General features: G+C 40.9%; 8 protein-coding genes and 2 long non-coding RNA genes across 23 annotated transcripts; 6 read left to right on the plus strand and 4 right to left on the minus strand.

Annotated features, from left to right (window-relative positions):
• Positions 1–1,143: 1,143 nt before the first annotated feature.
• dio1 (iodothyronine deiodinase 1) lies at positions 1,144–6,653 on the plus strand. The gene is made up of 4 exons (XM_082523691.1): positions 1,144–1,707; positions 1,782–1,925; positions 2,142–2,341; positions 2,725–6,653. Exons 1-4 carry the CDS (start codon positions 1,371–1,373, stop codon positions 2,788–2,790), a joined length of 747 nt encoding a protein of 248 aa, XP_082379817.1. The 5' UTR covers positions 1,144–1,370; the 3' UTR covers positions 2,791–6,653.
• Positions 6,654–7,391: 738 nt separating this feature from the next.
• ssbp3b (single stranded DNA binding protein 3b) lies at positions 7,392–23,052 on the minus strand. 2 transcript variants are annotated; one of them, XM_082523688.1, is made up of 18 exons: positions 22,805–23,052; positions 22,009–22,081; positions 21,807–21,868; positions 21,635–21,719; positions 13,414–13,503; positions 12,227–12,301; positions 11,937–11,999; positions 11,792–11,855; positions 11,607–11,680; positions 11,321–11,385; positions 11,179–11,227; positions 10,869–10,904; positions 10,713–10,767; positions 10,563–10,627; positions 8,618–8,696; positions 8,429–8,457; positions 8,239–8,340; positions 7,392–8,097 (listed from the first exon to the last, which is right to left on the minus strand). In XM_082523688.1, the coding sequence occupies exons 1-18, from the start codon at positions 22,858–22,860 to the stop codon at positions 8,068–8,070; spliced, it is 1,152 nt and encodes a 383-aa protein (XP_082379814.1). In that variant the 5' UTR covers positions 22,861–23,052; the 3' UTR covers positions 7,392–8,067. The 2 variants fall into 2 exon arrangements, with proteins under 2 accessions (XP_082379814.1, XP_082379815.1); XM_082523689.1 differs by lacking the exon at positions 12,227–12,301 and having other exon boundaries at positions 22,805–23,051.
• Positions 23,053–23,464: 412 nt separating this feature from the next.
• acot11b (acyl-CoA thioesterase 11b) lies at positions 23,465–32,126 on the plus strand. The gene is made up of 16 exons (XM_082523687.1): positions 23,465–23,776; positions 24,407–24,605; positions 25,666–25,735; positions 26,182–26,242; positions 26,337–26,438; positions 26,543–26,678; positions 26,758–26,911; positions 27,578–27,697; positions 27,841–27,979; positions 28,119–28,174; positions 29,186–29,252; positions 29,364–29,447; positions 29,703–29,836; positions 30,746–30,877; positions 31,044–31,170; positions 31,320–32,126. The coding sequence occupies exons 2-16, from the start codon at positions 24,416–24,418 to the stop codon at positions 31,476–31,478; spliced, it is 1,731 nt and encodes a 576-aa protein (XP_082379813.1). The 5' UTR covers positions 23,465–23,776; positions 24,407–24,415; the 3' UTR covers positions 31,479–32,126.
• On the minus strand, positions 29,690–33,582 carry LOC309700239. Its single transcript, XR_014274608.1, has 3 exons — positions 33,533–33,582; positions 32,654–32,780; positions 29,690–29,801 (listed from the first exon to the last, which is right to left on the minus strand). It is a non-coding gene; the product is annotated as an uncharacterized lncRNA (long non-coding RNA).
• Positions 33,583–33,643: 61 nt separating this feature from the next.
• Positions 33,644–37,382, plus strand: fpgt (fucose-1-phosphate guanylyltransferase). Its single transcript, XM_082523686.1, has 4 exons — positions 33,644–33,754; positions 33,842–34,009; positions 34,885–34,977; positions 35,378–37,382. Exons 1-4 carry the CDS (start codon positions 33,682–33,684, stop codon positions 36,784–36,786), a joined length of 1,743 nt encoding a protein of 580 aa, XP_082379812.1. The 5' UTR covers positions 33,644–33,681; the 3' UTR covers positions 36,787–37,382.
• A 489-nt stretch (positions 37,383–37,871) lies between these two features.
• tnni3k (TNNI3 interacting kinase) lies at positions 37,872–52,256 on the plus strand. 2 transcript variants are annotated; one of them, XM_082523684.1, is made up of 26 exons: positions 37,872–38,233; positions 38,548–38,992; positions 39,213–39,321; positions 39,497–39,582; positions 41,517–41,614; positions 41,885–41,995; positions 42,069–42,167; positions 42,264–42,402; positions 42,684–42,828; positions 42,910–43,014; positions 43,107–43,201; positions 43,290–43,439; positions 43,518–43,601; positions 43,687–43,743; positions 44,258–44,350; positions 44,430–44,487; positions 44,583–44,777; positions 45,485–45,589; positions 45,676–45,728; positions 46,905–46,957; positions 47,463–47,595; positions 47,929–48,038; positions 49,484–49,543; positions 49,634–49,803; positions 50,792–50,871; positions 51,871–52,256. In XM_082523684.1, exons 2-26 carry the CDS (start codon positions 38,848–38,850, stop codon positions 51,948–51,950), a joined length of 2,613 nt encoding a protein of 870 aa, XP_082379810.1. In that variant the 5' UTR covers positions 37,872–38,233; positions 38,548–38,847; the 3' UTR covers positions 51,951–52,256. The 2 variants fall into 2 exon arrangements, with proteins under 2 accessions (XP_082379810.1, XP_082379811.1); XM_082523685.1 differs by lacking the exons at positions 47,463–47,595; positions 47,929–48,038.
• A 339-nt stretch (positions 52,257–52,595) lies between these two features.
• erich3 (glutamate-rich 3) lies at positions 52,596–72,153 on the minus strand. 2 transcript variants are annotated; one of them, XM_082525130.1, is made up of 14 exons: positions 71,879–72,153; positions 66,631–66,724; positions 66,414–66,539; positions 66,225–66,296; positions 65,975–66,103; positions 63,354–63,512; positions 62,875–63,075; positions 62,368–62,548; positions 62,069–62,255; positions 60,877–61,106; positions 60,648–60,788; positions 60,106–60,459; positions 58,193–58,327; positions 52,596–58,111 (listed from the first exon to the last, which is right to left on the minus strand). In XM_082525130.1, the coding sequence occupies exons 1-14, from the start codon at positions 71,896–71,898 to the stop codon at positions 54,921–54,923; spliced, it is 5,220 nt and encodes a 1,739-aa protein (XP_082381256.1). In that variant the 5' UTR covers positions 71,899–72,153; the 3' UTR covers positions 52,596–54,920. The 2 variants fall into 2 exon arrangements, with proteins under 2 accessions (XP_082381256.1, XP_082381257.1); XM_082525131.1 differs by lacking the exon at positions 63,354–63,512.
• Positions 67,320–70,407, plus strand: LOC309699663. Of its 2 annotated transcripts, XR_014274430.1 has the most exons (4): positions 67,397–68,093; positions 68,460–68,601; positions 68,963–69,053; positions 69,641–70,407. It is a non-coding gene; the product is annotated as an uncharacterized lncRNA (long non-coding RNA). The 2 variants fall into 2 exon arrangements; XR_014274429.1 differs by lacking the exons at positions 68,963–69,053; positions 69,641–70,407 and adding an exon at positions 67,320–67,359 and having other exon boundaries at positions 67,481–68,093; positions 68,460–68,952.
• A 9,166-nt stretch (positions 72,154–81,319) lies between the features above and the next one.
• Positions 81,320–87,402, plus strand: LOC309701145 (LIM/homeobox protein Lhx8). 6 transcript variants are annotated; one of them, XM_082525167.1, is made up of 9 exons: positions 81,320–82,096; positions 82,257–82,334; positions 82,958–83,083; positions 83,276–83,397; positions 84,006–84,253; positions 84,404–84,507; positions 85,247–85,342; positions 85,838–86,027; positions 86,925–87,402. In XM_082525167.1, the coding sequence occupies exons 2-9, from the start codon at positions 82,266–82,268 to the stop codon at positions 86,999–87,001; spliced, it is 1,032 nt and encodes a 343-aa protein (XP_082381293.1). In that variant the 5' UTR covers positions 81,320–82,096; positions 82,257–82,265; the 3' UTR covers positions 87,002–87,402. The 6 variants fall into 6 exon arrangements, with proteins under 6 accessions (XP_082381293.1, XP_082381290.1, XP_082381295.1 ...); XM_082525164.1 differs by having other exon boundaries at positions 81,320–81,593; XM_082525165.1 differs by having other exon boundaries at positions 81,343–81,593; positions 84,033–84,253.
• An 82-nt stretch (positions 87,403–87,484) lies between these two features.
• slc44a5b (solute carrier family 44 member 5b) lies at positions 87,485–138,509 on the minus strand. Of its 5 annotated transcripts, none has more exons than XM_082525138.1 (23): positions 137,950–138,509; positions 117,100–117,148; positions 109,948–110,021; positions 107,873–107,957; positions 107,507–107,591; positions 107,260–107,373; positions 105,095–105,155; positions 104,870–104,993; positions 104,654–104,698; positions 103,028–103,111; positions 101,518–101,630; positions 101,110–101,241; positions 100,400–100,499; positions 100,222–100,314; positions 98,840–98,927; positions 98,121–98,383; positions 97,919–98,013; positions 97,713–97,816; positions 97,526–97,599; positions 96,975–97,045; positions 96,454–96,542; positions 91,892–91,976; positions 87,485–90,242 (listed from the first exon to the last, which is right to left on the minus strand). In XM_082525138.1, the coding sequence occupies exons 1-23, from the start codon at positions 137,984–137,986 to the stop codon at positions 90,145–90,147; spliced, it is 2,163 nt and encodes a 720-aa protein (XP_082381264.1). In that variant the 5' UTR covers positions 137,987–138,509; the 3' UTR covers positions 87,485–90,144. The 5 variants fall into 5 exon arrangements, with proteins under 5 accessions (XP_082381264.1, XP_082381267.1, XP_082381263.1 ...); XM_082525137.1 differs by lacking the exon at positions 87,485–90,242 and adding an exon at positions 90,359–91,647 and having other exon boundaries at positions 137,950–138,507; XM_082525141.1 differs by lacking the exon at positions 104,654–104,698 and having other exon boundaries at positions 137,950–138,507.
• Between the last annotated feature and the right edge of the window lie 3,613 nt (positions 138,510–142,122).

Raw genomic sequence — 142,122 nt, forward strand, 5'->3', positions numbered from 1 at the left:
AAATAATTGCAATGAAATGTTACATGCTGCTCCAATCACAATATTACTACATCCCCTTAGCTAATTATGGAAAAAAAAATATCTTATGAGTAATTTCAGGTTTTTAAAGTCCACGTATGCATGAACCTATGATTTGACATCGTATTGAAAAAGGCAAGTCCAGTTTACTTAATCTGGAAAAATATATTTATTTATATCTATTTTTCTTCCCTTTTTTGACAGTCACCACAGAAAGGCCATCACTTGAAAGGCCTTATGGCCTTTACCAAAGAAGTAACCATAAAAGAGGTTACACACTTGTATCCCACTGTGAACAATTTCCCCTGTGATGTTAAATTACCTGCAGCACTACAATACACTCACACGTGGGAGCTACAAAGCTGAACTGCACTTGGCTAACACGCTTGCTAACAAACCAGTGTTTAAATAAACTGAAAGCAGGCAAAGCTAAGTCAAACTTACATTTATGTGGCCTGAAAAGACGGCGACACCTGTTGCCCTTTAACACCCATGTAGCTAAACAGTGGTCGAGCAAACCGCCAATAACTACCACTGAGCCCTGTGGAAAAACAACCTCATACTCGTTAGCAGTGTTCACGGAGCGGTTGTTTTCACCTTTATCCTTCTCCCACAAATCAGTAGGGTACCCGGTGCTAAAGCTAACTGGTGCTTTGGAAAATACAGGTATGTGAGGCGATTACTAGACGTCATTAGCGATAAATTAAACATTGAGCTGAAAAAAATCATCAGTGTTTCCTGCTACCGGACAGAAACTTTTCAAAGCATCGTTTTGGAGCAAACTTTTGTATTATGAAATGAAATGTTGATTTTATGTCTCGATGACCTACAATTATAATTAAAGTTAATCTTATTATAATAACCAAATATCAGTTTGTCCGTGAACTCCTCTTACGCGCCTACGGTCATGTTGCCAAGCAACCACTTACTAGCAGGACATAAAACAGGACATCGGCTGATTTTAAGACAGTCGTACTCATTTATATCTTCTACTTGTTTGTATAAACGAGAGCTACCAGCCTTTTTTGATTTGGCTTTGATTTGATGTTTCTTCACGGTGGGAAATATTGAAGAAAATTAGCTCCCAACTACGCTATGGGATGTTCAGCAAGATGAAAACGCGGGTATTAATATGTAATCAACAGAAAGCGTATTAAAGCGCAGAATAACAACTGTTACCGTCGTGTAAATGGAAGTTTTTGTTTCTGTTGGTAAAATGAACGATCTTACACGAAAGACCGTGAAGGCAGCAGAGTGGGAGGGAGCCTGACCAACAATTTTAAACGAGCGATCCAAAGAGTTCCGCTGGAGACGCCTTGAAACACGGGACATACCACCGGCAAGCTGCTGCCATGTTTCTGCAAAAAATTCTGCTTTATTTGTCGACAGCATGCATGTTTTGCTACATGTTGGGACTGTTTCTCATGCTGGCGATATTGCAGTTTTTCTCACCAAGCCTTGCGAAGAAGTTCATACTTCGCATGGGTGAAAAGATCACCATGACCCAGAATCCCAGGTTTAACTATGAGGATTGGGGTCTGACATTTATGTCCTTGGCATTTATTAAAACCGCTTCTTTTCACATGTGGCTGTCTCTCGGAGAAGAGGCGTTTGTGGGAGGAGAAGCTCCAGACTCACCTGTGGTCACTATGGACCGCGAGAAAACCAGCATCTCCAAGTATTTAAAAGGTGCGTTAAAGAAACCCAGGCTCATCTGCTGTTATGCAATGCTTCTTTGCGCCAACATTGCCGTTTCTCTGCAGGCAACAGAGCGCTTGTGCTGAGTTTTGGAAGTTGCACCTGACCCCCGTTTATGTACAAACTTGATGAGTTCAAGCAACTCGTCAAGGACTTCAGCGATGTAGCCGACTTTCTTGTGATCTACATCGCAGAGGCTCATTCGACAGGTGAGTACAAGTTGTTTCTTTAAGATCTGAATAATGCTGATGAATGTTTAGCTTGAAACTAAACCCAGGAGATGCAGATCTGTGATTGGCTATTGGACGTTTGTAATCCAGTTATAGCATTCATTATCTCTATGAACACACAAACTACTTATATGCTTTCTGTTTATATTGTTCTGGTGCAATCATGTGAAAACGCACTTTTGGTTTCACTTGCAGATGGTTGGGCCTTTAAGAACAACTATGACATCAACCAGCACCAGAGCCTGGAGGACAGGCTGTCTGCGGCACAGGTCCTGGTTCAGAGTGAACCCCTGTGTCCTGTGGTTGTGGATGAAATGACTGACGTCACCACCATAAAATACGGAGCTCTGCCTGAGAGGCTTTACATTCTGCAGGCTGGGAAAGTGCTCTACAAGGTAAGACAGGTGCAAAAACGGGCAATTTCTTGAATAGTTTCTTTCTGAGCTGCTAATTGATGAGTTGTATTTAGAGAGCAACAAGGCCAAATTCTTTCACTTTCCACTCACTGCTTCTCTCACGCAATTTGAAGTCATACCAGCATTATGGGCGTGAGTGCAATCTGCACTATCTCAACACACGCTATCGCGTGTGGTGCAGGAGTTGAAGAAGCGTAACAAGGGCACATTTTTGGCACTGAACCAGGCTCATGGCAGCCGGACCAGATATGTAGTTTAGATGACAAAAACCTGTTTCTGGTCCTCTCGTTTGAATTAAATTAGTATCTTTATAATAAAGTGTAATTAATTATGCTTTTAACATTTGTTACTATGTTCCTCAGGGAGGGAAAGGGCCTTGGGGCTACAACCCAGCGGAGGTGCGATCCTTCTTGGAGAAGATAAAATAAGAAACTCTGCGCTTATATGAATAAAGGTTTCTTCTTATTAAGGGGTGGGTTTTATCTACATTCTAACCAGTATACATTACTTATATAGGTGGGGGGTTTTACAATCAGGCTCTCATGTTGTCTTAAAAAAAGATATCAGCCTCTGAGCTTGAACTCTCCTCTCAGTGTTAATTAATGACGGCTGCAGATTAAACTTTGGACTCTGGAGCCAGATGCATTCAAACACAGGGAGACAGTCCACTCAGCGGTTGTGATAAAACGGCGCATACAGGAGATGTAATTTGTGTGAGCATGCATGTGTTTTTTGTCCATATTCTCTTTTTGGTTGCGTGGTGGGTTTATTATGGCGCAGGTTTGTCTGCATTGTAACTGTAATTCCACTACATCAGCATGTAGTCCTACTGTCAGTCGTTCACATTAATCACAAAAGGTGTAGAAATGGTGTGTAACCTTTCTGTAGTCTTAAACGACATGTCAGCCTCTGAGCTTGCAACCCCCTCTCTGTGTTTCTTAGTGACGGCTACAGATTAAACCTCTGGTCTCTGGAGCCAGATGCATTGAAACGCAGGGAGACGGCCAACCTCAGTCATGTCATGTTCGTTGTATCACAGACTAGACAGCAGATGTAGTTTGCTTCCATATGTGTTTTGCTTATGTTGCCTGGCTTCTTCAGTTAAACTCCCTGAAGATTTAAGGCACTGAAAGTTTTCCCATTTTCAGTGTCAGTTATCAAGTGCACACTTATGAATTCTCCACAGTTTCAACAGCTGGCTACTATTTACATGACAATGCCAGTCAAAACCTCTTCTAGCTGGAAGTCTTTGAACTACGTAGGTTAATTTATTATTGGACACTTATTGATTTGAATATTCTTGGATGTGAAGTCATCCGGTAGCACCTCAACATAAGAGTACTCACTTTGTCAAAGTCATAAAAACAGACATGCAGCAGCACCGTATGCTAGCCACTTTGTGTTTGTCACTGTGACTCACGCTTGACCCATTAAAAGAGAATATGATTGTTGCAAAGCTCGAATTCTCCATTATTACAAAAAATGCTTTCAGAGTTTTAATACCAACAAAGAGCAGATTTCTCCCACATGAGAATCTGCCTGTTGTTTGCTGTCTTGTCTGGAAATGATAAACCTTCTGCACTGTGTGTGGATTGTAAAGTTCAGATTCCTTAATATCTAACTGTGTTATCTGCACATCAGATGATTTTGGCACCCAGTGTCCATGTTACATAATTTAATCTAATGAGGGTTCTTATCTTGGTGTAGTTGGTGAAAGGGCACAAGATAGCTTTCAAGTATTTTGATAAAATTTTGTATTGGAGAAAAGAATCGGATTTTAATTTCGATCCAAGCATTAATAATTTGTAGTTTGACTTCTTTTAGTTGCCAGAATACTTTGTGTTGTCTCATAAACACTAGTGCTAATGTGAGACTTGTGGCAATAATAAAAGCAAAACTGAAATGAAATAAGGTTTTAGTTATTCATTTTTTTTAAATCCTGTTTTTACAAGTATATGACACAGATATGTTTTGAACAAAGGCTACAGCTTTCATAACATTTCTTGTGTGACTGAAGTTGGAGGGTAGGTTTGGCTGCTGCCCAGTCAGGCCACATCCTGTGGAGGCTAGCCAGCAGCAGCTTAGCCTCATTTCCCATTGTTAGACAGGAACCACAACACTGTAGGATCCTCCCAACGATGAACTTTTGTCAGGATTCAGGTCTGAATCATAAAGTTTAACCAAACTATGGATGTGCAGTATGTGTGTCAAAGCCATGGGCATTTGCAAAGCATTGTGTGTATTGAAGCCCACTAGAGGGCAACATAAAGACATGGAGGGGAAAAACCGATCATGCTCAAGTGAGTCTTATATTAAGATAACAGATGCATCATTCAAGGAAAGTGAAGGACATTTAATAGAATAAAAACGTTTCATCAAGCGTTTGTAGATTCCAAGTGCTGCTCTTCTGGCCTTTACTTGTCTTAAAATTCTTAAGCTGCAAGTAAAAACATTTACAAGATGGAAGTGCAACAAAAATGAGTCACCATGTGATTGTAACAGCAGTTTGATGTCAAAAGCAAAGTGTGCTTGTCCTCAGAGTTTAGGGGAAAGCTGTGCTTGGCAACTCCCGGAGCTTTCAGTGGCTCCGACTGCCTCCTCCAGCAGGTGGCAATAAATAGATCCCGGCTAAAATAAACACAGACGTCTAAAACGAAACTATAAAGACCCTTTGGAGCCACTCACCATTACGCCGTGAAACGAAGCTTGACGATCTCCCAGCAAAGGGTAAGTTGTGGGTTGAAAACTGTTGAAGGTAAATTGTTATATGGTGGTAAATGGCGTGAAGGTGGCTGTTTGCAGCTTAAATTTACTCTTACTCTACTGACAGTCACGAATTAATCCAAAGGATAAACATTCATGATGCGACGTAAAGCTACTGACATAACTTTAGAAATCACCCTATAATCTTTAAGGTTACATCGTCCAAATAACTCAGTGCATCTTTGAGGCCTCCACAATCTCAGCTGCTCTTCAAGTGTTTCTTTGGCTGTGATTGTTTTCTGCAGAGTAAAGATTTTTTGTCATACAGTGTAGACTGACGGCAATCCCCACTGCGAACCACAGTTACACAGTTCAAAGAAAATGTAAAATATTTCCTACATGCACCTTTTAAACTGTTATTTCTGCTACATGGAACAAACTGTAACAGAACTGAGCTGGTGACTGTCCCAAACCCACTGATGTCAACAGCTGAAACGATTTGTCCCTCATCTTTCATGCACAGCCGTTGAGCCAGAGCTGCAGTTTCCTTTGAGTCAAAGGCTCCCTCTGGACTTCCTCTTGTTGTTCTGGTACCTGTTGACTACAGCACCCTCTAGCTTTAGTGAAAGCACCGATTAGCGAAGCCACCACTGGTCTGTGCACTGACTGCAAGCAAGATGTGATGACAACTCCATTTTAAAGACACAGGACGTTAATCTGTGCTAGTAATCTTGGCATTTTTGATAAATAGAAGGTACACAAGTGGTAACAGCACTTACAGTTCAACACTTTTTGTGGATAACTCATTTTCTAATGTAAGCGTTTATTTGTCCACAGCTTCAGCAGTATCTTCAAACCTGAGTTACTCTAATATTAATGTACGGTGAAAACAAAAACAGCCCACACGGTGAGATAAGTTATTGTAAAATTATATTAACAAGCAATCTTTCCTCAATTTGAAATAAAAAAATATCAGCAAATAAAGGCAACATAGGACAGATGTGTATAATGCATAATGTTCACAGGGAAAAAAATGAAACAAAAATTCTCATCACATTTACAAGACTGCGGCTAAGTTTATAATGATGCCTACTAGAATCAGTTTAGAAAGCTTTGACTAACTGAATAACTGGGGCAATATATGTAGTCAAAGTTTGTATCAAAATATAAAAAAATATGCGGATGGGCAAGAGACGGGCAGGACCAAAGGGACGACCAGTGATACAGGAAGGAAGTGTTAACCAGTATGTGTGAGAGATTAAAATGGGCAACTCATCCATATATCCATCAACCAAATTGGAAGTAACACAGAAGGCTACGACGATGAAGCGCACAGAGTGTTAAGCACAGGCAGGTAAAGAGATATACACCACATCTTAAAGCAGGTGTCCACATAGAGAAGAGCAGCACTAGGTAGTATGTTGTACACAGATTCTCAGCACTCATGCACTCACTTTTTATGCCAAAGTCTGGCTTCCCTTGACAGCACGCGGCAGCAGTCCAGCTGTTTAAACAGCCAAGAGTGGCAGAGTAGCAAACTGTCAACAACAAAGCCCCTTTCAGACATGCAGTCCTTTTCCATTAATCTGACAGCACCCGCGAACGCGTCGGCTTCGCACCCGAACGGGCGCCCCGGTCACTTTTCTGCAAAGATTGCGACGGAAATCTCGAACTAGGTCCGACCTAGCACTTTCAACTTGGCACATGTCTGAATGCATTAACCGATGCACAGGATTATGACTGCCCATATCTCTCGTCCATCTTTGATGTAGAGATTGCCCCAAACAGCAATAAAATATGACGTGACGTTTTATGTCATCGGAAGCTATTTTTCATTTTCAGTAAGGTGAAAACGTCGCTCTCTAATGCAGTGCATATTCCCCATGCAGAAGAGAGAGTCTGTGTTCAAAGGGCAGGGGCAGCTGTGGCAGAACGCACACACTCGCGCACATGCACACACACACACACACACTCACACAGACCCTGATCTTGGTAAAAATGTCACATCGAGTTAAACGTTCAACAGTGTGGCTACACTTCACTAGATGCCTAATGCTCACTGCCACGAATGCGACAATTCTTTTGCACATATGGTGAATATCTCACATACCGTGGCTCTCTTTGCAGCTGTCATGGTTACGTCTGAATAAAGCTGCGAGGAACACTGATGTAAAAGTGACCAAAGCCTAACAGAATGCCATCGCTTTGAGGGACTGATGAAGGCGGCAATATTAAAAATCCCATGTCTGAAAAGGGCTTGAGAGACTGATCAATCTGGATCAATGTGACACTGTAACAATCTGGATCAATGTGACACTGTAACAACACCGCTGCAAAAGGCTGTCACAATAAAAGCCATATTCTTTCACATCGTTTCCATTTTTAAGTCTCTTTAAATAGAAAGGTGGGCATTGGGCAGAGTAATACATTATTCAGAAAGGTGGCCACAGAGTAAAAGACAAATCCTCAGTCCTGTGTCAACCCATTTCTGTGACACCGTATGCATGGCGATAAGTAAAATGACAAGACAGAGACTTTCCAAGCTCACAATGCGTATGCAAACTCTCCAGTGTTTTAAGTGACAAAAGCAGATATTTCCTGCACATCTTGCACCACAAAGCAATCATTAAAAAGTACAAGAGGTAAACTTCCAACCTTTTTCTCTTCGCACTAGGATTAAAGAGGCTGAGAGGACTGAGCGGGGTCAGGAGGTTCTGCAAAGAACATAAAACGTGTCATTTATGCATTTCAGTAGCTGGTTTCTCACACAGGGGTTGTGATAAATGGTGTAATTGTCCTTCATTTTGAGCAAGGAGCAGTAGTTTGCCAGCCATTTAGATTTTTTTGTTTTGTTTTTGTCCCCCAATCAGCATTCTGGCGTTAGTGTGGAACCAAAATGGCGCCTGTCCCTGATTTGGTGCTGATGTGTTTGGCCATGTCCTACAGTGACTTTAGATCCTCGGAATGATGGCAAATCGGGTCGGGTGAAGAGGGGGAGGGGGTCACACACTCATCGTCATGGTTGGAGAGTACTATGGAAACACACACGCAAGAAAAGGAAGCTTTAAAACACATCCATGTGTTACTATAGTTTACACCTTGCTTTATGTCCTAGCTTGTGTCTCCGGCTTCATCACGGTGGCGCTACAGCTACAAACACTCTGACAACTTACGTTCTCGCTCTGAAAGGAGTGGAGGAAGTTTCCACTCAGCTCCCCGTCATCCCTCGGGGTCCCGGGAGGATTGCTAATGCCACTTAAATTGTTTGGGGAATTCTAGTAACGAAGAGGACGAAGTTACCAGTTTAGTTTATCTGGGTTGAAAAGATAAGCAACATGGCTGCATTGGGGTTGTTTTTTTTACCTTGTTCATTCCATCCATATCACCAGAACCTGAAAATTAAACCATGTGTGAAATAATTAAAACAATGTTCATGAGCCCATTTTATACAGTGAGTGCAGATAAATACATGTGCTGTCTTTAACAGGTGGGGATGCAATCCAAACACTTCACTGCTGTGCTGGTTTAATGCACTGTGGTGAGTAGTGTTACCTAGTGATCCATTCATGTGGTGTGGTTCCATCCCAGCCATGGCTCCCAGGGGTCCATCAGAGCCTGGGCCCATAGGGAACTAGGGGAAGGAGGGGGGGGTAGTGGCATGAACACTTATCACAGCTCCGTAGCGGAGTTGCCGTACGATTAGTTAACTACCAAAATTGAAACTACCAAACTTAAAGTAAAGTGAATAAAAGTGCAAGCTGCCTGAAACCCAATTACTAAAGATTATAACAGTGCATTTATTTATTTATGCCATTATAAGATCAGCCTCACGTTCTGCTTGAAGTCTTTGTCTGATTCTTTCATTACCACGAGTGTAGGTGAAACAGTAGCCTCCAATATCACATATCACAGTATAACAAGTGCTTTGCGTCTCTGCTGTGTATTCTTTGGTAAACAGTGACAGCGTGCTCTAGAAAGACCAGAATTACTAGTGTTTTACGTTAAGCGTGATGTCATGCAATAGGAAGTGGCATTTCCCACACAAACCCACACATTCAATGAGTCAATCTGAGGCTGTAAAAAGATACTTCTGGTGTCTTCTGTGGTAGTTTTACTCCCTTCATCAGCAGCATGAAGCAAAGTCATTATAGTTAACTTTAACTAAATTAATGAAACATTGTAGCTTTCTTTGTAACTAATTGGGAAAATGTATTAACACAACCTTCCTAATGACTCTTTGGAGCGTGTTTATTGAGAGTTCCGGTGGTTTCTACATGGCTATGATTTAAGTGCCTTCATATAGTGTTGCATATTTGTCGTTGTGCTGCCTTATCCTTAATTTCTCTTTAAAATTTCCCATGGAAAACACCCACCTTATCTGACTATAATACACAAACCTCTGGCTGTGTGTGCGCTTGTTTCTTTGTCCTCAAACTCCTCTCAGACCACCAGGGGTTGAGCAATCCAACATCTTAGGCCCCTTGAAGGGTCTCATCTATATCAGATATCGTGACGTCTTTGTGTTTCCTCACAGCTACCTAGTAACGTGCTAAAAAGCGCCCATTTTAGGATTTATGCATCTATAATGCCTTGTAAAAACATCATATCAGTTTGTATTTAACAATAACATCTAATCCCCCCCCCAAAAAAAAAGCATGGATAAAAAAAAATTTAAAAAAAACTATACATGTTTAGCAATCGCCTAGCAACAGAACTACATCTACCACCACGTTTTCTACTTTTCCCAATGAGATTAAGTATATCAGTTTACCAGCACCACACACAGGACAACATTACTGTAGCAAAACTAGTAAAAACTTTGTTGTAACTTTGCTGTAAAAAATTAAAAACTAACCAGAAAATAAATAATTATAATAACAAAGCTCAGGTTTATGTGTCTACAGGTCTTTCCACCTGCACTCACACAGCCACAAAGGCAGTTTGATGGTGTACAGTTACAACAGGTTCGTACCTTTATCACACGGTTGACACGAGAATAACGTAAAGAATTTATTTGTGTAATGAAAAGAGATAAATTTTCAGTACAGCGGTCCCTCGTTTATCGCGGCAGTCAAAGGCACCCACGGTTGCCTTTGACAGGGCAAAACGTTTCCTCAACATTGTTGTGTTTGTTGGGGAGAAAACGCACAAACATACAGCGCAGCACTTCACAGTCGCACTGCTAGCAATCGAAGATTTATGTGAAGTCGACAAGCGAACGCATTCTGTACTGTACAGGAGACGCGGCACGAGATTGGTTGACAATGGTCAAAAAAAAAAAAAAGAAAGAAAAAGAAAGAAAGAAAAAAAACCACGCAAAATTGCACAAAAAAAATAAAATAAAATAAAAAAAATCAAATTAGCGAAACAGCGAGGCCGTGAAACCGCGTTACAGCGAGGGACCACTGTTATGTGTTTTGTCTGTAACATTATGCTAAATATATTATTACTTCTGATGAAATCAGCAGTTCGGTCAAAGAAATAAAACAGAACTCACATTATTCCGGTTGCCAGGTCCAGTGTTGATCATGGTGTATAAATTGTCACCAGAGTTGTTTGAGTCTGACGGGGAAAAGTGTAAACGTACAGTCGTGGATAGCACAAGAAAAGGCTCAAGTTTAGCAGCTTAAGTCAAAGAAGCACTAACCTGCGGGGCTGGGCATGATGGGAGTGCCAGGAGGCCCTCCACCTCCAGATGCCCCCTTTGGAGAATGAAACAAAATAAAAAATGCATTAAATGTTATCCTTCTATGCTGTAATATCTGTAGTGTGTGAGGGTTAAGACATCAGGATGTGTTCTCACCCCGTATGCACCAGGAGAGGGTGATGAGTAAGGCATCTGAAACCAAAGACATAAACATTACAGACCAGAAATGGGAGCACAAACCCTTTCCGTACCCCAAACTGTCATCATTCATCATTTGATCGTCCTAATACCATTATGGCTGTCTGTCCAACTGTCTGTGGAAACCATGATACATAATACTACAATTACATCCCACCCCACAGTAGAACCTTGCAGACCTCTGCAGCTCAGAGAGGAGATCTGGTTGCAAAGAATGAGCATTTCTCTGGGCTTATGTGTGAATTTGTGTGCCTGCATTTCTACTCACAGAGTTGGCATTGTTGGGATTGGGCCATGGCCGACCCGTTCCTGGGCCCCTACATAAGAACGCAAATGGAAATCTTGGTAAAATGTTGCACTTGATTTAAAATACATTTCAGACAATACTTAGAAATAAACAGGAGGCTCACATGTTCACTCCTGGCATGCCAGGACCCATGGTGTTGTGTGGAGGCCTCATCCCACCACCAAAGTTCTGAGAAAACAAACAAAAATCAGCTTCAAATCTGAAACCACAGGGTAAAAATAAAAACTCTTGCAAACCTACTACGGACACATCTGTTAACACTGTCAAAATGCTTTTGGTTTGGATTTGGTTGGCAAAACGAATACCTTCCTATCACAAGAACTAATAGGGTAAAAACCACAGATTCATCAAGGCAGTGATGATTGATTCTGTATGAGTAAGCAGCCTACCTGAGGGCCAGGCCCCATAGGTCCCATTCCTCGAGGGCCACTCATTCTCTGCATTGGCCCCAAGTTAGGATGACCTGAAGAGTAAAGGCATTCAAGATATAAAATAATAATAATTATAAATGAAAATAATTCCACACTAATGCATGATGTGCAGATGCATGTCATTAAAGTGAAATGACACACACCTTGTGGCCGTGTGGGGTCCATGTTGGGCAGCATGGGATGAGGACCTGGTCCTCCGCCGGGTGGCTAGTAGAAAAAACTTGAATATGAAAATTGCAGTTTGAAATTCACACGATTCTGTGGTGGGTGGGTGTGCAGGATCCCTACCTGGCTGGCCATCCGGATGGGTGGACCTCTTGGGCCTCCAGCAAAGCGAGGCGACATGAAAGACTACAACACAAACATACATTTAAATAAAGATTTGACAAACGTCTCTTAAAATGTACACCCATTTCTAGGTTTCATGTTGTGTGAATACTGAAAGCAGCATAAAGCTTTAAGCTGAAACAAATGCCAAAGCATGAAGCATCAGCACTGAGAACCAGCCTTGCCACATGACTGCACATAGCAAAACCGGTGAAAAAGAAAGAGAGAATGAGAGAGAAAGGCAGCGTTACCTGACTGTGAGGTCCCATCATACTGTTAGGGGGAGGAGGCTGAGGGTGAGGAGAGCCCTGGGGACCAGGAGGACCCTGTGGCATCACATAAAACGAAGAGGCAAAGAGGACGATACAGGAGGGACAGTGGGGAGGATGAGACGAGAGAGAAAGAGGGAGCGAGAAACCAAAGTGACAAAAGAGGGACAGACAGAGAAGCAGGGTTACTGCAGGGCAGAGGACAGTCGGAGTGCAAGAACCAAAGTGTGGCGCAAAAAAAATAAAAAACGTACAAAATATAAAACTCTTGTTCATGTACCAAACAGTAAGAGTGTGAGACTGAGCAGAGAAGAACAAGCAAATGACAGCCTTGAGTGACAGAAAGAGAAAGATGGAGAGGATGTACGCTCTTTTGCCTGTCAGTCAAGACATTAAGAAGCGTGCTACATGCAGCATGTTATCACTGCTAATTTTCCTGAATTAACAGCATCAATTAAGCTCTATGCAATTAGCTTTATAAAAACACTAAACACCGGCACTGTGTCACTAATGTTGCTGAACTGACAGAGAGAGGGGTCTAATTGAGCCTCCTCAAATTGCTCCTGGTAGGGAAAGTATGAGTGTATGCATGCACTGATGGATAAACCTCAAAATTTCTATTCTGAGAATAACGCGATCACATAATCACTCGCAGCTTTGTGGCTTCTGCTTTATAATAAATTGCTGGATGTGTTGTGAATAGTTTGGTCTAGTAGAGACAGAGGTTTACAACTTCATGTCACCCGTAACGAGTCGGTTCCACACAGCTGCCTGTGATAAGTTTATCTTCATGAGATATTGATTTACAGAAGGTGCTGCACCTTTCGATTTCTCCATTAGGAGAAAATGGCCTGGCCACACCTTCCTGTTTACAGCACAAGAGGGGTCCAGACAGACAGCACCGCTGTGATGTTTGCTACTAGCTCGCCGAGTACACGGAGCACAACAAAGGGAAAAGCGGCAGTGTGAGACCTACATCTTCACAACACATGAAAAGCTCTACAAGCATCAAAATAATCCCTCCGACCCCCACAGGAAAATAATATTTTAGATTTTTATATGAAACAATAGTTGACATGATATATCAGCTGATATATCAAAAAGAGGGGCTAAAGTCGAGGGACATTCCCAACAGTTGCAGACAATACGAGCGTAGTTTATGGACTGACCTGGAAAAAGGCAGGTGGCATTGGGCCCCCTGGCATGCCATCACCAGGGGGCATCCCTCCCATCACGGGGCTGGGAGCTGCTGCTGCACTCTGCCAAAGAAGAAAACAGGAGAACGAGTCAAGCCGCTGGGTTATGCTTTCAGTCTTTTTTTCTAACAACACCGCCCCACAACAAATCCAAGGAGCAGGAGGAAACTCTCGGCAGACGTCACTTTTTAACAAGGAAAGCTCATGTGAGAAATTGGACAGTGGTTGAATCTGAGCTGATCTCAGCTGTAATGGGTTAATGGCCAAAAATCTTATCCAACTCTGTGAATAAAGTTTCATGCATTTCCTTTTTAAACCTAATTCAACCAACTGTCACCCACCCCCACACCCCTGCCCTCAATAATATATTAATGGGGTCCTTATTGAGGTCTGATCCGTGCTGATTCAGAATCCAGTGGATCAGATAAGCATCAGTGGGATGCAGTGAGTCAGTGGCTCCAAAGTGCTGCTGCACAGCAGGGGCGAGCTGGGCCGATTTCCTGCTCAAACCGCAGCCCTAATTCACTAATGTGCCATTTGCTTCGGTCACACGCTCCTAATTGACTGAGTTTTTCTTCCCTGTAGCTGAAGCAATCTGAGATGGGCTAATGTCTTCAGAGCTGTGGGGTTTAGCTTCCGAAGAACAGACACCAAGTGAGAGAAGAACATTCAGTCATATTTTTTTAATGCGTAGCTCATTCAGTGAAGTGTAGGCAACTAGGCACAGACACTACAAGAACGGATGCATCAGCATCCACACTCACATATAGCTCTCGATGCCCAGAGCCTTACAGACATCGCTGGTCAATATCCAACACGCTCCCTTTTATCGACTGCACCTTCCCTAATTATATCTGCTCAGGCTGCCACTGCAGGGCCACTGTGAAATACCTCAGCAGGGAGAGAAGTGAAGCCACAGTGAAAAGTCACATCTCATCAGGCTCCTTCACCGCCAGGACGCAGGCAGCATAAATTCCACTTCTCTACTGAGCGGCGTGGAAAACTCAGCATGGTGCGAGACTGAGAAATCGTCAAGCATTCATAGAATCTGGGGTTCCCTTAGATGGTCTGCTGCATCATAAAGGCAAGCACAAATTAGTGAAGATATCAGTTGCTCTTCAGTTTACTGATATGCTTCCTCCCCCGTCTTGAGCAGTAACTCACTACTCGGCCCACTCAATTAGACGGGTTTCCTGTCAGAGTTTGAATAGAAAACCGAAGGCCAGTATTAAAAATAATACTGTGAGAAATCACTGAATAATATAAATTTACAAATGTACAAATAACTTCTAAGAATTAGAGCTAACCTAACTGCTAAAGCCTTTCATGGGAACTAGGTAACAATTATTAAAAATATCCGAACATTAAATATACACAAGTACCATATTAAATGATACGATGCTGAGAGACGGTAAACATCCATACTGAGGATGTTCAACATAAGCACTAATATACTCTACGTGGTAAAAGCCAGAGAAACCAACGAAAACCAATAAAAACTCACGACTCTACATTCAAACAAGTTGGAGCAGTAAGGCTGGTTTTAATTTTCACCCCCCGTGTCGACAGTAGAGGCTTTCACTTCAGTAAATCTTCATCGTCTCTGGTCATTTACGCTCACAGAGGCAACGCTTTGTGTGAGCCCGTGTCCACAGTAAAACCTTAAAAACACAGCATTTTAACAGTGCTGTGAAGGAAGGTGTGGCACTTTCCTTTATCCAGGATCAAAACAGTAAAATGAATCCATGTTAATTTAATTTGGCAGATCATATTTTTCACAATGCACAGATCGACTCCTGCACCAGAGCTTTTGGTAAGACTTGCGGGTTGATCAGTGATGCCGTGCTGTAGCTTATGAATCTGCACATATATCAGTTCTGTGGGGTTCTTATCTCTGTTTTGCATGTGGAAACATCCATGATTCTGATCATATAGAGTAATCTAATCTATACAGAGTTGTGCACAATCCTCACAAATGCAACTCTGCTGATGCTGTTTTGCATTAATCTATTTTTCATTCTAAACAAAGGTGAGCAGTTTAGAGTACTAAACAGATGCACTTTGGCTTTAATCAAACACATTTGCATTATATACTACATTACATATATTTCATGTTAAATTCTCTGGGCATGCCTTTCTATCAAAGCAAAATTAGAAAAAGGACTTTCACCTTCTTTAGTGGGAAGGACATGTTACAAGCAGAAAATATAACTGAATCATCACATACATGAACACAACCCGTTTTGCAAGATTTAAACTGCCCAGGCAAGTCATCCACATGCAAATTAAACGAGGAGGATGTCAGGATCCTGCCTGACACATTTACTGACGTGGAAGAGTCACCAAGAAATAGTCAAACTTACACAGCCTCATAAACAAACAAACCAAAAACCCTTCAAATTTAGCAGCATTGGGTTCATCCTGACCAAAGGATACTTGCAAAACACAGACCAGGTGACTAACTGTAAGAAAAATAAACAATGAGTAGCCTGTCAAAGCAAATGCAGACCCACTTCCACACAGGTGTACTGCCAAGTACAATTAAGAAATCAGGATCCAGTCATGCACTGCGGCATGTACAAAAATGCTGAGCAGGCCAGTTGCTTCCGATTTTGCATTAAGATAGCGAGAGCTATGACTCTGAAAGAGGGCTCACTATGGAAGCATGTGTGACTGGAGCTTCAGTCTCCTGCTCAAGTGTCTGGTGTGTTAGTCGTTGTAGTACGGTACGGTAAGATCTAAATTCTGGTCAATGAGAAAGACACTGAAGATTATTGTTTGATACCACATATTTGATAGCTGTGATGTCCTTGTATTAGTGCAATATGGAAGGAAACAGGGCTGTTTCTTCCTCGGGTGACTGACCTGGATGTTATAGTTCAGCATCTGTGAATATGCCATAGTCCGCTTGGATCCAACGGGTGTAAATCTTACCAACAGCTGGTGAGCTCGAGGCTCAGTGCGCTGCCCACAACAGCATAACATTATAATCTCTGCCTGAGAACGTCAATAACAGTGATCAGGCTGTGTCAGCAAAAACTCTTCATTGACAATTACATACACAGAGTTATTATAGCAGGCTCGCAGTGCATAATCCCCACATTTCAAAGATCAATGCATATTTGACAGCTTAGTGATGTAAAAATGATAACCACTGATCTACAAAAATGCACACACGAAAAAATAAGTGAGAAACGCATCACCCAACAGATGAGGTTTGAATACATACAGGTTTGAACCCTTGACCCCAAAGTGAAGGGATCCAGTGACTCTGTTAGATTGTGAGCATTAGTTTGTCCGCTTAGAATTAAGGGTCACTAGAAATCAATAAAAGCTTCCAATGAAAGGTTTCTGTCCTGATGTGAGGGTGGATTTCTTTCATGTGGGGTCAAATAAATGTTTTAATGAATGAAAAATAATCTGAATCATAATATTCAGCCTTCGCAGTCATTAGATATTAAACCACTTTAATGCCTTCTTGTAGATAAATTTGGGCTGCAACACCATCATCCCCATTAAAAGCCAAATGAGGGAAACAGGACAGAGTAATCCCCTCCAATTCAGTGTCCAGACTCAATTTCCATGACGCTGTTCTAGCAGCATGTGGTGGCCCAACACCTTACTCAGATGTTTTATATGAAGTCTTCCTTTAGTTTGCCACCCATCCCCACACAGTCTTTGTTATCACTATTACCATTTTTACTGTTTTATATGCTTGCTGCTTTAAGGTTTATGACAGGAAGTTAACAGCACTGTGATCAGTCAGGGACAACACCACGGACTTAGAAGCCAGTGAAAGAAGTTGCAAGAAAAGAAAAGGAGCGATTGTTGTTTAGCATATATTTGATTAAGGCTTGAGTTGATATCTGGCTAAGGCTTTGTTAAGACAAAAGCTTTCCCTGGTTCTCCCCCAAAACAGGCTTAAAAAAAATACTCTAAAATGAAAAAAGGAAATTTAAAAACAAAAAACAGGCAAATGTGATGACGTATCACTAGTTTACCTGTTCATTATTTTATATTATCCCCGTATGCTCAATGATCAAGGTTAACTCCTGAGTGTCTTTCTGGTTTCTCTCTTGAGCAACCACTCGATTAGAGCAGGTGTGCAGCCCAATAATAATCTAATGTAACGATAAATTATTGCAGTGAAGCTGAGCAGATACCCAAAGCCTTTCTGCCTTCGAGTTATTTTTGGGCCAATTTTCATATACACATAAGAATCCTTTATGACATCCTGGCTTTTCTATCACATTAGATTTAATTTAATTTATTTTTATTTAATTTGTTTTGTAATTGTCAAAAAAGTGTCTCACAAAATTTAGTGCAAGTTTTCTCAGTTTTCTAAAGCATTGCCTGTGTTAGCGAGCAAACCTCGGAGGTGACACTGCAAAACAGACGCGAGGCCAAATCTAAATGGTGCTTTGATATGTTGATGTGCAATTATGTCCACGTGGGAAAGTGAACTTTTTTTTTTTTTTTTAAACTGAATTTTGTAACTGTGGTCACAATACTAATAATCATTGATGCTGTAATACTGCTTGGAGGACTTCAACAGGACACAAAAAATTCTACCCTTCACCAAAAGTAGCAGACGTTAATCTTCAGACAAAGCCTCACAAAATTGATCAGACGCATTACTGATTTTCAAAACTGTAACAACTGAGAACAATCACCAGCAAAGGCACAAAACAGGAAGTGAGGGGCCTCAGCAACCATCACATATATTGAATCCAAATCTAATGTATGGACTCGACACTAATAGGTTATCCAAAGGAGGAAAAAAATTGTCTGAGCTGACTTTTAGTTTTGTTTGTTTGGTTTTATTTGCACCCTACTGACGGAACTGTAGGTAAAACTGTTATTCGTAGTTTTAACTTTGTTTTCATTGTAACTTCCTGAAATGCAAAGTAATGTCATAAAGACTCATCGTTTTTTATTAATTTACTTACATCTAAAATGTGTATGTGTGCTCCGGTAAAGTTGTTCATTGGTTCTAAGTTCAAATAGCATAAACAGCTCTTGATATTACAAGCTGTAATTTTACATTTGTTAAAGAAAACAACGATATAAGGATTTAGCTTTGCTTTATGATTTCTAGCCATTTAGCACATCAGCCAAAACAGCCCCACAGTTAACCTAACAATTAAAATATAACCATTAATTTCTTTTCCTTGAGTTTCTTTGTCCTACCGTGTGTGTGTGTGTGTGTGTGTGTGTAAGAGGGGATTGTATTTTTTTTGTTACATTAAAAAACTGAAAGCAGCTGTCACTGTGTTTATCACAGAAAAGGGCTAAGCTACATTTATGGCTTGTTAAGTGGTTTGTGTTCATACAATCCCTGTCTGGCCCCTCCAAAGCGAAACTGGCGTTTGTTTTGATCCTCTACCCTTAAGTAGCCCATTCCTGGAATGAGGCCTGCAAAGAAATAATGAAGTAAAACAAAGCTGTATTTAAGGTATTGACCGCAAAGTCATAAAAAGACGTCAACAATCTACATCCCTGTAGAAGAACAGACACTGTTTGCCAGACTGAAAAGCTACGTGCATGGTGAGTTCCCAGGCATGTTATGTTAGATCTTTATCATGTAGCTCTAAAGCCACAGCTGTGCTTGTTGGACTGTTCCAAGGAGTCCAGTGCTGCGTTTGGTCTAAATAAGCTACGTCTCCCCAACGACTCTCTGGTACCGGAAAAGGGCAGATGTCTCAGTCCTGCCCCGGGCTACGAGGCTCTTGTCTGGGCCCTTTCTTACAACTTCCCAGGGGATTTTTCCTTTAAGACAGACAGACGACCACCCCCCACCCATCATGATTCAGCACGTGTGAATGTGTGTACTTTAAGGCAAACAAGTAATTCCAGCCAAGCAAATTCTCTTTGAATGCTTGAATCACTGAAGGAGGTTACAAAAGGCCAGAGTGGCGGCGGATGTGCTTGTGCTCCCTTTACAAAAACAAAGACGAGGGAGGGGGGTGGGGACAAGGGAAGAGAAACAAGTAAAGAGGAGGGTGAGGATAACCAAGAGCTTGACTGGGGTAATTTTTAAAATATAATAAATCAAAAAAAGAAAGAAAAGAAATGAAGCTTTTTAAAGTGGATAAGAGAGAAATGATGTAGGCGTTTGAGCCGCAGCACAGACCACCCAACTGCCGGCTCATGAGCTAGCATGCTCCTAACAGCCTCACTTCTTCCACTGGAACCGATTCTCAAAAGAAACCAGTCCCTATGTTTAGCTTGTAAATGTTTAACCATCAATCAACATCATAAAACCCACTCTGGATCCTGACTGGATGCTCTCTTTCCCTCGCAGGTCCCCTCCACTTTACATCTCCCTCCAGTCTTCCTCCCCAGCCCCCTCCTCTTTTATTCCCTCAGCTCCTCTGCGGTGGTGGATGCTGGGCATATGCCACACTGCCACTCCCCTTTTTCTTTTTCCAATATGCCCCTCAGCTCCATGACAGCCATCAATCAGCCGCTGACGCCATGGCGACAGGGCCCCTGGGGAGCGTTCGTCAGGCCCAGCATGAATACGCCGGAGCTTTACGAGGGCTGCCGGCTAACAGAACAGCACTCACCTCCCCCACACCTAGACAAAGGCTTGGGTCCAAGGACTAGTACTGTCCACACACACACTTCATTGACCTCCTCAATAAACACAAAGAGAACCAACATCAAACTGAAGGGTAACCACAAGATGTCAGGGAGAACCAACCGTGCAGAAACTCTCAAAGCTCCACGCCACAGCAGCACACTCCCCAGACTGACATTTCACTGTTCCTTCATTTGCTTAATGTTTTCCATTCAAAGGAAATGGCTTCAGTCAAACCAAAAGACACAACTTAACATCCTATTTAGTGTTTTTACTTCCTTTAAAAATGATGTTCCCATTTTCCCAGAGATTAATTCTCTAATTCATGTATGGAAATACAATTTTCCCAAAACAGACTCTCCGATCTTTGACATATTCACAGAAAAGGACAAGCATATTCTACACAAGCAAGCAACCAGAAGCAATCAATTACCATTAAGTAGGCTAGTTGAATTAAGGCTGACTGTCAAACAAAAACGCAGTCTTTCCTTTGTATGAGCTGCAATAATAAGGAATGTGGTTACTGAAAGGGCAGAGCCACGCTGTAGCCTCTCTCTTGGCTCCCAGGTCACCTGCCAGATCAGGAGGCCTGTTACCCTGACAACCCTATCTGCCAAGAACAGGACCAACATCTCAGTTTTAACCCCTTCCTGTCTGGTACACCACTAACCCGCCTACAAACTGGACTGTGCATCAATCATCCTAAGAGGGCTCCTTAACCTCTAATGTCTTTCCTATGCTGATACAGCACAACCTGAAAAGTCTTTCTATTTTATTTACATCAGCAGCACCATTTTAATCTTTGGAGGCAGAAAGAGACGTTGGGAGGCGAACGGCAGAGGCCATAGACATTCAGTTCACAGTTTCTTTTGATCTATGCAAGGTTCTTTTTAATGTTCTTTTTTTGAATGCTGACTCAAAGCAGGAAATGAAATGACAACAGCACCTCAAAACTGCATAATTATCAAGATGCAAAGCACCCATACCATGCAAATATAGAACTGCTATCGTAAGAGAAGCAATGCGCTACCAAACCATACACATGTACCGAGTGACACCTCATAAATTCAGGATGTAAGGCTGCTCCAGCAGTTCTTCTGTTTCAAATCCATTAGGATTATGTCACTGCAGGTAATATGTTTCAACATGTATTGGCGCTACCACACATTCAGGCAGCTGGAGGTCTTTAACAGAAATAGAGCTGTGTGCATGAAATTCTCAGATGCTGTGCAGAACACACCGGAGGTTCTTCGTCTTCACAACTGAGGCAGCGGGGAGCTTGGGCTAAGGGGAGAGCACTTGACAGGTCTGACTCAGGACATGCTGACATCAGCATCATTTTCCCAGAAGCCCATAAAGCTCATGGTTGGGCGCAGCATTCAACACACCAACAGATCATGATAGCTGATCATAAATCAGCAGCAGACACAAAGTGTTTAAAATTGCATTAGATGGTTAAATACAGCTACAAGGTGCTACAGGGAATACATTATGACATAATGAAAAAAGTTATATATAAAGACATCACTTCTCAGCCTCAAGCACAAACTTGTCTTCTCCTGGTGAACAAAAGGCAATATTTGCAACAGTTTCCTTGTAAGCAGTACTCACATAATCATGGAAAGCTTTTGCTTCGCTGGAGTGGTCACATGTCTCTCTCCTCTCTGGTGCAGCACAATACAAGTCCCAGAAAACACTGTGGACAAGAGAGCTCATGAAGCCAAAAACCCCCAACTCACACACAAGTAGACATTTTATTACATTACAAAGAGATGACACTTACCACCACCATGAATGTAGGAATCCAGGGGGTTCACCAAGTGTTATGTTTTTCTCCCATCGGATCTAGGACAGCACAATTTCAATAATTATCTATGGGTGTCAGTTACACTTTAACAATACTGTCCTGGAAGAATAAAAATAAATGTTTAAAAATATAAAGGACGTGTTAATACGGTTAAACTTTTAACCTAAATGCCACATACCTCTGATAAAAAGGTCTGTGCAGACTTCTGTGCCCCTATGTGTAACAAATACTCATACACGTAAAGAGCCAACCTGCAGGGGAGAAAAAAATAATTACAAATTGAGGTCTAATTTAACAAACTTGACCAAGTAGCAAAGCAAAATCACCAAACATCAGGTTGAATCTTCCTGTACGCGAACAATGAGTGATTAGAGTCGGGTAAGGCCCTCTGAACAATGGCTGCCAAATACCAGATGCCAAAAAATTAAATTGGGACTCGTAAGCAAAGCCAAGGCTGGTGAAGACTCTCAACAATCAGGAGGTTAAAAGAAAGTGTGGAGGCAACGGCGTAATTTAACGTCGTGATGCGAAGCATTTAAAGAAAACAACAGCAGCCTGTTGTGTATTAGCTAGGTACAGTATGTTGGTGGCAGTGACGGGGCTGAGGGAAATTAAAACGGAGCCTATCCAGAGAGCGCAACAGAGAAAACAATGTACTGTAGCACGGCGATGTTATTGTTTTACTCTCTCCGCACCGTCGTCCGAATAACCGCAAAAATCTCAAACAACTGCCGATAAAAACACAAGTAAACTACAACCGGAATCGGCTGGAAATGTGTACAAAATCAGCAATAATCTACATGGAGCAGAACACAGCTCAAAGGAGGAATGGCGAGCAGACAAGGCGGTTCATTCAATTGCATTCTCGGTAAGAGGAAATCGCCTCTTGCTAGCCTGTCCAGCAAACAACAGAGAGCAAGAGGGAGCAACTTACGAGGTAAAAAATACACAATAATAAACGCTTCTCGGCTTACTTTTCTCGTGCTTGGCTGTCCGACGGCACCGGGGTCCCTTTGCCTTTGGGAAACATTGTTTTGTTTGGAGGACGCCCGCCTTCTCTTTCTCTTTTTTGCTATTTCATCTGTCAGATCATCGCGGCCGCGACCCTCTCGCACTCCAACCGCACTCCTCCTCAACCCGACGACTCAACCGAGCCTGCTCCGGAGGAGGGGGAGAAAGAGGCGGAGCCACGTCTGACTGACGCTCCCATAGGCCAATAGAAACATAACAATCGCCTTAAGGTCTGCCTTTTCGTGCTTATCGTTTACTGGTTTTAACGTCGGTTCTGCGATAACAAAAGTGCGCGATTTAGCGCACAAATCCACAGTGGAGGCCTCGTTTCGTGACTTTGTTACGCTTACAGTGTAAATAAAGCATTCTGGTAATGAAAGGAAATGTATATTTTACCTTTCTAAAAATGTTTACACGTATTTTTAATCAGCCCACGAAAGGTTACCAGAACTCTTTAAAGCTTTATATTTATATGAATTCAGTCAAGTTAAAATAATAATGAAATATTGACACAACCATAAAATAGAATCGAATAAAGCTCGATTTTTTTAAAAAAAAGTATTCTCAAGTAGTCGGGATTTTTTTCTTTATTTTTTTCAGCTTCTTATAAAATGATATGTATTACGTTTTTATTGAATAACGGTTTGAATCTCCCAACTTAAAGACATTCACTCTAATTCCACCTTAAACACTAAACCCACTACGGGGGACGGTCTCTCTCCCTCTTTCTCCCTCCAGTGGCGAAACCTTTCACTAAACCTGTGTTGTGTGTGTTTATTCAGTTGCCGTGTTATTCAGGAATGGGTGAAATGAGAAGAGCCACCGCTTTGGGGTCGCTTTGTGCACTTTTTCTGTTGACTTTGTGTTTTGCACAAGACACTCTTTGGCACTAAACGGACTTTCTGTCGACGTCAGCTTCAGCAGGACGTTTTCAAGTGAGTAAGCAATTTTCAGTCGTTTGTTTACAACGTCATTAGCGCGAAATATTAAATTAAGTGAGACGCTCATTTCAAATGTTGTGTTACTTCTCTACAAATATATAAGTTACATTGATAACTTATAAGAGAGACAGGTGACTAAATGTTCACCCCACTGGAGCAGTAGCTGTGGGCAAACACTTCTGTCCCACCAAATACTTTCCATGAATGCCCCCTTTAGTGTAGTGGCATGCCCAGAAATAGTTTGCGTGATAGCGACTTTTAAAAAAAGACGAGTAAGCTCCATTTAGACTACATGTAAATTAGCATAGTTTTAAGAACACTTCCTAAAATGCCGCAGAGTTTTAATTTCATAAATATGCATTTCTGCTCCTGATCCCTGAGTAAGGGGTGAAAAAATGTTGAGCAACACAGAGGACAAACCTAGCTGCAGATTATTTAAAGCTTACAGTCTTATGCTGCAGTGCTGGACGAAATCAACCTGCAGTTTTCAGGTTTGGTTCTGGGCTTGTTGATTTCACAAATGTTTATAGAATATCGCATTTGTTCTGACTTGAATCAAATCCATTACGTCCGACACCAAATGTTCTGCTGTAACTTCTTTTTCTGTATTTCCTTTATGTGGAGTTGTAAGATATGACTTCAGAAAATAAAGATTCAGACACCATGCCGGACCCCCTGCTCATCCAGGAGAGTGGGGAAGTGTACAGAAACCCCACTGAAGTGCAGATGAGTCAGATCGTGCTGCCCTGTCATGCCAATCACTGTGGGGAGCTGAGTGTTGGACAGCTGCTGAAGTGGATGGACTCCACAGCCTGTTTATCTGGTAGGAAAGGATCAGGAAAACTCTCACATGTACAGTTTAATCGGAGATTCTCTTCTCCGATGCGCCTCATTCCAAATGGAGATTAAAGCTGCAAATAAAGGCTAAATGATTGCATTAAAATTCTTATGAGCTTTCTGTAACTCTGCTTCTGGCAAGTCGCTCATTAACTCAAACATTTGAATGCAACTGCAACCTTGAATACAGACCATGGTAGCACCATTAACCATCCACCATCATTTCAACTGAAATATTGTAGGTGGAAGTAATGGGCATGAGTTAGAGTCTGATCATTGAATTTTTTAAACGTGTTTGATGCTGTTTGTTTTGTAATCGCTGTCACACCCACTATAATCTTCAGTCATGTTACGTGAATGCTCATATCACAGTGCTGATTACCTTCACTTTATGGAGCACGGATATTTGCAAAAATACTCACAGGTTTCAGTGTATCACGAAAAATTGAAACTCGGGGACTCATGAATTCTGCTCTTACATAGAAGTCTGAGGGCCACTGCTGCAAAACGCTCTGTCACCCTTAGTGCTGCAGGCCCTTATCACGTGACCTCAGGGATCTGCTGGTGATGTATGGGTGTAAAAGCTCTGCTTGTCCATGCAGAGCTTTTACAGTCAAAACCAGATTGTTAAAGTGGACTCTGAAATTAGAAATGGTGTGACATGTTAGTACTTAGAAGACTTTGACGCTTTGCAGCAGCTTTCTGAACAGCCTGCAAATGTTCCAAGGAAGTTTTGTTAAAAAAAATTGACAAATTAATTACAATAATCCAGACGTGATGAGATAAAAGCCCGAATAACAATCTCCAGTCGTGCCAAATGTTTGATCTGGCAAAGTGTTTATGCCGGATGCCGTATGACGCTACCCCAAAGGGATCTGCACCTCTTTCCAGGATTGAACTAGGGAGCTTTTATTTGTTAGGAAAATGTGTAAACCACTACACTGTGGAGCCACTCAATAAGCCACTCTCCTTATAAAATTTAGTATTTTGCACATATGCTTTCTGCTGCACTGCTTAAGTTTTTTGTGTAATCTCTGATCTTCCAGCTGAGAGACATGCAGGTTGCTCCTGTATCACTGCATCGGTGGATGACATTCATTTTGAACACACCATAGGGTAAGGTATTAATCTTAGTACTGACTGCCAAGGTTTAATTCAAACTGAGTAATGACTGCAGAGACAACACGTTGCATGCAGTGCCAGGAGAGGAGAGAAAAAAGGGTCATTTTGGGATAAAGTGTCAACTTGAACTCAACTTTTAGTAAAGTTTGAAGGACAAATGCTACTAAACAAGAAAGACAGTTTTATGGTTACAAATCATTAGTTATGATATTCTCCATAAATCTTAATTTAATTTTTTTAATCGTTAAAAAAATAAGAGGTGACTCATGAAAATATAGTAAACATTTCTTTCCAATTGCAGATAGCAAGTGTCATGGCCAAACATGCCTTGCTGTTGACTGAAAATTATGTCTCATAGCATAAAGGTTTCAGAGTATGTGCAGTACAAATACTTCTCCTTGTTGATAGTAAAGAATGGCGTCTGTGTCTGTCTCCTCCAGGGTAGGAAAGGTTGTTAATATCATCGCAAAGGTCAACAGAGCCTTTACGTCCAGTATGGAGGTTAGCGGGTGGCACTCTGTGCTTTTGGGATATTTAAACTTTTTATTTTTTTAGGGAAGGAATATAATGACGTTAGTGATTTGTTTCATCTCAGGTGGGCATTTTAGTGACTTGCGAGGACCTTTACACTGACAGGCAGTGGAAGGTTTGCCACGCCTTTGCAACCTTTGTTGCCAGAAGGACAGAAGCTGGGAAGGTAAAGAGCGCAGATCAAAAAATGGGCAGAGGGGCATTTTAATAAATTTGATTTAACATCTCTGGCTTTTTTTTTTAAATTAGTTTTTTGTTATGTCCTCACAGGTACAGCTGAAGCAGGTGATTGCTCACACACAAATGGAGCAGATGGAGTACAGCCTGGCAGCAGAGCGGAGGAGGATGAGGCTCATCCACGCTGAGATTATCACAGACCTACTGAGCAGCAGCACAGCTCAGCTGGGTACAGACATAAGTCTTTATAGCACACGGCACTTTAAAAACAGATTCATTAAACGTCCTTGTTTTTGTGCACTCATCAGGAGAATGCCAGGAGTATCAGGACGCTGTGGCAGCTGAGCGGACACGTGTTGAGAGTGTAGAGCTGGTGCTTCCGCCCCATGCCAACCACCAAGTCAGCACTTTTGGGGGCCAGATTATGGCCTGGATGGAAAATGTGGCTACAATTGCAGCAAGGTATGCACAAAGCTTTTCTATTTGTATACATGTAATTTTTTTCAAACAGCAAAAACATTTGTTAGATTACTAAGAGTTGGATAAGAGCTACGCTCATTGGCCACTTTATTGAGAACACCTACTGTAAGAATGGTCCAAAAACAACAAGATATCACGTGAGCTTTAGTTCCCTGGATGAAAATCCACGGTTACTCTACCTGAGTGTTGATGCTGTGTGCCCATCTTCTGCTTACTGCTTTCAGCAGGATAACGTGGCACTGAGCATTACAGTGAGTTCACTGGACTCAAGTGGGATCCACAGTAACCAGATTTCAATCCAACAGAGCACCTTTGGGATGTGGTGAAAGGGTAGATTTGCATCATGGATGTGCAGATGCTATCATGTCAATATCGACCAAAATCTACAAAGTTTGAAGGCAGCTCTCAGGGCAAAAGGCAATCCAACCTGGTACAATGAAGGTGTACCTAACAAAGTGGCCAGTGAGTGTGTATTATTGTCATGTGTGTTTGGTGGAAGCTAGCGGCACTACCACACGTATCGATATTCTCATCTAATTGCTGGAAAAAAGGAGATTGAGTTTCCAAAAGAGAAACTGTTTACTTGTAATGAGGCCAAACAAACCCAATCAAAACACTGTTTTTCTTTTTCCTTATATTTCGATGCAGTCGCCTGTGTAACGCTCATCCAACCCTGAGGTCCATAGACATGTTCCATTTTCGTGGCCCGTCTCACATCGGCGACCGACTGGTACTGAAAGCTATTGTTAACAATGCCTTCAAGCACAGGTGAAGCGACACATTATGACAAATATTTCAGAAAATAAAACAATTCATTAAATATTTAACCTTCTAATTTGTGATTATAACACTTGGAGCGCTGTTTGCTGGATGCATATGTTTTCTTTAACCCACATTCCTGCGCACACTAGCATGGAGGTGGGAGTTTGTGCTGAGGCCTACCAGGGTGGAGAACCTCTGCGCCACATAAATAGTGCCTTTATGACCTTTGAGGTGCTGGACAGTGACAGGAAACCATGCACGCTGCCACGGATACGACCTGAGCCTGTGGTAAGTTATCCGAGTGACTTATTTCTATATTTTTAGAGGCCCTTAGATGAAGGGTGAACTGAAAATAAACTTTTTTTAACATAGTGTACACAGTATACATATTAAGAATTTCAGTCTTAGATCATCTCTTGTTTTACAGGATGGAAAAAGACGCTTTCAAGAAGCTATTGCCAGAAAGAAGATTCGCCTTGATAGGTAAATATCTTCTATCAGGAGGAGCTATTTTTGTGTCATCTTATTCTCTGTCATATTTGCGTTGGTAAAGTTATGGTTCCTCACATTTTGAAAAAGGCCAAAATGAGGCCGGTGTACGTGCAGATAATTTCAATGAGCCAAAATCTCAGGCTTTAGAGTACTTTAAAGACTCACATATTTTCAGTTTTTGTCAGCAAAGGAAGGCAGGTTTACTCTGAGCTCCGTTTGATGTCTCTGAGAGTAGATATCTCCAGAATCATCATTCCAGTCCACAGCTCTGCACATTGGATCGAAACCTTCAGTTTTTGAGGGCCAACGAATCAGATGCATGTTGGCTTAGCAGGAAGTGAGCTAAAATGGCTTGTTTTCAACTGAGGTGGCTGCACAAAGGCCCAGCACAGAATAACTACGAATGATTTTTGTACAATGCAAAGTTACCCTTCTACAGTAGAGTAGAACAGCTCCCTTTTAAAACAATTAGGGTTGTTTTCTGTTTATGTGTCAGAGTAACGATTGTTGTTTATTGCAGATTGTTTTGTTGACAGCGTACAGGTTAGGCTATTTAATGCTTTGCAATAAATAAATAACCAATATTTCTAAAAGAGTCACAATGAATCTATTCCCTTAGTAAATTAGTTAAATTACATTTTGAACCTTTTAAATCGTGTTTGTATGCAAACATGTTGTTAATCATGATGCATTATAAAGCAGTGGAACTGAAACGGTCTCATCACTGGATTTACTTTTTGGTCATATGACCGAATCCATTGTTTACAAGAGTTTGCAGGCGCTAATGACTTGGCAGACCAATGCATCACGGCTGAGCAGACTTTACCGCAGACTCGAGCAGGCATAATGAGTTCATTGTTCAACTCTAAACAGTGCAATCTTTATTCCTCTGTTTGATAACATGATGTGTTGGGTCATTGCTTGACTAAAAGTGCTTGTGTTTTTGGTCTTTCTGTAGTGCCCTGAGCTACAGAACATCATTGCTGTACTTCATGTTTACAGGAAATATATCATCTCCTGCAAGCAAACTGAAGTGCCCTTGTCTGTTCCCTGGGATCCAAGTAACCAGGTGTTTGTTTGGTTTTTTAAATTTTTATCTAATTTAATTTTTGTTTTGTTAACAGAGACACTCAGAGCTGGATAATGCTACTGTATACAAAGTAACGCTTTATATTTTCAGATGTACCTGAGCTACAACAATGTCTCAGCGCTGAAATTAATGGACAACAGGAACAACTGGGTGTTGGCTTCGGAGAAAAATAAGGTCACAAATGTTTGCATATCTGTTCAGGGTATAGCTCATTGGATTTTCCAGCATTTTGCACAGTTATAGTGAGGTGCTCAAAATATGGGTCATAGTGTTTTATGTAGATTCTTTAATATTGCAGAATAGGTCAAGAAAACTATGTTAGCATAAGTCATTCCAGGAGCATGTATAATCACCAGTTAGGTACCAGAAATTAATCCTATTTACAGACACTGAACCTGCCTCCTCTTTGTGGATGTCTTTAATTCATAGGTCAGATTGTACACACTGGAGGAAAACCAAATGCTGTGTTTCAAGGTGGAGATGAACGTCAGAGTCTCGGCAGAGCAGACGTTCCATCTACTGTCAGACCTGAGGAGGAGAATGGAGTGGGACCGGCATTATGAGTCAGTACTTAGACACATTTGGTATTTAGCAGCATCATCTGAGTTCAGATCCTTTTACTGAGGAGAAAAGTTACTGTCAGTTTAACTATAGAGTGTTAGATACCACAATGAGGTACTGAAAGCTTGTGCTCAGAACAATAAATGTTCTGAGAAACGACCCCCCCCCCCTCCATAACTCATAATGGTATAGTCCACTGACAATTCCCCAAGTAATTTATTTCACAAAAATGAACTGAAGCCAAAGGATGTGTGAAACATTTTTCTTTACTTCTACCACTTGACAGAAAAACACATTTTGTGTGATTGGACCACTCAAGGCTGATATGGTTTTTGGGACAGCCACATCTTGTAATGAGTGTTTCTGGAGACAGGAGGTCTGTGCAAAGTGGAAATTATTATAAATCACCAAATTTAACTAGTTTCCAGCAGGTTTGGTTTGATATTTATTTCTGACAGAATTTTCTGATTTCACATCCTCCGCTGACAGGTACTCGGTTGCCACCTCTGCCACGCTATTTAAATAAATCTTGGAAATCCCCCTGACCAGGAGGGTAATGTTAGATACAGTATTATTCCCATATATTTCCAGCACATAGGCAGTGTGGCTGTATGGAAGATAATCGTAGTTTATTGGACAGACTGTTTAATGCATTGCTAATGCATCTTTTAAACAAATACAGTAAACAACGTGGCTGACAGACTGTTACGTTTACATGTAATCTCTCAATGTCGTTCCATTATGGGGCAAAAACACATGCAGCTCTTTATTGCAGTAGAATGAAAACGAACCCACTTATATTCACTGGATATTCAAAATAAACTCAGTGACATAACCGGATTGTTTAATGTGACATAATGCTCAATAATCTAAAAGCTCTAAACATCCACATCACTGGGTTTCAACTGCAGAGAGTGTGAGGTGATCAACCAGGCAGATGAGGAGGACACCATCTATCGCGTAGCTACACCCTCTGTCACTAAAGGGGGAAAGGGGAAGGACTTCATCTTGCTGGCATCTAGACGGAAGCCCTGTGATTCCAGGTGTGTTGATATGACCTTGCTTGCGTCACGTGATAATTTCGCACAAAACTCTGTGTGGGTTAAAATGTCTTGATGCTCAATCATCCAGGTGAGGAAATCCCACTCCCTGCTTCATGTTTGCATTTTCATAAGTTCTCATGACGCTCTCTGCCTTTGTCCATCTCAGAGATCCGTATCTGATCGCTCTACGTTCAGTCACTTTGCCCACTCACCCGCCCACGGAAGAGTACACGAGGGGAGAGGTGCTCTGTGCTGGCTTCACAATCTGGGAAGAGTCCAGTTCTGTTACCAAGGTTAGCCAAATGAGAGGGGCACAAACACAACCTGTAGTTGCTGGGCTGCATTTTTATGCTGTAGCTTTAAACAAGTCACCGCTCCAAAACTAAAGCAAAAAATGGAAAGGGTTAATTATCAGTCACACGCTGTGATTGCTGTGTTTCAGATCACCTACTACAACCAGGCCACACCAGGTGTCCTCCCCTACATTTCCACAGACATTGCGGGCCTCTCCTCAAGCTTTTACAGCGCCTTTTCGGCCTGCAGCCAATTCCTGCTGGCCAACAAGGATAGCTTGGCTGCTCTGCCGCCCTCTGTGCTGTGACACCAGTATTACCACAGTCTACTGAGACAAGAAGAATCAGGAGGAAAGAACAGGATCAGCCCTCTTTGTTCGTCCCATTTCTTGTAAAGGTGCTCACAAAAGCCAGTAAAGTCCAACGTTAACTTTGAAACGCTGGGATTATAAAAGGCATTGGATTTGTAGAAGCTTCTACTTGTTTGCACCAGTAATAATGGTGCAGTAACGGTACACTATATTTTCAATGTTGGATTTGAATCCTCTTAGAGCCTAAACCTTCTGTGCAATATTAATTTATAGATTAATGGATCTGTTTTTGGTACGTAGTTTTAAATATTTAACAGAATCTCATTGTTTATCTTTAGACAGCCATGTTTTTATTGGCACTGCCAGTTGTTACGAAAAAAAGAAAAATTGAAATGTTCAGTTTTCTTTGTGTATTTTGTATCACCTCGAATAAAGTCTGAACTGTTGATTAAACATATTAGCTGCATTCGATTGATGCAGCTAATATGTACATTTCATGTGTAATGATGCTGTATATTTTTTCTAGTCCACAATGTATAGTTTTGCACAAATGTAATTGAACTGATTGTATCATATGTGGACGCTTGATGGTCAAAAATCTTAAATCATGATTGAACTGAAACAATAAACTTAAAATTGTGCTTATTTGAACTATTTTATTGTTGCTCACTTCCCACTGGATTCTTGACCATTCTTAAATGAACAGAAAGAAAATCAGAGGAAACAATAACTCACAGTATTCCACTGTAAGCTTCTAGTGTTGTAACAGCTGCACGAGGCCAGCAAAGTAGAATAAAAAGGCGTCTGTGAACAATCTGATCTGGCAGGAGTCGGTTATGCTGTTTTCCAGGTATTTTGCTTGAGGCACAATCATTCAGTTATGCTCATGCTAAATAAAGGGTTGAACACAAGGATAAAAAAAAGACAATCTGCATATAAAAGGGTGTAGTCTGAACTGTAGAATTTCAGCAAATTTGAACTGTAACAGACTCAAACAAGACTGAATTTCAGTAAAACAAATGATGCAAAGATTCCTGGATTATTATCTTATTACAGCTCAAAACTATCTGCTCTGCAGGGCACTGAAACTTGACATTTGATGTCCTTGTTTCAGATTGGGGAGATACCAGCATTGTTGCTGTGTAACAGTAGAAATGCAGCATAGCTCTAACCTGTATCCGGAGCCTTTATGCCTCCATCAGCTCCTCACACATCACTTGGAGCAAGCATGGATCCTCTGGATGAATCTCTTCTCCTACAGACTGGCGTAACAACATGTTGGATCTCATGTCAGCGTTTCTGGATGAAGGATGTGAAGTTTCCTGAGTGCACAGTATTCAACCAAAGCATCTCCTCAGATCACTGAGGAGTTGCTGTTACGATTATACATACAGATATATCCATAGTATATGTTCCTTTTTATTATAATTATTTTTGCTATTAATTAATCTATAATTTTGTAGAGTAATATGTAGCAGTAATCTTTGTTTATCTTTTAAGAGACCATGATAATCGGTCCTTTAGTTTTCCTTTAGCCTAATGCCAAGGCCTTTTTTGCCAACCAGTCTAAATTTACACTTATGTTATCTTGGAGATACAGGACTCCATTTGTTTAATGTTAAAGCAACTCAGCAGGAATGCAGCTTGTAGGGTCAGTGTTCAGGGCAGCAGGCTATCACTCAGGCCAGAAATAGGTGCTTAGTATCGATCCTGGTACTGTTGTGATTTTGAGTGAGTAGAAACAACTGAAAACAACTTAATGTAAACGGTGTGTTCCTGCGTTGAGTCTGACAGTGAAAGGTAAAAAGAAAGTAAGTAACTCTCCCGCTCCAGCTCTTATAACCAAGTGTAAACAGTTGGGGCGAGAATTAGCATAAACCACTACAACTTCCAAGCTAACAAGACGTATCTGTTCACGCTAGCATTAGCAGTGCCTATACACATACGCGGCACTCGAGTACGACATATTCACAGCATCTAGTAAAGACAGGCGTAATGATGACAACAATGAACTAAAACACACGCTCGTTGAATGGATTTACTGTACTTACTCGAGGGCTCCGACTTCCTCCTCCCATTGGATAGCGCAACGAGCCATGTGACCAAACCCGGAAGTAAGAGACTGTCATTCCGTGGTGGAATATATATGAGAAATACTTCATTCTAGTTTCTATATTTAATTTGTATCAGAAACGAAAGTATGAGCCACGACTGTACAAGGAGGCTTCAAACTGCTACAAGAAAAAAACTCAGAAAGTTTAACTCTCTGCGTGGTGAGATTAAATGTCAATGATCTGACTCAATGTGCCTTGAAGTTTAGTCAAAGTAGCTATGAATGTTTTTTTCCTGTTTACCTGAAGGTCGAGAGGTGCAGCCTGGTGAGTTTTGGGATGTAGTGGTTGTGACTGCTGTGGACGGGAGTCAGAGAAAAGCGTATGAGCTGCAAATCAGCGAGAAAGTTGACAGAAAAGAGCTTCCTGTTGGAGTTCACTACAAAGTCTTCTCAGATCCTCCTGGACCGAAAATAGGTGAGCTAGTACTACCTTATCATCATCATCATCATCATCATCAGTATCAGTAGTAGTAGTTAACGAAATGCATCACCTTTTTTACTGCATGGATAGAGCCTTATAAATAGCATGTCACATATACACATCAGTGACTGTACAGATTAAACATTTTACAGTTTTACAACTGTTTACGTTCACTGCCGCCATCTTGGATTGTTAACTCGGTGCAGGGCAGTCTGGAGACAAATATGTGCCAATACTGGGTCACACTTATGGGGCCTCCCAGTGGCACCTGGAAATCAGCAGTAGGTGACAATCATCATCCCATGTACCAGAAATTTTAATTGGTTGCTCAGCGCATGATGTTAGCGTGACATATAGTTAGTGGGTATTCTACATCAGCGGTCCCCAACCATTTTTGTGCCACGGACCAGTTTATGTCCTACAATATTTTCACGGACCAGCCTTTAAGGTGCTGATAAATGCAACAAAATAAAACCAGTGCAAAAAAAAAGATTTATTCATAACACACAAAATAATGATAAAAACCCTGAAAACCATAAATTTCGCACCCGAGCCTCAACTCTCGCGGCCCGGTGCCAAACGACTCACGGACCGGTACCAGTCCATGGACCAGGGATTGGGGACCGCTGATCTACATCACGACCTAGTGGGCATAAGCGTTCAGAAGCTAAATGACACAACACCTAGTTAGCATCCACATGACCATGTGACACTGCTCAGTCACGGCAGACCAGAGCTTTAACTCAGCTTGAACGCAGCATGGCTCAGGATGCTTGGACGTGCGCTAGGGTACAAGGGCCCTCTTATTACTGCTTGCAGCTTTAGTTATTATTATTATTGTTGTTATTATTACTCCTTGTCTTTTCAAGGGAATGGGGGCTCCACTCTGTACGCACTGCAGCAACTAAATGACATTTATGGAAAGTCTCTGGGCAGACTGAGAGTAATCCTGATTCATGCAGGTATTTCTTATTTTTCATTCTTAAATGTGAAAAATGATCTCCTCCTCCTCCTCCTCCTTCTTCTTCTTCTTTGTCTTCTTTTGGCTTCTCACTTTACATTTTCAGTATGGTTCTACTTGTTTACTCCAGTATGAGCTTCAGTAACTGTCAGCATATTTCACTTCTACACAAAATCCAAAACACAGAATGGCAATATTACCAAGTCACCTAATAAAATATCTGTTATGCATTTCCACCCATATTTATGATTATATGAGTTTGAAGTTAGGGCCTTCAAATGAAAGTGTTTGGTCTGATTGTTCCACTGTAAATTACAGTAATGCTCACGTATTTTATAAAATGCAACATACTTTATTTAATTAATTCTCAATCTCACCTTTAAATCGCCTCCTTCTTCCAGGGGGGTTCAGTCAGCGTTTGCCCAGTGCCAGCGCTCTGGGAAAGATCTTCATGGCTGTGCCTTTGGGTGACCCCATCTTTCAGATGCTGGAGCTCAAACTAGCCATGTATGTGGATTTCCCATCACAAATGAAGCCTGGTGTTTTAGTGACCTGTGCAGATGACATAGAGCTCTACAGTATAGCAGAGGAGGAGAGTGTTAAGTTTGATAAACCTGGCTTTACAGCTTTAGCCCACCCCTCCCTGCTCTCAGTAGGAACCACCCACGGTGTTTTTGTGTTGGATCCACAAGAAAAATCTTCGTACTCAGAAATGGAGAATGCTTCCTGCCTGCACTTCCTGCACAAGCCAAGCATTGATAAGATGCGAGGAAGTGGAGCTGTGTGTAAGCAGCAGAGTGGATTGTTTACTGATTCTGAGTTTATCTACACAGACAGTACCTATTATGTGGACTTTGATACTGCAAAGTCTCTTCTTAATGTGCTGACAGAGTTGGGGCCATTGAGCTGTGAGATAGATGCATACGGGGACTTTCTTCAAGCACTGGGCTCTAAGGCCACAATAGAATACACCAACAACACTGCTAATGTCACCAAAGAGGAGAGCAGTCTGGTGGAAATCCGCCAGAAGATCTTCCACCTTCTGAAAGGGACTCCTCTGAATGTCATTCTTCTCAACAACTCCAAGTTTTATCACATTGGAACCACCTCAGAATACCTCTTTCACCTCACTGAGCACACAGCTCTGAGGGACGAGCTGGGTCTCCTGTCGTCTGCCTTCAGTGTGCCCGTGAATGAAAACCCTGAGGGCTCCTCTGGCTGCTGCATTATGTACAGTGTCCTCAATGCGAGTTGCTCTGTGGGTGCTGGATCAGTGGTGGAGTACTCCAGACTGGGAGCAGGAGTGTCTGTGGGTAAAGGCTCCATCATCAGCAGCTGCTGGGTCAGTCCAGGCCTGTCAGTGCCCGATGAAGCCTTCATGCACTCCCTTTGTGTGAACCACCACGACCAAACCAGCTTTGTTACTGTCTTCTTTGGGATTAATGACAATCTCAAGTACACTGTGGGCACTCCTGCATATATGGAAGAGCTAAAGTTTTTTGGGTTCACCCTGGAAAAGTGTCTGTCCATGTGGGGGATGGAGAAGGAAGTCCTGAGGTTCTCTGGTGATGCATCCAACTGTAATTTGTGGAACGCGTGTTTGTTTCCAGTTTGCTCTGACCAGCAAAGCTCTTTCTTAACATCTCTCAACATGCTGCAGGCCATCCAGAGTGCTTCTACAAGCCCCCTACCCAAAGACACAAAGCTAATGTCGATGCAGGAGTGTTTACAATCTAAGAACCTGGAGGAGATGTTGGAGCTCAGGAAGGGACTATATAAGGACATCATAAAGGGGAGATTGAGCAGCTAAAATGACGATGTTTATGCATATTTAGTTCATATGTAAAGTTTAATTATGTCTGTATGAGTTTGGGTGATGATTCAATGGTTAATTGTTTTGTTTTTGTTGTTTGTTTAAACAATCTGCAATACAAGCTTTTTATAAACATGGGGAGGGGTCCATCCAATTTAATTTGGTAAAACTTTACTTTTTTTTCCTTCCCCCCTCTGGACAATACCAATATCACCTGAACTTTTACCCCTTGCGAGCCTACCAGGAACGATCCTTGAAGCTCTTTTCTGAACTGAACAATTTCTGTCATATTTCAGGCCTATAGAACAAAATAACTGTGTTTGCATCAGAAGTTCATGAAGGTCATCTCTACCCATGCATCTACCCTTGGGAAAAAGACAGAATGTCTTCTAATGGTCATCAAACCACATCTTTATTGATATATAACCAGGTGTCAAAACTGTTCATTAGAGGTACAGGGAGGGTTGTCTTTATGAGGAAAAGGGTTAGAAGGACACGATCAGGACAGTAAAACCAAAGGCGAACTTCAGCCTTCTGTAAAAATGGATTAAAATGAGACAAATGTGAAATAAAGGACAAAAACAAACCTGAAAGAGTGCTGTTGCTTTTCTCTCAGTTCAAAGGTGTCTGATTATTCTCTTTTGACCTCTGGCATCAAAGAGGCATTTTCACCCAGAGAACTGCAGCTTACTGTTTCTCATTCAGACCATTCTCTGTTAATCACAGAGATGGTTGTGTGGGAAAATCCCAGCTAATCAGCTGTTTCTGAAATACTCAGACCTGCTTGACTGGCACCAACAACCATGCCACCTTCCAGTACTTAAATCACCTTTCTTCCCCATTTTGATGCTCAGTTTGAACTTCAGCAGGTTGTCTTCACCATGGCTAGGTCCACACGTACACGGGTATTTTTGAAAACGGAGATTTTCCGTTTTCGTTTTAAAAAATAATCCTGTCCACACGTAAACGCAGAAATGAAGGAAAACGCTGCTATGAACATGCCAAAGCAGCAGGTGGCGCTATATTCCTAACCGTGTAGAAATGTTGGCCAATCAGAAGTCTAGAAGCCTCTGCGGGAAATAGTAAACAAAGATGGCGCATAGAAGCAGAACTGAATCCTATGTGTGGAGGGACAGTAACTGTGTGTATATGTAAGCATTTAAACACTGCAGAGAGTAACAGTAATGGTATTTTGTGTAAGTCCGCCATTGTAGAAATTCATTTCACCGAAACAATAACCTGACGCACAGTGTGACGTCAAAAAAATGCGCACACCTTTGACGCTGGTTTTCTCCGTTTTTCTGGTCCACAGTAAACGCAAAAACGGAGTTTTCAAAAATATCCACCCTGGCAGGAGTTTTTAAAAATCTCCCTTTTCAGTCACCGAAAACGCCGTTTACGTGTGGACGAAAAGTGCAAAATCTGCGTTTTCAAAAATACCCGGGTACGTGTGGACGTAGAGTTGCTGCCATGTTTTTGCTTTAGATGTTTGTATTAATGAGCAGTTGATTTAATATAGTGGCTGGTTAGTGTATATTTTTAATAATATAGAAAGGTGACAAAACAAAGCAAGATTATAGTCCACCTTAATATTAAATAGTTATAATACTTTTGTATATTTTTTATGAAGTTTATTGTTTTATTGTAGACCCATAATAGTATTTTTTTTCTCTTTTTTTAAAGTGAGAAATCTGCATACTTATACATCACTGGAGATATTGGATTTTCTTCTTTATTTGAGTTTTTTTTTTTTCACAGACTGCAGAGTCCAGCAGCATTGCTTCTATTTACTCAGTTTTTCCTCCATCAGTGAAGATCAGCTACAGAAATATATAAAAATAAAACTCCCCCAAAAATAATTTCAATCATTTAAGTCATGTTCAGATTCGTGAGCCACGGGACAGTGGGACACTGTAGGACACTGTAGGACACCAATCACCTGCTTTGTTTTATACTGTACATATATACACCCAGAGGGGAGAGAGATCAGTTGTCATAGTTGTTAGACATTCCACTCAGTAGTGTTTATTTTTAGCTCATGGCTATGATCCCCTTTTGATGTGGACCTGTGCAATTGTGGCCGAGGGAGAGATTGTGTTCCCGTCTTACTCTAGTTTCTACACCAAACTATACAGCACAGATAAAACAAGAAGGATCCCCTCAATGGGAAATTACAAATCAAGACCATCTCAGACATGTACAGGTAATGACTTTTTTCCCACATGTATACACATGATTGATAATGAGGTTTGCATTTGAAGGAGGGACGCCCAAGAGGATAAGTTACAGTTTACAGACACTGAAGCTGCAAAAGGCTATGTGTATACTCGGTAGATTGTTGAATATATGCATAGATAATTAGAAATGTAAGATAAAATATTACATTGTTATTAATGTTCCACCTTGATGATGGTGTTATAAAGATGAATGGAAGAAGAAAGTTGGCGAGTCATACTCTGTGATCATTGAGAAGTTGGAAGACGACTTCCAGCTGAAAGACAGCGAGCTGGTGGATCTTAAGCTCGCTTTCAGGTGACAAACTCTTTATATTTCTGTGAGCGATCCAATCTGTATGAGTCACTATAGGAACTACATTTAAGCTGACGTGCACTGTTCCTCTGTTGGAATTCCACCTAGTTTGAATAATTCTCTGTCAGTGGTTTTATATCGTTCACAAGCAGGTGATGTTGATTTTTCTGTGGCTCAGCTCCGATGAAGCTTTTCAGAAGGTGAATGTGAGCTACCGAACAGAGAAGGGGCTGTCGCTGCTGCATCTCTGCTGCGTGTGTGGAGGTATGCATGACTACTAGAGTCTATTAATAACTCCTCAACAAAATGTGATGGTGGAGGGAAGGATTACTGTAGCCTGACGGACATTATTGTTTGTGGTGTAAGCAGCACAGAACTAAACAGAATTGAAATGAACGTACAGTGCTGTGAAAAAGTATTTGCCTCCTTCCTGATTTCTTATTTTTTTGCATACTTGTCACACAAGTTTCAGATTCAATTCAATTCAGTTGTATTTATATTGCACCAAAGAGTCGCCTCAAGTCACTTTATACTGTAAGGTAAAGACCCTGCTAAGAGAGAGATAATTCCAACATCAGATGACCCACTATGAGCACGTGGCTGCAGTGAGATGGGGAATCTCCTTTTTAACATGGAGAACCCTCCAACAGAACCAGGCTCAGGGAGGGGTCGATATCTGCCGTGACTGGTTGGGAGTGATCATCAAACAAAAATAAATATTAGACACAGATTACCTGAGTACATAAAAAGCACAATGACAATAACAAGATTCCATTTATAAAGTGGAAAAAGAAGCCACCAAAACCTGCCTGGCTCTACATGAAGAAGTAACTGCCCCTAAGTCTAGTAACTGTTTTTGTTATAACTGCCATTGAGTCTTTCACAACAGTGTGGAGGAATTTTAGCCCACTCGTCTTTCCAGAATTGATTTAATTGAGTCACACTGGAGAGTTTAAATGGTAAATGGACTGATTCTTATTCAGCGCTTTTCTACTCTCCCGGAGTACTCAAAGTGCTGTATACAACATGCCTCATTCACCCATTCATACAAGCACTTCTAAACACAAGTGCAAACGAAACTACATTCACACTCCGATGAATGCATCGGAGAGCAACTTGGGGTTAGTGTCTTGCCCAAAGATATTTGGCATGCAGACTGGGGAAGCCAAGAATCGAACGACCAACCTTCCGATCAGTAGCTGATCTGCTCCACCACCTGAGCCACAGCCACCCCAAGCACGAAGTTTAAGCATGAACAGTCTGTTTGAGGTTGCCAAAGCATCTCAGTCCGTCCAGCCTTCCACCACTTCTAAACCTTTCAGAGGTGGGTTTGCTGGTGTGTTTCAGATTATTAATCTACGGCATAACCCAGGTGCAACTGAGCTTCAGGGCTGGATATTCTCCTTTGGGATTTTATGGTAGACCAGCATTCATGGTTCCATCAATTACATCAAGTCTTCCAGGTCCTGAAGCAGGAAAGCAACGCCAGACTATAACACTACCACCACCATGCTTGACTGTTGGTATGCTGTGTTAGTTTTACAGCACACGTAAGGAGACTCAAACCTTCCAAAGTCTTGCTTTTGTCTGGTCAGTCCACAAAATATTGGGATATGAGACGAGCTTCTGTGTTCATTTGGTCAGCAGTGGTTTTCTCCTTGGAACTTTCCCATCGATGGCATTTTTGCCCAGTCTCCTATTGTTGAATATTCTTCATTTGTGGATAATGGCTCTCGCTGTGGTTTGCTGCAATCCCAAAGCCTTAGAAATGACTTTGTAGCCCTTTCTTTAGATCATAGCTGTGCTGGGGTCACTGTGCTGCTTTTTCAGAGGTTTTTCCAACTACTTAAGTGATTTCCTGATTCAGCTGATCTGGCAGTAATCCAGTTTGGGTGTGGCAAGTGAAATTGTATTTGAATTTGTATTCACTTGAGTTAACTGTGTCTAATATTAAATTTAAGTTTAATGATCTGAAATATATATGCAGAGAACTAAGAAATGAAGATGGGGTTAAATACTTTATCACATCACTGTACATAAAGGTTAAATATAGACGATAATAATGCAACTAAAGGCTAGAACTGTGGTTTCTCTAGTTTTTCATTCCAGTCCACCCTGTTATTTCATTTGCAGTAAATATAATGTTTTGTTGAAAGGAGATATTTCACTGGTGCATAATGTGACATATTTGTGTCCAGGGAACAAGGCCCATATGCGCACCCTGATACTCAAAGGCCTGCGTCCTTCAAGACTGACCAGGAATGGATTCACTGCTCTCCACCTGGCTGCTTACAAGGTGCAGAGAAGCAAAGGGCAGTAACGTAAATTTCAAGGTGGAACCGTGTCCATGTCTTGCTTTTGTTATGCTATATGTTATCTGGTTGATAGCGTTCTAAATTTTTACCACATGGTGGAGTGCAAGTGCACACAAAGGTACCATGGACATAGCTTCATGTTTTTAGTTATTAATTGTGATAATACTGCAGATTAAAAATGACATATGCTTATATTGAACCCTGCAGGATCTGTGGAAATGCAGTATTACTGTTTTATTTGCATGCTGCAGGATAATGCTGAGCTAGTGACTGCGCTTCTCCATGGTGGGTCAGATGTGCAGCAGTTGGGATACGGTGCTCTCACAGCCCTTCATGTTGCCACACTGGCCGGGCATCATGAGGTGAGAGAAAATCATCAGCCGTTATGGACCGTGTTGATTTCGTTCCTTGACCTGTGGCTATTTCCACCTCCAGGCTGCAGACATACTTCTACAGCACGGAGCCTATGTTAACGTTCAGGATGCTGTCTTTTTTACCCCACTGCACATTGCTTCCTACAATGGCCACGAGCAGGTAAACTCCTCATGTTAAACTTCATGTGGGGACAGCATCTTTGTAAACACCTGTATTTGTACTCTGGGCTTCTTCTGGTCCTCTCCTGTTTTGTAGGTGACGAAGCTGCTGCTGAAGTTTGGGGCAGATGTGAATGCAAGTGGTGAGGTGGGTGATCGCCCGCTGCATCTGGCTGCTGCCAAGGGCTTTCTTGGTATTGTCAAACTGCTGCTGAGTGAGGGAAGCAAAACTAACGGTAGGACCCGAGACCTTGAGAGAGCTCTGATCAAAATTGACATGGGTTGATGGTCTGTAAGAGAAACTTGATGGTTGATATATTGATACAAAAGCATTTACAAAGCTCGCACACAAGAATTTCACTCACATGTGCTGTACCAATGTACTTGCACATGTGATGTGACAATAAAAGTGATTTGATTTGATTTGATTTAAGCTTTTTCCTTCTTCAGAAGCCACAGAGAAGCTACTTGAATTCTAAATTTGAATTTCCTCTAACATTTGTATTCTCCCCACCAGTAAATGCCCAAGACAATGAAGATCACGTCCCCCTCCACTTCTGTGCTCGTTTTGGTCACCATGAAGTTGTCCGCTTTCTTCTGCAGGGCAGCTTTGATGTACAGCCTCACTCTGTGAACATCTACGGGGATACGCCGTTACACTTGTAAATCATCTGCAGTGTTAGAGGTCTTCTCTGAGTTTTTGGTACATGACATGAATTGCAATGAATGCTATGTTTCATCAGGGCCTGCTACAACGGCAAATTCACAGCCGTGAAGGAGTTAATACAGTACTCTGGTACAGACAGTCTTTCAAAGGAGAACATATTCAGTGAAACAGCACTTCACAGGTATATTTAGCTTAATTTATAGTGTGCAAAAACACATTTCACAGCTAACGTATTGCTCTGAGGTGATGTTAAATTCATATCTCATGTCACAGTGCATGCACCTACGGGAAAGATCTGGAGATGGTCAAATTCTTGTTGAGCCAGAGTGCCATGAGCATCAACTATCAGGGCAGAGATGGACACACAGGTGAGACCTCGTTTACTAATTGATTTATTAATTTCTTTACAGTGCACTGAGTTTCATTATTATCTGTGTGTCCTGTGGTGTTGTTTAGCTCTGCACAGTGCCTGTTTCCATGGCCATATCCGCCTGGTACAATTCTTGCTGGACAGTGGTGCAGACATGAACCTTGTCGCCTGCGACCCCAGCAGGTCCAGTGGAGAGAAAGACGAACAGACATGCCTCATGTGGGCTTATGAAAAAGGTCTGCTTAGACTATTATGAGCTCAGCAAGCTTGGAAAGCTGAAATAAATGTTGCTGCTCACTTACTATTTTTTCCAGGTCACGATGCCATAGTCACCTTATTAAAACACTACAAACGTCCAGATGACTCTCCTTGCAATGAGTACTCTCAGCCAGGAGGGGGTTAGTCACCACTTGAAATATATTATCTGGATTAAAATCCCCACATAATCTCCTGTTAATGTGTCTGAACATGCATCTCTTCCAGATGGCTCCTACGTCTCTGTTCCGTCTCCTCTAGGAAAGATCAAAAGCATGACTAAAGGTACTGAGGTGGAGTGAAGCACAGCTGATTTCCAACATCGCTGACAGCTCACGAGGCAGTGCACGCCACGTCTGCTGCCAAACGAAGGGGTTTAGCTGCTGATAATAACACTTGGTGTCTTTTGCTGTGAAATTGGGGGTGGTGTAAACTACAGATGCGTCTCCAGCATAATAAATTGATATGAATTTGATAAAACACAGCTTGAAACTGTGTAAATATCAACGTTTGAAATTGGAAAGCTACATTTCAGGGAATGATATAAAGGTGTCAAATGTTTTACTCATGCCAAAATTAATTGATTTAAATGTATTTTAAATGCTATACATGCTATATGTGCCATCTATCCTGTGACCATTATAAGAATGTTATTTGATTTAAACCTTTGCAATGGTCTTAAAATAACACATCAAAATAAAGTGTGTCTATTGCAGGTTCAACAGGAAAATGTGCAGGCATTTCACATAAGCAACATTGTGCCTTGTAGGGTTAATGATTATTTAAATTTTCTTTTCAGAGAAAGCAGAAGTTCTTGTGCTCAGGGCCAGTCTTCCATCTCACTTCCACCTACAGCTGTCTGAGCTGGAGTTTAATGAAATTATTGGATCGGGTGAGTCTATTTCCTGTTGTTTTCTCCCCCCCATCTAATGTGCTTACAGATCTGATATTATTATGTGTGTCCCACACAGGCTCCTTCGGAAGAGTCTACAAAGGCAAATGTAGAAATAAAATTGTCGCCATAAAGCGGTATTTATTCACACAGCTGACGATATGCTTTTGGATTCATCTATTAGAAGGTGGAAAGATCTAATTGACCCTTGAATCTTTAATGTTTTCTGTAGTTATCGAGCGAACACGTACTGTTCAAAGTCAGATGTAGATATGTTCTGCAGAGAGGTTTCCATCCTCTGTTGCCTCAATCATCCCTGTATCATCCAGTTTGTGGGAGCATGTCTGGACGACCCCAGTCAGTTTGCCATCGTTACCCAGTATGTGTCTGGAGGCTCATTGTTCTCCCTGCTGCATGAGCAGAAGAGGTGAGGAAGTTTTTGTGAGTTATTTTGGGAATTATCATGTCTTAGCAATTTACCTGAAACCTTAACCATACACTACTACTTAACTCTAACCTGGATAGCATAAGTTAAGAATCCCAATATGGGCCTTTACTTTTTGTCTCTAGACTTTGAACATTCTGACTGAGTAAATCGATTTGTGCCAGAACAACATAAATATATAAAGTATGCACACACAAACCCAAACAGTTCAGTTAGAGCTCTCCCCTTCTTCATGCACCATTACCGAGTCATCTTTGCCATTACATACAAACTCAGCATTATAGATGTTACATACGTTCTACTATCTATTTCTAGTAATCTACTTCCAAATTAAAAAAGGAATCCTAAATAACTTAGTAGAACTCTGGTGCAGTGAAGTAAGTAATAATCGTCCTTATAAACAGGTTGTAAAAAGAGGTCAGACTACTTTAGGTAGTTACTTTGAGGGGTGTGCACGGCGCAGTTGACTATTTCGGGTCCCATTATCATCCTCGGAAGTGTCCCCTCACCAGTCTCTTCCCCTCAGCCTGAATCATCATTGATCCAGATGAAGTGTTCTGCTAACTGTGTGGCCAGGTGATGTCTTTATAGGCTGTCCTATTGATCTGTGTAAAGAGCTGTGTGTGATTGGCAGGGGTCATTGATCTAGTACTAAGTGGTTGCTGCTTTAATGATGTGTCAATGGACAGGCTTATCGACCTGCAGTCCAAGCTCATCATTGCCATTGATGTGGCCAAGGGCATGGAGTACCTGCACAACCTCACACAGCCTATTATCCACAGGGACCTCAACAGGTAGGTGCCACAGTGGAAACGTATGTGCTGGAATGGAATTGGAGAATAACTGTTGTCACTGCAAATAATACATGTCTTCCTTCCAGTCACAATATTCTGCTATATGAGGATGGACACGCAGTGGTGGCTGATTTCGGAGGTGAGGCCATAGATGATGTTTTCTTTATTCTTTTCTATTTGTCCAACTAAAATGTTACAAATGTTATTAGCAACAAATAAAATAACTTCCAGTAACGTGATAAATGTAAATGCTATAAGAACTTTTCCAATCATAAGCTGATTTAAAAGGTCTACCTTCCCGACTTGGTTTTCAGTCGCAAAAAACACGAGGAGAGCTGGTTGTAAAATTAGCATTGACCCATCAGCAGGACCGGTAGCTACTCCTTTGTGCAAGAAGGAACTGCCAGAGCTCCGCAAACATGACCTCCACTAGGCTGCTCTTGCATATTTCTGAAGCGAATAGGCGCCATTGGTGGACCGGCCAGTTGGGTTATTTTCTGGAAAATACCAGTGGAGCTACACGGTGATGGGGTTCAGCACAGATCCCACTAAAGGAAGTTGTTTCATGCTAATGGAGTCGATGTCCAACAGTTTGATTAGAAACATGCGTATGAGGAAACTGGTTGAGGCTGTTTTCTGGGCTCTGGGAGTGCTCCTCCTGTTTCTCTTTTCACAAAGCAGATACTGGTCCTCCTGCTGGGTTAATGGGCTCCCAGTATTGCTTCCATACTCTTGAAACCGTGTTGGAAGACTCAGCAAACCTTCTTAAAAAAATGTATTAGATAAAAGTTGTCTTGCGAGACTGCATTAGGGATTTTAAAAAACTCATCTAAAAAGCTAGCAGAGGCTTGATGGCTAATTTCTCGCTTTAATTTTGCAGCAGTGGTTAAAATTAGTAAGTTTAGCCTTAAAAAAAAATGAAGGGCTAGCACTCATTTAACTCAAAATCAAAATAAAAAAAAAAGTCCTACAAACAATAAAAGATTTGGTTCCAGGCTGGTCAATGCTGACACTTTCTACTGTTCCTACGAACAGATCAGATCCATCCACTGAACCGAGGTTTGATGGCCCAGAGCTCCAGTCGAGCATATACATTTTTAACCAGTCCATCAGAAAAGTTTATTAACAATAAAATCTGCTCTTGATCTGTTCAGCACACTTAGCCTGACTTGGTCTGTAATGACGAGTAGCTCAATACTTATCTAATTCTAGGTTCACTTACCCAGGAACACTTGTGCACTTGTGCTGCTGTTACTTTTCATTTTTCAGCCTGTAAATTGCGTGATGTTATAAATGTCGTTGCCTCTCTCTGCAGAATCCAGATTTCTACAGTCTGTTGAAGAGGACAACATGACCAAGCAGCCAGGGGTCAGTGCTGTTTGCTCTTTCACGTTTACTTGATGACAGGTGCAAATTCTCATGGAATGAGTTTTCTCCCCTCTTTAGCCAAATAACTCTGACACCATCTGCAGCATCCATGAAAGACTGAGTGACTTTCAAAATTTAAAGATAAAAAGTATAAGCTGTTGTTTTGTTGGACTTCAAGTGAGTGCTTTCTCTGGCAACTGCCATCAATTATCTGCCAGCTAAAAAAGAAAAGTGCCTTCATGCAGAATTTGTATGAATGTGCTGACTCAATCCTGCACAGTGCTTGGCCTGCAGTTTGGTGTTAAGTGTGTTTCATCTCCGGGGAGCTGCCTGTTATGATGATCTACTTGCCCTTGCTGGGACACAGCGTTTATGGTTTTAATTGGGCTTCATTTTGTTTGCATACGTGTGTGCTGCCATTAAAGTAGACCAAATTTTAAAAATACACGTCCGTCCTCACCTCTTGAGCTTTCAACAACCTTTATCTCCACATGTGTTTTGGCAGAACCTGCGCTGGATGGCTCCTGAGGTGTTCACCCAGTGCACTCGCTACTCAGTGAAGGCGGACATGTTCAGCTACGCCCTCTGTCTGTGGGAGCTGCTGACAGGAGAAATTCCCTTTGCTCACCTGAAGCCTGGTCATTTTTCATCAAATGAGTTCAAACAGAAGTTAAATCAGTGACATCTCGTATTGCAAAATTAGTGCCCGATCCATACATTAGCCAAAAGACTGTCCACGTGGTATTTTAGAGTTTTCAGACTTTTCAAGAAAACATTCAGTAAATGCAAAGACATGAGCTAGCTCATCACCTCAGTGCAGAAATGTCTGATAATTAGCAGTAAACAAAGCATGCATACATTCTACTTGCACTACAAACAAATACTAACCACCACAAAAGTAAAATAGATCACAAAAGCAGTTCAGATAACACTTTTTACAGCTGAATTTAAGATATTTGTTTTGTCCTTAGCTGCTGCAGCAGCAGACATGGCCTATCATCACATCCGGCCTCCTATTGGTTACTCCATTCCCAAACCCATCTCTGCACTTCTGATGAGGGGCTGGAACTCCTGCCCAGAGGTAAACGGCCTGATTGTGCTGAGAAGTAATTACTCGGATAATAATAATGGATTGCATTTATATAGCGCTTTTCGGGACCCCTCAAAGCGCTTTACAATGCCACTATTCATTCACTCTCACATTCACACACTGGTGGAGGCAGCTACGGTTGTAGCCACAGCTGCCCTGGGGCAGACTGACAGAAGCGAGGCTGCCATATCGCGCCATCGGCCCCTCTGGCCATCACCAGTAGGCGGTAGGTGAAGTGCCTTGCCCAAGGACACAACGACCGAGACTGTCCGAGCGGGGCTCGAACCGGCGACCTTCCGATTACAAGGCGAACACCCAACTCTTCAGCCACGATCGCCCCGCAACTTGTTCTTAAATTACAGCTCGTCAGGATATACTCAACTATTAAGAGCTTTATTGTATTAAAATCTAAAATACTATGATGTCATCCATATTATATCAGCCATTACTATATAAACATAATAAGGCTGTGAGAGTCACAGGATGCTGAGTCAGCTGCTCCTTCAGTGCACAAGCAGCAGTAATGAATGAGAGAAGCTGATCCCCAGATGACAGATTATTGCATCGCTGTTCACATCTAGGAGTACTCAGGACACTGATGATCCTCCCTCTGTGCTGTGGTGTTTATAACTAGCTGGGATTCCTCTTCTTTTCTTCCCCTTAATGTTATCACACGGCTGATCATGCGGGCACATTTTCCTCTCAGTGGTACATCGACTTCCTGTTTGCTAACTAGTTATCTGTTTACTTTTGTGATCTGCTTGTCCCACTTCAACGTCATGAAAGCATTTATTTAACAAGAGCAGGCTGCCACAGGATCTTACATGCAGGCTTCTCTCCTGGTGCCTCACCTGTGCAGTACACTGGTTCTCACGTGGTTTTCACACTGGGACATGCTGTACTGTAGATTTCCAGATGAACGGCCGTGACATCTGTGTAATTTAAACTTGTTGAAAGTGCAAACTGTTGCTTTTGAAACATACATATGTACATTTTTTTTAAATTTCCTAAAGTTAATAATAAATTGCTGTAAAACCTTTTGAAAACATAATGTAGGGAAAAGGTTTTTAAAAACGTGTATTCCATTTTTATATATCTTTAAGTGTTTCCTAAATGTTATCCTACATTTGTTTTGGTCTTGGCTTCAGTCATTGACATGCAGACAGACGCTCTCTCTGGATGTGATGTATAATTGAACAGCTTTGCAGGGTGGCAGTGTTTGTTCTCTTACAGCGAGGCGAGAGATCTGAGGGCTGCTTTTAAAAGCACAGGTCACCTTTGCCTCGTGTGTGGGTGGACTAAAATAAGCAGAATATACACGCCAGTTTTGGAGAGAATACACCTGTGCATCTTTTTGGGGATAGGCCTGATGCATGTCTGAGTGTTTATAAAAATGCTAAAATAAATATAGTTTCTTTTTTCTTTTGAAATTTTAGGACAGGCCTGAATTCTCTGAAGTGGTTTCCAGCCTGGAGGAATGCCTGTGCAATGTTGAGGTACATAATCTGCCACATATAATTAAATGCCTTCTGCTGTGCATGACATGCATGTTGTAATAATTACATTTTCTCTATTATGTATCACAGCTGATGTCTCCAGCTTCCAGTAACAGTAGCGGCTCCCTCTCTCCCTCCTCCTCGTCTGACTGTCTGCTCGGGCGAGGAGGACCCGGCCGGAGCCACGTGGCCGCCCTGCGCTCTCGTTTTGAACTCGAGTATGCTCTCAACACTCGCGCCTATGCTTTCTGGACCCAGAGGTAAGACAACTCGAGCGTCTCCTTAAACAGGTGGGAATAATTTACTGCACAGTAACCACACTCGCACTCATTTGGTCCTCTGCTGCTGGCCAAAGCCCACTGTGGTTAATATCTTAATTCTCTAACATTTCTTTCTGGCTAAGATGGACGCGTTTTCTTTAGTTTGCTAGCTTTCTAAGTTTCTGATTGCTCCTTTGAGAGCACATCCCTGCCAAGGCCATAAAGAAAGTGGATCTCGAGCCAAACCAATATTTAGAAAAGGCCAGTTTTGAGATGAAAATATACAACAATGTATATGTGAGTATATACAATAAAAACATGTCTGGGCTTATTCGACAAGAACATGTGATGTAAAAGCAAATCCTGTAAACACTTTCAACAACTGTCATGCTGATAACAAGCAGGCAAATTGAGCAACATACCAACCAGGAAGCAAAGGAAAGCAAATGTAATAAAACAGTCCTGTCATTCTGACTGTGAAGGAAGGCCTCTGTTAGACACTTGTCTTTGAGCTTGTTTGTGTGTGTGCATGAGAAGAGTGAGAGCCTGGTAACAGTCAATATGGAGTACTGAAATTAGACAAGGCCCTCTTTGTAAATATTGTCCTACAAAAAAAAAACTCCTCTGCAACTTTCAGCCACATTTAGTGTCATGTTTCACAGATCGTAAATATATTGTAAAAAACTTCAGAAATCGGAGCAATGAAGTCAAATTCCTTAACCTAAATAACCTTTTCCTATTATTATGTCTCCTTATTATGAGCTGGGGTTGCACATTTATACCTGTCATGAATTTTGTATACAGCACACCTGCAGAGAAAGTGAAAGTAGGCAGCTATTGAGTCTGACATTACATATTGAGTTTCTTTGCTTGGAGCTGCCTTCGTCTCATCTGTCTTTCTCCCTGTAAATGCAGCAGTATATATTCCAAAGTATTGTTTTCCAGTAGATTAATGAACAAATGCTGAGGATGTTCTTTTTAATTTCAGTGAGCAGCGCAGAGCATCTGGGGGGCTTTCACTGGAGGAACTAAGAAGGAGCATGCAGTTCTCTCCCATCGATCGAAATGGTTTGTGTGCATAACACAGAGTCAGTAACACTGTATGATTACACAAATTACTTTTTAAGTAGATCTCTTGCATTTCAAAACTTTTGTGTTAGTGCTTGTCATCATTCTGAACTTGAATGTGGCCCAATTTTTAACCCGTTTTTAAAGCGGCTGGTTTGGTATACAGTCACTGGCCACTGCATTAGGTGCACCTGCTGATGCAATGCAAACCTCTAATCAACCAAGCAAATACATTTAGGCATGTACACATGTTAAAGCGGACCTGCTAAAATTCAAACCGACCATTAGATTGATGAAGAAAGGTGACTGAAGTGATTTTGAATGTGGCATGGTTTGTTGGTGCCAGACTGCCTAATTATTTTCAAAGCTGCCGATTTACTGGGATTTTCTCACACAACCATCTCAAGGGTTTATAGAGAATGACCTGGAAAAAACAGAAAATACCCAGTGAGAGGCAGTTATATGGGTAAAATGCTGTGTTGGTGCCAGGCGTCAGAGGAGAATGGCGTGACAGGAAGGCAACAGGAACACAGATAACCGCTTATCGATCGTTGCTCAAGAGTTGGCAGTTCGTCTTGTAATCGGAAGGTTGCCGGTTCGAGCCCCGACTCCGACAGTCTCGGTTGTTGTGTCCTTGGGCGAGACACTTCACCCCAGTGTCCGGCAGCCTCGCCTCTGTCAGCTGTGGCTACAATGTAGCTGCCATCACCAGTGTGTGAATGTGTGGATGACTGAATGTAGTGTATACAGGCCATTTACCATTGCAGCAAAGAGCCTATAACAACAGAGAGAGTCACATTGTTGGTAGACAAGTATGAAACTGTTTCCTTGAGTCAGCTTGTTGAATCTATGGCCTGAAGACTTAAGACAGTTTTGATGGCAAAAAAGAAGAATTCTAGCAAGGTGTATCTAATGAATTGGCCCATCAGCCCTTGAACTGTTATTTGTCCTTCTTAACCACCACATTAAAAAAAAAATCCTTGTTGTTCTCATCCTCAGGGTATGTGTCTGATCCCATGAGCACCATGAGATTCTGTTCCTCCCTCAGCAGCAGCGGCAGCTTTGAGGAAAGTAACTGAACCCTCCCCGAGCTCCAGACTCTGTTATTATCATCTTATTAATACAGATAGTTGTGTATTTTGTGACATTTTTGATGTAATAAATAAATCTGTAGAAACTGCATATGATGATAATTGAGGTTACCTGCTATTTGGTTATAACATAAGGTCTATGCATGATCTGTTTGTGAACTGAAACTTAGTTACACTGTTTTTTAAAAACGCACATGTAGAACAAAGTTTTCTCTTTATTCTTGTTCTTGATGATAAATTTAAATGTAAAGACATTTTTTTGTCAAAAAAAAATACAGAAAACTTTGTATTTTATTTTTGTCTGATTGTTTTTATTTTTAGCTGGAAAATCACAGAAACTTTCGGTTACTGACAGATATCAAATGAAACGATTAAGCCTCACAAACCCAAGCTAGCCGTAAAAAAAGACAAAAGGGAAATGCAAATACATGTTAAACATATCAGTGGAAGTAGAGGTAGAGTTAGCAGCATTACAAACAACAACTGAGCTTACATTTGACATTTCCTAGTCACCACCAAACTAATTATCATCAGCCTAATGATGAAGATTGAGCTTTGCGTTCTTGTTGTTCTACTGTATATTCTCCTAGCTACTGCGATCCCGTAATTATGTGAGTGTGCTGACTGACTGATTAGGGTTGCCAACCGTCCCTTAAAATACGGAATCGTCCCGTATTTAGAAACAAAAGTACACGTCCCGTATTGAGCTAATAAGGGACGCACTTTGTCCCGTAATACAGTGAGAATCAAAAGTAGTCTATAACTTTTAATGGAATTAACGCTTTGTTTGAAAACATAATTCCCAGCCCCTCTCCTGCTTTGTGACCAATGAGCTGACAGCACACTTATGACAATTCGAGTATGACAATTCAGATTACCGCTCATCTCATTGGTCGAGGAAAGGTCGCTTGCGGAGAAAATACCGGAAGACAACAGATGACCACAACAAGAAGCATGGCCGACAGGGAAACAAACGCCGACACTGCGGTGCAAGTCTCGGACGACAGTACACCTAAAGCTGGGCAGACACTGTGCGATTTTTTCAGTCGCGTTATTCAGCTCCTGCTCAAACTGCACGATTGACTCGCAGGGGTTAGAAGTTGGTAGGTCACGATGCAGGTCTCACACTATACGGCCCGATGCTCTGATGCGACCTGAGAGCTCACACTGTGCGTCCATAAAATGAAGGTTATAACAGAAAATCTGTCGCTCTCTCTCTCTGTCTCTCACTCACACAGACACACCACCACCATCAACTTTGCTAAATTGCTAATGAAAAACATTGATCAGGCAGCTGTGATTGAGCAGCAGTGTAAATCCAACTATTTTCACGGTTGTTGTGGTCGTGATAATTTTGTGATGCCACATCGAAAAGGCTCGGATGAGCTTTCCAAAGTTCTACAAGTTGTGCCTCCATCGCTTGTGTCCAGATCACACGCTGCACAGCCGTGCTGCTCCATCTTTTTCACCGACGTTTACGTGTTTGCGCGTGAGCAGTGTGAGCGGCTGTGGTGAGATCCTCACGAGCGATTGATGATCGGGAGCTGGTCGTGAGGTGTTAATCGCTTCTCGTTACCCCACGTATACTACACGATGCACGATGAAGGCCAAAATCGGTCCGATCACTCAAAAATCGTCTCAAAATGGGCCTAAAACTGCACAGTGTAAGCCCAGCATTAGAGCAGCAATGTTTGTTCCCCTCAGAGAAAGGGAAGAATGGGAAAAGGAAAACACCTGGCTGGAAAAAGTTAATATGGGCATGTGCAGTGAATATCAGCGCTATGTGGCCAGAAGTGTGATAATATAATTTATTTTGTGTAATAAACAACTGCAAGGATAGATGATTACAACAAATAGATGACTAATACATAAAAGTAATACATATATGAATAATGATGATGAGTTAAGATGCGTAATCATGGGAACAAGCGGGTTTACAAACAGGAGCAGCTGATTAGCATTAGAAAAGCTGAAATAATACCTCAACTGAAGCCAATTGTACTAAATGCACTAAATGTGCACTGTTACAAGAATGTTTTTCTTTCTATTGTTTTCTATTATTTTAAGTTAAGCAGGACAGAGTTCTTTTAAAGAAAGATTTACTTATATTCTCAAAAGTTAAGCATGACAGGCTTCTGTTTAAGAAGGAGACCTGTTTTATTGTGTTAATGTTGTCATTTTGAGCTAAAAATAAATGGCTAAATGATCACTTGTTTCACATGTGTTCATATCACAAAGAATAGACATCTGCTTAAATCAACTTCAAGTCAAATGGTTAAAAAAATAATTTCACACACAAAAAAAGAGCTAGAAAATTCACCACACTGGGAAGGGTGAAGACAACTGGGTCGCCCGGCCCTGGCCACGAGGTGTCCCTTATTTATTTTTCAGGGAGTTGGCAACCCTACTGATGATGCCATTAACAGTGTTCAATTACAGATCTCTGCTAAAGCTGCACCACTTGTACCCAGTCAATGGAAATGTAAAGAGTACCTGGGGCAAGCTAAAGACGTGGGAGTCCAACATCTATGAATTATTCAACCACGTGTGAGTGTGAGTGCGCGAGTATCTGTTTTCAGGTGATAGCTGATAGCATCTGTACACGATACCTCATATCAACCAAGAGCTCTTTGTTACCAACAAAAGGAAGAGATGATTTATTGTAAACATTTCATGCAGCAGTCAAAACTCATTATGTGGATTCTTGATGGTGAAAGATGATGACGGTTTACGAGGCTGCTGTAATTTAAAAGCAGAAAGCACGAGACAGCGGAGGGCTTTTGTGAAAAACTGACGCGCATGTCACATTTTGTCTGAAGCCACATGATTGTCTGTGCATCGAGAATCTGCAGACTTTTCATTTGTACAACTTGACTTCATAGGCGTCTTTGTAAAATTAAAAACTAAAAAAGTAGTAAAGCTTCACTTTCCCTCATTGTCACTCTGACCGGAGCGGCTCTAATGCCCGCTCTCAGCACTCGCAGCAGTCAGTAAAGGATATGAACTGTGAGCAAACAACGTGTCATCCACTGAAAAGGCGCTGAGCGTGTGTTTGATGTCTTCGATCAGCTGCAGGTCTTTTCTGTCTCTGCTGACGCTCCTGTCTGACGCTTTGCCTTCGATCTCCTCGTTGCGCGAGTCCTCCGGGCTTCCATCGTCAGACTTCGATGTTGTAAAATCAGTTGTTTCTGTAACTTCTCGACTTTGCTCGTCTGCTTTTCCCCACGTTTCATTGACATCTTCGGTTCCAAGTGGGCTCGTGGACTGATTACCTTCTTCAGTCTGCGGCTCTGTTACATTGAAGTTGTTATCGATAGTTTTCTCATCAGGTTGGCTCTTAGAAACACTCGCAGGTTTTTCAGTGGCTGAATGAAGACTACCTGAAGTGCTTTCCACTTCAGTTTTGGAAAAAGCGTTTTCCTCATTAATTCCTTTCTCTGCACTTTCTTGACCGTTACACTCTTGAAGAGATCCCATGCTTCCTTTGTGCTCTTCTGACCTCATCTTCTGCAAGGCTGCAGACTCCTCCTCACTTTGTTCAGTTTGAGGTTTTAGTATTAAGTCTTTCACTTCAGCCTTCTCCTCCACTTGCAGTTCATCTTCAGCGTCCCTGTAGGCTTTCACCTCATCTTCAGACACCCTCACCATCTTGAGTGGACTGTCTGATCCTGGCAGCTCAGTAGATTTTGTCTCTTCTTTATTTGAGCTGGACGCTGGAGTGTCAGTTATCTCCTCCCTCATATCCTCCAGTGGTTCAACAAATGTCTCGAAAAACTTTGATGACTGGTGCTTGTTGACCCAGTTACTGACTAGATCTGTGCTGTCTTCTGCTGCCAAGGCCTCTGGACTTTCTCTACCAGCTGCGACAGTCTCTTCTGTATAATCAGCCTCATTGTTTTGAGGTTTGAGCAGCACACTTGCTCCTTCCTCCGAGGCCTTACTCGCATCTTCTGCGTCTACTCCATTTTCTCCGTCGGCAGCAGAGAGATCACCACCAACTGCATTTTCGTCAGTCTGTGGGCATATGTCAGACTTTGTATCTTTGCTTTCTTCATCTAATTTGGAAGCCAGAACATCTAAGTCAACAGCAACCGGTGATTGTTCCTGATTCCCTGAAGAAACAGCTGCGACCTCATCCACGTTTTCCTCAGCGCTGCTCTCCTTTTTTACCAAGTCTGGCTCTTTGTTTTCGTTATCACAGTCAGATTTGTTGCCATTTTGATCTTGTTCTGCTTCCTCGCCGTCTTTTCTGTCACCTAATTTAGGCTCCGCTTTCATTTCTGTACCTGCTGTCTCAGGCTGTGAGTTGCTTGGAGTTGATTCATCATTTTTTTCCACGCTGTCACCCTCAGCATCACGTTCTACCTCATCAGCCCCGGGAGCCTGATCAACCTCGTCAGCATCGTGTTTTTTAGCACCTTCTTCAGACTCCACTGCGACTTCTTTAATGTCTGCGCTCTCGTCGTCAGCAGGCCCGTCTGCTTTGCTTTCTTCATCACCCTCTTCTTTGGCTTTCAAGTCATTTTTGTCTTTTAATTGAGACTCTCCGTCGTCTTCATGATTATTGCTCTCGGCTTCAGTAGAGATCTCCCCGTTTTCAGCATTAATTTCTTCTTTTTCACTCGTGTTGCTGGTTTTTCCAGCATCTTGCTCAACACTCTCAGCCTCTGGCGTCTCATCAGCTGATTTAGTCCCATCTGCTGCTTCATTTGCACCAACGTCTGCACTTTTCTCAGCTTCTTCTGTGGTCTCAGATATTTCTTCTCCTTCTTCTACAGGTGCTTCACTTATGTCCTTTTCCTTGTCATCCTCTTCATCATGTTTCTCTTTGTCTTCACTTTTCTCAGCTTTGTTTTGATTTTCTGATTTTTCTGCCTCATCATCATTTTCTTGAACAGCTGGTTTACTCTCATTGTCATTGTCACCCTCACTTTTATCACCTACTTCAGATTCTTCCAGTTTGTTCTCAACACACTCACTGTTCTCATCATTTTCTGTCTTTTCTTCAACTTTCTCGTCATCGGCGACTTTATCCTCCTCGCTCAAAGATTTCACAGCTTCTTCTTCGTCTTCCTTTGTTTTAAAGCCATTTTCAGCACTTTCTGCTGTGTTTTCCTGCTTGTCTGTCCCTTCATCTTCCTTACTTTCCTCATTACCCTCTTCCTCATTTTTAACCTTTTCATCATCATCATCTCTTTTCCCAGTATTTTCATCTTCTCCTTTATCAGAGGTTACATGAGTTTGTTTCTCCTCCTCTTCTTTTCCACCCTCCTCAGTTTTCTCTTTGTCTTCCTTTTCACCTGTTTCCTCAGGTGCTCCAGTCCTCCTCTCCTCTCGCAGCTCGCACTGTTCGTGACTCTCATCCTCTAATACTTGTTCTTCTTTAATGTCATCTTTACTGCTTTCTTCTATTGCATTTTCCTCACCTCTATCTCCTATTTTTTCAACTGTGGTTTCTCCACTCCCACTTGGCGAGCTGCTCGAGTTCTCTGCATTGACTTCGGTTTCTGACCCTGCAGCTCTGTCCTCGCTGTCTGCCTGCTCCTCCTTTTCTGCGTCACTTACAGGTGCCTCTTCATAGCTGAGGGCCTCTTGCTCCTTTGAGGACTCTGCTTTTATCTCTATTGTTTCTCTGGCTGTCACTGCCTCTGCCTCTGCATTATCAGGCGCTGCTGTCTCATCAGTCTTTTTATCCGGCTCTGATGACTCATCCTCCTCACTGCTTTTTGCCCCTTGCCCGGTCTCGTCATGCTGAACGTCAGTCTCCTCAGCGGTTTTCTCCTTTCCTTCCTCTTCCTCTTCAGCCTCAGTATCAGCAGTTTCAGCTGGGGTTTCTTCAAGATGCTCAGTTGTCTTGTCATCTTGTGTCACATTTTCTTCTTTCGAAGGATGCAAAGCTTCACCCGTTTCCTCTGATTTATCCTCCTCTTCTGCAGCCTTGTCATCTTGCTCAACCTTCTCATCTTCAGTACTGTTGCTGTTCTCCTGAGGCTCCTGCTCATCATCTCCACTCTGTTCTTTGGTTTCGGGTAAATCTTCCTGTGTCTGTGCCACCACCACGTCACCAGCATCGCTTTCTTCACATTCTGCCTCTTCTGCAATGGTCTGCTGTTGTTCTGTAGGCGTGACAAGCTTGACTGGAGCTGCATCTGCAAAATACAAAATGGACTTTCAAAATAAAGAACAGTCTTTGTGCAGTTTATGAATTAATTCTAATAAAGATCTGATACCTTTGTTGTCCTGTTGAGGGCCTTTATGTGTGGACTCCTCCTCCTCCTCAGTGCTGGTGTCACTCAGCTCAGGCTCGGAGCTGCACTGGGACTCCTTCAGTATGGCTTCTGACAGTTTTTCTTGCACAGATTTGGCTTGAAAAATAAGGACCAGGACACTTGTGATCATCCTTCTCTGGGACATGTTAAAGCTTCAAAATTAATTTGTCTTTGATAACAACAACAATAAACACCAGTGCAGATTTATTTATCTCCTTTTTTAACCTCTGTGTGGTCTTGGGTCGATTTGTGCCATTTTTCATTGTTCGTATACACGCCATTTGCACTGTGTTGAATGGAATATAGCGAAAGTCTGCAAAAAAAAGTTTGGTCACATTTACTGTTAAAATTTCAGTATGACTTCCGGAAATTAGCTTCAGTGGCTAAGCTACAGACAAACTTACACTATTGGTCTTAGTGGTCGATTTGTGCCCCATTGAAACCCATTATAAACGCTATTTTTCACTGCAGATTAATTACGGTTAAAGGGATCGTGATCGTTCCACCTTCAGTCTTTGTGGGGAGCTTGCCAGCAGCTGGCCGCCTGGAGGGCTTTTTATGCTCCTGCAAAAAAAAAATTAAAGTGGATCGAAATACATGTTGGTGCTAACCCTAACCCTAACCCTTAAAACAACGAAACTATAATTAAAACTTTGTATGAATATTTCAGGGAGAAGTAGTTTTAAAAGACTGGCTAATTTAAAGTGGAAAAAATATTAATATATAATCTTTTTATAGCACTTTTTATGGCGTGGTCGATTTGTGGCTCTAAGACCAATAGTGTATGCATTTTTCTAGGACCTCCCAGAGGTTAAGCAAACATCGTTTGTTCAAGTGCATCATAGCAATGGCACTGGACAAAAACCCACTCCTGCTTCAAAGAGGGTCAAGGAGCAAATAAGAAGTGTCCAGAATTTTAACCTCCTAAGACCTGAACTCTTTCACGACATGTATTTTTAATTTCTCTTTGCTTTTTGGGCTGATTGGGACCTGATGAATGTAAAAACAAAAAATTACCTGATTTTTATTTTTTTTACCTGATTTTGAGATCCACATATGAGGACATTCATTTAAATTTCGACAGAACAGTAACAGTATAATGTCCCTGTAAGTGGATATCAGGCCCTTGTAGAGCAAAATTTAGTATTTTGGTCCAGACAACCCAAAATGTGACGTCCACATATGTGGTCACAGGATGACTGAGGAATTTAATGTATTTGAGTGACAGATAAATATCTCTTTAATCCTTCCAGGTGAAAACACAAAAACAGTGCGAAGTCAGTGATTCTCGTCCATTTCTGCTTGTTCTGCTGTAGAACGTGGAAAAGTAACTTACTGCGCCCTGAAAACATTCGAGGTAAAAAGAAGGAAGGGAAAAACAAAGCAAATCTGCTTTTCTTTGTCATGCAAAAGCAGATTTCTTATGATAAATGAATGAATATGCAGCAGCTCGTCACAGACGCATATTTTGAGCTGCTCTACAGTATGCAAATACTGGGATTTTTTCTTCACGGCTGCTTACTTCTTCTTTGCTGATTGCAGTTTCACCCCTGGTGTTGCTTGCCTTCGTTTACTTAACTATATATTTACACATTATTTTTAGAAACCCAAACCAAGACAAAAGTATATAAAAAATGTGGAAAAAAGTAAAAAAATAAAATGTGGATCAGATAGAAAACGAATCATTGCGATGGCACACATGTATTTTTCCACTATTAAAATTTTTATTTTAATCATTACACGTTGATGATATTGTAGCAGTATGACATTAAGCTATTCTGCTCTGATTGTATTACAGCGCCGTATTTAAAACATGTGACTAACTAGGTGGTCTTGAATGTTGTGTTTTTGTATATTCTTTGTTTTTTACTCACCTCTCTCGTGTTCCTCCTCCTGGTTGCCCTCCTCTACAGGCTTCTCAGCATCTTTGTCATCACTCTGTCTAGTCTCACTTCCTGAGGGGACGCTGGTGTCAGATATTTCTATCTCCGTGCTGTCCCCAGCACTGTCCATGTGCGAGTCTTTGGCCGCAGAAGACTCAGCTTCCGTGGCAACATCTTCTTCTGGATTTGGTTCATCTTTTTCCTCGGGCTGAGCGATGGTTTCCTCCTGACTGTCCTCTTTCTGTTGCTTTGCCTTATTGTCCTCGTTGATGTCTCTTGTGGCTTCAGCATCACTCTCGTCGTGCTCGCTGCCCGAGGAGCTGGAGCCTGAATGAGATCTCATGTCTGCGAGAAAGTTACACATGAACACCAATAAGTACTCTACAAGAAGGAAAATGCACATTTAAACATTTCAAAAGATGGTTTTGTTCTGTAATTAAAATACTTTGTGTCTTTAAAAAAAAAGATTTTAAATAGTTAAACATTGTACAGGGATTTAAGCTTTATGTGTACAACTAAGGTGATTCACCCACCATCCCTGTCATCATTGTCAGTCTCAGAGGCATCCCTCTCTTTAACCTGCCTGTCTGTTGCACTGGTTGGAGATGGGGATTTCTCTTCTTTTGCCTCCTCTGCAGCTCCCTCATCATCTGCTTCAAAGTCTTCTTCATAATCTGAAGCAGAGAATTATAGATACAGACTTCGGTATGCGCGGCACACAAATCTTTAGTTTGTGCTCAGATGCACCAGTTTTTGTACCACCTCTGCCTTTTTCCTCATCGAGCGCTCTTTCTTCTTTGACCGGAGTCTCCATGTTCTGCGGCTCACTGGTTTCACCCTCCAAGTGGGAGCCAGCATCCTCCCCAGTCCTCTCCGTCTCCATCTCACCTTCATCTTTTGGGCTGTTGACTGATTCCTCTCTTCTTGTATCCTCCTTGATCCTCTTTGGTGGAGGAGTGGGCTTTTTGTCCAGTCCCATTGCTATGATGCATCTGAACAATGAGCAAGAAGTCTGTTTAAAAAGTAATTTTGTTCCTGTTTAAATAAATAAATCAATAAACCACCCAGAGAACGAGTGGGGTGCATTCAAACCACCACACTGAACACAGTAATCTGCCTATGTTGTAGTTCATTTATATTCTAATTTCACTTTAAAATCATCAGTATGCAGGGATAATCTTGTTGAACAAACTGTGTATCACAAAGTTTCTTTCCACAGAGCTTATTTTGTGGATTTATCCAAAATCCCACCGGCTTTTTTTCCAGGATAACCAAGGCGGGCTAACTTCTAAGTTGGCCTCCAAAAAAAGGTCATCTATGGGACACTCTAGCCAGTGTGGACTGCTTAAATATAGAGCTACAACTAGCAGACCATTAGTTTAATGTGCAATAACATTTGAAAATGGGGAAAACAGTTTATATGGTCGAAAAATGCCAATTAATTTTGCTGCCAGCCCATTTAAAGCTCAAACACGGTCCTGTTAGACTAAATACACACTACATGGTTTGGTTTCCAGAAGACTGTTTGTTGTACTTACTTTTGAACAAAACCAGGCTCTCTGCTTTCTCTACACGCAGTTTATATGCTAAACTAAAGTGGCTGACAGAAGCTTATCATTTATTCATGAGTAAAAATGTTAAACTTTTCCTTTCACATGTCTCCTTTTTGTTGTTCACTTTGTTTTATATTCAACCTTTTGACCTGATGAATGTAAAAACAAAGAATTACCAGATTTTTTTTTACCTATTTTTTGTTTCTGAGAAAAATGAGAGCCACATATGAGGATATTCGTTTAAAATTTAAATAGAACAGTAGCAGTACAATGTCCTCGTAAGTGGATATCAGGCCTTTGAAGAGCAAAATTGAGTATTTTGGTCTAAATAACCCAAAATGTGATGTCCACGTATGTGGACGCCAGGTCCTAGGAGGTTAAAGCTTCTGTAGAGATCTCACTTGTAGCATGGAGAGGCCCCCTCGACGCCGGTGAAGCCAAAGTGCCCGTGTTTGCCGCCGAGTCGTGAGCCTTTCCTGTGTTTGAACTCGCAGCAGGAGCTCAGCCGCTCCACCTGCAGCCCATTCAGGAAGAAGGTCAAGCTGAACGGGAAGCCTCTGTGTCGACGTGAAATAAACTGGAAAGTTTCTGAAGCAGAAATGATGAGGCACAAAAAGCCATTCTGAATGGTTTGGGGTATCTGTCAGTATATATTTACATATACAAATCCAAAAAACACAACCCGGTTTCACACACTGACCCCCTTCATGAAGCTTTCCCTTGTACACACACAGGTTCTCTCCTCCACAGTGCTGCTGAAACACTTTGACGTCGTCCCTCATGTCGGTCAGGTCGCTGGAAAGACGCACCGTTTTGCCAAAGTACACCATGTTGACACACACTCTGCTTTGGTGAACAGAGCTCCTCAGCAGTGGGGCGTCCTGGGTGGAAAAAGTGACACGTTTTTGGTGTGTTATTTACTGATTAAAGATATTTTACATTTATATTTGAACTTCCTGATCCAAACTCTGATGTTAGCGATGCACAGAGGTGGATGAGATTTGTTTCTATATCATAAATATAATCAAGGACGCATTAATACTATTCATTTGTCAACTTTGTCATGAACTGTCTCAGAAAATGCGTGCCATGCACAGGAAATGCTATTTTTTGTTCCCGATTTATCCAAAGGAAGTGCAGTTTAATGTTTGTTGTGGATACTTTTGTTGCCAGGGAAATAACAAGGACAGATAAAGACCTAACTCACGTCAGCTCCACTGGAGGCGGTGGTCGGGCGCAGTCTGCGGCCTCTGACAGTACTGCTGGCAGTGCCCTTTAACCCTCTCTCTTTCCTCTTCGTAGCTGGAGGCACCGGAGTGACAAAGTTGTTGATAACTGGGAGGCAATAGGGCGAGATGCCATGGGAGGCCTCCACTGCAGTCAAACGTCTCCGAGGCTCTTTGTCCATCTGGTAGGAAGGTTAATGAAGTCTTTACTCTGGTTCTGCTGATACTGATGCTCTGTGATTGTGGCTTCTCTCCATGCAGTGAACTATAGGTGTGATTCTATCAATTATTTTTCATGCTGAGGCCTACATCTATATCTCTACACTTCTAATAGATAGTTTCCAAAAATACAGTTTGAAAAAAAAGAAATTGCAACTTCATATCGCTTGAAAATCTAATTTGTCTACAGAGAAAACGCTGTGACTCATATACAGGTGAGTATCTTGAGTCTCACACTCACAGTGCAGTTGAATGGCAGGTGGTTGTCATGAGAGGATTGGAGCAGTCTGTAAGGGGAGCTGTGTCTGACCGAAGCCGTGGTGCTGTTACTGTGGATCGGTTTCAAGCGCACGGGCCTCTGCATCTTCCCCGGGGCCGTGTTGGGTCGAGATGAGCTCGGCTAAAAATCGCGTTACAGACATTCAGTTTGCATTCTGCTAATTATGCAGTTCTGCTAATCTGCACTGCTCCTGAACCGTCACTATGGTGCGCTTTTACAGTGATGCCATACTGTGTTTCCTTTAACACAACGCGACCTGCTCATTATGTTGGTGTTTTGTGAAATGAAGCGTATTTGCTATTCAAACTTTTCTTTCCTCGGGCTTGTCATTCGTTGCTGAATGTAAAAAGCAGTTCTTTTCTAATCTAATCTTTATCTTTTAATTATATTTTATTCTTGGTAGTATAATCACATTGTTTAAATAGTTTTTAAAATTATTTTTATTGTTAGCGATCTTTAACGTCTCCCACTACTTTTAAAAACTGCAAACTTCTTAATAAATTCACAAGAAATCATGATGACAATAAACGTATTCAAAATGCATATTAGCTATTAGCAACAAATCCCCATCGATGTATATCAGGCAAGGCTCAGCGTGCTTTAGTATGTGATTTCTGTTGAGTTAAGGTGGGGTCAAAGACAGGAGCGATCACAGTGATCAAAGACAGGATTACTGGCTCTATTTATTCTGGCATCAAGGTGTGTGACTTTTTATGTTTCAAAGATAACACACAGCTAATCCCAGCACTTCACTCTGAACACTCGTCTGCGCACAAAACAAACAGCTGAAGCTGGAAGTCTTCATACTAAAATGGCAGTGTCAATATAAACATGGCAACTATCAGGATGCACAGGTTATAACATACACTATAGCAGTTTCTCACCTGGACATCATCTCCTTACCTGCAGGTCAGATTTTCCATGTTTGCTCAGGTAACATTATTTGTGTTACAAAGAATGCTAATTTTTTCTGCCCGTCTATAAGATGACAATTAAGAAACAAAACAAAACAGTTGACTAACTAATTGACTAAATGCAAGTTCTTCAATGAAATAATCAGTTATACATTTTGGAAAATGCAAGATGTTTGCTTCTTAAGAGTTAGACTAGAATCTAAGGACATAATAAAAATATAATCCAAGCCTTAAAAGGAGGTGACCTGAGATGAACAACGGGACATACTACACTGTATGTTTCTTTATTTCCTACAAAATACACCAAAATGCAGAAGCAGTGTGTGAAACACGCCATGATTCAACGACCTTTAGCAGCAATAACTTGAAGTTTACTGTTTTCATCTCTCACATCGCTGGGGAGTAATTTCGGCCTGCTCTTCTGTACAGTGTTGCTTCAGTTCACTGAGTTTTGCAGGCATTTGTTTAAATGCAGCTCTCTTCAGGTCCCTCTATAGTATTTCAGTCGGGTTGCAGTCTGGACTTTGGGCTGTTGCACCACCTTGATTTTCTTGTTCAGTCACGCTCTTGTAGGTTTGCTGCTGTTCTTGGACTCAGTTTCCCGTTTCAGGGCACAGTTTGGTTCAAGCTTCTGTTGTTGGACAGGTGGACTCACATTTGTAACTCTAGAATATTTGTACTGGTGTAAAGGGATCAACGACTGGAGGTGCCTGTGGCTGCAGAACAAGCCCAAACCCAACTCCACCAATGTGCTTGACTGTTAACACGAGGTATCTGTGGTGATGTTCTTTGTTTGGTGCTGAGCGTTATGGCCAAACATCTTCACTTTGGTGTCATCTGTCCAAAGGATGTTTTCCACATGTGAATGATCTTTCTCACTGTAGAATGATGGACTTCAAATTATTTGAAACTCGACTTATACTCATTGCTGATGTCCTCCTCCCTTGGCTTTGTGTTAACACGCACCTGAAGGCTTCACACCAGCAAACTGCCAAAACTTCTGCTTTTTTACAGATGCTCACACTTGCTGATGATGAGTTAATTGCATTTGATAGGCAGCACCTGTCTGCTACTTAGCCTCCCATGGAAGGAGGAACAGTGTAGTTGGTACACTGATTCTGTTTTATGGCTTCATTTTTGTTAAATATATCAGGACAATGTGCTGCTTTTCATCTGAGGTTGTTTTTCAAATGATTTTTTACAACCTAGTGACTTTTTATTCTGTTTTATGTGCATAAAACCTTAATAGAATAGAAAGGGTGTGCTTTCTTATCTTATCTATATGTCCGTATCTATATCTATCTAACATCTGTTATAAAGTCAGTACTTGCATATACAAAAGAACGCTGATTTCTTATATATTTATTGCACTAAATGAATGTATTATTTATCAGAGCAGTTCTGTTCCCAGTTTCAGTGTACACTACAGTTTCATCTATTTCCACAAATAAATACATAAATAATCGTCTCTCCCACTTACACTGACGAGCTTAAAATTGCTTCTTCAACAAAAGGTTGCTGCTTCGAACTCATACATAATTCTCGTAAAACCATCAGTGTAATTTTTTATCATTGTATCATGTTTAAAGACACTAATCTACTTTGTATGATTAATTAAACAGTCACACTTTAAACAATAAACACTGAAGCAGTAGATTTAATACCCACCGACTCAGAGGAGTCAGAGTGCTCCCCCTCGGGCCCAGAGTGCTGTTTCTGGATGCCCCTGGCACCCTCGGGAGGGTGTGGAGACAGGATGTGGACAATGCCTTCCTCATACCTTTTAGAGCGCTCCACCTGCCAAACAACACCATTCATCATTATATAGTATGTAGTGATATATGAGAAGTTTTCCAGTATAAATTAGGAATCCTACAAAATAGGGCAGCAAAGCAGTGTTTATATGTTAAAGACGTACCTTGATCTTATGCACTCTTTCCCTCCTTGCAAACTCCTCCAGTTTTCTTTTGATCTCGATTTGGTGGAGACGCTGTGTGGGTGGAAAAAGGACAAATTATCAGGATTTATTGCATAAGGAAAATTACACAGATTACATGACAGTGTTTTTTCCTTTGACTTTGTCTCATTTACATCGTGTTCTTCCCACCTCCATCTCTAGCACCTTGTGGAAAATAGCCTGTGCCAGACATTCTCGAACGTGTCTCTGGTGCGCTCTCTGGATCAGCTTGTGTCTGTACTCCTTGTCCGGGACAATGCGCCCACTCCTGGTGATCTAATAACAACAATAATATCAACAAAATTCAACCCGTCGATCGATATTTTTAACTGAATTTCATAATTTTGCTTTAAAAACCTAAACGCACCAGTCCCGCTCTCTGCAGGTGTCTCTTGATTCGAGTGTTGCTAAAGTATCCAGCAAGATGTTTGTCTGTGAGGCTGTTGTAGGTCGAAAGAAGTCTGCAGAGACAAAAACACAAGTATTTAATCCCAGTCAGCACTAAACAGCCACAGTTCAGGTGAGGGGAGCGTGTAAGCCGTGTGTTGATTAAAGCTATCGGAAAACCGGAACCCTGATCAAATGCTTTACTGGGGCACAGCGCCGTGTTTGTTTGTTGGCAGTTGTTCTCTTGTCCTCATTAACGAGACATCAGCTCGTCCCCAGAGCGGCCTGTGTGAAAGCAGTATTTTTTTTCCAATACAGATTTGATTTCCACCGGCATTTGTGTACGACACAACAGGATCTTACAATTATAGAGTCTGTTACAGGTGTCTGATTACCTACAGGAATGAGAGGGAACGGCACACTTAGCCCGGGCTGCCTCCTCTTTGTGCACTGGGCTTGTTTGTTTCTGGTGCCCTGGATCACAGCACTGCATTTAAAACTGTCATTCTAGACGTGAGTTTTTTATGAGCAGGTGAAGTGGAGGCACATGGCTGCAAAGCAGTTAAGAGGCATCCTACTTGTCATGACAGAACTTGATGAGCTCTTATTAGTCTTTGCAAATAAGGAATAAGGAGTCAAGCACTTTAAAAAAATAGTTTATGTTACAGTATGCACTGAAAAAAAGGGACTGGCCATCTCTTGGATTTATGTAAGCATCTTGCATGTATTTAACGCAATTGCCTCATGTTTTAAAGTTAAATGTAACTATATAGTGTAAAAACTACATGATATGCAGAAAGGGTGTATTAAATTGTTCATATCATGTTCAGGTGAAGTAAGTCAATAAGATAGCAACGTTAAATCTCGTGAAACCACGCGTGATTTCATCTCGCGGGCTTTGGATCGTGGTTTAAAAAATGCATCCATCTCAGTCAAGTCGAGCAGCCAACTCTACGTTTTTTGGTATGTCTTGATTTTTTGAATTAATGTTTACCATATTTCAGCCAAATGTAGTTAAACGTCTAGATTGCCGCCATGTAACATGCTAAAAAAGAGCCGTTAGCTTATTTGCTGTTTTATCTGTTGTCAAAGAATTGGCGCTTTTTCATTTGAATTTGTCTTTGGCACAAGAGCCGTAATATCACATTAAACCTAATTACGAGGCACTCATAACATAATTTGGTTTTCTGTGTGAATAGATTTGCCAACTGACTCTTCAGTTACATTGTGTATTTACTGCACCGTGGTGTTAGTGAGATTTTGGACATTGAACAGCTTTAGCTAATATCATCAGTGGCATTATGCTAGCTTACATCCCTACCCCTCCTGCCCTCACCTGCTGTCCTTTTGTTTTTGTTTTTTTTTTGCTGCACATTGAGAGATGACCTCTATTCTGCATTTCACCAGGAGTCAGCTGATGGATTGTGGGTTCAAGGTGTTATGGTAAGAAAGTATATTCTATTTTCGCTTAAGGTTTCTGTAACTTAATTATAATAGGTTTTTTTTATAATTATTAGGTGCATGCATACTCACCCTATTAATACAACTGAGAAATCCAAAATCTGCCATAGGTTTAACTTATACCTGTATGTATTGTCAGAAAGGTGATTACTGGACTCACATTAATGCACACTTGAACTAAAATGAGGTTGTAACTTGTGGGTTCTTGGGTTGCAAATCAGAAACAAACATCTTTGGATTTTTTTAATCCCATAAGATCTGGAAACACAGTTTTTATTCAACAAAACATTACTGATTAACCAAGCACAGTGCCTGCTGTTATTTCAAAATAATTTTATGTCATCTCAGATAAAATGCAGCATTCCAGTGCATCCCAACCATGCCTTTACAGTCAAGGTTTCTGACGGAGCTGAGTTTCTCTCTGACAGTCTGCTGAAAGTGTTTGGGGGAACAGGGCACAAAGCTAAAGGATGTAGCTGCCATGATGACAGTAAGAACTTTAAAATTCTTTAACTACAAAGTGTATATGTATTGCATTAGGTCAGTAAAAGATTTTTATGCTGCATCCATTGAAACAGTCAACTATTACCCGTGAGTACTGATTCCACCGAAAGGATGCCATAATTTTCGTCATGCATTTACTGGCCCACTGAGAAAAATTTATCTTTTTTTAAAAATAAATGTTCTGGAAACTATATATCCATAAAGTTGATGTCAAACAGGAACTTTTGATATTTCTTTGTAGATGCTGGTGTTGCATGTTGACTGGTTTAAGTTTTTGTCTGGGATCATTTTCTTCTGTGCTACTGAAAAGTTCACAAATCTCTGTTTTCTTTGTTATAATACTTTAGGATGACATTAATGCTCGAAGGGAGTCTCATCAAAGTGCTCCACATCTGTGTGAAAGACAATTGCAACATCTTCTCCACGCAGGAGTTCATGGTGAGTGTTTTATGAGTAGATTGTGGCTTTGCAACATTTAAAAATGCATTTAGTTATCCACTTGATCCTCATTGGACCAGTTAGGACCAGTAGTCCTCTTTAATAATTTGAAGTTCACATGAGGCCTGGTAGTGAACTCAGCCGCCGGCCCTTGAGGCCCCACCCCCCTATATTAGGGGTCACATCAGTGTGAAAAAACTTTAAATTTGTCATTCTAGTGAACAAAGGAAAATCCCACCAGTATTTACATTAGCTTTTGTTTGAAAAAAAAAAAAGACCAACAGCTAACCAAATTGTGGGGCTGAAAGTCTAAATTCTAACATCTTCTGAGTGACAAAACCTGGATTTCTGATGGGCCGGTGTCTTTCTAACAAAAACTAATGTAAAGCATTTGAAATTATTATGTTTTTCACTCTGTCTTAGAAACTCTGTTAGACCATGAATGGCAGCATGGCAGGCAACTCTTTGGCTATAGCTATTTACTATGTTGCTTGCATTGGTTTAAATTACTCTAACAGTAGAACTGGTAGATTCAAAAGAGATGAGTTTAAAAAGGAATCTTAAAGAAATGTTTTGTGTTTAACCAGGACTTGACTGAGGCCACTGCACAGATTGAGAAAACCACAATGAACATCTGTCTCCAGAGGATGCACCAGGCAATGACTTTTCTGACGTTGGCATCATCATCGAGGGTATAGTAGTTCTTCAAGATCTGGATAACGTGACCTTTGCAGTAGCCATGCTGTTTGGACCTTTTTTATTCCTTCAATATGAGTTACCCATCACAACTCTGCTACACTTTTGAGGTGATTCAAAGGGTGGTAATGGAGTTGGATGCAACTCAGCTCTCAAGAAAAGCTCACAACTGAGACAAAACTGCTCCTGCAAGGAAAGCTCACTGTTATGCATGCAAGCTGATCAGCTCTAGGTGAGAGGACATTTAAATCTCACACTTGTTCTGCTGCATTTTGAAGCTCAATTCCAGAAACGGATCGCAGGGTTCATTTTTATAAACTCTGCAACTGCCATGAGGACGAGCCGTTTTTGTTGTTGTTGTTTGTTTTTCCTTTTGCTCTGTACAGCATTTTGGCAGCATTTTTAAATTTCTCTTTGTATTTTTTCTTTCTTTTACTAGTGAAGAGATGTAGCATGAACAGTTATACAGTCTAAATATCCCATATGGGTCGTGTGAAATGGTATTTTCAGTTTCATTCATTTGAAGTAAAGAACGTTGAATATTTCTAAGTGTGCTGTTTTGAACCAAGATGTCACAGTATGATCAGTGCTGTAATTTTTGACAGTCACTGTATCAATGTTATTTTTGCATCTCTTGAATAAAGGTTTTGACCTGCAAGTGCTAATTTCTTTAGTTATTGGGGTAAAATGGGTAGTGTTAATAGGAAGGTGTTTGCCAATTCAGTAACCTAATTTAATGTTAATGGAAACTAACATTATCTCAAATTGTTTAGTTATAATTGTTGTTTAACTGAATCTTGACGTCAGAGGCCTTAAATAGAATGTTTTGATTTGTTCTTTCCCAACATTTTTCAAAAGAAACAGTCTAATTTCTTTGCTGTGATTGATTCCAGAGAACACGGAAGAACTGACATTATTTAACTGTTGATTTATGTAGATTCAGTGGAGGAGTAATGTCAGTTTAATTCTTTACCTACTGCAGTGAAATTAGACATTTTGTTTTGAAAGGTTACTGGTGGATGCCAGCAACCATCTTGGAAGAGAACAATACAATCTGTTATAAGGCCTCCATTTGAAAATTGTGTATTTGATACTAGAATATAATAGCAAAATGTAATTTGAAGATAACATGTAGCATTTAAGTGACCAAGTAGTATTGGGTAAAAGTTATTGAATGGTGTTGGGATAAAGTGAGAAAATTGTGAAGGATTAAAATATTTCAAGAGCTCAAATTACTTCATCAAAACATGTTTAAGTCACATTTTATCAACACAAATTGCACAGGTTTATTGAACATGAATAAATTGTGTTAATTTAACTCAATTGTTTAAGTTGCTGCCAAAGCAAAACATCTGTGTGCAACAAATGTCCACCATTGAATTAAGTAAATCCAACAACATATTTTTTTCAGTGTGAAGGTATCCTGTAGACAAAAATCATGCTGTGTGCATTCTCTTATATACCAGTATGGGGGAAAAAGCAGCAGCACAGAGAATCTCACCTGTGTGTGTGCACATCTCGTATCCTTGTTTTAACACTTATTTATACACACACTATTTAAACTTGTATTTCCTTAACTTACAGTCTGTCACCCATCGCTGTGCATTGCGTTAAAACCACTGAGAGTGTTTTCCTCTGAAATGTGGTGCATTAAAAGTAGCATTAGATGGAAAACCTCAAATCTGAATTCATGGTGAAACTTCAGTTTCAGCTTCTTTCTGGTTCTAGTGACACTTCTTGTTCATAATAAAGTGTGTAGCAAAGCTGCCTATGAAGTTTTCTTTGACTCATTTATGGGTTTGAGTGGACCCGTTAGCACACACAATAACATTTGCCTCATTGGTGACTATATTGACAGACACTGTGGGTGACTCACAACCACTTTTAAACTGTTTCTATAAGCAGGGCAGGCATAGTTTAAGAGTTAAATGGGCGTTCTTGCTATTATGCAGCTAGATCTTTAATATTAGCATGAAGTCAATTTCCAGCTTTTCAAGCAGTTGAAAAACATGAAAAGAAATGTGCCGAGGTTAACTGGCGTAAAGCCTCCGAGGGGGGGAATCAAAACTCATGCAGCTTTAACCAAGCGGCTCCCTCCTCTTTGAATAAAACACATAAATTGCTCTTACCCCGAGTTGAGGTGACTCATGGCTTTCAGTCTGCCCTCTCTTTAAAATCCCCCCCAGCGTCTGAGATATGGAGGCAGGGCACTCGGTGCTCGTTGGGAGACGTTCAGGTTTACGTGATGTCAGAACAGACGGGAGTTGTTATAAAGTGAGGAAGGTAAATTTTGAGCGGAGTCGGACTGAAGCTGCACTTCTCCCACAGCGGAACTGATGACAGTCCCTGGTTGCCATGGCGAATCACGTGACGAGTCTGCCAGCAGGGCTGGTTTCCACTTACAGATTCCCACTGACACACGCACACGTCCGTCCCAAACTAATGATTTATATACATCTGTCAGTTTTTCCATTAAGAGCACCAACTACTTCTGTCGGTTAGCTTCCTTAATTTGTTTATTATTTATTTTATTGTAACCTTAAATGATGAGAAAACAAAATAAGAAGCAGTTAGTTATCTGTTGTTGTTATTAATGCCGCTGTTTAATTTGCACTTTGGTCAACGCCCTGTTGTTATTAAATGTGCTTTATAAATGAATAAATAAATAAAAAAAATAGTTACAAGTTTCACATTGAAAATCTTGTTTAAGCACATTTGCAAAATATATTTTTTGACAAATGGACAAAAGCCCTTTTGAGACATAAAATATATGATTATAAGTGATAGATATTCTAATAGCAGGGAAAGCTTCAATGTGAAGCAAAGCTTAACTTTTTGTGCAAAGTTATCTTACTAATGCAGTGAAGTGAAATATACAAACCTATCAAATTGATATAAATATGCTCTTTTATTGCACAGATTGAGATTTAAGAACCATGTTTGACTATGTACTAAATAAGTAATGTACTTATTTTTTTAATATATCTACCTACCTTTTATCTGTGTATGTACTTTGTAGTAGTTTTCAACTTGTAAAGCACTTTTTAAAGCTGAAAGTACAGACAGAGGGTTTAAGTCTTATTTCTCTATGTTTTAAAAACTTGTAATACAACTTATATCCTGTAATAAAAAAACTGTTCTCATGTGAATGCCAGGTTTTAAATTATTTTAATACAGCTTTAGATGAAGAATTTGTATGTGCACAGAAGCAGTGTGTGAAAAACCAAGTACACCTGAAGCACCTTCAGAAGCAATAATTGTTTTCTGTGTTTGCAAGTATATTTATGCACAGCTGTCTTAAGGTCTCCTCACAGCATTAAAGCCGTGCTGAGGTCTGAACTTTGACTGGGCCATTGCAACAACTTGATCCTTTCCTGTTTCATTCAGCCTCTTATAGATTTGTTGTTGTTCTTATGATCATCGTCCTGATGAATGATCTGGTTTGGTCCAAGTTTTGGCTGTTGGACAGACGGCCTCACATTTGACTCCAAAATACTTTGGTAGCAGAGGAAAAAAGCCAAACTTGGTCAGTCTTTTCAAATAGCCCTGTTATGAACTTTAACATTTACTGAGGCCTCCAGAGCCTGAGATATAACTCTTGGGCTTCTCGGTGTTCTGTGTTTTTGTTCATCTGAGGTTTTGTTTAACTCATTTTAAGACCTGTTTTTGTCCAAAAACCTTACTGAGTGAGGGCATGCGTGATTAACTGTAACTTTGTATTATAAGATACAAGTTGTATTGCAAGTTTTCATTAGTAACTAAGTACTTATTCAACTTTTGGCCCATAATGTTACAAAAGTTGAAGAAACTTTATCATAACATTTGTCTATTTGTAAGACAATCATGTTGTTCTCTTATCAATGAAGATCAAATATTAAAATCTGAAGAACCTCTAGCATCTTATGTAATGTTGCTTTACAGCCCATGGCTCTCTTATATTTCTGCATAACTGCTTTTGAAATTCACAGCTGTAATATTGGATCTTTATATTTAATAAAAACATGAAGAAATCTAATATTTTTATGTCATTTGTTTAAAGGGTCCCTCTTTAGCTGTTGTTGGGACTGTTAAAATCACAGTGTTTTAGGTTTAGCTTTCTATTCAGAACTAAAATAAGCAAATCTTTAAACACCACTATATCATTTCAAAAACAATCTGTTTAGATAATAATAATGGATACTTTATTGATCCCCATGGGGAAATTACTTGTTTTTCTCTGCATTTGACCCATTCACTCAGTGAAGCAGTGGGCAGCCCACTAAGCAGGCGCCCGGGGAGCAGTGTGTAGGGACGGTACCTTGCTCAGGGGTACCTCAGGGTAGCCGTTAGGTGGATTCGAACCGCCGACCTTCCGATCATGGGGCGACCACTTTACCTACTGAGCTATCCCTGCCAGATTGCAACAAATCAACAAACAAACATAGAAAAGGAGTTAAGTTAATGGGCTAAATATTAAAAGTTAATAAAACACAATATATTTATGCTCACAATGTGATGCTACTAGCGAGCATTGTCAGTGTCCCTGGGAATCTAAAATGGTGAGTGTAGCATAGTCCTGCTGCTGTGGAAATTCCCTGAGTGGAAGCTACAGTGGCGTGAAAATCAGTGCTCTCTCCTTCATGACTGATTCTTAGTGATGGCTGAATATGTGAGCTGTACTAAACCCGTAGACCTGAACAATCACTGGTCCAGTGGCAAAACCATCGCTTTCCACCACCATCAATAAATCCACAGTGGGACTGGAGTGGGGTCTGTAGGTCCTCTGTGGCCCTCTTGTGGAAATGTGAACAACTGTTGTAATTATGGGTTTTTTAAAAAACATTATTATTATTATTTTTATTTATTTTTTACCACAATGCACCATAATTTTTATATTGATGTAGTAGCATGTTTCAGGTCTGAAGGCAGCGCTTCATTAAATGTTTGAGCAAATGCAAACGGTATATTTGCTCAAATGTTTATCTTCCGTATTACTGATTAATTAAGTGTTGCATCAGTTGCTTCTTATCCTCCAGCGTCTAATTACGTTGTTATTGTATGACACATAATGTCAGACATCACTGAGTTCTCTGAAAAAGCTCAATTTCATAATCACTTGATGGCTTGTCAATTCCAGGGTTAGCCAGGGAGGGGAGCCATGCTACTGTCTGGCTCACAAGAGAGGATCAATCTGTGCTTTTGTACTCAGCTGCTCTACACGGTTCAAATATTCAGCAGGAGATACAGACATGCAACCTGTAAATAGATCAACGGCACTGTGTGCACAGGAGGGTCAGTGGTCAGAATTGATGCTGTTGCTGAACGGCATCCCCCTTTTTCTTGGAGGTTTTCTTGTCAGCATCCTTCTACAAGTAAAGACGTTCAGCAGGGTCTTTAATGTCCTGCCTGAGAGAAGAACCACAGTATGTTTAGGCATCAGAAACTGTATTTCAACATGCCATACATGCACACCATCTGTAATGCTCCCTGGTTAAGAATTGGGGGAATTTTTTTTCACGTATATTTGATAAATTCAGCTTGATAAGCTGAGGATTAATGAGCAGAACTGCAGTGTGTGACTGTTCACAAATATTATCCTGAAGCAAAGTTAACCGCACATGTAACAAATAATCTTTTCTGGCACAGATTCACTAAAGTACTGGAAACATTTCTGAGATTTGGGCCCATATTGACATGATAGCATCACACAATTGCTGCAGATTTGTTGTTGATTTGAATCTCCTTTTCCACCTCATCTCAAAGGTGTTCTACTGGATTGAGATCTGGTGACTGTGGAGGCCTTTGTGAATTCATTGTCATGTTATGGAAACCAGTTTGAGATGATGTAAGCTTTGTGACATGGAGTGTTATCCTGCTGGAAGCAGCCATCAGAAGGTGGGTACACTGTGGCCATAAAGGAATGGACATGTTGTATATATAATGGCAGCTTTTGGTGTTTAAAACATGCTCGGTTGGTATGAAAGGGCCCAAAGTGTGCCAAGAAAAGCTCTCCTTCATCATTACACCACCATCCATGCTTTCATGGTGTTTACACCAAATTCTTAAACTACCATTCAAAGGAAATCGAAATAAAATCAAGACTAATCAGATAGACAACATTTTTACAGTCTTCCTGCAAAAAACTGTGGCCTGAGTTTCCTGTTCTTCTGCTGCTGTAGCTCCACGTGATGTTCACTCAGAGATGCTCTTCTGCATACCTTGGTTGCAGCAAGTGGTTCCCTTCAGCTCGAGGCAGTCTAGCCATTCTCCTCTGACCTCTTGTATCAACACGACCTTTTCTCCCCGAGAGCTGCCACTCACTGATGATTTTTTTCTGTTTTCGACTGTTCTCTGTAAACCCTGGAGGTGGCTGTGTGTGAGAAAACTCCATTAAATCAGCAGCTCATCTGGCACCAACAACCATGCCACATTCAGAGTCACTTTAATGTCCTTTCTTCTCCATCCTCACGGCCGGTTTGAACTTCAGCAAGTTGTTTGCACCATGTCTGCACACCTAAATGCGTTGAGTTGCTGCTAGGTGATTGGCTGATTAGGTATTTGCTGTACCTGTGCAGGTAGTGCACACATCTATCGATCTTTTTCTCTAGACAGGCAGATAGATCATTGTTCTTGTTAAAGATACAGTTTCGTATACAAAAAAATTAAAAAACAGGGACTGAAGTTGAAAGGAATGACATGCTGTCATCAGTCATCAGAGCCGCATGGGAAGCATCCTTTGTGGAACTTCATCAATAACCTTTCTACGTACAGATGTACACTAAAGGTGAACGAGCCGGGCAGGTGAGTTTCCTGTTTGAACTTTCAGTACCTGTCAAGCTGCTGGGATTAAGATGGCTCTGCCTTCACGCTCACAATAAACACAGTAATCACGGCAGACATTTCACCAGCACTAAACACCTAATACACAACGCAGGTCTTAAAATAACAATTAGCGTGGAAATGGAAGAGGGGTGATTATAAATTCCATTCAGGAAAGGGTCTTGGCTGTAAGCTGGGAGGTGGCAGGGAGATCTCGGGGAGTCATGCGGTTCAGAAATGGGGGGGAGCAGTTTTTGCAATCAGCATTAAATAGAACAGTTTTGTGCCTGTGTGATTGTGAAGTGGGCCATTACTCGTTGATAAGAGCACTTTTTCCTTGTGTCGCTCTGATTGGGCTGAGCATGCTGCTCCCTCGCACATGCTGTCCCAATGCAATCAGGCCCCTCTTTCACTGCACTGCCATTTTCACTGCTGTGATTTCCACCCAATCCCTCCTTCGCCTCCCCCCCACCCCACCTAATGCAACCACACTCCTCCACCCCCCCCCCAAGCCACCTCCCACCCTCCAGCACCCCATCTCCCCCTTCAAATTCAATGAGTACCCATTTACAGCAAGGAGAAAAGGTCATGCCAAACTCGTTGTGTCAATTGTAAACCACCCCAATTTGGACTGATTTCAATGAAATAAACGAGTAGTTGCAGCTCTAAAGAAAGCAAAGGTCCATGTGGAAGTAGCCAATTAGGAGAGTTTCTTAGAGAGACTGGTCAGGGTCAAACGCTCAGTGCTTCACTGGTTGAGACTCGTCCACATTCCTTGTTCTTACTATATTAGGGAATGTTGTGTGTCCTCGGAAATTAATCTTTCACGAAATAATAAAATATAATTTGTATGTAGAGAAATTTTTGCATAAAAAAACAAAACAATTACGCGCAGGGCTCGGATTTTCACAGCAGACATTTCCTATTTTCATACTTCATATAAGTGAGGATGGACCTTTTACCCCGTCACATTTCTTATTACTACTTATGTTATCTTATTTTACTTATCAGTGTGTATTATTGCACTGTATGTTGCACTGAGTGTTCTTTATTTCCTGGGCTGTGCCAAATTATTTATTTTATTTTTCAGGTTGTGCATAAAATAAAAAGTGCATGAAATGAAGGAAATACCAATCAGTCTAATTTATCTGTTCAGAACTATATTAAACACATTTTGATGTCTTTTACTTTGAAAGGCTTCTGTGCTTTGTATGTTTTTTTGACTGGTCCGATCTGGCCACCTGGAAGGTTTTTGCAGAATAGAAACACTGCATAGAACAACCTTTCACTTTGTTTTGTAACTTGTGTTACAAGTCCTATAGAAAGTGATCACATTCTCCGTGTGGTTGTCTGAATTGTTCATTTTATCCTGAATCATCATCATCTTCACTGGTTATACTGTTTTTGAACAGACAAAGCTGCCGTAGCCCAAAAGTAAGGTGGTTCAGCCAAGGAGCCGTGTTGATGCAATTCTTTGATTTGATGACAGCAGACCGACTGATTGTGGAGAAACTTGGGTGTTGAACCTGCACTTAAAAAAAAAAGAAAAATCTTAGCCTGTTCATCATCTGTTTTACTGAATTTGAAATGCATACAAACTTATTTTCACTAAAAGAAAGAGGAATTATACACTAATCTCACATGTGTTCGGTTTTACAGGGTTGGCCCACGACAGATCAAACTGGGCTGTATGTGGCCACTGAGCTAAAGTGAGTTTTAACCTTTAACTTTGCCTGGCGACAAAGTGCTAAAACGAGTTTAAACACTGTTGTTATGGTGGAAACTACTTTTATATGTAATATGAGTTATACATGAATCCATTAATAGCCCCAATTTTGTCAGAGAAAAGCACAAAAACCAACTTACTTTTGCTCTTTGGTTCCACAATGATCCAAAAGTGTGAACCCAACTTCTAACCTAAACCCTTTTGTGCATCACCTCAGATGCCACTATTGTTGACCTACTTTAAACCTCTCATACAATATGCTTGAGTACCTATACACAGACTGTATATACCCAAACCGCCACCCACAGTCAGATGTAAAGCAGTGCAGCAGCAGAACGAGTTTGTAAGTATGTTGACAGATGAGAAATTGTTCTTGTCTGGTCCATATCACGCAAAACATTTTCGAAGTCAGCCGTGCAACGCTGAAAATGAAAACATGCAACTGTTACACACTCAGATCTCCATCTTTCCCAACATCTGCTCATATCAGGTTTTCCACAGACGGTCAATTGGAGTGAGATGTGATTGTCTTTCATGTTAAAATGCTCATGTCTTTTTTCTCACCTTTGGCGTCTCCCAGTGAACTCGAGACAAGAACATAAATCAGTTTTCCGACTTTTTCCTACCGTGTTCAAAACCCTTTCTGCTACGAAGGATTCTGTGTCTGTTTTAGTTGAAATGTCTGATCCGCAGAATGCAATGTTTGAGCTGCGTGATCTGATAAGGAGCATTCATGTCCACCAGGTGGAACAGGACACATCTCGTTGAAGGCACGCTAACTCCTTTATGCCTCTGCGATGGTGCGATACAGATGCAGGCTCATGCTGGTGCAGGTCAGACAGAGCTCCCACCAAAACAGCTGTGGGCAAAAAATATCCATTTGTGTGTGTGTGTGTGTGTGTGTGTGTGTGTGTGTGTGTGTGTGTGTGTGTGTGTGTGTGTGTGTGTGTGTGTGTGGTGGCTGGAGTGAAAGGATTTGTCGAGTGTTGGATTGCGTGAGTGACAGGTTTGAGTTGGTGAATGAGTGAGAGTAAGAAAAAAAACAAAAATAAAAAACAAACCACAAAAAAAAAAAGCAACAAACTGTGTTTTCTCTAAAGTAGCTCAAGCTGTTTGTTGATGAGATTCCAGCCCTTCTGATCCCTGTGGGATTTCTACATTTCCACCTAAAGAGAACATATAATGTCCTCGTGTCACTGATTTGCATACCAACTTAGAGCAGGTGGGTCTTTCTGTTGCAGTATGTGCAAAAAAACCCAACACTCATATATAATAATAATTCATTTAGAACTGAACTAACGTAGAACTTATAAAATAAACAAACAAAGCAAAAAAATCAGTTCTTGATGCTTCCCAAGTTTCAAAAATTAACAATTTGCATTTTCCTCTTTGTTTTTTTTGGCAGAGCCGCAGCTTTAGCAGACAACCAGTCATCTCATGAATCATCCAACTGTTACAGAGCAGTCTGCTGATTATTATTCCTTCCCCATATTGTACTCATGCGGCTGATGGCTGGATAGGGTGATAATAACTGGATATAGTTTGTTTTATATTATAGGCTGCTTTTACGGTCATACAGTGGTAGTAATAAAATTATTTAATCAGTTTATTTCTCCTAAGGACGAGCGGTGAAAGTTAATTCTCATATTTCCACCCAGAGAAAAAATCAAACACACAACAAAAAGGATATTAAAACCATTACAGACGTTGGATTTCTTACAGACTGAATCGCTTTTATTTAAGCAAACGTGACAGAAAAAGGATTCCTAATAATTCAAATGGAAGCACAAAACTGAATAACCGAGCCTTCAGAACAAGAGAGACTCGGGATGTCTGTGGTGCTGCATATCAACTGGTTTTAGCTGTTTGCTCTGCTGTAAACTGGTTACCAACAAAATCATCCAATGTGGGTCCAGCGGTTTGGAGAGACTGTGGTGCACGTTCTTTAGTTCTGTTCTGCATGAAAATAAGAAGAGAAGATGATGCATTAAAAAAAAGAAAAAGGAAAATAATACAGAGTTTCAAGACCTCCATACAGGGTGAGATACTTAACAGTGCAGTAACAATGATTTTAAAAAATCCTCTAAAAAGAATGATTTTATTTCTTATGATCTCTAATTAATAATAATAAAATAAACGACCACATTTAAAGGTTCTCAAACTGTAAACTAACAGGAACTTTCACTGAGCACAAACTATGAGATTGAAGTGTTTTTGGCCTTCTGCTCAGATGGCACAAAGCTCAAGAAGTAATTAGTTGTGGCAGAATAAATATTCACACAGGATAATATAATATAATAATATTGTAAAGATTAGAAAATAAAGAGATTGAGTCTTAATAGCAGTAAAATTCACCCACTTGCACCTTTTATGTAGGAATTACATCTTTCCCATCTTTCTTTCTAAGAACATTAGTAAATAGTATATAGTTTATATATATATATATATATTACTGGATCTCCATTTAGTTTATTATTATTGCTACTGCACCTCAGTGTTGCATGTTGCACCTTGCTGATTTGAAGGTCTTTATATTCACGGCTACATCCACCCTGGAGGAGATCAGATTACTTTTCTTAAATCCACTGTAAACATGTTTGTAAAGCCTGCAGCCACAGGATCTGTGGTCTGAATTTACCTTTAAGTTCTTCCTTAAGGCCTTAAAAAATATTAAACAATTATTTTTTTTAATAGAGCATCTTTCCATCCACTTGCTTTTCACTTTCTTGTAGCTTGTGTAAATTCTACCATGTTATTATAATTTGCCTCATAATTACACCTGTTTTATTTTTAGGAGCAAGAGGAGCTTCAGCAGGCCTTTCTGAAGGAGCAGAAATACAACCTGCTGTCAAACAAGTTGTGAACTACATGCAATATTTAAACACTTTTAAATATTTTTGAACCACTTGCATATCATTCAAAGAAATCATGAAGTAAAACTTAAACATGCGGATTTTTTCAATCAAGCGCTCATTTGAAAAATATTTATAACAATCTCACTGCGCCAGACTTTTGCTCCTCTCAAAAGTTGCATTCAAAGCTTATTTCCAAAGGGGAGGCGCGACCAACACCGAGGAGAAAGTAGGAGTTATGAAACGCCCTCTGGAAACAGCTCGGGACAGACTGACTGACACAAGCACAGGAACCCTGGAGGAGAAGGAAAGGATAGCGGTTAGATTTTTTTATTTTTTATTTCCTTCGCTTTGAAAGTGGACGACTTTTCCAGGCTGGACGCAGACATGCGCTGGAAAAGTGAGGTAAGAGTAGAGTGTCGCATCGGTAAGGAGAAGGAAAACGGATCTCTGGTGTCCAACGACGAGGTGAGTGAAGGGCGGGCGTGTAGCTTGTACACTCGCGATCAGCAGGTTGAGCCGTGAGTCAGTATCAGAGATTAAATATTAGTCGAAATTGCTTTGCCAATTAAATGAGAGTGGGCTTCGGTCTGTCATTAAAGCCGGCCTTCACACGCTGCGGCTCAGTATTTTTACAATTTGAAGAAATGTCAAAGAAAATGAGCCCTCCCTGAATTCTGCAATTAAAACTCAAGTAGTTAATGAGACCTCTTCACCTTTTGGTTGCCCGGGGTAGACGTTTGTGGCGAACTTAGCCTTTTTAATTGCTGTTATTAAATAAATCAATCCCCTTTTCCTTCAGACCTCGCGCTGCTTTTCTGATTGACGCGTGAAATTGGCGTGTTGGTTGGTTTAACCGCAGCTCGCGCACGCGCGCGCGCCCGCCCGCGAGCAGCGGCTGAATCACAAATTCAGAGCTCGAGAACATAATGGACACGGGATGAGTATTAGTTCAAGTGTTGTCTGTTTTTGTAAGTAATGACTATCCTTCTCTTCTTTAAATGTCATTTTGGTTTAATCGCCGGCGTTGTCATGGTGAAAAGTGAAAGGCATGATATTTATGGGAAGGAGCAGGGGGCATTTAAGGCAGCTGCGACAGTCTGACAAACCAGCATCCTCTTCTCGCCGTAGCTTCTCGTCATGTGTGAAGATTGCAAAGGAGACGAAGAGCTGCTGGGCAAATGCACTGAAGACAGGAGAGACATAATGGTAGGCGGGAAGGAAACGGTGCAGCCACAATTTGGTTTATTCTCAAAAACGAGCACGTTGTTTTTAATTTTTAAAGTTGTTTTATTTATTATATTTTGTTTTTTGTGTCTGTGGACAGACAAAATGACAACTTTTAGTGAAAGATGACATGTATTTCTCATGGATTTGTCACTAATTGGCTTCTAAAAGGAATAAAAACGCAAGGCACTTTATTCTTTATTCAGACTTTTCTATCTTTTTGACTCTCGCGTTGGTCAAACTGTGACCCTTATGGCTTTACCTATTTTATTCTGTAGTGTGATTTAGCTATTTTGAGCTTCTTAACTTTGCTTTCAGTGTTTTTCTTTATGTTTTTTCCTTTTACTTTAATTACTAACTCAGCAGGTGGCCAGGAGACAAGGATAGGCGTGACTGGACCGAGATTTAACAGTTAAAACAAATAAATACAGAAATTCGGGAAAAATGGTAAATTTTTAAGAGACAGTTTCTTGTGGTTGTTTTTCAGACTATCAATCACGTTGTTTATTGGTGGTGACAGTGCGTACCAGCTCATGCTGTACTGCAGGTTAGGAGTGGATGCGTTCCTGTGCGTAATTTTCTAACCGCAGGTCTGATCTCCTCAGGGCGCACCGGTGGAAGTTTTGGATGAAGAAGCGTCGTCCCTGCAGGCGATGTCCTCTGCGCCTCTGTTGGGCAGAACTGTGTGTGCGAGCTGCAACGAGGAAATAGTTGATAAATATCTATTAAAGGTAAATCCTGTCATTTTGTATTTTTATTTTATTTATTTATTTATTTTGCATGCATTGTTTTTCCTGCCTATTTAACACTAGAATACGTTTTTTCTCCCCTCTGCTGTTTGGCTCTAAACTGCTTTTCTTTCCCCTCCTTTCTTCTTTTATTCACCGAGTGACTTTTGCCAAATCATCATATTTTTGCTTTAGGTTAACGACTTGTGCTGGCATGTGCGCTGTCTCTCCTGCAGCGTGTGCCAGACTTCACTTGGCAGCCACACAAGTTGCTACATCAAAGAAAAAGAGGTTTTCTGCAAACTGGATTACTTTCGGTGAGTATATCGCCCTGCTAAAGATGCTTATCAGCGCAGATTCAACGATAACATAAGTTTGGGTCTGTTTTCGTTAAAGGAAATACCCATGAAATCCGATCTGTTAAAAAAAAAAAAATACTACAAGTAATGCATTTGAGAAATTAGATATATCGAACACTGAGTCCTGTTTCATTAAGCTTTTATTACTGTGCTTTCATTGTAACAATAATAATAATATACACTGTAGTCGGACCTGAGATTTGTTTCCGATTTTATTCAAATATCATGTATATAAAATTAATAAATGACCAATAAATGCATTATTATTTCTTACATTAATTTCTGTGAGTCGACGAACTTCATAGTGACATAAATAAAAATTAATAAAACGACTTAGAGGATTTTATTCCGTATGTTTGGATAATTGGAACAAATTGTGTGCCAGGTCCAGGGCAAAGGTTCATCTTATATTTCATGTACCGGGGCCTAAATCGACGTCAGGTGGGATTTTTCACCGTTCCTGTTGTTGTTTAGACTGTGAGGTCATTATTTTGTGCAACTACACGCATAAATAGCAGGAATCATTATAGGAATTTAAACTGTTATTATCCTTTAAATACCATCAGGCTGTCTCCTTTGACCTTCACCTGCAGGAGATACGGCACTTGGTGCGCGTGCTGCGGGCGGAACATCCACTCCACAGACTGGGTCCGCCGGGCGAAGGGCAACGTCTATCACCTGGCCTGCTTCGCCTGTTTCTCCTGCAAGAGGCAGCTGTCCACCGGGGAGGAGTTCGCCCTGGTGGAGGGAAAAGTGCTTTGCAGGGTTCACTACGACTGCATGTTGGACAACCTCAAGCGGGCGGTGGAAAAGGGTGAGGCCGAAGTCTCACCCCACCAAAATGACCGCGAATAATTTGCTCTCTCTGTTTTTGAAATATCGGTTTGAAATTTATGAATCATCAATGAAGCCACCGGAAACGGTATCATGTCTCATTTTAACATATTAATATATTTGGCTGCAGGAAACAGCGTTAACATGGAAGGAGCTGTGCCCACCGAACAGGAGATCAACCAGCCCAAACCCTCCAAGAGAGCTCGGACCAGCTTCACTGCTGACCAGCTGCAGGTTCAACTCCTCCTCCTCCTCTTCTTCATTCATCACATAAGAAAAAACAAAGACAAAATAAGTAGATTGTGTTTAGGTAAAAAATTAATTAATGTATAAAAAAGAAAACAAACAAACGCTGAATTTCTGGCCCTTAAATGATTTTTTTGGAATTCTTTCAAAAATTATTTTTCCTTTTTTTTTTTACATAGTATACATATACTTTTTAAATTGTGGAAATTCACTTCTATGTGTCAAAAAATAAAAATATCAAAGGATTCAAGAGGAAAAAATGTCCTGATGTTATTTTCACAGGTGGATAAGATGCGTCATTGTGTCTGACATCAGAGATGACATGATACAAGATATTTAATACATTTAGTCTGAATGACACAGAGGACAGAATTACTAGAGAAGAAGAAAAAAAAAGAAATCTGTTTTTTAAATTGGACCATGTGAAGTTTGTCTGATCTTCGCAATAATAATATTTATAATGCACATTATTTCAGCAATTCCCACTGTAGTTTTGTTATTGAATTAAAATGTAATAAATGGTTTAGATTTATGCAGAATATCCCAAAATGCTTATATGTTCCATGATTTTATTAGAATTATCCGTCTGTGTGAATTAAACCCTCTCTGGCAGACTTTAAAAGGTAGCTCTCAGATCTCCTCACAGTTACTCATGTTCAGATGAATCATGGATTTCCTTCCCACGGGACCACATAGTAAACCTTTGTGTTACTTTGTGCACATGCAGGTGATGCAGGCTCAGTTTGCTCAGGACAACAACCCAGACGCCCAAACACTGCAGAAACTAGCAGAGCAGACAGGCCTCAGTCGAAGAGTCATTCAGGTCAGTAAAGATCGGTGCATGAAGACCAAACGGATGATGGATATATCATCTGTTATGACATTTGTTCTTATTGGATTTCAATATATATCATGTGGTGTGTATAATGTATATTGTGTGTAATTACTGCACTATCCGGACGACGTATGTTCCCAAACAAACTCCTAAATAACCAAACAGTTCAGCCTGTAAAGACAAAAATGCTTTCTGAAGCTTTAACTGAAGCCTGAGATACTTTAAGCAGATTTGTAATGCAGCTTCTAGAGTTTAACCCTTTTTAGATAAGACACCTTTATCTGTTCTGACTGTTGCTGACTGTCCAAAAACTACAAGACAGTGACAGTGGTTTTACTCACAGGACAAAAGATGACTCCTTGACTGTAACTCTGTAAAAAATCATCTGTTTTGGCTGACGAAACATGAGCTAAAACAGTGACGTGCTTCTATCTTGGACTTTCAAATGCAGTCCTGCTAAAGGCGCTTGTCCCGTTAACTCAGGTCTGGTTCCAGAACTGTCGAGCACGCCACAAGAAGCACGTGAGCCCCAACCACACCTCCAGCACCCCCATGACCTCACTGCAGCCCAGCCACCTGTCCCAGCCCACCCCGACCCCCGAGGAGCTGCAATACACCGCCTACGGAGGTCCAGAGGGGTCGATGCTCTCAGCACTCCACTCCTTCATAGACAGTGAGCACGAGACTTTTTATACATTTCCATGACTGTAATTAAATTAAATAGAATTTTTTATTCTCTTATTTCTAAACGATATATATTTATTTTATTTTAATTGCCCCCATTGAACATTTGCATTTAGGATAAATGGACAAATATCTTAAATTCCAAACACAATTATTCTGAAATAAAGATGATTTTAAATCCAGGAACTTTAAATATTACAACCAGCATTTTATTCCATCTCCTGCTTTACTTTGACCCAGAAAACTAGACAATCAGTAGAAACGACTAGAATAAATCCAGACGAAGAAAGAAAAACTTTATCCTGCTTAAGATTTTGTCTCAGTAAAATAACATCAAAGTTAGGGGAGTGGTAGATGACATCACTAGACTATAGGATGACAAATGAAATGGCGCAGGTAATAAAAAATGATCTGGCAGCCACGCCGCACACGATGAGATTGGGAAGTTTTGTCGTCAGATAGCAGATAATCAACCTTATAATGTTTTTTGTTGTTGTTGCCTTTGGTGTAGCATTTCACCCTCCCTGTTTGATAGTAGGAGGAGACACAAACCCAGCCAGGGAGGGGTGTGTGTGTGTGTGTGTGTAGGAGGGGGGGTTAGGGTCCCAGATCTGGATAAGTGGGAGCGTTGCATCCAGAAGGGCATTTGGCATAAAATCTGTGACAAAGCAAATGTGCAGCTCCGTCCGCTGTGATGAGAAAATCAGGGAGCAGCTGTTCGAACCCTTGTGGAGATGTAATATTTGACCCTGTCAGGAGCGCAACGAGGAAACATCCAATCAAATCACAATGCAAATACATAACTGTGCTGTCGTCTGTTACATATTTGAATACAATTTGTGGAAAACTGACCTGGATCAATATTGTCACTCTGCTCTGTCTGCAGTACACTCGCCTCCATCCTTGTTTCAACCGCTGCTGCCAGCCCACGCCATGACCTCGCTGCCTGTGTCTAACGCCTGAGCTGCCCTCTCTCTCCCTTACACTCACACACAGCTGACCAATGTTTTTCCATTATTAGCAGCAGTATCTGATACGTGTGGTAAATATAATTTAAAGTTTTTGTGAACCATAAAATCTGCCGTAATATTGTTTGTTAAGCAAATTCTGGATCATTATAATTTACAGCCCTAAATGTACTGATGTATCATGGCAACGCTTCGGTGCACGTCACACACGACGTCATATATTTATATTTGTTTGTTGTCTGTTTGTTGGTGACAAAGTCTGATTGTGCTACTCTTAGTGAAAGCCACCAGCCCCACAAAAGTCGACTCCACATGAAGATGAACTGAATAGCAGTGTTGCAATTTAATTTATTGTATGTGTCGTCTCTTTTGAGAATAAATGTCTAATTTCACAAACCCGGGAGGAGTCATTGAAAAGCTTTGACACACGAGAGCTGAGGCCGTGCTGCGTTCACGGCTCGGCATGTTTACAAATTAGGAAATAGAAAAAACGATTTATTGATGAAAGCAAACATTATTAAAACACAACAATATCTGTATGTCAAACTTACACACAGGCAACATGTGTTGATTAGACACAAACACCTGAAACTTTTAATTGCAGACATACAGACAGAACTGAAGTGTTTCTGTTTACGACAGGTTCGAGCATCTTCAGAGTTTGACTTTTAAGAGCTTGTGGTTAGAAAACTGTCTCGCGTTATACCGAGAGCGACGTTTAACTTGTGTCTACTTGCTGACTGTGGTTGACCAAAAGAATCCAATTTCCAGACACAGGAGGGAGGAGAAGGCATATAAAAACACTTTTACGTCACTTATCAGATCTTACGAAGTCACACTACCTGGAGTGAAACTGAACCTGAGTTACATACACAAAGGGATATCGAACTCCGATGGGAGTACGGTAGTTATTTTGTGTGGAGAAAAGAAAGAAGAAGAAAAAGACCAAAGAAAACAACCTGCTGCATGCGTAATACGCCCCACTGTGCTCTACATGCATCATTTCTCTTCTTTCTTTCAGATACACAAGGAGTTGTTTTTCTTTTTTCCTTTTTTTTTTTAATGTTACATGTCCCAGCGTGCTCAGCTCAAACAGGGGCGGGAGGTGTGTGAGGCAGCCTGGCAGTGTTGTCACTCAGAGGCACCATGAGGGCAGGTTCTCAGCTTTGACAAGCACGCCGCAGAGACACAAACATGAGTCACGTCTGAAAGATCTAAAGAACATCTTTCTAAGCGGTGCGTGAATCTACTCTGAAAAAAGCACAACCTAGTAAAAGGTTGATGGCAGTAAAACACAAGGTGTGAGGGAGGTGGTGTACACCCTGGGCAGGTCGCCAGTCCATCACAGGGCTGACACACAGAGCCGCTCTCGCCAACGTCGATGCCTGAGGGAAGTTTGAAACCACAAACTGATCTCCCAAAATCCTCTAAATCTTTTTCTTCCCAGACAGGAATCAGCTTCATCTGTGGTTCACCAACCTAATAAATCCATCCAACGGCAGCTTTGACACGAGCGACTCACTAGTGTTACAAACAACCATGCAAGAACAGGACACATAGTAGCAAAAACACTTAACACTGTTACTCCAATAACAAACTTTGTTATTGTTTAAGGTTATTAATACAAGACTCAAATATTCTTAGTGTGAACTTAAAAGACTTATTAAAACCAATCCAGCATCTTTAAAGCAGCTCCTCTACTGTTGGTTTGGTTCTGCCCCACAGTCGTGTTACATGCACACGTTTGCCACATAATGGGACCTAATTATATGTTTCTTAAACTTATCAAAGATAAAAATGGTCAGTAGAGAAGCAGGGGTTGTGTGAGGCATCATTACCGACAAAAGCCATCATATATTAAAAAATACATATCGATACTGTTTCAATAATACACATATGATTATATCACAAATAATCCAGCAATGAGTTAAAACTCGGACATTAAGCCTTGTGGATTTGCTGTTGTATTTTCACTATCAATTAATTTATATTTCCATTTGCACAGTTGTGGGTACAGGCTCTCTTTCCACCTCCTGGACTGGTGGTTAGTGTCATAAAAATAGGAACAAAACACACAAAAACCACAATATTAAAGACGACTTAAACTGACAGCATTATTTGCTTTTCAATGGTCTGTACAAAGATGATGATTTTTATCTTTATTTGGATTAGTCTGACCACGATAACCATGCAGTGAAAACACGATACCATGACAGCCCTAACTGTAGGCGTGGTTACAGGAAGCGTCCAAGGGCACTCGGATTATTTTGGAAATCCACAATCACTTAAGGCCGTCGGTGACGTCTATTCAAAGTGACCGCCGTCATCGTCCTGTGATGGAAGCCTTTAAATCCAGTAAGAATGGACTCTAACATTAATGAGGTAACTTTCAAAGATGATCACTTTAACACTTTTATACCTGTCACTGGTTTCAGTGCATTGTCACTGATACACAAGCCCTCATCAAAACACATGCAGAATTCGGAGGTTCTGCATTTTCTGCTGCACACAAACACATAATGTCATTCTGCTTCCCCCACAGCTAATAAACCAGACCTGTTAGACATCTCTTGCTGTTAAATATCCCTTTAAGAATGTTGATAAAGATGTCCAAAGCACGTATACTTCAATATTCAGAAACTCAAAGCAAAACACACTTGAGACTGAAGTAATCTGAACTGCTGTGCCATCATGTACTTGGCAATTAAACATAAAAACAGTGAGCAATGAGTGGTGAATATTTTTCTCAATGTGAGGAACTCAGGTACAGTGTACAGGTCATCTGGTAACGACTGGCACCACCAAGTGGTGAAAATTGGCAACTACATGAACCCAAAGCTGAGACGCACACAAAACAAATCTGTTGCATTGTGTAGTATGTGGCAGCAAAATGTACACAAATACACACATTTCCTTTACATAGACACATATAAAAATATTCATAACTATCACCGAGTCCATAAATTACTATGTGTGGGTGAATCTAATTATTCATGTTGCTTAGCTACAAGTTGTCTCTTATAGTGTACAGCTTCAACTTCTGTACACTTCCATTAAATATGGCAAAGTGTTTATTCCCATATGCCACGTGGGCTTGTACCATGCTTTGGTGTTAACCTTTATTCTTTCTCCTTCCTGCTACTTCCGTCTGTTCTTCTTGTGGAGGATCTTCCTCAGTGTTTTGCTCATGCGGTAGGGCCGGGCTGGAGCGCCGTCGTTCACCTCCAGGTCCCACACTACGAGGCAGCAGCAGCATGTTAAAAACCAATGGCGAGAGAATCATGCAGCACATCAAAATTTAACCTGTGATCACCTCGATTGTAAAAAATGAACGCCTCTGGAAATGCACGGGTCAGTAGTTCAACCATTTATGTTTATTCGAAAACAAAGATTCACATTTTCATTGGATTCATTGATAAAAAAATTCTCCTATACAAAAAGAACACTGAATAACCTCCAGACAGATGTGTGTATTATACTTAGTATTAAAACAGCACAACATCTGAACCATCCAATAAAAAAATTTACCAAAAATGGCTTTGACATCCTTTTATAAACTGTATCGCAAAGGTTCCTGGTGTTAGGTCTAAAACAGAATAAGAGGAACATTTTTTTTTTTTTTTTCACATCTAGGCACATAAACTAGTGGCTGCATTCAAAAGTTTCCTGAAAACGCTCAGGCTCGGTTCACATCTTTTTTCTTTAAGCATAAACCATTAAATGTCTTTTGAAGTCTTGACCTCCAACAAAGCCTCTGTCTGGTTTACAGTACATCTATGAGCATAATGAAAACTTTAATGTGACGCTGATTTAACATGAGAGAAACCTGTTTTGCTAAGTGCAGAGTTCACACCATTTTTGGATCTGTGTGCTTGTGTTAGTATAAATATAGTGGTTATAAAACCAATGGTAAACACCAACAGCCAGCAAAGTAATCATGCTACACAGAAGAAAGAAATCACATGGTTCGTTTCCTGTATGTGAAAGTGCATACAAAACATGATTTTACATTAGAAGACCAAAGTGCGACAAGAGGGTGCCCCATAAGTCCACCACTTTTTCCGTGGTGATGCCTTATGTCAAAGTGGCATCTGTACATTGTTTACGGTCCTCGTGTTTGTTTGGGTTAAAAAAAAGAAAGAAAAGCTTGTCTCGTTTTTAGTTTTCAGCCTGTGCATCCATCCTGCGAGTTGACGTGTACCCTCTCGGTAAGGCAGAGGTCAGCAGAGAATACAGACGAGAAAATGACAAAGAAACACAAAAGTGTAGCAGAAAAAAGGCAAGTATCTGAGTTGGCTCGAGAGAGGAAGTGAACAGTTATCTTAGTCCCCTATGCCTTTTCTGCGAGGACCCGAAGTAACAGCATGTCCTTTCATGCACAGGTCATCCCTGACAGGCTGGGCGGGGTGCATCCAGTTTCAATGTTTAGCCCTACAGTACTTGCTCTCGAGCGTCCAGACCCCCACGCACACGTCAGATATGGAGAAGCGAGTCAGAGAGCCAAGAGTTTAGTAAAATGCATCACTCAGGAAGCAGCGCAAGTTTTGGCACCCTCCTCTCCTTTGCGCAGGATCTTGTGCAGGCCAGGAGACATGTAGTAGGGCCTGGAGGAAGAACCATCATTCCTCTCCAGGTCTTCACCTGAGGCCAGGTCCCCGCAAAGGAACAGGAGGAGCAGGACGAGCAAACAGCACACAGAGCGGCAGCCACAAAGAGAAAGGAAAGCAGAGACTCAGCAGAGATGATAAACAAGAAGATATGCAAGACAGCGATTATTTCAAGTTATTAAAAGGAAGAAAGAGTCACACAAAGCTGCTGACATTCGATTTTTAACCACAGCAGAAGTGCTTCTGCACCGTAACTAAACATGAAACAGCATACTCACAAAAGCACAGGAACAATGTGTCCACACACATAGCATAGACGTTAAAAAAGCCATGTGCGATCATGTAGGATCCAAATATCACCGTCTGAAAGAGTTAACAGGTGAAAGTCTTACACTTTTAACTGTAGTCTTGTGTTCCAGCTTTATTGTGCACACTGCATTGCAACAAACGGCAAAAACATTATGAAGAATATAAATCGCTGAGTCATAAATCCTGGAGCAAATTAATTAGCTTGTGCAGCACTGTAAAAACTGCAACTGTGTAAAGCTGTGAAGCTTTCCAGAACAACTCTGAATAAATATGTAATTACCAAGAGTTAAATATTTATTATTGAATATTTGCCAAAATAATGGTTCGACTATATTTAAACAAAACACAAGTAGAGGAGCGCTGCTTAGAAGCACTGGTTGAGTCTGAACATAAGAAGTGATTTTTCCACCGTACCAAGGAAACAAAGTACAACAAAGAATATAGATTGCATCATTTTTTTGTGCTCTGTGTAAAAGACCAAGTCAGAATAAATATATGTTTCGTGACTGTGCCTCTGTAAAGAGAATTTTAAATCAAATAATCATGATGTGACTAAAGTCCAGACTTTCAGCTTTAACATTATTTTTATAGTAGTCACTCATTTTCACTTTAAACTAGACAAACTAACATAACTTAATAATAGGGCTGCAACGATACACAAAATTCACGGTTCGATATTTTTTCGATACAAAAAAATGTTCATGCCTTTTTAATTTGTCATTCATTAAAATTATAAATATATATTTTAACTCAAACGTACAGTTTTTAAATTTAATGTTGCTGAAACAACAAAGGGATAAAATAATAAATTATCTGATGGAGAAATCACTCATCTTTGGAAAAGAGTTTATTACAGAGAAATGGCTCTTTCCAAAATAAAAGCTCTACTATACGCTTCTTCTGGGCTATATTCTCAGCAGGATATTAAACATATCAGGTCCCCATAAGGAGAATCCTGTGCTAACGGCTGTCTAAATGACTCGGCTAAAGTTAGTAGCATGCTTGTTGTTTTTGTCTTTGCACTAGGATGATGTCGGAGTAAATGTGCAGTCATATTCGTTGTGTTCCCACTAGTGCTGTCAGCGTTAATCTGAAATGACGTTAACGCCACAACACGGCAAATCTCCGTTAAAGAGCTACCACGGATCGCCCCGTGCATGGGGCTGGACGGCCAACACGTTAACGAGCTAACTGCGCTAACGCACTAGTTCCCACCCATGTAATTGAGCATTGCGTGGCACATCCAACATACTGTTTTACTTCAGTCCATGACGCGCTTACCTTCAGGGTCATACTTCACATGAAAACCAAAATAGTTCCAAAGGCCAGATCTGAATGAGGGTGGGGGAGGTCCAATTTGCCATGTTGCAAGGAGAGCTTAGCTTCTGTCTTGCTAGCTTGCGCTGTGCTCAGTGGATCTGCGCTAGACAGTGCAGCCTGGGCGGAGTAGTCGAGCGCCGATCCACTGAGCGCTCAACACAGACAGCATCGTCAGAAGAAAACTTGATCAAATAAATTAAAAATTTTGTATTGTTCGATACATATGCGTACCGAACATGGGCCATTCTTACTATTCGGTGCCATTTGAGTCCTAATGACATAATATGGTATATTTAGTGTAAAACTTGTCTAATGCTTATTTCTAAACCATTTTCTCGTATGTTTAACCCCCCTCTACCATAGAACACATTGATATATACACAGGATAAATACATTAAAAGTAAATTACTTTTATTTTAGCACAAGTCACTAAAGTACTATGTCCCCAGTCATGCTTGCTCGACTTCAGTTACAAATATAACTTAAAAAAAAAAAAAAATCTAGATTTTTCATCATTTCTGGATTGGCTTATTTCTAATGTTCCTCATCAAATGTTCTTTTTTATTATTAATGCATGTTTAATACTTAAAATCTTTAAAAAATGTTGTGTCCCTGAATCAACTGTCACCCCTGTTACTCTGATAAGAATTCCATAGAACACATCACCTGATTATTCTTTTAGTCACATGACACTCCCGGATGTAACATATTTTGGAGGGAAAACTTTCAAGAAGAAGACGAGTAAGTACCACTCTTTAATCAACCCTTTTTTCAATGTTTTAGCAAGATTTTGTAATGTGGCAAAGCATAACACGTCCAACCTGTTACGCTTATTAATAGTGGAAACAAATTTTTTGTAATTTTTATAATATGGCTAATAAACATGTTAAAAATGGTTCTTAGTGGTCACCATGTACTAGCTTGTTGTTCATCATACTAGTAGTAATGGCTAAGTTTAGCATAAAATCTCCCCCCTGTTACCGTCACCCCTGTTATTGCTATGCACTGTAACAGGGGGGGACACATGGTAACAGGGGGGACGTAAGATGATAGAAGTTTAGTGTTTAGAGTTATCTATACAAGTGTGTATTGGTAATTATTATTAACCTGTATATATATACTTTTAGAAGATTTTGAATAGTATACATTTTTCAGGGAATGGCACCAATGTCTGCTGCGGAGAAGCAGCGGCGCTACCGAGCACGTCGTGATGCTGACCCTGAGAGAAGACAGATATATCTCAATAAAGAGAAAGAGAAGTGGAGAAAAGACAGAGAGGAAGGGAAAAAAAAGAAAGTGGCAGATCTCAGTGAACGACAGAAGAGAGCACAGAGAAAGCAGTGGCGAGAAAGGAAAAGAAAGCAGAGGGCTAGTGCCAAAGGCAGGACAGAATTTGAGGCTATGAATACTCCTCCCCTAAGTCCAGAATATTCCCTAGAGCCAGAAAATGCCCCGCAACCAGGACCCTCAAGGTTAGAAGAAGATGATGTTGAGAGGAAAGTAAAAGAAATTATTGATGGACCAACACTTGTGCCTGTCAAAGGAACCATGAAAATCCACCAAGTACTCAGTTTCTCTCCAGGAACAATAAAATACAGGGACATAACCTGCCTTTGCCAGGCAGACAAAGGTGTACTGGACTGTGAATGCTATGGCCTGAAGGAGATAAGCCTTAGTCAAGAGGCAAGTCCACATTGCACTGAGGGACCAACCCGGCCTGAGAACATCACAAAAGATCATATTGGTCAGTGGTGCATTATCAACTACGATGGTGAACCCTACCCAGGAATCATTCTGGAGGTTGAAGAGGATGTTAAAGTGAAATGCATGCACAAGAACGGGACCAACAAGTTCCACTGGCCAAGTCCACGTGAGGACATAACCTGGTATAGGGATGACCAGGTTGTGTGTCTGATGAAAGAACCAACATTAATAAGAACATTAATTAATAAATTTTAAAAATTATAAATTAAGAACATTAATAAATTAATAAGAGGTCAGTTCAGCTGGAGAGGAAAGTGTGGGATTTCCTTGAAAAAAACTGGAGTTGCTGGTCTGTTGCATAGGTAAAATGTGTGAGAAAAATGTTCATTATGTTGGGTGTACAGTGAAAATTTGCTTGTTTAATGTGGACATGTATCTACCTGTGTTGGTTGGACGGGCATGGTGAAGGTGTTCAAAGTTTCTTTAAGGTGGTATTTTTTGTCACTGATGTTATGTCCACCCTGTTACCTCCTGTCCACCCTGTTTCTCCTCTGTCCACCCTGTTACCTGTGTGTTTCTTTTGTTAATTAAATCAAATCAACAAACATAATGCATGTCTCTTTGGTTATTGGGAGGGAATGAATCAGCAAAATTAAGTTACTTAAAAATGGAGCCAATTTTTTTTTTTATATTCCCTTTGAATCTAAAAACAATCTTTTGAAATTACACTGTGTCTTAAAACTGAACCTGTCTTCTTTCAATATAATGCTTGTTTAAAATACTTCCTTGAAATTTCCTTGCAGATTTTAAAAAGGGACATTGTAGCTTTTAGAAAATGTAAATATTACTATAACTGTGTATTCAAAACAGTTATTAATAGAAAATTGAATGTCCTGTAACAGGGTGGACATTTGGCACGTCATGGGTAAAGACTTTGATTTTAAAAAATATTATAATATAATATCCTTAGCTGGACCAATACATTTTTCTTATAGGTTGAAAATCCCTCTTTTAGATGAAATGTTAAAATAATTCAAAATTTTGTATTTTTTGATGAAGAGTGATCACACTGAAAGGGCACCGAATAGTAGGAATGACCCACATAAAAGCACTGTATCGAACGGTTCAATATCGATATGAGTATCGTTGCACCCCTAGTTAATAACATTGTTGCTGTTTTTTTCAACCATGGAAATAATTCTGCCAGCAGTGAACTCTGATAGATTTATTTGTATATGATCCAGGGTTACTGAGGCCATTAAACTGCCTGCTAGTAAGTAGTTGAATTACTTGTGAGCCTCTGAAAATTGGGTACTATGTACCTAAATAAGATAAAACAAACAACAAACACATTTTTGTTAAACCCCATGAATAAAGGTAAAACTTTACATTTCAATCACATATTGATTGTTTGATTTTTTGACAGAAAAAGTCTGTCATTGTCCAAATACTAACTATATTCATCACAGTATAATCATATTCTCATTGTAGATTTTTAATTCCTTACCAATAGAGGGACCCAAATGTAATTTAGTGATGGCACCTCCTCTTGAAAAAACGGTATTTTACGCGAGAAGAAGAAAAATGCAAGAATGCCTGAAAAAAAAAAATCTGATTTAGTAACAAGCAAATATATATTTTCTTACATCATTTGAAATAAACAAAAATTGTCAAATCCTCATCGGCTTTAAAGCAGATTAAACACGAGTGGGTGGAACTTGAAACAAGGGTCTCATGATATACTGAAGGTTTACAATAAAGGACCTGCAGATATAAAAAGCTGCTGAAACAAAACAAGTGGTTAGGCCACGCAATAAGTCCTTTCAAACACTGCAAGTATAAATTAGAGTAACTTCTAGAATCAAGGTTTACGTTTAATATATAAGCTCTTATAAAATGAAGTAAAATCAAGGTCCTCCAAATTCATGTCAGCCACCTACTGGGATGTAAGTGTCAACTTATAATGATGCAAATTAAATAAGTAAATAAAGAGCTTATTGCATGCATCCAAATAAAAGATAAACTCACCAACACTTCCTGAAATAAGCAGTTTTCCCAAGAACAGCAGAAAGTCGGTCACCTTGTCCAGGACGGCCACCCTGCCGGGAGGAAGACAACGTGAGTAAATGGACTGGTTCCTATTATAGTGCCTCTCACCTCCAGCTGAGCACCCTCATTCACCCAACATTTACATTCATACTCCAATGGACACATCAGAGAGCAACTTGTATCTTGCCCAAGGATATTTGGCATGCACACGGGAGCAGCCAGGGATCGAACTACCAACCTTCCAATTAGATGACCTGCTCTACCTCCTGAGTTACAGCCAACCTCAAGTTGAGGTAGAAGAGAAACACAAACAGCAGAGATACAAACTCCCGTGCATTACGTCAACTGAAACTGCCCCATTATTTCACAAACATGATGACAGTAAATATACTTCTTTGTTTTTTTGCCCGTATCTGTTACGTTCTGGCATTTTTTATGGTAAAGAAGAAGCTTTACCACCTCAGCAGCATCTGTACTCTGCTGAGGGTTTTTTTAGCCATGTGGCTCTAAAACATTTAACTGGGACTTACCGAACAACATTCCTCATTAAGAGGAAGAAAGCGTCCTTGGAGGAGGTGCAGAAGTTCTTCCCATATATTGCCATCTGTTGGTGAGAAGCAGTGAGTGCTGGGTTGCGGGTAGTTAAGCACCGAAGCTGGACCAATTAACAGCTGCTAACATGTCTGCAATAAATGAGTGTTACTAGAAATTACTCACCATAATGAATGCGTTTCTGTTTAGAAACTTGATAAAATGTTCCAGGCACCAGAAGCAGCATTTGAGGCAGCAGAGCAAGAATCGAGCGCAGGCATTTTGAGAAACTGGATAAAAATCAGGAATATAAATAAATATCATCAACAAAAAGTCATTTGAAACAATCAGTAATAAATTAGTAAGAGGCCTCGAAGGGTTTCCAAGCTTGCCTTTCAGTTTGTGATCCAGGTACTCGAGAACAATTCGGATCATCTGCACCACAGAAAGGATTAGCGACCCAAAGGCCAGAGAACCTGTGTGATAACTGTGCCACAAGAATGGAGAATATTAAATGAAAACATTTTCCTCACGTTCTTACTTTCACGTTTCAGCGTCTTAGTGGATTTGCGCTTGTTTTGGGACTGTACTCACCGTATAGCTCTGCTAAAGGAGGAGTAGAGGGGGCAGGCAGGGATGTCTTTTGGCTTCTTCAGGGCCCAGTAGTAGGAAGCGAAGGCCCCGGCCAGGGTGCACTGGCCCAGGGCGATGGTAAAGTTGACCAGCCAGAGGAACACAAAGAGGTTACACAGATGGAAAACTAAGATGTAGCGATGGTACAGACTCTCCCCACCGTAGAAGGCGAACATACACTGTGACCCGGGGCACACCTTGGTAATGTTGGTCTTACTGAAGGTCTGAAATAAAGCAGCAGATTAGATCTTGATGCGCTGTCAGATAGAAATAACAGGATTCTGTTTGTCACCATAATCAAGATACTTTTCTCTTCTTGTCTTTCCTGCTTCTACCTTGAATATAAATTATTTCCACATGAATAGCTTTAAGGGAATCCTTGAATATTCATCTGTTTACATGCTCAAATTACTTGTTGGCTGATAAATAACATCTGTCAGATAAATGTTTGTTGCTGCCAGCCACTAATTGAACTCGATTTACATCGGAACATCTAATGTATTTACATTAAGACATTTTATTAATTAGACATAAAGCAGCTATTACACCTAATTTGACTAATTACACTTTACTGCTGAGAACGAATCCGATCAAGAGATGTTTTTCATGCCAAGTGATGGAGAAATTACACGGTAACTAAACATTTTCAGTAATAAACTGTAAGGGAGCATAGGGCTAACCTGTGGATTGCATGTGAGGTTTGCATACATGCATTTATCATCAGCAGGTGTGACCTTGTAGACTGCGTTACCCGATGATGCTAAGAAGCTGAGGGTAAACTAGTTAAAGGAAAAATTCAACACTCAAGAATCAGTGAGTTAAAGAACATGTAGTTGGACTTCCTTGACTGCTTCACTTACTTGTTACAGACTCACGGGCCATTTCATTAGGTACACCTGTTCGACTGATTGTTCACACAAATATCTAATCAGCAAATCACAAAGAAGCAACTAAGTGCTGAACATCTCTGGGTGAAAATGCTGATGTCAAAGGTCATAGGAGAAAGGCCAGACTGCTTCGATCTGATAGGAAGGGAAGAGTAACATAAACAACCACAATCATTCTTATCAAGGTACGCAGATCAGCATCTCTGAACGCACAAGATATCGAAACTTGAAACAGACGGCCAAAACAGACGCTACTCCTGTAAGCTAAAAAACACTGATGCAACATAAGTTCACCAAAATTGGACAACAGAAGATTAAAAAAATGTTCCCTGGTCTGATGAGTTTCAGCTGGGAAAATTGGATGGTACAGTCAGAATTTAGCATAAACAATATGAATGATGGCATGGACGTTCTTGCCTTAATTCACTGGTTCAGGATGGTGATGGTGGTGTAATCGTGTGGAGGATACTTTCGGCTGTTTAGCAACAACCACTTCCATCATCATGTCAAAAAATAATCTCAAATTAGTTTCCTGAACATGACAATGAGTTCAGTATACTCAAACAGCCTCCACGGTTACCAGATCTATCCAACACAGCACCCGTGGGACGTGGTAGAACGGGACCTTTGCATCCTAGACGTGCAGCCGACAAATGCGCAACAACTGTGTAATGCTGTCGGGACAACATGGACCAAAATTAATATTTTCAGCACCTTGTTGATGCCATTAAGAACTGAGGCAGTTATGAAAGTAACAGAGAGTCCAACCTTGTGATAACAAGGTGTACCTAGCAAAGTCACCTGTGAGCATATGCAACAACCAATCCATGCAGAGGTCTGACTTACCTGTGCCTGGTTCTAGAAGACTTTTTCCTCTCCACTGTTGCTGAATGCACGCTCAAAGGGAACTACTAGCTTTCTCTCTAATACTGTAGTCTTTACTTTACTATTTCAAGTGTCCTGAGATAAATTATGCTGTGGCACAACATCAAAAAACCTGAATTTAACCTGTTTAATCTAACAGCTTTACTGATATTACACATTATCCTGTGGATGATTCTAATTAACATGCTGCAATTCGTCTGTAGTAAAAAACAGATTGCTTCAAGGCAGCTCAACTCCTTTAATTCTCTACACGAAACTCTGCTTCAGTTTGTCAGTATTTGGAAGGATACACTGCTGTGACAGCCCAATAAGCGATGCAGATGGCCAGAAGGAAAAAGGTGATGACAGGGTAGAAGAGGGTGGACATGATGTAGCCGATTGCCCTGAAAACCCCCCAAGAAAAACATTAAATTCATGAAAAAGAGCAAAACGCACTGTTTAATTATCAGAAGCAGGATCCATACTCACTTGCTTCCCTCCTTCAGTAATGCAATAGCGATGCGCAGCCTCGACCTCAGAAATATCAGCATTATCACAATGACGGCTTCAGTCACAGAGAGCAAGATCACTGCAAAATAAAGGTTGAGTCAACAGCAGCGTAACAAATATGCTTTTAGATATTCAGAAAGTGCTCGCTCAAAATGAGCACATGAGTCATGGCTAAAAAGCGCTGGTTAGATCACAGCGGCCTTGAATACTAATTTCTGATCAGGTCATCTGTGAGTCCAAGTCAGTTTGTGCCAGATGTAAAGCAGTTCCCTCTGGGTGCTGACAGTGAGTGACCTTGACCTTTGATCATCCAAATCTAATCAGTTCAAACGAGTTCAAACGGACATCTGTGCCAAATTTAAATAAATTCCCACAAGGAGGTCAAAAGACTTCCTTTCCACAAGAACAGGATGTCTGTAAGTACAGAACAACATACCAACCTGACACGACAGCAAAGGTTGGGATTACACGCATAAAAGATTGAAACAGTCCCAGTGCAAGCATCTAAATCAAAAATATTTGCTATAATCACAGTTTTGAAAAGCTCACCAAGACAAACAATGTCACAATTTCTGTTTGGTTTGTGAGGAATTAACAGCAGTAATACATACAACCAGGAAACTGCCGTGCACGTAAAGCAGAAACCAGCGTTACAGTAAGTGCTGCTTTGCTAGTGGATGACAACTTACTGAAGATGAGCCACGTCTGGCTTTGCTGAAGATAAATGCTGAAGTCTGTGTGGAAGCCAAGGTCAGTGATGGTGACATTGGAGCCTGGCTTCCTGCTCAGGTTGCTGTATTCCCAGTAACAGTGCCAAATGCCTGAGAGAGAATGAAAGAGTGAAGATGATCTACTAGCCATGACTGCTCACAGCACATCTGGTGGGAAAGGCTCAGGTAAAAGAATTTCTTTCAACGTCTGTGAAGGTTCTCAGTCATCCAGGTCATCGTAGTCTAAGGAGCTTGGAAAGAAAAGCGTCTGGACCTCTTTAAGTTGCTTGAAAACGTTTCACCTTCAGTTCATTCACTTCATTGTTTTTTACACTTGGACTAAATACACAGCAAGCCACATGACTACAAGTGTTTCTGCATCCTCACCGTATCCCACTGCAACGATGACACCAAAGATGACGAGCCACAGTAGCACACCAGCAGTGTAGCGCAGCAGCAAGATGAAGAGCAGACTGACCACCATGGTTATCACCAGACCTCTGCAACACCACAAACGAAACAAAAAACAATATCAAGTCTTTGAAAACGCTCCGTGTCCACACCAGTGTTTTCAGTCGTTTTCAGAGTTGTGCGTCCACATTGAAGCGGCTGAAAATGCTTACGCTCCAGTCCTACGCATTCAATTCAATTCAATTTTATTTACATAGCAGTCGCCTCAAGGCGCTTTGCGCATGCGTGAAATGCAAGAAGATTCGGATTTCTGTCTGCCGCTTATTTACTTTCGGGCTCTTTGAAATGTCGCGGCAAAATGAGCTGGAGTTGTTGCTGCGAGTAACACAAAAGTACAAAGTTGCAAAAGTGAGTGAGAATTAAAGAATTTGAAGAAAAGCTGGAGCATTTACAAACTGATATTAATCTTTAACAGGGCTGTCAAAACTGAGAGCAAACAAAACAACCACTGCCCTCTGCTATCGTAGTTTAATGGGTCACATGACTGCATCACATGACTAAAATGTGTCATCGTTTTCGAAAAGGCTCCTGGTTCGCTGTCACACTGGGACGGGAAAACGGTGTTTTCAAATGTATCCGCTTTGGAGAGCGTTTTCAAAACGCTGCGTTTGCCTTGAACGAAAACGGCGTCTCAGCGTGGACGGGAGGACAAAACGGGGAGAAAAAGATGCGCTTTCAAACGAAAACGTATTAGTGTGGACGAAGCCTTAGTTAAAAGCATCTCAGAGCCTCGATTTCATCTTTGGTGTCAAGTGTTGTGACTGCAATGTGTTTGTGACGCTGCTGTTTAGAAACTAATCTCAGGCAGTAGTCCTGAAAACAGTCAAACTGCTGTTACAATCAGTGTCTCCAGGACCAACAAGCTCTGAAAACAGGAATAAAACATCCCTGAGTTGTTTGGGTGTTCTGACCAGCATGAAGCATGTTGGTGCATTATGATTTAGCTTTGCTGCCTCTGGCTCTGGACAGTTTCAAGAATTCTCTGTCATATCACAGCAAATCCACCGATCCGGTCAAAAATGTCAGGAAGCTGATGTGAGACTGGTGAACAAATGTGCAAAACACGTATGAGAAATAACCTCTGCTACAGGTGACACAACAAATGTCTGAGGCCTGGATGTACGTCATACAACAGAATATAAGATCTATCAGTTTCTATTTGTTAAAGGATTTATATTATTAAAGTATATCCACCGTTTTTAGTGGATCACAAGTTTGGTTGTTCTAATAACAAACCAAACAACTTCCTCTTTAAACATGACTGCAAATAATAGTTGACACTGGATTGATGGGTTAAAAGATCACAAACAGCAGGAGCATCTTCATCAAAGTAATAATGTGAACACTTTCATAATCTCATCAATGAATCAGAGATTTTTCTCTTCATATGAATTTAATCACTAAAATGAGGAAAGGCCATTCTTACACGAGGATCCAGATCCAGGAGTTTGCATAATCTTCGAAGATCTTCATGCCGACTTCTTTGGCATTCAGCAGACTGGCGATACCTCTGTGGTTCAGTAAAAAGGTGAAATGGAAAAAATAGGAGGAAGAGGAGTAGACAGAAAGTGATTAAACAGCACAGGGATGCACTTTGGTGGATTTAGGCTAATGCCGCTTAGTTCACAAGGATTTCTCAAAAACGTTTTGACAGCCGATTGATCTCTACTGCTTTCATCATGGAACAGAGACAGCTATAGCTCTAAAATGCTTTCGATAATGTCAGTTGTAAGAGCTGCTCAAGTTCCATATCAAAGAGCCACAAAACAAGTAGAGTTACAGAAGCAGTACTGGCAGCTATTACAGCAGGGTGGGAAATAGTATAGAAGTGAATATCATTCAGACGAGCACTTTGTGGTAAAGCAAATAGTAATGGATGTGTTAGATCAGGAGCCACATTTTCATCTCCACAGTAATAACATAAATGCTTCAGATAGTAAACGTCACAGACTCAGTATTATCTTTCTATCTGAAGATGTTCTGGTTTAAAACCCACACAGAGTTTTTGTTGAATATCAGAATTCAAACAGAACAGGAATCAGAAATTTTGCACCGGTAGGTGTGGATGTGAGTTTGTTTCTCGGTGTTAGCGTGTCCAGGGCATACCACACCAGTGTAAGCTGGGATAGACCTCAGGTCCCCGTCACTCTAACTCAGATAAGCACAAAAGAAGATGCCTGTTTATTTCACAGGAAAGCTCGCCTTCTGGGTTCATTAAATAGCTCCACTTGTCATTAAACACTTGGAGAGTATTTAAACTACAAAACTGGCAGCAAAGTCAGAATATGATTACTGAAAAGTTTACTGTAGAAGTGACTCAGGTATATCTTGAAATTGGCGAGACATAGAGGGCAAGATAACATTGCTGTGGGACAAACAGGACGCCAGCATCAATTCTAAATCTTACTGTCTAATTAAGGTCACTGTTCAGTGTCCACACATACAAGAGTTTGGATCGCTCCCAAAATCTGCGCCAGGAGAGCAAAACTAATGACCACCAGGGGGCAGCACAGCACTCTCCAATTTACTTCACACAGAAGGTAGAGGCGATGACTTGATGTTTTGAGGTATTAACTTGCCCTATTTTGCATCTAATGCCACAAACAAAAATATAGTTATGTATTCTTATGGATAAACAGCAGGTTAGTCTATATAAAGCAACTGGCTAAAGCAGAAGCAAAGTTAAAAAGCTGAAATAAATCATTTTTAACCCTTTCTACTTTATGTTGGCGGTTACTTGGCTAAAGAAAAAGCATCAAGTTATATTATTCAAGGTAGATTACTGCAGCCATACAAATCATGTATGATCATGATATCAGCTCACTGGTTTAAATACATGATTTTTGAAGTTTGCTGCCTCTGCCCTTTTACATGCTGATAACATATAGATATATACATACATACAAAGCAGCTAAGCTTGTAGAGACCCATAACATTGGCTCAGGCTGTTGAGTTTGTAGGTAAGCTTTATTTTCATGCAATAAGCATGCAGATGACTTTGAATGTGACTGAGCACATTCATGGGCATCAGTAAAATGCCCACTGGTCCTACCCTGTTATTTCTGTCCAGATCTCTCTGGGTGCAGAGTCGGCATCCCTACAGACAGTATAACAGTTTAAAAACACTTTATTCTAGAGGGGATTTTTAAAAAGTAGTTTCATTGTTTGTTTTGTTTGCCAAATCGTAATCTGTGATTCTCCTACTGCTAAAAATGAACCCGTTAAACAAGTAGGGCAAAGACTGGTGTTGCAGGGGAGCAGATCTTACTTGGCAGCATCTTTGAGATCGTCGACACTTCTCTTGTTATTTTCACCGTCTTTGAAGATGGTCTGATTGGCTACAGTTAAAATCCCATTTCTTCTAATGAAATCAGGGAAGCACCGCTGAAGGACTGAAACACATTTGTAGATATTTTTGTTGTATTTACCCTCTTGACAGAACAAACAGTAAGTTATTGAGGCAATGTATTTAGAGTTGCTCGGATTCACTTACAAGGTCTGCTTGGCACAATCATAGACGGGCAGTCTTCATCTCGTATGACTTCTCTGACTGACTGAAAGGGAACAGAAGAGATAATGATTCAAAGAGCTGAAAACAAGTGATTTTCCCTGAGCGTTCACTCCTCGCAGCCTTTATTACAAAGACAGAAAAGAACTTCTTCTCTATTAAACTTTGTGATCTTGTTTTGTTTGAATCTGTCGTGCCTGCTTGAGTATTTAAAAAAATCTTGTATGTTTCTCTTTCAAGTCCTGCAATGAAATGTCCAACTGAAAATGCACCATAAATAAATTCAATTTAAAAATACTTATGCAAGTTACAATAATTATCATTAATCTAAAAAATAAAAACGTATCTAAAGTAAACTAAACACACAACTGACAGATTTTACAGACAGATGTAACAGAGTTTGTCATACTTAGTGATGACGTGGAAAGCGGAAACTATGATTCAATTCAGACAGTCTGAGCTGTAAAGTGCTCCCACACAACACCTCACTTTCATGCACCATAACGCCAGCGTCACTGCCACCGAACTGCTGCCAGCTGACGGAACAGGGCTGTGATAAGCATGAGTGGCTGCTAGCTCACCTCCGCCCATCTCGCGAAGCTCACTCCAAATGTGCTCTTCGTTATTAGAAAGACTAAAACTGATTAAATCGTTTCAAAAATGTTCTAGATAAAAAAGAAAAGGTCCAAAGAGCTCTGAAAAATGTGGAGTAGTTCTGTGTTAAAGTCACGAGTCAAGTGTCAGGCCTAAAAAAATATCTAAGAAATAGGAACAAATATCCAACAAAGTCCTGAAAGGAACTGAGAGATGCACCTGACCATTCCACAGTGTGTCTGTGAAACATAGTGGAGGCTCAGTCATGCTGTGGTGTTGAGGGTCTTGTTCAAATTCTGAACATAGAGAAGTACCATCAGATGGTGATCCTTCATGTAGTGCCATCCGAAAAGTGTCAGATTGACGGCGACTTCATTTTCAGCATGACAATATTCCCAAACAGTAGTGCAGTACAAGCATTCCTGGATATAAAAACACAACGGACCACTGTCAGCCATGGATTGGCCTCCTCAGAGCTCGGACCTCAACAGTATTGAAGCCGTGTGGAATCATCTCGACAGAGAACAGAACAAAAGGCAGCAACATCCAAAGAAGAGCTTTGAATGTCCTTCAAGAATCCTGGAGAACTGTTCCTGAAGACTACTTGAAGAAAGCTTGGGATCAGGTGGTATTTAAGAATAAAGGTGCAGATACCAAATACTGACTTTCAAGCCTGTTAGGCTGCGTTCACACTGCAGGCGAAAGCGCATCAAATCCGATCTTTTTGACCCTATGCGACCCATCTATCCGATCATGGTGTGACAGTGTGAACGGCACAAATCCGATATTTTCAAATCCGATCTGGGTCACTTTCGTACGTGGTCCTGAATCCGATACATATCCGATGTTTTAGAAAGCGACTGCTGTTTGATGGTCATGTCGCATTAAATTACGTCACTGACACAAGACAGACGCTAATTATCAGCGCCAGAGAAGCGCCTGAGAAGACATTGCGAACGCTTCCTGGCCATCCAGCGTAGATGTCAGTGAAACTGTTGGGAACGTTGGAGAAACGTGAACATTTTATTTGTTCTGTATAATCTGCAGATTCTGACAGAAATCTGCAGCTATCCTTTGCAGCACCGCTCCTCTAAAGCAGCAATAAGGATCATTATTAGGTTATTTACATTATTATGTAAATAACAAAATAACTTAAAGTAAAAATTGGGAAACGTAAAGTCTGAAGTCTTTATATTAAGGCCATCAGTCAAACAATATTGTTTGGTCTGGGTCTAAACAGAGCGCGTTCACACTAGAGCGCGTTTGCTGTCGCATTTTATTTGTCGTGTGAACACGCAGACAAAAAAAAACGGATTTGATCAAAAGATCGGAATTGAGCATTAAGACCTGCGGTGTGAACGTAGCCTAAGATACTCGTATACACTCTTTTTATATTTATTTTTGCACGTGTCATTAAGTAACTGCACATATTTCCCAGCTAAGTGTCCAATGTATTGTACACGAGCTGGTCTCAAAGCAGCGATGATTTAACACAATCTCACACTTCCATCGAGTTTGCAAAAAAACAAAATGCCCCGTTACCCTCCATCTCTCACCTTACTGCCAATCTCGAAGCCTGGCTTGCAGAATTGCTTGTAATATTCCCAGTTTTTGGTATTCATTGCATCCAGGAGAGTGGCAAATCTGTCAGGGCACTTCGAGACGCAGAGCTGAGGAAGGCAACACATCGTCTTAATGAGAGCGCCCATCAATCTTGCATAATCGTGCGTGGCGAAAAAGTTGGAGAGAGACATCAAGCACTGTACACAGAGCTACAAAACGGGGCTTCGTTCAATCTCCTACCTGGGTTGTAGGGCACTGGAGGTTAATTAAAACTGCAGGATTGGCACATTTCAGCATGTTGAAGTAGAATAATATGGCTTTGTTTCTGTGAAGACAAAAGATGAAGACAAAAAAGGGGAGTCAGATTAGACAGATCCAAAAGTCCATTACTGTGCAATGTTTTATCAGCCAGCATGGAGGTGCTCACACTCACAGTGTGCTGTGCAATAAAACTTGCCAGGATTAATCAAGAATCATCTCAGTGTACTGAATGGTAGACAATGGCTATTGTTCATGTAAAGATAACAACATAATGCTGACAGACAAATTGGACAACATAATTATTCCACTGTAAACAATTTAAGAAGAAGACAGTTTTCCACTCACGCATTGGGGGTGTTCTGCTGGCCACAGAACTGACCGCGGCTGTCTGTTGGATAGACGACCTTCCTGGGGTCACCGTGAATCCAGGCTGAAACGACACCAACAGAGCTTTTCATTTCAGGTGCTTGGATTTTAAAATCTGCACAATCATCCCCCAAATCATACTCAAACTGGTCTACCTGCTGAAGAACATGAGGCCACTGGCCAGCCCATCACCCCAGTTCAGACTGTCTGTTTTCCTAAATGACCAATACTAACATTTTCAGACATCTACTTTACTTTGAATATAACTAAGAAAATGATCTGCTGATAAAAACCAAAAGACACACATTAGCATTCAGATACAGCTGTAACAAAACGAAACCTCTGCACTATATCAATAACATTTGTGCCTAATGCCAAGGTCATGCATGTTAAAAAGCAACCAAAACAATTAAGAATACAAAAATGCTAATTTATTTAAGCAAGGGTATGAATAGTAATTAAGAAGAAACACAACAAAAGACAAAGAAATCAATCCTTTAATTTGTTCTGTTCTTTTTCTCTAGATAGGACGGTGGCAACCCTAAAAATCAATTTTCTGAGCAATGCTTGTGTTTCATTAATTTAGCCAAGCTAAACAACACAGCGTTAAAGCCTTTCACCTTGCCAGTCAATGAGGGACTGTGCTGAATGTGAGGCAGCACAATTAAGATGCTCTACAAGTCACAACAAGGAGGATGAAACTGCAAAGGATGAAGGCAGAAGGCCACATTCTTTAGGTGACTGCAGACATGTTGCGTGCGGAGTCATACACGTCGCTCTTTTTAAAATTATTTGGAAACAGGAAGTCCTTTCCATTTACTGAAACATGAATCAACTGGCAGTAAGCTGGCAAGATAAAGCCCAGTTTAGTGACAGCACTGGGACTTTCCCCAACTTTGTAACACGTGAAAGAGAGAAGAGATGCATTAACGTGCTGGTCAGTGAGTAAAGGAAGAAAGGTCAAATATATCCAACTTCTTCTACTTATCATGAGAAACTCCCATTCTTTGAAATGGGATTCTAGAAATTCTGACCAGGTCAACTAAAAAAACAACAACAAAGTGCTGACAATTGAAGTTTTTTTTGTGGTATATTACTGTCAAACAAAACCTCAGAGTGTAGACGCTGCTACCACAAGGTAAAACACTTCCAAGGTGGAAGACGGTCAAATTTTAGAAAGTCAACAGAACCTTCAGAACTATGCTAATTAAGTGCTGAAGTCATTCCTGGGATATTTTGGTCCTAAAGGTGCTCTACTGGATCGAACACAGTGGACTAATTTTCATTTTCAAGAAACCAGTTTCAGATGATTTGAGCCTTGTGGCATGGCACATAACAATGTAGTTTCATTGTTAGCAGCAGCACTCAGGTTGGTTGTGGCATTTGAAATAATGCTCCGCTGGTACTATGGGTGCCAAAAAAAGATCCTGGTTGAAGCAGTCTGGCCATTTTTCTCTGACCTCTGATATCAACAAGGGACTTTCAGCCAAAGAACTGCTGCTCTCTGGATATTTTCTCTTTTTCTCTAAACGTTAGAGATGGTTGGGTTGCGAAATCCCAGCAATTCAGCAGTTCCTGAAATACTCAGACCAGCATGTCAAACACAAAGTGACTTAAATCACCTTTATTCTCCCTTCTGATGCTCAGTTTAAACTTTAGCAAGTCGTCTTTGTCTGCATCCCTAAATGCATTCAGTTGCTGCCGTATGATTGGCTGACTAGACATTTGCATTAAGGAGCAACTAATGAAGCATCCGGTGAGTGTATATTGAACAGCTTTGGTCAAGCAGTAAAGTTGTTTGATATACTACAAGTGTAGCTGGAGTTTTGACCTCTTCAGACAAAACCTCACAGGCAGAGCACACGATTTGCATTCACCTTTCCTTTTTATACCATCAGCCATATGGTGCGCTTTAAACTACCTGCAAGGACAGGGTATCAAAGAAATTCATTTTTCTGCGCCACAGCCACACATACCTCATCATCGTGTGTACACGTTTGTGTGTCATTAAGAAAGTTTGTGTGATGTAATCACTGGCAACCTGTCAAACTCACCCACAGTACCCAGAGCGATGTATCCAAGGATGACAATGACAAAGATAACACAGCAAACCACATCAGTGCAGCTCCTGGAAACAGAAGAGGGATGTGGGAACAGTGTGTGACGCAGGAATCCAAGATTACGAGTGGAAAACAGTGGAAATCAGTAATATATGCAAATATATTTAGTAAAGTGTCCCCAGGGGGAATATGAAATTAGCTTCACCTCACAGAGAGAAAGAATGCATAGTGTGTGTTGACAATGTAATTGCTATTGTATGGTAACGGAGTTTTAGCTCAGTACTTTACTTCCAGAGACGAGTAAGTGTCATCTGTGTTTTCAGAGAACCTGCAGTGGAGCTCTACTGACTTCCTGATGAGACTCTGAATGCCTCTCAGGGTTAACTGACCCGCAGCCACAGAGACCGTTATTTGAAGTTTCCACTCTCACTTCAGCAGCCTTAGTCTGCTAGTTTAAAACTGCATCTCAGAGTCTTTCTCCCTCTGAGTCTTTATTCACCGTCTCAGTGTTTCCCAAATAACAAGCTTCCTCCCCCCCGCCCCGACTTCCTTTTAAAAAATGCTGTCCATCCAGCCTGTTTTCAGAACCTCTTAGTGCCAGCCTCAGCCATGAATGAAGCCAAGTTTAATCTACCGTGCCCAGCAGTACCATACATGCATAACCTCCCCTTTACACCATATGGTAATGAAATTGACTTGAGACCCTCATCTCCTCTGGATTTCAAAGCCAAGGTCAAAGGAGGCCTAAACTCAGAGAAGTGCAGTGTTTCCTCTGTGTGCTTCTTTGAACAAGTGAACTGTCCTTGTTTTGTATGCAGCATGGTTACACGGTTGTTTACAGGCACTACTGCTCTTCAGCCTCCAAACACTACTTCACAATTACCAAGCAGGCAGTAAGATGTACGCCACTGATGTACAGACATAATACACAACGTGGAGGAACCCATGGAGACAGGGAGAGTAGCTTAAATAGACAGTAATGTGTTTACAGTGAGTGAAGTAAACTGAATGCATTTTTAAGGAAACAAGCAAAACTATTTAGACTGTATGCTTAGCTCAGACTCTGAGATTTAGACTCTGCTGTTTAATTTAAGCTTGGATTGCAAAGGATTTAGGACTGTTTTCAAGTACAGTAAGTAGATCATTTTTATAGCCCTAAACCTAAAAATGTTATTGTTGGGCTTTTTTCAGTGTTTTGTTTGTTCGTGAGTAAATCGGTTTGGCTGAGATTAAAGTTATTAGATTAGATAAAATAAAACTTTATTAATCCCCCGGGTGGGTTCCTCCTTGGTTTTCACACAGCTGACTAAACGTCAAACAGAAAACTTATTAAACAGAAGTATGAGACAGTCGAGAATTTACACCAGTGTCTGGTTATATTTTAGATAGCAAGAAGCAGACGGCCGAGTTTATTAAACTCCACCGAGACAGCGGTGACGCTAATCAGAAGGCTAGACCGTCCAATTTCACGCCTTTAAAATTTAAAGGCGTGTTTGTGTGTGTGTTTATACAATTGCTATTATGTTTGCACTTTATGTGTAATGTTACTGACTGCAGAGATCAGTAAGATGTGTGTATTTTTTATTTATTAGTTTTATTTATTTAATATTATTTTTTAATTGAATGACTGTCTAGTAGTTCACAGATGTCGAAAAACTGAGTGTGGTAAAGCCACTGATTTTTTTTATGTATATTTCTGCAATCTGCACATTGTACTGACTTTCATTTTAATGTTTACACCAGGGTTCCTTGTCAGCACTTTATGCTCAGATGTTTGTAAGCTAAAAATAAACTATTGTGTATGTTCAAATATACTGTTGTGATTGAAGAAGTTAAATAAAAATGTCAGTCATCAATTCATGCATCACCTCATGTCATCATAACAGAGGTCTGTCTTCCAGGAAAGAACAGTTTAAAATTAATGTAATATAGTATTGGCCATACTATATGATGTATTGCTTGTCTTTGTTTAATAATACAGAAGACAAAGACCTTAAAAAATAATCGCATATCGCATCGCAATCGCAATATTGGGGCAAAAAATCGCAATTAGATTATTTTCCATAATCGTTCAGCCCTAATTATCATCTCTTTGATCTGACCTGCACTAAGACTGCAGATAATTGCGAACACAAAACGTGATTTAGCCACTCAAAACCTGGACGTGCTTTTAAAGATGGCTTTACCGTATCTGGTTTCACATCCAAGATCAATACTTTGATTATGGAGTGATAGAAACTGTTACAATTTGTAACAATTTTCTGGCATTTTATAGATGAGACAATGAATTCAGAGAGTGACTTGACTGAGAGATTTATCTGATGATTTAAATAGACACTTGGCACTTGTGAAATATTTTGAGGTGTAAACCATTTTCTGGAAGCACTGCAATTATTTTTTGGAGATAAGAGAGGAACAAAGGCAACTGAAGTGGGCACAGTTCTCCCAAGTGAACACAGCGGCAGTTTTACACTGACAGTGGGTATGCGGTGTACACAGACAACCTGCTACACTACCAGCAAAACAGTTGCTGAGATTGTGCATGTTATTATTAACAAAGGGAGGCAAGAGAGTATCGTTTCATTTAATTCAAAAAAGAGCTGTCAGTGTTGCTATGGCAATTATTGAATCCCTCTCTATCCTCCAGCTGGTAAATAAGTTAGCTATCACTCAGTCACACATCCTGTTTGATGAACTGGGAAGATATGAGGGCTGGGAGTCTTAAGCTGAAATCGCTTCATCGTCACACTGACTGTTACTGTAGGTCTGTTGTGATTTTCATTCCCCTCATATGGAAACAACTGCAATTAAAAAAACAAAGAAGGACACAGTGCAAACACAGCGACTCGGCGCTAAAAGAAAGCGACCCTTGAAACGTGCTACGGTCAGTGTTTAAGGGAAGCTGACAAAGTGAGCAGAGTGAAAACAATTCTGCTTCGTTCTCTTATCTCAGGAAAACATAATTAAACAAAATCTATTTGGCTTCCAAACTGGGCTCAATCCCAAGCTTTAGCTCTCTTCAGATGCCTCTTACACATACGTTCACACGAACCAACACTTTTCTCTGCTTGTGGACTCTGTTTGCACGCAGTACTGCTTAGCAAGAAAAAAAGTCAGTACTGGAACCTTTGTCAGTGCTACGGGAAACTTTTGTGTCAGTATTATATTTGCAAGGCTGATACTCTGCAGGAGCCAAGGTGACACAGATGGCAGAAGTGCCACAGAATAGCGTGGGTGCCATTGTGGTGTGAATCTGCCAGACTGTCCCTCCTTTGTAACAGACATTTACAGGAAGGAGGGCAGATCTTCACACAAAAGGGATATTTCACATGGTCATGAGAGCCATTAGGGACAAATTTCCAAGTGAACAGTATTCCTGACAAACATTAGGCCCAGTTCGGGCGAAGAGAAAGAATCGGAAGCAAAGTTTAACGGCACACTTATTGAAGGGGTAATTATAGAAAGGACTACATTAGAGTGGTGGAGATGTGACAATGACTGGATCTTTGACTCTTATAGGCAAATAAAATTAGCACTACAGCAAGCCCACTCCTGTGTAGCTTGCAGAGGACTGCTCAATCAACAGATATGGTTACTTCATTTAGGCTTTGAGCTTACATGAAAACAAGGCGACCACAGAGTTGGTTCTCTTCCAGTTCTCATTAAGAAAAGCCTTTGGGCCACAGAAACATCAAAGTATCCTTGGTGCCTTCACCCACCAGTAGCGGAGAAATGGGCTGGAGAGGGTGGGATAAAGAGGCACAGGAGAACTGGAACATGCCTCCGCAGCAGCGTGCCAGTCTGACGTTGGACATAAAAGAAGTAAAAACCTACATTATCTCTGAAAATGACTAATTCAAGAAAAGCCTACAGTGACACCCTCAAGGAGTTTTGCTTCATTGCAAAATCCCACCTGTCATTGTAATAAAAAAACGTTTTCTTACAATCTAATTTATCAGGTTGAGGAAGGATAAAGATACTACTAATATCAAATCTTTTTCATCAGATTTACAGCCACGTGAAGAAGAAAGTATGGCCTTTTTACATGTTTATGTATCAGGACGTGATAAAAAGAATCTTGTTCTTGCAGGTTATATAATCAAGTAAGTACAACCTCTGATGAATAACAACAAATTACATTTTTATTTACTTAACCCGTAAAGGCCCCCCCCACACTTTAAAGCGTCTTGCTTTAAAATGACATGCCCAACGTGACCTGACTTTTTCTCTGCAATTACAAACTCTGTGTAAAATATCTTGGTGTCAAAATAAAGCTAGCACTTCATCACAGGTGTAAGCATCACAGCAGATGCCACTGTGTCAAACTAACTGAGGATAAAACAGAAAAATATAAAGGAGTTTTTCCTGGTCTGGTCTTTTATAGCACATGACACCCTTGAAAATGTGCTGCGGCAGATCAAAAAATAATTGTCTTATAACAATATGAATCAACATATGGACAAAGCTTGATGCTGCTGAAATGAAGCAGAGAAAGTTGCTCAGGCTTTATTAGAAACACAGCTTTGCAAAATTTGGCATAATTTGTGAAAGTCAACATTTCTTTGGTATTGAATAGCAGAAATTAGGCTTTCTTGTCAGAGTCACTTTTGGGGGAAAAACAGGTGGTAAAAATGGTAGACTGGTGCGTAATAAGCTAGCGAATAATGCAGAAAATAGAGATTTCTGATGTAAATCTGGTCTCAAAGCACACTGAGTGATAGAGCTATGCAGGAAATAAGACAGCAAAAGTAAGAGGGAATTCATGACAATGTCTTTCAAACATGAAGCATAGTTTTCGTCTTCTTTTGCTGCTGGTTCAGTGAACTCTGGAATGAAAGTGACGAAACTTGCAGTTTCTGAATCTGTCAGATGTCGGCTTTTGTCCGTGCTGTCGGGTAAACGGGGGATGTTTACCTGCTCTTTAATTGTTAGCTGTTTTAGCTGTTTGATGTTGTTGAAATGGTTTTGTGAGCTTTTAGCTGAGATTCTGATGAATAGTTAACAAAAACGCAGAAGCCCTATGTGAAAATTTAAATAGTATATTAAATATCAAATGTCAGTTCACCAGCAAGCGTGACCGCCTCTATAAAAACAGACGTTTTAGAATTTTTCAGGTCTGGATTTTGAAGTTAATATAAACACAATGTCAAGAAGGAAAGTGTCAGCAATGACCTTAAAGTGGCTACTGCTGCTGCCCATTATTTTGGAAGGACATGTCCAAACAATTTCAAGTCTATGATTCTTCCTGTACAATGGAACACATTCAAGACAGTTGCCAGTAATTTCACCTCAACATCAGACTGTGCTCAGAGAAATTGCAACCCACCCCCCCAAAAAACCCCAAGAGCTACATCTCAGACTCTACAAGCATTAGCAGAAGCTTATTAGCAGCTCTTGACAGTACAATTAGAAAAAAGACTGGATAAGTATGGCTTGTTTGGAAGAGCTGCCAGGAGAAAACCTATTCTCTCTACAAAATACATGGCAGTATAGCTTAGGTTTGCTAAGTTGCATCTAAATTACCTATTAGATTTCTGGAACAACGTCTTTTGGACATTTGGCAAAACCCAAACATAACATCTCAGCACTAAAACCAACTATCAGCATGGCGGTTTAGGCTTGTTTTGATTGAGTCAACTTCCACTGTATATCAGAGTATTCTAGAGTCAAAAGTGAAGCTGTCCATCTGTCCAGTGACTAACACTTGGCTGAAACTCGGTCACGTAGCAGGACAATCATACGGTGGCCCTGAGAGGCCAAACCGACTGCAACTTAAGAAAACACCAGCAATAAGAAAAACGCTGCAAAAGCACACAAAACACAACGGAAATAGGAGAAACAGATTTCCAAAAGCATAAGGGAAGTGTTTCTGGGGAGACAATAACCTGACGGACCAGTTGCAGGAACCAAAATATGCTAAGAAATGCGCTGGGAAACACTTAAAAGAAGTGGAGGATCTATTGGTTTTGTGAGGAAAGAAAAGATGAGAGATAAGTGTGTTAGCCTATGAGATTAAAACACACTTACCTAGCATGTTTTGGTTCGTCGGGTTATTGTCTCCCCAGAAACACTTCCCTTGTGCTTTTGGAAATCTGTTTTTCCTTTTTCTGTTTTGTTTTTTACTATTTCCTTTGTGTTTTGTGTGCTTTTGCAGCGTTTTTCTTATTGCTGGTGTTTTCTTAAGTTGCAGTCCGTTTGGCCTCTCAGGGCCACCGTACAATCATCCCAAGCACAACAGAAAATCTGCAACAGAATGACTGAAGAGCAAAGAATCAAGGTGTCACACTGGCCCGGTCAAAGTCCAGACCTCAACCTAACTGAAATGTTATGGCAGGAGCTTAAGAAAGTTGTGCATAAACAAATGCCTTCAAACTGTAAAGAAGAGCAGGTCTAAATGATCCACAATGATGTGAGAAACCGATAAAGTCTGACAAAACAAATACTCCAACTTACTGCTGCTAAAGGTGGTTGTGCAAGCTACTGAATCATAGGGAACACTTATTTTTTCCGCACACATGTAATTTGTCAGACAGTGGCTACTACAGATATAAGCAGTGTCAAGCTCAGTATTTGCTATCACTTTGCTAGCTGAAAAAAGTAAATAAGAGCCTCGGTGCATTGTTGTATAATGCTAACACTTAGTAATGTGGACATTTTGTTACAGCCTGGAGACAGAGTACTCGTTATCATGAAATCTCTTGTGTGTACATCTGTTTCGTGTGTGTCTGGCTGGCTGCTAATGTGTGTCATTGGGTTAACTCGAGCCACCAGCTTGACTTATGGCCATTGATCTGTGTGGTGGAGTGTAGAGATCTGCCAGCACTCAGGCCTCAGTCTTTATTAATGTAGCATGACAAATAATCAATCTGTCAGCCTCAAACAGCAGTGTGCGCCAAAAAAATGATACAGTGAGCAAACTCAATACACATGTAAGAAGTCAGATGTTTGGAAGGTCAGTTCATCAAAATAAAAAAAATGCATATTACACTAAAAAGTTGTATCGGTGTCTTCTGTTTCCAGTCTTACACAATCCAGGTGAATAAAAATTAGCTTCTTGTTATAAACTATCGAATGAGGGTGATGTTACAATGTCTCAAAGTGTGTCTGTAAATGTATTTTACACAGTAGTCTGAGGATGCTGAGTACCTGTTCTGAACAGGCCCTCTGAAGTTCGGGTCAAACTTGCGAGGTTCACCTATAAGACAAAAAACAGTGCAGACAAATTAGTAACAATACTGTGGAGCGATCAAACGAAGCAGCTATTCATTGACAGAGTTAGCAAACAGTGCACAGAGATAATGCCACAGCAAAACAGACAAAATATTCTTTAAGTCAGATGACCATTTTTATGACGCTTCTGCTTTTGAGCAAAAATGTAGAGCAAAAAGAAACATTACAAGAGCAGGATCATTTTGCTAAAAATCTGTGAAAACACTTTATTACAGCACAGGCGATGAAAATGTTCACCTGCTGTGGCATTCAAACGGTCAGCACCAACTAACTAGGTCATTTCACAGTGCAAGTTTCCTAGCAAATCTGGCAGAGTGGGAGCAGTACAGTAAGGCAGCACTACAGTAAAGGCCAAAACAATCAGAATCAGAATCAGAATCAGAAACTTTATTGTCATTGTCATGAGAACAACGAAATTAAGAATGGTCCCCGATCATTGCATCATCCCTAGCAATATCAATATGAACAGGGAAGTATAATAAATCATCTTAACAAGTCTTAATCCTAGCAGCTTATTTGGGTCATACTGAGGCTTCCCCATTTGACCCAACTTGAAACTGAAGCACAGTTGCAGCACTATTTGTCACCCGTACTCTGACTTGTATGTGAAACAGATGCAACTGCATTTATCATCGGTTGCTTCTTTGGTCTATAAGTAGCCTGCACCCTGAAACTAATTATGACGTGTTGCTGAGGACCTATTAATCATCACACATGGAGTGCAATATCTGTAAGCAGCTGGGGCAGACTTAGGGGCATCACGAGTGGGCCTATTTCCCATCTGCCTTTTTCCCAGGCTGATCCTGTCCAGACGTATGAGCCAGTTTTGCTTCTGAAAGTGTGAGGAATGAGTACACTGTACATAGCAAATACATATTATTCAGCCTGTTCTTAATGTACTGTACTATTTTAGAACACCCACAACCGCCTCCCCCCCCCCCCCCCAAAAAAAAAAATTCACACACAAAAAAAATCATGTTCGTATCCACTAAAAAGACCAGAAATCAATACATCTCTACAAAGAGCATTGTCAGTTTGATTTTGTTTGGTTAAAAACATTTACTGTATAGTAATGTTGCATTTTAGTAATCAAACTGCAAAGTATAGCGTGCTTTCTGCTCTCCTGAACAAGGGAACTCAACCGTTAGAGCACAGAAAGTAAGTTACTGCATTTTCTGTAACTCTTATTTATTTGTCATTACTGTTGAAAAAAACCTGCATTCATCACTTAAATGAAAAAAGGAAAGGGAATGCATGTTTGCATTAAATGCTAGTTCTATTATCAGGCGAAAATACAAACCTTAGGCCTAAAATGTGCTCCCTGTAAGTATAACATCAAGATAATCGCTTTCGTCTGATGTGGCTTTTTACCTGAAAAACTGGAACAATCGCGGCTGAAGAACGCAGGACACAGACAGTGAAATCGAAATAAAGTCTTTAATTATTTGCAGAGAAGAAGTCAAAGAAGGTAAACAATACAGGGGCAGACAAAAAGGCAAGATGTCCAGGGTGTTGGTGCAACTCACTGGGCCGAGCATGCGACACATATGGTGTAAAGCTTTTGCGTTGGGCCAATAAAGTCTGAAGAAAAGTTCCAAAATAACAAACAAAAAAAGTCACAAGATGAGAAAATCCAAGAAAACACAAATAACAAATGAAACAATAAACAGGATAAACTAGAAAACAAGAGGATAAGCACAAGCACACAGCTAGAAAGCTTAACAAGGAGAGTAATGACGACGGGGCAAACAATCACAAACGGGTCAAAACAGGAAGTAAAATTATCAAAAGTATAAGCAGGTGAAGAGTTACAAAATAAAACAGGAAGTGACTTAACAGAAACCTAACATCAAAAAACAAAAAATTAACACAATGAGAGCGCCCAGCTGAACATTGAAGGCCAAAGTTAATTCATCTCTGCCATCGAGCATGAGTTACTGCAGAGGTTAATGTGAAATGAACAAAAGCATTGGCTCAACTTTCTTTCAGTGGACTGTGTACACTTGTGCATTTTTAGAATTACATATTCCTCTATAGTCCGTTTACTACTGTTCATGAAATGTTCAGTTTATCTTTAACCAACCTGTATCACGTCCGTCTTTCAGTAAAGCCCAGAAGCTGCTCCTCACAAACTGCCAGATTACATTACGGATCCCAAAGTGAGTGTTTTACCACTCTTGAAAAAGTGTCTGGCGTAGTGTTATTCCTATGTGGTGTGACAAGAGGGATTTCTAAAGCCAATATTGCCGTATAATGACAACACACTGAAAGACAGTAAAATGAGTCAGAGTCCTTTAAAATCACATTACTTCCTCTCTGTCAGTGCGCCCCAGGGCAGCTGTGGCTACAATGTAGCTTGCCATCGCCAGTGTGTGAATGTGTGTGTGAATGGGTGAATGACTGAATGTAGTGTGAAGCGCTTTGGGGTCCTTAGGGACTAGAAAAGCGCTATACAAATGCAGGCCATTTTTTACTAAAGTGCTGCAGTCTGAAGGACAGAAATGCCAAAACCCTCACCCAAGAGGAAAGAAATGGGCTTGCGGCAAGTGAACAAAAAAAGCTACACACGAATAATGAACCATTTGTCATTTATGTATGTAGATGAAGCATAAAAACACAAATAACAAGAAAGGTTCATCAGATAACGGTCCCTCTTTTGTTTTCCAGAGAGACTGCATACCTGCATGCAACCAAAGCCTGCTGAACATTACTGGGTCATTACTCAAGACTACAAATAGAAACCAGAAAGCTTCAAATATGAAACATTTTGTCAATTGCCAAAATATTCTACATGTTCATATGCATATATCTGTTGGGAGAGATAAATGCACCCTGAGCACATCAGGCACTAGTCTGAACCACTGGACTACGAGAGTAAAACAGAGGAAGTGGATGACTTCACTAGCTGTTGCTTAAATAGACTGTATAGTTGTGATGGCAGCAGACTTGGCATGACACAGATCTCAATAACTGAAGTAGCAACTGCTGGGCTTTGAGCTACAATTAAGGATGATACACACAAGTTTAATGCTTATAGCACCACACGCAAGTGAAGATCAAATAGTAGTACAGCAAGACATCCACAGCCAGAGATGGGCAGTAATCTGATTACTTTTTTCAAGTAACGAGTAAAGTAAGGGATTACTATTGCAAAAACGGTATTTAGATTACCGTTACTTTCCCGTAGGAACGCTGCGTTACTGCGTTACTAAAACCGTGATTTTTTTGCGAGAATGTCTCATGACAGTGACGTAAGCGAGTGCGACGTTCGTGACAACAGCTGTGTGCAGATCAACAGTGGATCATATATCGAGTGCAGAGAGAGTATGAGCGTGCAGCGTTTAAAGCGTGGAAGTACTGACCTTACTTTGAGTTTGATTCCATAAAAAGTGACAAAAACATTAGTGTCTGCTGTGCGTGGGAAGAAAACTTCTTTTTACAGCGAAAAAACCCCTAAACTTCCAAACAAGCACAGAGTAGCTACGACGTAATGGGAACCTCACAGAGAAACTCGCGGATTCTTCCACTGACCGCGGCACACCTGCACCAGGGTAAACCTCCACCTACCCCACTCCTGCTTTACAGGTGAAAATAGAGCAACAGGACCGCTGAGTCTTTGACTTTATTTATTTTCTGCTGTGTTTTACTTGCATCTATTTGAAAGACTGAGTGTAAACACAAAAAATATTTTTATTTTATGTGCTGGAATGTGCAGAAAATAGGTTTAAATGTTAAACTAATTTCTTCCAGTCAGAGAATGTTGCATATAATTAAATCTTTGCTTGATGCATAAAGTTAAAAGATTAAAACTAATAAAACAAGTTTTAAAAAGAGACTTTTCCATTTGATTACATTTTGTATGATGGATTATGCAGAAAAAGTAGAATTGGGCTGAAAGATCTATCACTTTATCACCTACTCAGGTTGTAAACCGTGTTTTTAAAAAGTAACTAAGTAATTAATTACTTTTGAAAATAAGTAATCAGTAAAGTAACGGGATTACTTTTTTGGGGAAGTAATCAGTAATTAGTTACTGATTACTTTTTTCAAGTAACTTGACCAACACTGTCCACAGCACGAGACAGTGAACCACACCAGCATCTGAAGTATAACGACCCCAACCAGCCTGGCTACTGTGTGAGACTGGCCTTTTTAAAATAATAAGAACCAAATGCATCAGGAAAGTGTCACACTGTCTTTCTTGACCATATTATCTGAAACATTCAGTTATATGAAGCAACAAACACATCAACTGTTCACGGATCAGTGGAAATATAACACTGATATCACCGCAGTATTGTGAGCACACAAAAACAACTCTGGTAGAGCTGTTTTAGGGGTCCCGTGTTTTTTTCCATTCTGATAAAGACCTATAGTAGAGAGGAAAGAAGAAGATCAAAGGTTTTAAAGGATGTACTTTCGAATGTGTGTAGGTGTGATGATGACAATTTCAGCTTCTTTGTCACAGAAGCAATAAAAGCTACGAGCTGTCCCCCTCATGCTACTTCATTTGACACGAGAATTTAAATGTTTCCTTTCCGTTTGTCCTTGCTGTTAAAAACTTCCGTTTCCAGCCATCTGCTTGGCTATCAGTGAAAGTCACTCACTTGAGTGGTGTTTTAGGTCTAAAAATGGTAGATGCTCTGGATTAATTGTGTGAATTCCTCACCCAAGGACACAATGTCACAAAACCAGATGCTCTTTGCAGCTTTTGTCGCACTTCTATTGAATAAGACGACGCTGAGCTTATTGTTTTTAACTCAGAAGTCAGTAACGTTGACAAAAGAGCACAGAAATGCTAAAATTGTGTAACAGATACACAACAGGTAAGCTGAAATAATCAACGCTAACAACAGGGCAATACTATGAGATCCTCCACAAATAATTTAGCTGCCAAGTACTTTATGTCAGACAAAGAGAGAAGCAACTATAATCCTCTTTATCTGCACCTACAGTCAGGTAGACTGCAGTGGACTGCCGTGTGCACCAGTAGTCCTTGTTTTTCTCGGTAGCCACATAAACCCGTTCACCACCTGCTGCAGGTTCTGTTGGGTGTAGCCCAAAGATACAGATACAGATAAGAATAAGGCAGTGTGCAGTCTGATTCTCTGAATACTGAATACTAGGGCGACCTTGTTTGTCTGCCTGTGAAGAAACTGTAGACAGTAAGGGCCCAGTTAGCTGGTTAGCAGCCAATGAACATTGAAAAGCTTGTTCAAGTGTAAACCTAAGGCAGACGATGCTGCTCTTTCAAATGGATGTGATGAAATAAAAGAAAAATGCTAAAGTAGGTCAACAAATATATTTGGGTGGTCGTTAATATAACTGTAAAATCTTTGTTTGGGGAAACACTTCCCTATAACAGCATCATTTCATCTCATTAACATAATATTTCAACCAATTAGACTATTAGACAAGGCAACTATTAGTAAGAATACAGATTTTATTTTAATATTACAAAAGTCCGTCTCCACAGTGCTGGAACTAATGCGGTGGAAACAGGTTAGTCCATATGGTGAGTGGAGCTGAATCACACTGGGATCAAGGAGAGTCAGTGGTGAGAAGACAGATTGTGGTGCAATAAATGTCAGGGGGCACAGTTTTTTCCAGGTTTTTCACAGCAGAGGGACCAAGTGGTCTGGCACTGGTTAAAACCCAAAACTGCCAAAACAATGCTGCAACAGGAACTTAAAAACCCGATTTCTACAATAGCAGAAATATTCAGCAATTCAGTTCACTCATATCTAAAATAAATACCTAATATCTAGATACGCTAAAAAAAAATCTCACACCTCTTCATTCTAACACAGTAGCACTGAGGAGAAGGAATATGTGCCTGAGCTAAATTTAGCTTTAGCTGCTTTCCTGACTCACAACACGAGCCTGAGTGTTTCCACCCGGCTGTTGTACCTTTCTCCGACCCTCAAATCAGATTTCAGCGAAGGGTTAAGAGAAAGTGTTGAAAATCATCAGCGATGCTGGGCCACCAGCAGACTCTGCATTAGATAACGGCTGTTTAGCCTGCACTGCAGTCTGCCAGTGTAGGAGATGAGTCTGGTGGAGTTTGCTGGCTGTAGTCAGACTGAAGGGGGGTCTGTAGTCAAAAACGTTCGGAAAAAGCCTGGCAGGCATGCTACACTGGGACAGCTAGAGTCGCTGTTAGCTGCATAACTGCTGGTCTCCTCTATTGACATAGTGTTAGATAATGCCACCGTGTCCTTCTGTGACTGAAAGATTTATGCACAGCCCAACAATCATGGTGGTAATCGAAAGCTCTGAGAAAATAAGGCTTCATGGGCTGAAGAATTATACATCAGGATCAGACAAAGGCTTTGGCAGAAACATCTCTCCACATTTCCACTTGTATTCCTGGCTGGTCTCCCACAGCAATAGGATTTATGGATTCATTTGGAGGTGTGAGAACATGCATAAAAAATAGTTAAACACTTTCGATTATCATAAAATTAACAGGATATCTGCATACAAGCAACTTTTGCTCTCTCATAAAAGACGTTTCAGCAGTTGATGGACGCAGATCCTTTTCCCTACATGTTTAGGTTTGTAGAACAGCTAGTGTGACGAGGACTCTTACTGGCCTTTTACACGCTACTATTTTCATTGCACAACAGAAACGAGCCCGCAAGTTGAGACAAACCTTTTCTTTCACTTTACCAAGATTTCTCCTGTTGTATGTGTATCAGAAAGAAGGGGTGGTGGGTATATCATATATTCCACCTGTGATTATTGTATGATTGTTTCTTTTGTCATCAACATATATATTACAAAAAGATGCTGCATAGCCTGAATAATTCATGCAAGTCTTGTTATTTAGGCTACAATGAAATAGTGACTCCAGGAAAAAAAGAAACAAAACACTTTTTAGGAAACTGATGTTTTATTTCACTCAGTTTCTATCACGGGTGACTTTGGTTGGTGGTCAGTGCCAGTGGATGGTCAATCAACTTGCCTGATACACTTTTTTATTGACCCCAAGCCACCATAACATTGTTTATGTCCCACTCTGTTTCCCAGAGTATAATTGAACGGACTAACCAGGTCTATCTGGTGACTAATTTGAACATTTTCTTTTACATTTATTCACCTGCACACCACGACTGCGAGCAGAATTTCCTTGATGTAGTTTTGAAAACTCCGGCACATTAACCAGCTAGTCCCAGCAGGCCCCCCCAGGACGCTGTTGTGGGAGCCCTGGAAATCATTAAGCTACCTCTTACGAGATTCTCTTGTTGGAACCTTGGAACCTCCAGCTCCATGATGTTGGACCGCAGCCACCGAAGGTAGCTGTAAAAATCTGCTGCCAGTTTCTACAGCTACTCTAACCAGAAACTGCAGGAGGTGGAAAACTGGATTTCTACCTGCTAGATCAAACTCACCAAGGCGGCAGAGCAGAACAGACTACCACTGCCAACTCCGAACCCAACAACATGTTTATTGTTTAGTAAAAGCACACAAGCCAGATCTATGCTAAAAATATAATTTTAAGGGACATCTGTGGACAATTTCATGATCAATATAAACCAATAAGCAAAGGACTGGGTGTATTAACTCGTCAGCTCTTTTCCTCTCCGTTTGCCTCTTCCCTTCTCCTCTCTGTCCTCACATATACTGCATTTCAATACAGCTCCATTTCTAATAAAGCTGTTCTCATATGCACATTTTTCTGTTTCTTCTGGGAGGGAACAAGCATAGAATAATGACTTGGATGTGGCCAATTAACTACGTATTAGTTCACTGACACAAGACATCTTTTTCAAGCCGCTGCACTGCACTGCTGAAATCCTGTATTTACATTTAAAAATAACTTCTCAAACAAAATGTTAGAAGCAACAGACTTAACTCCTGATCAGCTGCTGTGCTGTCAAGTGAATAGAGCAGAGCGATATGACCAAAAATATTTATCACGATATACATTTGAAAATTTGCGATAACGATATAACTGACGATATAATTGACACGAAACAAAATACTTTACAACTCCACAACTTTATTAGTGCAAAAAACAAACCATCAATGTATTTTCACTTAAACAAGCAGCTGTTTTTTATGTGCATTAAAGTTATATAACAATTAACAGTGCAAATGCAAATTCCTCGCTGACAGTTTAACCAAAAGGCGTTTCCAGTGGAAACTGGCCGACATATCCTGAGCACAACCATGTATAATATCCACAAAACCTAAAAAGAGCTTATACACACACAATATGGTAACATTATGTTGAAGCACAGTACGTATCACTCCGCGAGGCTCCGCCTACGATAGCCGTAATGCTCCGACAATCCATCAAGCGGTGCGGCTTCGTAGCTTCGCAAAGTCGAACTAAAACATTCGACAGATTTTCGAGCGCCGTGCACATAAAATTGTTTCGAGGTCAGTAAACACAACCAGAGTTCATACATAAGGCACACGGGATTATAAGGAGCTCTGTCGACTTTCAGAAAAATCAAAGGATTGATTTTAAGTGCGCCGTATTTTCCAAACAACACGGTAATAACGACGGCCCACTAGCATGCGCTACCAAAAATAGTGCTTTGTTGTGTATCTGACGGACGAAAGCTAAACCCAGTTCCACACCAGTGAAGCTGCAGCACTTTTACAAACCAGTTCTGGTTCATCTGTTTCATTCAACGATCCACTTTCGCCCTTCTCGTTCTCCGTCGCCGCCATGCTTTTTCCGTCATGTGCATATGAAAACATGCGCGTTTTACCCATATTCTATCGCCATATTTCATTTTTTTATCGTTGCCCAACATTATACCTAGGGATGGGTATCGTTTAGGTTTTATCCGATACCAGTACCAAACCAGTTCTTTTGAAACGGTGCTGGTGCTCAAACGGTGCTCAAACCGGTGCTTAAAGAATGGAGAACACAAAATTGGTCCAAAAACCTCTCATGTTCAGCTGTTTTTTGTAAAAAGATAACAATGTTAGCCTTTTCTGCAGCTGTGGGGCATATATGGTATCTAGGGTTGCCAACTCCCTGAAAAATAAATAAGGGACACCTCGTGGCCAGGGCCGGGCGACCCAGTTGTCTTCACCCTTCCCAGTGTGGTGAATTTTCTAGCTCTTTTTTTGTGTGTGAAATTATTTTTTTAACCATTTGACTTGAATTTGATTTAAGTAGATGTCTATTCTTTGTGATATGAACACATGTGAAACAAATGATCATTTAGCCATTTATTTTTAGCTCAAAATGACAACATTAACACATAAAACAGGTCTCCTTCTTAAACAGAAGCCTGTCCTGCTTAACTTTTGAGAATATAAGTAAATCTTTCTTTAACTCTGTCCTGCTTAACTTAAAATAATAGAAAACAATAGAAAGAAAAACATTCTTGTAACAGTGCACATTTAGTGCATTTAGTACAATTGGCTTCAGCTGAGGTATTATTTCAGCTTTTCTAATGCTAATCAGCTGCTCCTGTTTGTAAACCCGCTTGCTCCCATGATTACGCATCTTAACTCATCATCATTATTCATCTATGTATTACTTTTATGTATTAGTCATCTATTTGTTGTAATCATCTATCCTTGCAGTTGTTTATTACACAAAATAAATTATATTATCACACTTCTGGCCACATAGCGCTGATATTCACCGCACATGCCCATATTAACTTTTTCCAGCCAGGTGTTTTCCTTTTCCCATTCTTCCCTTTCTCTGAGGGGAACAAACATTGCTGCTCTAATGCTGGGCTTACACTGTGCGGTTTTTGGCCGATTTTTGAGTGATCGGACCGATTTTGGCCTTCATCGTGCATCGTGTAGTATACGTGGGGTAACGAGAAGTGATTAACACCTCACGACCAGCTCCCGATCAATCAATCGCTCGTGAGGGTCTCACCACAGCCGCTCACACTGCTCGCGCGCAAACACGTAAACGTTGGTGTAAAAGATGGAGCAGCACGGCTGTGCAGCGTGTGATCTGGACACAAGCGATGGAGGCACAACTTGTAGAACTTTGGAATTAGAATTAGAATTCAACTTTATTGTCATTGCACATGCACAGGTACAGGGCAACGAAATGCAGTTTGCATCCATCCAGAAGTGCTTTAGTGATATAGATATATTACAATATATATTAGCAATAATATAGATATGTAAGTATATTACAGAAATGGGTCTATTATGGTATGTTATAATGTACACGGTATGAAGTATGTTGTGAATATTCTATAACTATAAGTATGTACAGGCTGTAGTGAGTACAAGCTATGTACAGGATATGAACAGGATATAAATATGAAAAACTATACAGAATATGAAATAAATAACTTTACAGAATCTGGGATATACAGCTATACAGAAATGGGAACTATGCAAGTTGTAAACAGTTGTAGGATTAAAGATTATTGAATGTACAGAATGATTATTTACACAGAGCTATACAGTAGTGCAGTTAAGATAAGTGACCCTCACTTATCTTAACTGCACTACTGTATAGCTCTGTGTAGATAGTTTCTACAGAGGCTATATAAAGTGCTAGTGGTTGTGAGTGGTGGTTCACTCCATGTTATTATTGTGTGTTTGAGGGTACAGTTGTCCATTGTGTGTGTGTGTGTGTGTGTGTATGTTCAGTCCATGAGTTAACGTGGGTCAGATGTCAGGAGGCAGAGTTCAGGAGTCTGACAGCTGTGGGGAAGAAGCTGTTCCGGTACCTGGTGGTCTTAGTCCGGAGGCTCCTGTAGCGCCTCCCAGAGGGCAGGAGGGTGAAGAGTCCATGTGATGGGTGACTGGGGTCTCTGATGATTTTCCCAGCCCTTTTCAGACACCGCTTCCTGTAGATGTCTTTTATGGCAGGAAGTGGTGCTCCGGCGATGCGCTGGGCAGTTTTCACGACCCTCTGCAACGCCTTCCGGTCCGAGGCAGAGCAGTTCCCGTACCAGACTGTTATACAGTTGGTCAGGATGCTCTCGATGGTGCAGCGATAGAAGTTCACCAGGATGTCTGAGGAAGAACCACCTGTCCTCAGAGTCCTCAAGAAGAAGAGGCGCTGGTGAGCCTTCTTGACCAGCTTGGAGCAGTTGGTCGTCCAGGTGAGATCCTCGGAGATGTGGACTCCCAGGAACTTGAAGCTGCTCACACGCTCCACAGCCGTCCCCTTAATGTGGATGGGTGGATGTGGGTCAGCATTCCTCCTGTAGTCCACGATGAGCTCCTTGGTCTTCTCGGTGTTAAGCAGCAGGTTGTTTGTGTCGCACCACTCAGCCAGACGATCCACCTCCTCCCTGTAGGCGGCCTCATCGTTGTCACTGATGAGGCCAATCACCGTGGTGTCATCTGCAAACTTAATGATGGTGTTGGAACCATCAGCAGGTCTGCAGTCGTGGGTGAAGAGGGAGTAGAGGAAAGGGCTCATCACACAGCCTTGTGGTACACCGGTGTTCATCGTTCTGGAGAGACACTGAGCCTCGCGTTGTTCACGCGCCGCCATCTTGGAATTGCTCATCCGAGCCTTTTCGATGTGGCATCACAAAATTATCACGACCACAACAACCGTGAAAATAGTTGGATTTACATTGCTGCTCAATCACAGCTGCCTGATAAATGTTTTTCATTATCAGTTTAGCAAAGTTGATGGTGGTGGTGTGTCTGTGTGAGTGTAAGACGGAGAGAGAGAGCGCGACAGATTTTCTGTTATAACCTTCATTTTATGGAGGCACAGTGTGAGCACTCAGGTCAGGCATCAGAGCATCGGGCGGTATAGTGTGAGACCTGCATCGTGACCTATGAACTTCTAACCCCTGCGAGTCAATCGTGCAGTTTGAGCAGGAGCTGAATAACGCGACTGAAAAAAAAAATCGCACAGTGTTTGCCCAGCTTTAGGTGTACTGTCGTCCGAGACTTGCACCGCAGTGTCGGCGTTTGTTTCCCTGTTGGCCATGCTTCTTGTTGTGGTCATCTGTTGCCTTCCGGTATTTTCTCCGCAAGCGACCTTTCCTCAACCAATGAGATGAGCGGTAATCTGAATTGTCATACTCGAATTGTCATAAGTGTGCTGTCAGCTCATTGGTCACAAAGCAGGAGAGGGGCTGGGAATTATGTTTTCAAACAAAGCGTTAATTCCATTAAAAGTTATAGACTACTTTTGATTCTCACTGTATTACGGGACAAAGTGCGTCCCTTATTAGCTCAATACGGGACGTGTACTTTTGTTTCGAAAAACGGGACGATTCCGTATTTTAAGGGACGGTTGGCAACCCTAATGGTATCACTCTTGGCTGGAAGCAGTGCTTAAACAATGGAAAAAACACAAACTTTGTCCTAAATCTCTCATGTTTAGCTGTTTTCCACTTTTTCTTTGGTCATTTTAGCCTTTTTGGCCAGGGTGAAGAGAGTATCTGCCATCAAACAAGAAGACAGCCGCATGTAGCTATGATGGTGTTTGCTAGTTCACCTTACATGCATTCATGTAATAACGTGGTTAGCCTACTCAACGTAAATTACACACGAACAACATTAAGCGACTCACGCAGAGAAGAACGGCTGCTGCTGCATCATCATCCTCATCATTTCTGCTACACTGGCAGGGCTAGGGGCCAGGACTCTCCTCTTCGTGTTTTTGGGGGATGTTGCATAACAGGCAACCCACCCGCAGTAGATGTGCTCGGTGTGAGGTCTCGCAGCAAGCTATCAAATACGGCGCATTTCTGGGCTTTTAAAAAAAACGCTATGCGTTGCCAGGTGTTTCATCGGATTCGAGGTGTTACCTCCTTTGACAGTATCACAGCATCAGCTTAAAGCACTTGTTGCTGCTGAGTTTGCATCTTTTGCTGTGAAGTACAGCCAGACTTTTGACCGCTTCGCCTTGGACATTTTTAATCTGTAGCTCTGCTCTAAAAGAACGTACGTACCTGGACCCGCCTACTATCCTCGGAAACGTAAAATGATTGGCTAGAAGTGTATCACAGCTCAGGAAAAAAAAGCACCGAAATAAAGCACCGAAATGTGCGTTGCTTTTCGGTCTGGTTACTACCGTTTACGTCAGAACCGGTGCCATCATGGCACCGGACACCGGTACCCATCCCTAATTATACCGGTATTACCGTGAACGGTGTGATATGGCCCAGCCCTACAAGTGAATGCTGCTCTCATTGGTTCTCTGTACTCGCATATACGTCTTCCTGAAAGGGTGTAGGCAGCAGCAGCCCTGCTGGATTTCGGGCGATCGTGGCTCAAGAGTTGGCAGTTCGTCTTGTAATTGAAAGGTTGCCGGTTCGAGCCCCGGCTTGGACAGTCTCGGTCGTTGTGTCCTTGGGCAAGACACTTCACCTACCGCCTACTGGTGTTGGCCAGAGGGGCCGATGGCGCGATATGGCAGCCTCGCCTCTGTCAGTCTGGCCCAGGGCAGCTGTGGTTACAACTGTAGCTGCCTCCACCAGTGTGTGAATGAATAGTGGAATTGCAAAGTGCTTTGAGGGTCTCGAAAAGTGCTATATAAATGCAATCCATTATTATTATTTAAAGCTACAGATACTGCAACAGCCCACTGGAACAGCGAACCAAAAAAAAGCATATAGAGAGATGGAAGAAAGAATGATCTGTGCTTGAAAGACACATTTTGGAGATATGTGAGACTTGCGTTAATGTGTTAAAAGGGGTATGATATGGGACCTTCAAGGCCCATATTTACTGTCAGATTCTGAAGTGCAGGATGTGCTAACACTGACTACAGAAAATCAACTTCAAAGTGACAGTGCTGGAAGCAAACCAGATCTAACAACTGCCCTGGAGTGATAGGACTTCAGAGAAAAGTCAGAGAAGCAGTTCATTTCAGTGCATTTCAAAATTTAGGAGAATAACCTGCAGACTTACCTCCTTTGAGTCACTTGCTCAGAGATTACACGCACATTTATTGCGCTACATCATATATCGATTACCACACATAAAATGGGTGGAAATATTAACTGCGGAGTACAGCATAACACACCCTCCAGACTACAACTTGTTCACTTCCCTTAACCCGTTTCCACCCTTCCCCTTCCCAGGGTTACTCAGCTTGTAGCCATAAACACATCCAACATCAGCACAGGCAGACACAGGCACCAGTGTCCCCTGGCTCCACTGTCCAACACAGGCCTCTTTCATACAGTGGTCAGGCAAACAGCTCGAACACTGCAGGTGCTCTGCATGGGTTGGGTCAAAGGAGCCATTTGGAAAGGACTATTTTTTTGTTGTTTTCACTCTCTGTATTCATCCACATTTCCAGGAGCCGGAGAGAGTGAAGTGCTGAGAGATTTCACTTCTGTCAGAGCTACGTTGGGTTAGAGTGTTAGATCCAGCAGTAGTTAAAAAGAAAAAGAGAAAACAGAAATTTTAAAAATTCAGCATAATGATGTTGCTCAGCAGGGGAGGCATAGTCTGTAAGTCTGAATGCTGTGTACAGTATATTCATTCATATTTGATCAAAGCACTGGCTTTTGCCAATCCATAGAGGAAAGCAACATCAGTAATATGGCTTTGGGATTTTGTGTTTTCCTGTAGTCTTTATTTAAAAAGCTACACATATTCAGGTTTCTTCTGCATGACACAGTAGCAACAGACCTACTTGGGTGGATTAACTATAAAAGGAGATACCAGGATTTTCTGTAAAGCACAGGTTTATTGTCAAGGTTTCATAGTTGAATCAGGAAATGCACACGTAGGATCACACAGGGTCACGAAGCCAAACGTTAACTTGCAAGTCTCCTACAGTTTCATGCCAAAAACACAATAATCTGTTCTGAAAGAATCAAACAGTTACATCAGAAGACTTAGTGTTGTTTGTTTTTTAAAAAAGGAAAGAAAAATGGACAAATCTCTACGTAGCATCATCTCACCCTTTTTCTCTGCCTTTCTTCTGCACAGAATCATATTTCTTCCTTTCTTGTACTTTCTCTCTTTGGAGTACAGTACAGCCTTTAAAGTGCTTTTCTCCTCATTGTAACAAGACAACAACATCTCAAGCTCTGGTTTAGGTTTATGTACTGGAGTCCCTTGGGATCCTCTTAAATCTTAGCAGATGGTCAAGAACTGCACTTGGAGTATCTGACTTGCTAGTCCTCTGGGTTAATTCCTACTAGTAAATGAAGAGCATTTACTGGGCACATAGTGGTAACTGACATCCTTTCAAGCAGTGAGAATAGTGGGACACGGGATGGGATTCAGCCCCCGAGAGGGGTGTCAGCATCTGAGTGTCAGATGCTGACAGCTTGGCCTGCTGCTCCAAGCAGAAAAGTAGCAGTATTGTATCTTTGTGACCTTGGTTACTTCTGCTGGAGGCTCCAGGCATGTCAGTGGCAGCCCTGGGTTTCTGTGACATGAGACTCGCAACTGCTACTGTAGATTAGTGACATGCTCAACTGGCTTAGGTCAGGATTTATAAAGACTTAAGAGTTAAGAGGATAGATCTCAATATCCAAATATGCAAGGTGAGAAAACACATATTTAGGGTGTCATACTCTACATACATAAAAAAAGGCCAAACTCCTGCAATTACCCACTCTTTCTTTCACAGTGCCTCTGTAGTGATGTATGAAAACAGCCTTAGCCTTTAAAGACAACGAAAACAGAACTGATCAGCTCTGATAATTAGTATATGTGGAAAAAGTTACCATATATAATCCTAATAATCATATAATCCTACCCTTTAGGCAGGCTTGTTTGCATGACTTAGGAAAATTAGATTTTAAGATTTCTGTAATCATTGAATGACTAATTGAGATGAGTTTTTTTTTTCCTGTTTATGCGCCTCATCTCATTTTACACATTAAAGTTTTATGTGAAGCATGATGCAATTGCGCTTTTAGGAGTAGCAGCACAGTAGGAAGGATGTAACACTGCTATTAAAAAATGTCATCATATGCACTCTTTTCTACTGCTATATTTTTTTAAATAAAAGGCTGGCAAACTGCTGAAGCTCGAAGGGACGAAATGCTTCGCAGAAATAAAATCCAGGTCTGTCAATTTAGTCTGTTGTTAAATGTCAAGCACCTGGCTTGTAGAACTGTAATAATTAGTCCATTAATATATTAGGTGATTAAAGCAAATTAATTGATATTAGTTTAATAACTTCAGTCACTTGTATGCAAACATTTAAAAACATTTGCTGACTTCACTGTCTCAAATGCATAACTTTCTGCTCATCTTCTCTGTTTTTAGGCATACTAATTGCAAAAGCTCTTCTCCAAGGGAGGCTGGGGACATTGAGAGAGAGTGGTCCATGGTCCACATGTCCATTGTCGACACTGCTGTAAGGAGCAGCAGCCACTAGGTGGTTGGCCCCTTAACCAAATGGTGGGCAGCAGAGGTGAAGGGAGCCATCAAGCTGAAGATGGAGTCCAAGTGAGCTGTGGTGGCTTGTGGCAGCTGACGGTTACCGACAAGCTAAGTGGAATTTGCATATAGAAGTAGCTGAAGAGAAAACTGGGATGTGGGAGTAGTTTGGTGAGGCCTTGGAGCAAGATTTTCGGTCATCCTAGAAGGAATTCTGGGAAACAATCAGGTAACTCAGGAAGGGCAAGAGGTCTAAGGAGCTTGGAAAGAAAAGCGTCTGGACTTCTTTAAGTTGCTTGAAGACATTTCACCTCTCATCCAAGAAGCTTCTTCAGTTCTAGGTTCAAATGGTGAAGAGTCCGAGATTTAAGCCTTGTGGGAGTGCCCCCCCCCCCCCAAGATGGACAATGGACCCCCTAATGATCCTCTACCTAATCACACGAGCCAAGGTACGAAAACAGGTGTAGGTCACAATCAGTTCTTAACTTTTATGTATAGAATTTCTAGGTGGAGCCTATTGGCAAAAGGTTTCTGCATTGGCGGCCTCAGGATCACATTTCTTCTCTTTGCAGATGATGTCATTCTTCTGCCTTATCAGGCAGTGACTGCCAGAATAAATTAAGGTGGTTTGCAGCTGAGACTAAAGCAACTGCGATGAGAATCAGCATCTCCCACTTTAATACACTGATGCTCATTCAGAAAAGTGTGAAGTACTAACTCTAGTTACCGTCAGATGTATTCGTGCCACAGCTGCACTCCTGCAGGAACCATATGAGGTGGTTCGGTAAACTGACTAGGATGCCTTGTGGACACCTCCTAGGTAAGACATTTTAACCACGTGCTATTAGGCCCACACTGCAGAGATTATCCCTCTCAGCTGACCTTGGAAAGCCTCGATGAGCCAGAGGAGATGGCCCGGGATAGGGAGGTCTGAGCGACTGCTGCCCTGTGATCCAAATCTGGATCAATGGCAGAAAATGCATGGATTGTTTGAGTACAGGTAGCCATGCTGTCGGGCACACAAGTCTTCTCTAGTTCCACTGATCACCCAAGACTTAAAACAACTCAAGACTATGTGCCTGGCATGGGTCTTTGGGTTGTGTTTCATAAGTCACTTTCAGTGTCACTTATCCTTTTAGTCCTAAATAAACACTGACTATATTTGTTCTGCTAAGTGGAGATTTCAATTCTGCTCGTTTTGCCCACGAAAACCTCTCTGCTAAATGTCTTTTTCACAGACTCAAATGAACGGCCATCCAGTATTATGCAAAAGTGAATCTCAGAAAATATTTACTGACACACCCTATCATAAGTGTGAATAATATAGTTCAAATTTCAGGCACTGGCATGGCTATTGCTTAAGAAAATGCACACAAAAGCACATGCTCTTGTTAAAAATAATGAGAAGAAATGCCACAAATACTAACAAAATCCTCTGCAGGGTGAGCATTAGTCTTCATTTGAAACAGGTATTTGGAGTGAATAGTGTCACTTAAAAAGCCTTTAATAGCACTTAGTCTAGGGTGCAAAATGGGCCATTCAGCCGCAACCTTCTCCAACTGCAATTTCACACGAAGATACTGTGAATGTTTCGATTATAAACCATTGCCCTCAGCTTCCTGTCAAGAGTCTGCATTGACTCAGTATAAAAATGCAGCATTTAGGGAAGCTGCCCATGCGAGAAATTTGTTAATTAACAGTGTGCCCGACTCAACACTTTCTGTGGTGAATGGAACTCATATCTATACTGTTACTTACAAAGCTGTCACAGAATGATTATGAGCTACTCTCCTATTTTTCTGACTGACTGAACATTTCAGCAGTACAGTGAACACTTGCTACATAGTTAGAAATGTTATATAATAAACTGGCCTCAAGAGAACACTTGAATCTGACTATTAAGCAAATATAGGACAGTTGAATGTGAAGGATATTATGGCTCTATGCATTATGTTGCTCTTTTTCTTACAAATACAATCATTAATCAGCTTAACTTTATATTAGGGTAGGTAACAGTGTGACATTAGTAAAATAAACTGAAGTGCTCATCATTGAGTCATCATGAAGGTCTTCAGCCTTATCAGTCTTTTTGAACTTTTAGGGTTACTCACTATGTGCTGTGATCCACAAAACAGATGTTTTAGTGTGTGAAACTTTACTTTCCAGTGTAATTCAACAATATCATGATGTACAGTATTCTGGTATTAAATTTAAACAACCCAAAAACCTTTACATTGCTCCTTTGCCAAGCTAGCCGTTTGAATAAAAGCACCGGGGAGTCAACAACATAAAGTAGCTGACCTGAACACTGGGAGGCACAATAACTCCATGCTATTAAGGCTAAATTATATCCCCTAATTAATTGCTGCCTTCTAATTCATCAATGCAATAGAATATAAGTGCAGGTACACTAAACGCCAACCGTATTCTGTACATTAATAATGTATACATTACAAGTTATACACGTGTTTGCTTCAGTTAGCCTGTTACTCGTGGCATTTTACACATGTCAGGTTTATGATGCGCTGCAAAGTACCAGCTTAAAATTGTGAACAGGACCTGACTGGAGTCTGACATTCCCAGTGGTGAGCTGTATGTCTGTGGAGAGCACTGAGAATCAACTACTGCTGACAGGCTGTAGTCTTGACTGGCAGAGTGCTGGAGTCATGAGGTCTGGGGGACAAACAGGGGCAGAATATAGGGAGGAAAAAATAGAAAAAAGAAAACACAGCAGCTATCCCCATTAGAAGCTGTCAGGAGCAGACCTGACAATGCCTGTGCTACTTTGAGTTATTTTGTGGGCATTGTGACTGTGTACAATTTGATCAACGATTCATGATAAAATGCACGTGTACTTGATAATAATGCAGAAGGCTGTGTGAAAACCGATAAGAATGACATATCATCTATCAAATTAAGTTCTGCATCATCCCAGCGGTTGAACCGAATAACTGAAACATATCTTTTGGTATACCTTTGATTCTTTCTCACATTTCTCACATAAAAGGGCCAAAGATTTGGCCTATCACTGTGGCAGATAGCTTTGTCTGGATTTCAGTGACACCGTAGCTTTGCTTTTCAGTAGCCCAATAGTACCAGCTGAAAAAAGGAGTAAATCTGTGAGAGGGGAAAAAAGGTCAATCATTCAATAGAGAGAAAAAATAGTATTAGCTAGGGAACTCTTTGTTTCATAAAAAATACTCTACTGTCTGTGTAGCATCTGGTGTTGATAAAGGATTATATTGTTTTGATGAACAACATGATTACTCAAGCGGGTTAATGGACAGTGGATCTGCACATGGATTATATATTCCATTATATGCCTGCAGGGGCAAAAACATGCAAGTGGGAGAGAAGAAATATCCTTTGTTACGGAAGAAGGACAACTTGCTGTTAACCTTTACTGTAAGACACATTATCTGGAATGCTAAATTAGGAAACAATGAAAAAACACTACACCTCAATTATTCCTGCACATTTTATTTTAAACCCCAAATGTTGTTGGACGTCAAATAGGCTAAACAGTTCTCAGGAGTGGACACTGGTGACCTACCTTGCTTAAGTCCCTGTAAATCACAGCAGGGAATATTAATCGAGATTAAAAGGATTACACAGAGTGAGCAGGGGACTAGTTAACTTCAAATGACGAATGCATTAGGTGACTGTCACACGAATGCACTGTCAGCTTTATAAAAAGCTTTAGAAGGAATTATCATCTGACTGTTCCAACTAAAATATCATTAAGTATTATGATAAAATGATTTTATAACGACCCTGCCTCTAATTAGCTACTTAGTTGGTCTTTTATCATAAAACATGATCATCTTTTGGCTTTGGATTGGTGTAGGACAAAACAAAGCAATTTGATGACATCATCTGGAGCATCAGAAAAAAAACGACGGGCATTTTTTTCCCCTCTAACTAAAAATTGATCAATTAATCGACAGAATTGTGTGCAGATTAATCGATAATGGTGGCTAACTGCAGCTCCCACTAAAACCCTAAAGCTGTCCCGTTGTCATGATGGTATACAGCAGTTATAGGGCATAAATACATCGGCGTTGACAACAAAGGCGACATAATAAGTGGAGCAGAAAGTGGAGATGGGACTATTCTCCTACCGTGGGCACTTTTACACCTGGTAAACAAAGCAAGGCAAAAGATCACAGCACTGCAGTTAATCAAAGCCAGACGCACGGATTCTTTTCGAAGCATATCCTGCAACGAAACTCGAAAACACGTCCTTCTACTTATTTGAGCCAACATCCGTTTGAAATGTTGTCACACCGTTACTGCGTATTTCACGCCAACCTTTAAATAGCCCTACAATAGTTAGCAGCTGATAGTGCAAGCTAGCTACCGTCCCTGAACGCACAGCAAAGGGTTAATAATAAAGACTCGGGCCAAAGAAGATATTGTTATATCCTGCTGTCATAACGTTACACGGTACAAAGGCAGAAGAAAATCTCCTACAACAAAGACAACCCGACTCACCATAGTAAGAGGTGGGGATGTCCGTTTTTCTAGCCATGGCACTTAGCAGGACAGATGCAGCACCGTCGTCTTGGTTTTGGAGACTGCATATGAGAGACGAGGTGAACCCCAGCTGTTTCAATGCCTCCCAGTAGTCCCGTCGTGAAATAAACACAGAGGTCTTGGGCTCTTGGTCGGAGGATGCTTCGGCCACGCAGCTGAGCGTCAGTCGTGTTTACAGCGCGACGTCATTAATTATTCCAAAACGGCCTTAAAGGGGACGCTGCGCACCCCGGGCCCCTGTCCCGCTTCCCTTTGTTACATTCAAAGCTCTCTCACACACGCAGGATATTGTGCAGTTTGGGCATCAGGCAGCAGCCGATTTAAGCAGCTGGTGAACTGCTAGGCTAGAGTTAGCACGCTAACTCCTGCAAAAGGAGTAGCCGCTACTTGTGTTAATTAATAATACAGTCATTTTTGCAGCTAGTATTTTTAGGCAGTGGCCACTCTGTCCGCACTGAGCCGTCCAGTGGAGAAACACTGACCTCAGCTGGGTTTTTCGTCACATTGCACATCTTCCTGAAGTCACCAAAAGTGACAGAAAACCTGCCAAAAAATCTGAGAGGTTCAGGTTTGCAAGGCATCGGTTTTTAAATCAGGTCTGACACTTGTTAAAAATCACCTAGTGTTCGACATTGGAATCACAGTCAGCCTTGAAAATAAATGATGCTGAGGAGGCCAGCTGCACAGAACAAGTACAATACCTTTGTGAGCGCACGGGCAGAGATAATAAACTGCAAAACGTGTTTGCATATTTTGAGAAATGTGGTGAAAGAAGGCCACTTCTCAGTCTTGCACTCATGGAAAAACATTGATTGTGGGTATTATATGTCCACTCAGGATGTGGAGACTAACCAGGAAATCAATGAGCAGAAGAGTTGATTGGTCACCATACCTATTAAAGCTGCAACCTCAGAGATCAGCCCTGGATGTTACCTCCATTATAATGGAATATAATCACCTTTTAATGACAGTATATCTGAAATGTTAATACCTAATGAGAAACTGGACTGGGCATTTGTATTAAACTGACATCTAAAAAGTGATGTCTCTCTTAGAGCGCTGTGAATGAAAGTAATGAGAGCTCAGGCTGCCAAAGGCTGGTCATTAAGAAGGGATTGACTTCCCGGGGACAGATTGCATGTTGATGTGGCAGATTCACTGCCAGTAGCACACCAGGAGAATCAGAATCACATTATAGCCAAGTGCAATAAAGTAAATGTAGGACAATTTGTCTTTGTGACATTGGTGTAGGACAATAGTTTCTCAGCTTTTTATGGATGAGAACAGTTTAAATGAAACAACACAGAGATCCAACTGAGACCCTCAGGCGTGACTAATACAATTGATGTATATATATATATATATATATATATATATATATATATATATATATATATATATATATATATATATATATATAAGAACAATAACACGATTCGTACAGTAGGTAGACTGTGGCTCCCTGCTAACTGTATTATCCAGACTTTCCATTTGCATCCATCTCCTCCACTGTCATTCAGTGAAAGAGATGGATGCCACCAGCTTGCTTATTGCATAATCATGAGGGTACAGAACAGATGCAGTCACATTTTACGCTGTTTGCTATCTGTTTTTTCACACCTTATGAAAAACAGGTAATTTCTTTATCCACATCAGCTCTCCTCTTGCAGCTCGGAGAGTGAGTTTTTTTTTAACTTTTATAATCAGAGGCAGAAGGCGATGCTTTTAACACAATCACCCTTTGTCTTTTTCTTTCAGTGGTTACAATTGCTGCAGTTTCAATCAACTCCGCAGACACTTACAAATTGAAACCCTCCATGAGTTCATTCATAAAGGGTAATTTAGTGCCAATGTACAGACCGAGCATCGCCGTACTGATGAGCAAAACAAGTATAGAGTGCCGCAGGTCATTGGTATAGTGTTTTTTTTTCAATCAGTTGGATAAACACAACAAATCTGAGAGACATACATTGCACAATGGGTAACAGGAAATTGCATCTGTGATTGGTGAGGATGCCGGCCGAGGAGTCAATGATCTTTGTGTAAGGGGAGACAATTTACAAAGAGAATGGACACTTTGTGTTTTCTGGGTTTCACAATGCCAGAGCTTGTATCCAGCTTTTGATACACTCTCTTTTGTGTGATAAGTATAGGCTCCAGTGTTTGCCTGGGAGAGAGAGAGTGCAATAACATTTTAATTGCCACACCAACACCTGCACCATTCTTATCTTCAGGTGCATTACAGACTTATTTTGGTAATACAGCTAAACCGGTGCATTGGTTTTTCAAATCATTTATAAGGATACTACTGGGTATTTCACTTTCTTCACTATTATTCATCACTTTGCAATAATAAGGCAATAATTATAATGTTATATAAAGTATCTTTTTGTCTAGGCAGCTCTGCTGGAGAGAAAATAAAATGTCATTAAACCAGTGAATATACATGAAGATGCTCAGCTCTGATTCATTTACACTGTTGTCAAACTTTTCAGCGTTTTACTCTTTAACATAAACAACTTTGTTAACTGGGGAGGTAAGAGCACTGTCTCGACTTTCAGCTTTTTAGATGTCACCCATGTACTCTTCAAACTGGGGACAATATAACGAGTAATTGCTATTGGCACAGCAAACAGGTGCAAAGAGAGCAGATTATTTCCTTCATATTGTGTTTGGCTCAACACAGCCAGACAGCTGCCTGGCGCCTCACCGAATAGGAGGTCGGAGTTAATTAAAAAAGGTTTTGTTCCACAGACATTTGCCTTGCTTTGCTTGCCGTGTGCTCCCTGAGGCTGTGTTTTGAGATGCGTTTGAGACCTCGGGGACTCGTCTAATCAAAACACACAGACTGCTAGCCACCTAATCCTCTGGATTCGCGATAACAAGGTGCTGTATGAGACACTGCTCCTTGGTGTTGCAGATAATTTGGCGATTACAAATAGTCTACCGGTGGTGTAGGCTTCTATCATCTAGTGCCACAGCAAAAAAAGTCAATAACAAAACTCTTTACAAAACTAAGGTGTGGATGTTATACTGCATATCCATTGCAGGTAATCATTATTGCCTCAACCTGCAAGCTGTGGTTGTTTCTGTTATATAATTCATTTTAACTTTGGCACTGCTCTAAACTAAGCGTGGTAGGTCATATCATAGGTTTTCATCGCTCACTGGCCAAGTCCACTATAATATAACTCACTTCTTTAAGCTGATCTTTTGTTAAACAGAAATGTTCACACATGACAGTATCTTAACTTTGGAAATCTATGTAGGACTTAATTTAAATTATACTGACTGAAATCAACAAACATGACCTGACAGTGTTGTTCTCAGAGGCTTAGGTTAGTAAATGATTGCTTTGAACACTATATAACAAAGTAAATCAAGCCTTTTTACATGGGTTTTCAAAAACAGTTGTATCTGTCTAAGTTGTACAGTATTCGCTTATATTGAAATACCAATGTCTGTCAAAACTAAATATACTCTTATTGCTTCCATAGGAGTTAAGAGGATAAGTAGCAGCCTGGTGCTAATCAAATGCGTTTGGTTAACTGACCTCGAGCAAGTGTGAGCACATCTATAAATGTTTTGACAATATGTTGGTCTGGATCATTCAGACCACAATCTTCCTAGAAGTGGACGTTCCATCAGGTTCCCTTAGACACTACGAGCCTCTATTAGCATTTTAAGTGCTACAGTTCAACACTGTACAATTAGAGGAAGTCTGAACAAGAATTGCTCACTTGTAAGGTTTGCCAGGAGAAAACATAATCTCTTTACAACGAACACAATGGCAAAGATTTGTAAAGTTGGATGTAAATAGATCAGAGGACTTGCTTCTGAGACTGAAGTGGAGATGCTTGGCTATAATGCACAGCATTCAATTCAATTCAATTTTATTTATATAGCGCCAAATCACAACAAAAGTCGCCTCAAGGCGCTTCATAGATACAGAGAAAAACCCAACAATCATATGACCCCCTATGAGCAAGCACTTTGGCGACAGTGGGAAGGAAAAACTCCCTTTTAACAGGAAGAAACCTCCGGCAGAACCAGGCTCAGGGAGGGGCGGGGCCATCTGCTGCGACCGGTTGGGGTGAGAGAAGGAAGACAGGATAAAGACATGCTGTGGAA

Source organism: Aulonocara stuartgranti (assembly GCF_965226115.1).
Source record: "Aulonocara stuartgranti genome assembly, chromosome: 23".
In the NCBI taxonomy this organism is placed as follows: domain Eukaryota; kingdom Metazoa; phylum Chordata; class Actinopteri; order Cichliformes; family Cichlidae; genus Aulonocara; species Aulonocara stuartgranti.

Bases quoted from the DNA above. Each gene is read 5' to 3' on its own strand.
- ssbp3b (XM_082523688.1), bottom strand. From the start codon at position 22,860: ATGTTTCCCAAAGGCAAAGGGACCCCGGTGCCGTCGGACAGCCAAGCA. The intron at 10,905-11,178 runs GTGAGTAGAAAT...CTTTGGTTTCAG, and splicing joins ATCCCAACAATGCCAACTCT to ATGCCTTACTCATCACCCTC. The intron at 8,697-10,562 runs GTGAGTTCTGTT...TCCTTCCCCTAG, and splicing joins GACCTGGCAACCGGAATAAT to TTCCCTATGGGCCCAGGCTC.
- acot11b (XM_082523687.1), top strand. From the start codon at position 24,416: ATGACTTCAGAAAATAAAGATTCAGACACCATGCCGGACCCCCTGCTC. The intron at 26,243-26,336 runs GTTAGCGGGTGG...GTTTCATCTCAG, and splicing joins CCTTTACGTCCAGTATGGAG to GTGGGCATTTTAGTGACTTG. The intron at 27,698-27,840 runs GTGAAGCGACAC...TGCGCACACTAG, and splicing joins AACAATGCCTTCAAGCACAG to CATGGAGGTGGGAGTTTGTG.
- erich3 (XM_082525130.1), bottom strand. From the start codon at position 71,898: ATGAGTCACCTCAACTCGGG. The intron at 60,789-60,876 runs GTGGTACAAAAA...TCTCTGCTTCAG, and splicing joins CGATGAGGAAAAAGGCAGAG to ATTATGAAGAAGACTTTGAA. The intron at 58,328-60,105 runs GTGAGTAAAAAA...TTATTTTTCAAG, and splicing joins GGAGGAGGAACACGAGAGAG to CCAAATCTGTGCAAGAAAAA.
- LOC309701145 (XM_082525164.1), top strand. From the start codon at position 81,513: ATGCGCTGGAAAAGTGAGGTAAGAGTAGAGTGTCGCATCGGTAAGGAG. The intron at 82,335-82,957 runs GTAGGCGGGAAG...TGATCTCCTCAG, and splicing joins AAGACAGGAGAGACATAATG to GGCGCACCGGTGGAAGTTTT. The intron at 83,398-84,005 runs GTGAGTATATCG...AAATACCATCAG, and splicing joins TGCAAACTGGATTACTTTCG to GCTGTCTCCTTTGACCTTCA.
- fpgt (XM_082523686.1), top strand. From the start codon at position 33,682: ATGAGCCACGACTGTACAAGGAGGCTTCAAACTGCTACAAGAAAAAAA. The intron at 34,010-34,884 runs GTGAGCTAGTAC...TGTCTTTTCAAG, and splicing joins TCCTCCTGGACCGAAAATAG to GGAATGGGGGCTCCACTCTG. The intron at 34,978-35,377 runs GTATTTCTTATT...TCCTTCTTCCAG, and splicing joins AGTAATCCTGATTCATGCAG to GGGGGTTCAGTCAGCGTTTG.
- tnni3k (XM_082523684.1), top strand. From the start codon at position 38,848: ATGTGGACCTGTGCAATTGTGGCCGAGGGAGAGATTGTGTTCCCGTCT. The intron at 43,202-43,289 runs GTGAGACCTCGT...GGTGTTGTTTAG, and splicing joins GGGCAGAGATGGACACACAG to CTCTGCACAGTGCCTGTTTC. The intron at 49,804-50,791 runs GTAAGACAACTC...TTTTAATTTCAG, and splicing joins TATGCTTTCTGGACCCAGAG to TGAGCAGCGCAGAGCATCTG.
- slc44a5b (XM_082525137.1), bottom strand. From the start codon at position 137,986: ATGGCTAGAAAAACGGACATCCCCACCTCTTACTATG. The intron at 105,156-107,259 runs GTGAGAGATGGA...GTTCCCTTTCAG, and splicing joins GCTTCGAGATTGGCAGTAAG to TCAGTCAGAGAAGTCATACG. The intron at 98,384-98,839 runs GTTAGCCCTATG...GCTTTATTTCAG, and splicing joins ACCTCACATGCAATCCACAG to ACCTTCAGTAAGACCAACAT.